This window comes from Oncorhynchus mykiss, chromosome 16 (genome assembly GCF_013265735.2).
Source record: "Oncorhynchus mykiss isolate Arlee chromosome 16, USDA_OmykA_1.1, whole genome shotgun sequence".
Classification (NCBI taxonomy): Eukaryota; Metazoa; Chordata; class Actinopteri; order Salmoniformes; family Salmonidae; genus Oncorhynchus; species Oncorhynchus mykiss.
Window position 1 is genome coordinate 18,202,019 of NC_048580.1, and position 130,575 is coordinate 18,332,593.

General features: G+C 43.1%; 4 protein-coding genes across 6 annotated transcripts in view; 1 reads left to right on the forward strand and 3 right to left on the reverse strand.

Annotated features, from left to right (window-relative positions):
• The window catches only part of myo1d (myosin 1D), a 123,957-nt gene extending 103,060 nt beyond the window's left edge, over positions 1-20,897 (reverse strand). The window contains exon 1 of one of the 2 annotated variants that reach the window (XR_005036457.1): positions 20,165-20,897. Coding sequence is in view for 1 of the 2 variants with exons in the window: in XM_036946371.1 (XP_036802266.1) it covers positions 20,165-20,259 (95 nt within the window). In the remaining variant the exon portion in view is untranslated. The remainder of the gene's footprint in view (positions 1-20,164) is intronic. The other variant, XM_036946371.1, reaches the window with a different exon arrangement.
• A 568-nt stretch (positions 20,898-21,465) lies between these two features.
• On the reverse strand, positions 21,466-24,901 carry LOC110491495. The gene is made up of 9 exons (XM_021564980.2): positions 24,825-24,901; positions 24,564-24,601; positions 24,285-24,362; positions 24,003-24,068; positions 23,774-23,836; positions 23,642-23,681; positions 22,926-23,378; positions 22,618-22,710; positions 21,466-22,528 (listed from the first exon to the last, which is right to left on the reverse strand). Exons 2-9 carry the CDS (start codon positions 24,576-24,578, stop codon positions 22,119-22,121), a joined length of 1,218 nt encoding a protein of 405 aa, XP_021420655.2. The 5' UTR covers positions 24,579-24,601; positions 24,825-24,901; the 3' UTR covers positions 21,466-22,118.
• A 4,606-nt stretch (positions 24,902-29,507) lies between these two features.
• pdk2a (pyruvate dehydrogenase kinase 2a) lies at positions 29,508-40,092 on the reverse strand. Of its 2 annotated transcripts, XM_021564981.2 has the most exons (11): positions 39,852-40,090; positions 36,948-37,089; positions 34,192-34,263; positions 33,916-34,100; positions 33,735-33,824; positions 33,455-33,532; positions 32,996-33,072; positions 32,807-32,905; positions 31,969-32,079; positions 31,603-31,716; positions 29,508-31,292 (listed from the first exon to the last, which is right to left on the reverse strand). In XM_021564981.2, exons 1-11 carry the CDS (start codon positions 39,967-39,969, stop codon positions 31,149-31,151), a joined length of 1,230 nt encoding a protein of 409 aa, XP_021420656.1. In that variant the 5' UTR covers positions 39,970-40,090; the 3' UTR covers positions 29,508-31,148. The 2 variants fall into 2 exon arrangements, with proteins under 2 accessions (XP_021420656.1, XP_036802267.1); XM_036946372.1 differs by lacking the exon at positions 33,735-33,824 and having other exon boundaries at positions 39,852-40,092.
• Positions 40,093-49,811: 9,719 nt separating this feature from the next.
• tbkbp1 (TBK1 binding protein 1) lies at positions 49,812-121,614 on the forward strand. Its single transcript, XM_036946373.1, has 10 exons — positions 49,812-50,155; positions 83,453-83,696; positions 91,209-91,334; positions 94,363-94,467; positions 96,414-96,558; positions 104,685-104,887; positions 105,075-105,136; positions 113,683-113,798; positions 117,063-117,868; positions 118,492-121,614. Exons 2-10 carry the CDS (start codon positions 83,469-83,471, stop codon positions 118,618-118,620), a joined length of 1,920 nt encoding a protein of 639 aa, XP_036802268.1. The 5' UTR covers positions 49,812-50,155; positions 83,453-83,468; the 3' UTR covers positions 118,621-121,614.
• The last annotated feature ends 8,961 nt before the right edge of the window (positions 121,615-130,575 follow it).

A 130,575-nucleotide genomic window follows, 5' to 3' on the forward strand; every position in this document is an offset into this window, starting at 1 on the left:
TAGGGTGGGGAGTAATTTTCTCACTCAAGTTTAGTTTAAAGTTGTATTAGTCGTATGTACAGGATACCCATGGTATACATCGACCAATGAAATGCTTACTTGCAGGTTCCTTCTCGACAATGCAACAATAAGAAATAAGAAAATGTGAATACGAACATAAAATAAATGGCAGTAGAATAGATCAATACATTTCAGCATAAGCATAATACAGGAACAATTTATAGTCCAATATTTACACGTGTTTTGGGAAATGGGGATGGGGGCAAGTGACTAAATTGAGCAGAGCAAGAGTCTGGTAGTAGGCTTGGGTGGTATACCGTATATACCGTATACTAGGGTATTTGAAAATAGCCACGGGATGTTTTTTCAATACCATCAATACCGTTGAAACAAATTCTTTGAAGTCTTTCTATACATTTTAATATTTGCAGCTACTTTTTAAGTACCTGCAGTCACCTTGTGCAATACGTTACGAGATCAATCAGATCAAGTTCTTCATTTCGCCTGTCACATTATGAAGATTACCGTAGTTCCCCTGAACAGGTGAGCCTGTCACATTATGAAGATTACCGTAGTTCCCCTGAACAGGTGAGCCTGTCACATTATGAAGATTACCGTAGTTCCCCTGAACAGGTGAGCCTGTCACATTATGAAGATTACTGTAGTTCCCCTGAACAGGTGAGCCAGTCACATTATGAAGATTACCGTAGTTCCCCTGAACAGGTGAGCCTGTCACATTATGAAGATTACCGTAGTTCCCCTGAACAGGTGAGCCTGTCACATTATGAAGATTACCGTAGTTCCCCTGAACAGGTGAGCCAGTCACGTGCTTGTTTGTAAATAGCACAACGGGAGGAAATGGGAGCAGGTGGGTCCTATTGACAGGGGTCGCGTTTTCTATTAATATATGTCATTTAGAAGTCGCTTGTATCCAAAACGACTTAGCCATGCATGCATACATTTTTACTTATGGGTGGCCCCGAGAAAAGTCTGTGTTTTTCTGCTTCAATAGAGTGATCAGGGACGCGCAACGATAGTTTTCCTTCACAGATAATGCATCAGTGCAACACATTCGGCAGAAAATCGCTTCAATTTCATCAGATGACAACAGAAGTGCAAAGCTATTTTCTGCCTGCAGCCACACAAGTAAATGAGCTTACGGTGGAAAAGCAAGGTCTTTTTGAAAGAACAACGCATGCCTATCATATTTCAAATGTTTTGCTTAAAGTTAATCTTGCATTTTACCAGAGAAAATTAGATACACATCAGTCATAACACTGTCTGCAGATAGATAAGAATTCACAATCAGCCATTCTGAGTGGAGAAGTGCAACTGAACCACAAAAAAATGCGTCCCTCTAGCAGAGATGACAATAAGAAGCATTTTAAATCTGCATTTACAAAAAAGTAAGTGGCTGAATGAATAAAGTGGCGGGACATCTTATTGTGTTAGCTTTCTGCCGTGTCTCCCCCGAGCAGAGCAGGCAGGCCCGTTGCCCTAGCGACTCCAGTCTCCACACAGACACAGTGGATACATGCAGCTCCAAAGCCAGTACTGTTCTTCCTTCATACAAGCAAGTGTGGGGCCTCCCGAGTGGCGCAGAGGTCTAAGGCACTGCATCGCAGTGCTAGAGGGGTCACTACAGACCTACGTTCGATCCCGGGATGTATCACAACCGGCCATGATCGGGATCCCCATGCGCACAATTGGCCCAGCGTCGTCCGGGTTAAGGGAGCGTTTGGCCGGGGTGCTTTACTTGGCTCATCGCGCTCTAGTGACTCCTTGTGGCAGGCCGGGTGCCTGCAGGCTGATCTCGGTTGTCAGGTGAACGGTATTTCCTCCGACACATTGGTGCGGCTGGCTTCCGGGTTAAGTTAGCGGGTGTTAAGAAGCAGGTCATGTTTCGGAGAACGCATGACTTGACCTTCACCTCCCGAGCCCGTTGGGGAGTTACGGCAATGAAACAAGATCAAACATTTGGGAGAAAAAGGGGTTAAAATATAAAAAAAACTGACGGAAGTTTTGTTGTCTGAAGAGAAAGCCTTGAATTGTACATCTTGTCTCATACAATCATTGGTTCCTGTAGGTGCTGGGTAGAGATATGACAGAGAGACGGTCATAGCCCCCTCCTCAGACTTTTTGGCAGAACGCCCAGAATATGGTCTATAAGTTAAGATAGGAGACGGTGCCAGTCACATGCAGGAGCCAAACGGTAATTATGAATTCATTATGATCCATGAATAATGTAAATCATGCAAATATAACTTGTATATGTAAGCAGTATATAACAGAACTAACGGGACTGCCCCGGAAGAGCTCCAGACCGACGTGTACTATGGTGCATTAGGTTTGTTGGAACCTCTCCAGAACCTCTTAAATTTGACTTTGAGTCCCTGGTGGTAATTTCCACAACACAAACATGCCTCAAAACTTTGTTAATTTGCACATTTTCATATTCGCTTGTAAAATGTCCAAACTCACCAAAAATGGCATTCGGTAGCTCCTACTGATGTACTGTATATATAACTTTATGAGCTGCATAGCCAGTCTTTGCAATTAGTTTATGTTCTTTTGCACTCTTTAGCATATGTAGCAGCAGGCTCTTCGGAAATGCACATTTTTTTGTGCTAATTATGTTAGCATTCTGGTAATAGATGCACAATGGCTGTTTTAGCGGTTTTCTGGCGCCCACTTGTGTACTTAGCCGGTAATACCATAAATCCCAGAATGAGAGAAATGGTGTGACGACATGAAAATCTCGATACCGCCCAACCCTATCTGGTGATTTGTGAATGCATGAATGTATATGTGTGTGTGTGTGTGTGTCTGTGTGGGCGTGTGCATGAGTCAGTGCATGTGTGCTAAGGTGTGGAGAATCAGAGCAGGTGGTCAGTCCAGTTCAATTGTTCAGCAGTCTGATGGCTTGTAGATAGGAACTGAATGACAATTCTTAAAAATACAGATAAAGAGAAGAATGCAACCTCACGAATGTACATATATAACATAGCATGGTGGTCCTAAGATACCTCTTTAAACCAAATAGCCTCTAGAGCCTATCCCCTAGACCAAGGGGGGGCAATGTACCAGGCACTTCAATCCGACCCACGAGACATTTTTTTACCCCTTTTTCTCCCTAATTTTGTGGGATCCAATTGGTAGTTACAGTCTTGTCCCATCGCTGCAGCTCCCCTACGGATTCGGGAGAGGCGAAGGTCGAGAGCCGTGCGTCCTCCGAAACATGACCCAGCCAAGCCGCACTGCTTCTTGACACAATGCCCGCTTAACCCGGCCGCACCAATGTGTCAGAAGAAACACGGTACACCTGGCGAATGTGACAGCATGCATGCGCGCGGCCCGCCACGCCATAGGAGTCACTAGAGCGTGATGGGACAAGGACATTCTGGCCGTCCAAACCCTCTCCTAACTCGGACAACGCTGGGCCAATTGTGCGCCGCCTCATGGGTCTCCCAGTCCCGGCCAGCTGTGACACAGCCTGAGATCGAACCCGGGTCTGTAGTGACGCCTCAAGCACAGTGCCTTAGGCCGCTGCGCCACTCGGGAGGCCCACACATATTGATTTTAACAAACAATTGGTCCCCCAAAAAATGCATCCCTCTGTTGAATTCCCAACAGGTTTGCACACCACTGCCCTAGACACTTGTGTACAGCTGAAAGGATTGGAATGGCATATAAATAAAAAACAGCGCAAGGTGGAATTGTTACCATATTACTTCATAATTCCAAACCTTTAAAAGATGCCTAGGAGTAAAAGGAATAGGACACAGCCAGTGTTATCGCCAAGGATCCAATATAATAGACAACACAACAAGTGCTGGCTGGCTGTTATCAGTGACTGTGACCTTGTTGGGGATTTCCAGTAATCAAGACAGGGATAATCTCTGGCTGTTCCAATTTTCTCTCTCCCCATGAATTTACCACCAAGCAGTGTTCTGCTGTCCCTGTTTAGACTGATTGAATGATTTACAGCTTATCTGGCCCAGTGCATGCTGGGTACGACCTCTCAGGGATTACGATTTTTTTTCACACTTTTATGGAGCTGTTTCATAGAGAGAAATGGAAACTGGTGATTCTGGCATAAATTAAGTTTGTCTACTGGAAGTTAAGGGTCATTTGAGGACATTTTGGGTCATTTCGGCCAGTGCTATTTCAAAGGAAAGCATAGTTCTGGAAAAGTGTTTGTATCCATTGAAGAGATATTCACTTCAAAAACTCCCATTACTGGTCAATATTTATATGTACATATTCTTATTCATTACTTTGCACTTGTGTGTATAAGGTCGTTTTTGTGAAATGGTTAGGTTAGATTACTTGTTAGATATTACTGCATGGTCGGAACTTTAAGCACAAGCATTTCGCTACACTCGCATTAACACCTGCTAACCATGAGTATGTGACAAATAAAATTTGATTTGATTTCATAGATATAAAACACATATTTAGTCACAGGCATCAACAGACAAATCTCAGAAATTTAGATATCTCTGAAGACTTTGATCAGCTGAACGACAACTATGAGTCAAAGTACATACTATATCTGATCCGATACAAAATGTTATCTTATGGCCAACTGGCCATTACACCTGAATGAAGCAATCCTAACATCGATCACGCCCACTCTCTTCACAGCCATCTATGGGCCTCCTTCAGCTCTTGTCAAACATCTGAGAACTGCATTGGGAGATTTTCCATTGCTTTGTAAACTGTTCCTTAGTGCTAAAGAGAAGCTCCTGGCTCCCACTCCAGCCTGTCTGCCTGGGGCCTTAAACACAACACTCCCAGCCCTTGGCCCACAGACAAATCAATTTTCACAAGCACATACTGTAGGAGTGGATCTGGACTCCCCCTCAGTACCATAGTGCAGCTTCTGCAGCACAGCTGGCGCAGAGCTGACTGGGTGAGATCACTACAGTACCTCCCCTTCCCTCTACTCTAATGACAGCACGTCTGCAGATTTATGATAGCAATCAGATGGGTTAGCAACTAGTGTTAGCGGCTCTTCTGGCTCTATAGGGGAGAGGATGCAGCTGAGAGTCCTTTACTTTTCAATGGTTTGGGACAGATGTTAGGATGTGACAGGGAAACTACAGGACATGACACACCCAGTATTGAAAGGGTGAGACAGAGAAACAAACAAGGTAACCTTCCCACCATTTTGAAATGAACCATTATTTACGAAATGAACCATTATTATGAACCAATCATATGATTAGTGACTGGAGTTTCTCCTGACCACGTGACTAGGAAAACCTCTGGGTCATAGGTCGTACATTGTAGGCCCTATATATGATGACAATTACTAGAGGTGCCCATCTTGTCATCTTACACATTCAGTCATAAGAACACTGAATGAAATGTAGAATAAAGCAGCGGGGCATATTTCATGTTGACGCGTGAGATATAGACTAGCATGTGTTCCCATGAACTCCATTTTCATTGGCTCGCGTCTGAATACTTAGGAAATGGGAGCCAGGTGTAAACAGCTTGGCTGGAGATCTGGTGGCTGACAGACAGTAGTGTTTCTTTGGGCCTCGGCCCTTTACTGTTTACTACTCTGACGGAAGAGATCACAGCTACTTCCCAGGCCGATCCTGAGCTAGGGGAGCTCAGCGAGAGAACAAAAGATTCATTTTAGTCAGATTAAGTTTCAAGAATTCAATAAAGAGACTTCAGAGAAGGGAGGGAAGGCTGGCTGGCTGTTGGGCCTGGCTGCCGGTCCGATGCGGAACCTGCTTGCACTTTAACATGTTGGCCAGTCCATTTACCTATGTAAATTCACAGCCAACCAGCCGATGGGAGGATGACGACAGGCCGCTGGAGAGAGAGAAAGACAAGTCCATCCAAATTGACTCAGACGTTACTCAGCAGGCTATTTCAGGAAAGCGCTGAGATTTCTGTCAGGGGTAAAAAGAGGGCAGGAAAAAGCACCAAAACAGACAGAGGGAGTGAGGGAGACAAAGAGAGAGGGAAGGGAGAAGTTAGGGTAGAAATATGAGAGCATACTTAGCTACCGTATAGGGATAGAGGGAGCATAGGATAGATATACAGAGAAAGAAAGGAAAAGAGAGAAATAGAGAGTGTCTAGGTGGAAATTCAAAACGTATGTGAAGTGAGTCATGCTGGGGCTGTGATCTGATCTCAGACCTGGCTGTGAAAGCCAGATCCCCCACAGTGCCTTAGGGCATTGAGCCAACAGGTAGACAAGGGAACAAAAGATCTAGAGAATGACATCGCCCAGCCACTACACCCACACAGTTTGACACACACACACACACACACACACACACACACACACACACAAAAAGGTCCAAAGCAGCCATTTTCATCTAAATATCAAATGTAACCCGTTTCAAGAAGCTAGGCTTATGTCGCAAGTCACTATTTCACAGGAGAGGCATTTGATTTGTTTAATTTTTTACATTTATTTATCAAAATGCATTTTTTTGGCAGAAATGCCTCCTGGAACATATGAACTTCCATGACCCCTTAATAACAGACTTGTATGCCATCTGCAAATACGAATGGAATTGTTAAATTACGAGCCTAGTTGGTTTAGAACCTTCTCGCTAGCTGTGATTGGCTGAGATAATGGATGGGCTAGACATCTGTAACATGTCTACAACATGAGCTGCTCGGTATGTGTAGATAATCCTTGCTACAGCGGCTTTTATAAAATGTATAATGTTAGCCATGTAGAAATGCAAAAGTGTTGCTACTGCACTCAACAACATTGCTGCCCAGAATTTAGCAGGCGCTATCGACAAAGATCAATGGGAAACAGTTGTGACGGACTACTTTCTGCACACGGTCAGTGTGAACCGGAGTGACTTGATACAACAACGGGTCAAACAAGCTGTAGCTAGCTACAGACTAAACTGAAAAAACACGCTGCCGTGAAGCGTTCATCCATGTACCTTTATTTGATTTTTTTTAATGTATACGCCTTTTTCTCAGAAATTATATATATTTCTTTTAAATTATTTTTCTCCCCAATTTCGTGGTATCCAATTGGTAATTATAATCTTGTCCATTGCTGCAACTCCTGTACGGACTCGGGAGAGGCGAAGGTCAAGAGCCGTGTGTCCTCCGAAACACAACCCAGCCAAGCCGCACTGCTTCTTGACACAATACCCGCTTAACCCGGAAGCCAGCCACACCAATGTGTCAGAAGAAACACTGTGCACCTGGGTGGGGAGGGGGAAGCTAAAAACTAGCTGTTATTGGCAGAGAGTTTAGGAACTCTTTTTCTTATTGGTCTATTAACTAATTTACCACCTTGTGATGGCACCAGGTAGGCTAAAACGCCATCCCACTAAAACAGGCTGAAATTTCAGGCAGTCTTTTCAAACAGCTTATCACCATTTTCAACATTTCCCAGTATTATTCCAAACTCATAGTGTGGAGATACTTTTGTATATATAGTGTACAGTGGGGCAAAAAAGTATTTAGTCAGCCACCAATTGTGCAAGTTCTCCCACTTAAAAAGATGAGAGAGGCCTGTAATTTTCATCATCGGTACACTTCAACTATGACAGACAAAATGAGAAGAAAAATCCAGAAAATCACATTGTAGGATTTTTAATGAATTTATTTGCAAATTATGGTGGAAAATAAGTATTTGGTCAATAACAAAAGTTTATCTCAATACTTTGTTATATACCCTTTGTTGGCAATGACAGAGGTCAAACGTTTTCTGTAAGTCTTCACAAGGTTTTCACACACTGTTGCTGGTATTTTGGCCCATTCCTCCATGCAGATCTCCTCTAGAGCAGTGATATTTTGGGGCTGTTGCTGGGCAACGCGGACTTTCAACTCTCTCCAAAGATTTTCTATGGGGTTGAGATCTGGAGACTGGCTAGACCACTCCAGGACCTTGAAATGCTTCTTACAAAGCCACTCCTTCGTTGCCCGGGCGGTGTGTTTGGGATCATTGTCATGCTGAAAGACCCAGCCACGTTTCATCTTCAATGCCCTTGCTGATGGACGGAGGTTTTCACTCAAAATCTCATGATACAGGGCCCCATTCATTCTTTCCTTTACACAGATCAGTCGTCCTGGTCCCTTTGCAGAAAAACAGCCCCAAAGCATGATGTTTCCACCCCCATGCTTCACAGTAGGTATGGTGTTCTTTGGATGCAACTCAGCATTCTTTGTCCTCCAAACACGATGAGTTGAGTTTTTACCAAACAATTCTATTTTGGTTTCATCTGACCATATGACATTCTCCCAATCTTCTTCTGGATCATCCAAATGCTCTCTAGCAAACTTCAGACGGGCCTGGACATGTACTGGCTTAAGCAGGGGGACACGTCTGGCACTGCAGGATTTGAGTCCCTGGCGGCGTAGTGTGTTACTAATGGTAGGCTTTGTTACTTTGGTCCCAGCTCTCTGTAGGTCATTCACTAGGTCCCCCCGTGTGGTTCTGGGATTTTTGCTCACCGTTCTTGTGATCATTTTGACCCCACGGGGTGAGATCTTGCGTGGAGCCCCAGATCGAGGGAGATTATCAGTGGTATTGTATGTCTTCCATTTCCTAATAATTGCTCCCACAGTTGATTTCTTCAAACCAAACTGCTTCCCTATTGCAGATTCAGTCTTTCCAGCCTGGTGCAGGTCTACAATTTTGTTTCTGTGACTGTTTGAGGTTGTGGACAGGTGTCTTTTTATACTGATAACAAGTTCAAACGGGTGCCATTAATACAGGTAACGAGTGGAGGACAGAGGAGCCTCTTAAAGAAGAAGTTACAGGTCTGTGAGAGCCAGAAATCTTGCTTGTTTGTAGGTGACCAAATACTTATTTTCCACCATAATTTGCAAATAAATTCATTAAAAATCCTACAATGTGATTTTCTGGATTTTTTTTCTCATTTTGTCTGTCATAGTTGAAGTCTACCTATGATGAAAATTACAGGCCTCTCGCATCTTTTTAAGTGGGAGAACTTGCACAATTGGTGGCTGACTAAATACTTTTTTGCCCCACTGTATGTGGACACCCCTTCAAATTAGTGGATTTGGCTATTTCAGCCACACCAGTTGCTGACAGGTGTATACAATTGAGCACACAAACATTGGCAACATGACACCTTCACAGGATTCCACCTTTCCAACAAGTCAGTTCGTAACATTTCTGCCCTGCTAGAGCTGCCCCGGTCAATTGTCTGCGCTGTTATTGTGAAGTGGAAACATCTAGGAACAACAACAGCTCAGCCTCGGTGTGGTAGGTAACACAAGCTCACAGAACGGGGCGAGGGCTGAAGCACATACAAATCATCTGTCCTTGTTTGCAACACTCACTACGTGCGTAGCACGCGCTCCAGCAGGTATATCTCACTGGTCACCCCCAAAGCCAATTCCTCCTTTGGTCATCTTTCCTTCCAGTTCTCTGCTGCCCATGACTGGAACGAATTGCAAAAATCTCTGAAGCTGGAGACTCACATCTCCCTCACTAGCTTTAAGCACCAGCTGTCAGAGCAGTTTCCAGATCACTGCACCTGTACCTACCTCATCCCCATACTGGTATTTATTTATTTATTTGGCTCCTTTGCACCCCAGTATCTCTACCTGCACATTAATCTTCTGCCGATCTACCATTCCAGTGTTTCATTGCTATATTGTAATTACTTCGCCACCATGGCCTATTTATTTCCTTAACTTACCTCATTTGCACTCACTGTATATACACTTTTTGTTTTCTTTTGTTCTACTGTATTATTGACTGTTTTGTTCTCAACTAGCCTACCTGGTTAAATAAAGGTGAAATAAAATAAAACTACCGAGTTCCAAACTGCGTCTGGAAGCAACATCAGCACAATTTATATTTAACTAGGCAAGTCAATTAAGAACAAACTCTTATTTACGATGATGGCCTAGGCAAGTCAATTAAGAACAAACTCTTATTTACGATGATGGCCTAGGAACTTGCCTAGTAAAATATAAATTGTCTAGTGGAAAGCCTTCCAAGAAGTGTAGAGGCTGTTATAGCAGCAAAGGGGGGACCAACTCCATATTAATGCCCATGATTTTGTTATGAAATGTTCAACGAGCACGTGTCCACATACTTTTTGGTCAGTGTGTGTGTGTATATGTATATGTATATGTGTGTATATATATATATATATATATAAAAAACACACGGAAAAATCTAGTTTTTGACTGCACTGGACCTTTAAGGGATTCATGACAAACACCTCACTCATTCATTACAGAAACGGATCGTTAATCACATGAATGCAACATGCGTCATGTCTGTAAGTAAATTGGTTTCTGGGAAATTACAGCAGAAAGTTCATGTAGTGGAGGATGTGCTTCACCTCGTTAAAGCCAGACAGCCTTAATTGGGAAACCTAATCTCATTGAATCTATCAAGATTGAATCAAGGTCTTCCCAGAGCTAGGATAAATTGCCCTGTGCAGTGAGCATATGCCAGACAGAACTGTCTACTGAATGAGTAGCACACATTCCATACATAAGATGGGTAACTTACTGTATGACCCTACCGTACATATTTTGATTTGTTAAACAGTTTTTTTGTTATTCATTTTTTATTTATTTAACTAGTCAAGTCAGTTAAGAACAAATTCTTATTTTTAATGACAGCCTAGGAATAGTGGGTTAACTGCCTTGATCAGAGGCAGAATGACAGATTTTTTTACTTTGTCAGCTCAGGGATTCGATCTTGCAAACTTTCAGTTACTAGTCCAATGCTCTAACCACTAAACTACCTGCCGCCCCATGATTACCAATAACACATGATTACATATGTGTTTTTTCATAATTTTGATGTCTTCACTATTATTCTACAATGTAGAAAATAGTGAAAATAAAAACCCTTGAAGGTTGACTGGTATTGTATATAAACGCAACATGTAAAGTGTTGGTCCCATGTTTCATGAGCTGAAATAAAAGATCCCAGAAATCATCCACACCATTTGTCCTTTGCCAAGATAATCCATCCACCTGACGGGTGTGGCATATCAAGAAGCTGATTAAACAGCATGACCATTACAGGTGCACCTTGTGCTGGGGACAATAAAAAGCCACTCTAGAATGTGCAGTTTTGTCCCACAATGCAATGTCACAGATGTCTCAAGTTGAGGTAGCATGCAATTGGCATGCTGACCACAGGAATGTCCATCAGAGCTGTTGCCAGAGAATTGAATGAATTAAACTGCCTCCGTCGTTTTAGAGAATTTGTCAGGCATAAACTACGGACAATGAACACAATTGCATTTTATCATTGGCAATTGGAATGCAGAGATACTGTGATGAGATCCTGAGGCCCATTATCGTGCCATTTATCTGCCACCAGCACGTTTCAGCATGATAATGCACGGCCCCATGTCGCAAGGATCTGCACACAATTCCTGGAAGCTGAAAATGGCCCAGTTCTTCCATGGTCTGCATACTCACCAGACATGTCACCCGTTGAGCATGTTCAGGATGCTCTGGTTCGATGTGAACAACAGCCAGTTCCCGCCAATGTCCAGAAACTTTGCAGTCATTGAAGAGGAGTGGGACAACACTCCACAGGCCACAATCAACAGCCTGATCAACTCTATTGGAAGGAGATGTCGCGCTGCATGAGGCAAATGGTGATCACACCAGATACGGACTGGTTTTCTGATCCACACCCCTACTTTTTTTTTTAAGGTATCTGTGACCAACAACTGCTTATCTGAATTCCAAATCATGTGAAATCCATAGATTAGGGACTTATTTCAATTGACTGATTTCCTTATATGAACTTTAACTCAGTAAAATCTTTGAAATTGTTGCAGGTTGAGTTTATATTTTTGTTCAGTGTATATTAGACCGTTAGTGTACAACAGGAAGAGGAAGTAGAACTTTCGACCTCTCTCGTCTGCTTCTGCCCACTGCACCTGAACTGTGGAGAGACTTTGATCCCTGTGTTTGCTCTGCAGGGAGGGAGTCGGGTTGCTATGTTTGGTGTGTCGCACCTATTCCACGATTAAATCTGCTGTTACGGCAACAAATTAACGTTAACAAGCCTGAAATGGGAGAAGTTGCCAGGCCCTATTTGTTCAGCACTTTCATAGTGGTTAAAGAATTAGTTCGTTTTTTTTTTTTACAACCAAATCTAAATGTTTATGTAAATAGCATGTTATAGAAGGGTCCAGACACTTGCGAGTCTACTTGTTTTGAGAAACTTACTCCAACCAGCAATTCACTTCCTCATCCTTGTTGTGCAGTACAGGGGCTCTGAAAGATCTTGAACAAATGCTCCAAAAACACATCTTTTTAGAAATGGAAACACTCTCAGTTTAGTGATTCAGGTCTTTCCAGCCGGTGTATTCTATTTTGTGTGACTCGAGCAGTTTCCCCTATCCAGCTGTTCCATTCTCCATGTAGCCTGCTGCTAGAATGAACAGTCACTCTAGTCGCAACCAAATGGTATAACGTTGCAGATAAAATTCAGAATGACAATTACATGTGTACAACATCTAAAGACCTGCATCACTATACAGAGCTTTTCCGTTTGGGCTTATTTTAGTATTTTTGGAGCATGTGTTCATGTTTTTCAGAGCCCCAGTACTGCACAACGAGGATGAGGAAGTGAATCGCAGGTTTGGATAAGTTTCTGAAAAACAAGTGAAATTCCTAAAAAAAAGTATCTGGAACCATCTATAAAATAGAGATTTGGTTGTAAAAAAAAAAAAAAGAAAAGCACAATTCTCCTTTAGAGCCATAGGATACACTGCAGATACTGGGTTACAGTGGGGCTCAATGGTAGACCAGACACACAAACTCAATTTCGCAGAGTATGCCTTTCCTAGCCAGAGTGGACTCTAACAACTCTCCCTGAGGAATTAGGAGGTGCTTTCATGCAGATACAGTCCCACTCTGAGCAGGAAGTGGAGCGCCAGTTCTGTGTACGGTACATGAAAATCATGAGCCTATTCCTCATGTTGTCATCCGAGTGTTATTTTAATCTTGTCATCATAACTTCAGTAGGATTTGCAATCTCGACATTGTGCCTTGTCAGATAGTTTCAGCCAATATTCAGGCTTAGAGAGGACATGCAGAAACAATGAAATGTGAGGCCAAAGAAAGGGAAATGCCAATGGGAAAAGGCAGCTTTCCTTTGCCTTCCTCCAGATGCCATATTTTTGTCTCCTTCCTTTCCCAATCCCCCGAAACCCTCTTAGGAGTTCAAAGATCAAACCAATTGAAACGACGATAGACACAGAAAAATAGTAGCTTTGTATACTACACAAAAAGAGTAATACTGTAGTAATACTGTAGTCCCTTCATGTTTTGATTAGGTGTAAAGCATTATCTCTTGGCTGGCAAAAGAAACCTGCATCCTAATCTAACCAACCCAACACAACTAGAGTAGTGTTGAAGGCTAGTTGTAACTATTTTTCTCATTAATTAAAAAATAAAACACGTTTTTTTTTTTTAAGTACACATTTTCAAAGAAATGTCTCAATCTGGTATTTATTAGGATCCCCATTAGCCACTGCAAAAGCATCAGCTACTTAGGGTCCACATAAAACAGTACAGAACATTTTTAGTCAAGGTCTGAAATACATACAGTGAATTCGGAAAGTATTCAGACCCCTTCACTTTCCCCACATTTTGTTACAGCCTCATTCTAAAATGTATTCAAGTGTTTCCCTCACCCCCTCAATCTACACACAATACCCCATAGTGACAAAGCAAAAACGGGTTTAAACATTTTTGCAAATGTATTACAAATGTAACTGAAATATCACTTTACTCAGTACTTTGTTGAAGCACCTTTGGCAGCGATTACAGCATCAAGTCTTGAGTATGAGGCTACAAGCTTGGCACAGCTGTATTTGGGGAGTTTCTCCCATTCTCTGCAGATCCTCTCAAGCTCTGTCAGGTTGGATGGGGAGCATCGCTGCACAGCTAATTTCAGGTCTCTCCAGAGATGTTCGATCAGGTTTGATTCAGGGCTCTGGCTGGGCTACTCAAAAACATTCAGAGACTTGTCCCGAAGCCCCTCCTGCGTTGTCTTGGCTGTGTGCTTAGGGTCGTTGTCCTGTTGGAAGGTGAACCATCGCACCCAGTCTGAGGCCCTGAGCGCTCTGTAGCAGATTTTCAGAGAGGTCATTGATGTACTTTGCTCTGTTCATCTTTCCCCTCAATCCTGACTAGTCTCCCAGTCCCTGAAAATCATCCCCAACAGGATGATGCTTCCACTACGCTTGACTGTAAGGATGGGGCCAGGTTTCTTCCAGACGTGACACTTGGCATTCAGGCCAAAGAGTTTGATCTTGGTTTCATCAGACTAGAGAAGCTTGTTCCTCATGGTCTGAGAGTCTTTAGGTGCCTTTTGGCAAACACCAAGTGGACTGTCATGTGCCTTTTACTGAGTGGTTCAGTAAGTCCAATCTACCATAAAGGCCTGATTGGTGGAGTGCTGTAGAGTTGGTTGTCCTTCTGGAAGGTTATCTCATTGCCACAGAGGAACTCTGGAGCTATGTCAGAGTGACCATTAGGTTCGTGGTCACCTCCCTGACCAAGGCCCTTCTCGACCGATTACTCAGTTTGGCTGGGTGGCCAGCTCTAGGAAGAGTGTTGGTGGTTACAAACTTCTTCCTTTTAAGACTGATGGAGGCCACTGTCTTCTTGAGGTCCTTCAATGCTGCAGGAATGTTGCTGTACCCCTCCCCAGATCTGTGCCTGCACACAATCCTGTCTCAGCGCTCTAAGGACAATTCTTTATACCTCATGGCTTGGTTTTTGCTCTGATATACACTGACAATGGTGGGACCTTATATAGACAGGTGTGTGCCTTTCCAAATCATGTCCAATCAATTGAATTAACCACAGGTGGACTCAAGGATGATCAATGGAAACAGGATGCACCTGAGCTCAATTCCGAGTCTCATAGCAAAGGATCTGAATACTTATCTAAATAAGGTATTTATTACATTTGTTATATATACACATTTGAAAATGTTCAAAATGTGAAAAAAGTCAAGGGGTGTGAATACTTTCCGAATGCACTGTACATTTAAAACGTCACACAGCCTACATATCAGTACATACACACTATATGGGTCTAATACATAGTACAGTGGAAATTACAATACAATAAATATAAAATGGCTGTGTCTCTTCACAGTCCCCTTTGTGCAGTAAGGCGTTCTTTTATCGTTTTTTAAAAACTGGTTTTATTGCTAGCTTGAGTTACTTGGGGTGGCAGAGAGTTCTATGTAGTCATGGCTCTATTTAATACTGTGCATTTCACAACCTCTGTTCTGGACCTGGGGACTGTGAAGAGGCCTCTGGTTGCATGTCTTGTGTTATACCAATGCATGTCCGAACTGTGTGCCAACTGCACAAAGACCAATAAGCGATGCAGTCAATCTCTCCTCAACTTTGAGCCAGGAGAGACTGACATAGAAACGTAGAAAGGTAAGATCTAGAAAGAGGATGGAGGTTTGGGCATCAGTGAGAGAAGAGAACATTTTTAGCTACTGACAAGTAGAGTGGTTGTCAACTATTTCATCTGCAGTATGTGGGATGCCCGTTTTGGAAGAATAAAAAAATATATACTATTGTTTTGTTAATGGTAGCGGTTTGCCAAAAAAGTTCCCTGCAGACCCAGCAACAGACAAAACAACACTGCCAAAGTGCCATATAAAGACAAACAATGAACAGTGATAACATTGTGCTCCAAATAAAAGTATTTGGTGTACACCCCCAGAGGTGTATATATCAGGAGGTTCCAGAATCAGACATGAGGAAAGAAACTTCAAGACTACCACCTTTCCTTTACAGTTTCCACCATTGTTGGGTTGGATCACAATGGTTTATTTGCTCAGTTCCAATGTGCTGTAGAGGCTTCATGGCCTCTTATCTGCTGACTGGTCCATTGAAGCAAATTCCCAAGACCTTTACTGGAATTTCACTGTTTTCATATGGAACGTTTCCAAAGAGATTGGGCATCTGTTGGGGTTATATTTAGGAAGTTCCTTGGCACTGTGCTCCCTGAGGCCAGACTGTTCAACTTTAAGTCAAACAAAGTAAATGTCAACTGGACAAGCACTCTGGCCAAAAGAAGACGGAAACTAAGCAGGCTACTCCACATCATTTATAATATAGTCACTAGGGGATAGATTCTGATTGGCGACTCAATATGGCTATCATGGGCTGACCGCAAAATACACCCCCGAGAGCCACGATGGCATTGAAAGTGGATATTTGGGAAATTTCGCACCTTAAAATAGCTATTGAAGGAGGCAAATAGATGCCTCATGTACTCTCGTCGGTGTATCCCTTCTCCAAGTGTTTCTCTACGCCTCCTTCACCCTGCTGCACACACACACAGGATGAGAAGGGACAGGGGGAGGAAGTGCTCCTGGTCGGTCACACCCTCTGCAAATAACAACTTGCATACATCCTTTCCACTCTGGCTTGTCCAGCTGGAGGGAAAACAAACAGTAGGTCCAGGGAGAGCTAGGAAAATGATGCATGCAGATCCTGCTGCCTGGCTATCAAATGCAAACAGCTACGTTATAAACTGGATGCTTATCAGGATAGAAACACCAATAAAATCGAATAATTGTGAGGACAGCTTTAGACGTGTGTCTGTGAAAAGACTCTTGTACTGAATTACATGGTCTGTCTGTGGTCTGTCAAATAGTTCCCAAATCCACTCTTCAACCCTGACCCTACAAGGTCCAGAGCCTGCTGGTTTTCTACCTGATAATTGCACACACCTGGTGTCCCAGGGCTAAATCAGTCTCTGATTAGAGGGGAACAATGAAAAAAACACAGTGGAACTGGCTTCTAGGTCCCGAGTTGAGTTGGAGGGCACTTTCTCCACTCAGTTACAACCAGGGCTCGCCAACCCTGCTCTTGGAGAGCTACCATCCTGTAGATTTTCGCTCAGACCCTAATCTAGCACCCCTGATTCTAATAATTGATAAGATTAATCAGGTTAGTTACAACTGGGGTTGGAGTGAAAACCTACAAGTGGGTAGGACTCCAAGAACAGGTTTGGAGACCCCTAGGTAAAACAAATATGACTTGGCACCAATGTTACGTATGATAAAGATCATTTCAGACATATAAGATGTAGGCCTATGTCTGTTTACACATGCATTCAATAACAGAGCTGCATGTTTCCCATTTCGATGCATGGATTACAAACTGTGGTTTGTATAATACTATAGTTCAGATAGCAAGAGAATATTGACTGGGTTGAGGCCCATTAAAGGATGACAAGTTATATGGATGTTTATTTGTGCAGAAACAAACATTGGAGAGGCTGCCTAGAAAGTAAGGTATTTTGGTAAGCTATTTAATTGATCTTCAGGAAACTAGATCCTCAAGTCTGGTTCTCTGCCATTGTCATGTCTAACACAGGAGGCTGCTGAGGGGAGAACGGCTCATAATAATGGCCGGAACGGAGCAAATGGAATGGTAAACACCTGGAAACCATGTGTTTGATGTATTTGATATCATTCAACTCATTCTGCTCCAGCCATTACCAGGAGCCCATCCTCCCCAATTAAGGTGCCACCAACCTCCTGTGGGCTATAATGTTCCAAATATTTAGAGGTAATTTCCAGAAAAGTCTCAAACGTGGTTACGTTAAGCGAGTAAGCTAAAGTTCAGCTCGTCGCCATTACCTGCAGTAATTCGAACAGGTCAAGGTGTTGACATCGTTCATTGACGTCAGCAATAAGGAAGTGTGACTTGCACTTTGATGTAGGCTCGAGGTGCTTAGGAAAACAGACTTCAATATTGTTCCAACTAATTTCATTGCATTATCAGAACAGAAAATGATTTGAGAAGATCTACTAGAATCATCTCTGGCCATATTCAAGTCAAACAGGAGTAAGCTATTACAATGAGCATTACATAAAAAAGGGACTCCCATTCACAAGTCCCCACCCTGACATTCGATAGTGTCAGAAACCACATGCAAAGTTGCATGCAGCTGCAGCAGAGGACAGGTACACAGGGCCAGGGCAGTGAGTGACTGAATCTTTCCCACATTCACTTTCCCAAACATACCATGCTTGGTTGGCATCATCCCACAAACCACTCATGATGCAAAAATAGCCTTGGACAATCTGTATGTTAGGATGACGCTCTTCCGTCGGGAGCACCGTGAATCCTTGGGTGGAGCCCCATTCACACACAGCATGGCTCATATAATTACCAGTCGGACAAAGACAACATCTCTGAGGAATGCTGTGTGTCTGGACAGAATTATGGTCCAAGATAAAGCTTTGTCCATTGTTCTATGTCTGACCTGCATACATGATTCAAAAAGATCATGTATGCAGACAAAACACGAGGAATAGTTTTCACATGATAGGTAAATTCCTGTAGTAAAGGCCAAGTAATAGAACTGCTCTTCCTTGTTTCATCCATCAAATGACAATGAATAACTGGCACATCTATAGTTAGGTTTGCATCCAATTTGCAACAGATTTTCATACGAATATTAAAACATCTGCATAAAAGAATATGCTTCACGGAATCGTGGCTGAATGACGACATGGATATTCAGCTAGCGGGATACACGCTGCACCGGCAGGACAGAACAGTACACTCCGGTAAGATGAGGGGGGGGGGGGGGGGGGGGGGGGGGGGGGGGGCGGTCTGTGCATATTTGTAAACAACGACTGGTGCACGAAATCTAAGGAAGTCTCTAGATTTTGCTCGCCTGAAGTAGAGTATATTGTGATAAACTGCAGGCCAAACTACTTGCCTAGAGAGTTCTCAGCTATACTTTTCGTTACTGTTTATTTACCACCACAGACAGATGCTGGCACTAAGACCGCACTCAGTCAGCTGTATAAGGAAATAAGCAAACAGGAAACTACTCACCCAAATGCAGCGCTCCTAGTGGCCGGAGACTTTAATGCAGGGAAACTTAAATCAGTTCTACCAAATCTCTATCAACATGTTAAATGTGCAACCAGAGGGAAAACAATTCTAGGTCACCTGTACTCCACACACAGAGACGCGTACAAAGCTCCCCTTTCCTCCATTTGGTAAATCCGACCACAGCTCTATCCTCCTGATTCCTGCTTACAAGCAAAAATTTAATCAGGAAGCACCAGTGACTCGGTCTATAAAAAAAATGGTCAGATGAAGCAGATGCTAAACTACAGGACTGCTTTGCCATCACAGACTGGAACATGTTCTGGGATTCTTCCGATGACATTGAGGAATACACCACATCAGTCACTGGCTTTATCAATAAGTGCATTGAGGACGTCGTCCCCACAGTGATTGTACTACATACCCCAACCAGAAGCCATGGATTGAGGCATGCACGTGACAAATTAACTTTGATTTTAGCATTTTCCACACCAGCGATGTTTACATCACTGACTTTTTTCGGATAAAAGTCTGTAGGTGATGACGTGGTGGGCATAAAAATAACTTTTGCCGTTAAATTCCCATGTACCGAATTAAAAATACAAGTTCAATTGGTTTCCATCGCATTTTCAACTCTACTGGTGGTTTTGTCGCAAAAACTGTTGCATTATATAGCAAATGTGCCCACTCTGGTCTTGGTACATGCGCTCCAGCCAACAGCTCGCAGATACAGTGCGGGTAGGGTACCATTATTATGGATAAGAGCAATATTATTTCACTTTATCAAACGGCAAAAACAATTTAATGTTTTCATCAGCCTGCTCGTGGCTTTTTTTCAGGTTATAATTCATCCGCATGAAATGGTTGGATGGAAACGTGACTAGTGATAAACAAATGTTGCTCTGCAAGATGTGCACTCCATAATTGAATGGGAATTCCATTTATATTACTCTGAAAAGTCATTAAATAGTAGCCTCGGCTATGGCATCAGCAGTCTGGCACAGCCAACTAAAAATAAACAAATCTGACAATTATATTGTAAGGTGTGGTGTAGACATGTAGCACTGCAACTCTGACCTGTCAAAATGAACAGCAAGCACTCTTGCACCTGTGGTGCTTGAAAACAACTCCTACATTAGTCAGTCCTATACACATAGTGGCCTAATTGAACGAACAAAAAAGTATAACTATTTAGGCTTAGTACTATAAAAAGCGTCCATCAGACAGGGAAAGATGGCTTTCCTGAACCAGCAGGCTACGTCTCGCCTCATTGAGGTGAATGACCGTGGTGGACGCCACTGCCTACCTGAGCTTTAGGTTAGCCATGAATTCCTCCAAAGAAACATTGTCCAGAAGAACAAAGTCAGCCTTTCCAAACTCCAGACTCTCGTGTTCTGCCATGTTGTATTTTTTTTAAATCGGTTCAGAAGAAAATACTTTTTTGAAAAAGACAACTTCACTGTTTTGAGGTGGTCCTCCGCGACACCAGGTAAACAATGGCGAGCTGTTCAATGCACCTATTCAAGCTCTAAATGGTCGAGGAGCATTGTCTTCATTCAAGTAACGTTAGTCAACAGTACAAGTGATACGATGTTATTTTTTACTCATTTTGAATGAGCTGCAAAAAAATAAGGAAACGATACAAAACAGCCAAACTTATAGCAAAACGTATCTAATTATTTGTTCTCAATACAACGGACGGTTTCAAATAGGAATGGTTAGTTCAGAATATGCTTTCATATCCAGACACTTGTTGCTTTCGCCGAAAAGGTATTGTCCGGAGTCCCGTTACACTAAACGCCTATCAATAGAGCCCTTTCCTTGAATTTCTCGTCTCGACTCTATACAGACGAATACAATCCTTACCCGCCTCGCAACGCTCCACCCCCTGGTCAGAAGTGTTGGTCTAAACTTGTCATGTGTACATTTTGAAAAAAGTACAATTCCCATGACAACTGAAGAGTTTTATACATTTCTCGGGTGACTAGTCATTTTGACAAGTTCTTCAAATCCAATTCAGTATGCCTAGTCAGTGCCTCAAATGATTCCCAATAATTATGCCATATAAGGAAACATTCATAGCCTACAACATATCTTATGTGCAGACTAATCTACATAGCAGGCCTAAAAGAAACACCTGAAACTTGATCCCCCAACATTCTGGTCTTGACTGGAATAAAAAAAACTGTTGGGGAAGGTTCTCTGCACTATTCAAACAATCCAGTAAATGTGAAGGAGTTAAGATAGAGCGTGGCATATGCTTGTTTGCATGTGACTATTCCTCTTTTGTTTGTTGATATTTGTAAATTAAAAAATAGTGTGGCCTTGTTAACTTCCAAAGGTGGATCACAGTTGCATCACAGGTGCTCTCTACCATTTCCCCTGAAAATCGGAGCTTCCGGTTGTCAACAACTCAGCCTAGCTACATGCAGGCCTGCCATTTGTGACTTTGGGTAGTTTTTGTATGTCAAAAATAATAGGATGTAAAAAATAAAAAACGTTTTTTTTTTCAAGACAGCCTGCAATTTTTAGGCTCAACTCAACTCCCTGTTACAGAATTTGTACCATTGACTGACCATATAGATGATGATGAACATGTGACAAAAACACACTCAGCACTTTTAATTTATTGGAATTAGGCCTACTGAACACTGGCAAAATAAACTCAACATATAGGTTTATGACTGACAGTCTATATCACTTCACTGATGCTGCTGTAATTTGTCTACTAATTACAATTGTATGCCCTAGTATGCCATCTTGTGTTTGAGAGAGGTAGGCTATTATTTTACAATCTCTTATTACTATACTGTAATTGTATTAAAATACAAAAGGCCTATCTTAGTGATATAGAGTATCAACACACACAGCATTTTACTCTGAAAACATGGGCGGGAAATATTTTTCTTACTGGTGCCTTTTGCAAATGTCAGCAAAATATGGAAATTAAATGTCAAACAATCTGAGAATTACATTAAGACTGCCTAATTTCAACTCTTGAGAATCTAAATTGTTTTCATTTTGAATTAAAGCAAACTTTCACTTGCATACAGTATTTATTTTAAGCCAAATGATTGATGTCCATGCATCTGACTGTAAGTTGCTCTGGACAAAAGTGTAGACTATGCTAAATGACCAAAATAAAAAATAAAATGTTAGAAGAAGTGTTTTCAACTGCAACGCTGTTTTGACAGAAACACCATTAAATCTATAAATAAGAATCATATACTAAATGAAAACAGACACATATTGGCTTTAGTCTACCTCTTCGACTGAACAAGCAGTGACCCACCAAATGTGATGGTATTGGATGAAGCAGTGGCCCAAGAGCTACCACAGTCTTGGCTCACATACACCAGGGACCCTCTGCGCAGAAAGGTCATATAAGTGGACAGATTACCCACAGTGGAGGGACTACTGATTTTGGTGTGAGAGACAGCCACCCAGTAACCATTGATCACCAACCATAGGTCCGTCTTGACACCATGTCTCCCACTCTGTGTGGAGAAGAAGAACTGGTAGACTCCTTTGACAGGCGCCCGGAACACCCCGGTCCTCCGGTTGAAGGCTCGCCCAACGTTCACAAGGACAGTCCTGTACTTGATGCGGTTCACCTTGCCTGAGATGGGCCCGGGATAGGAGGCAAAGAAGTGGACTTTTCTCTTCAGGGCTGGAGGAGAGGAAATGACCAGAGATCAGCATGGACATTTGGAAATGTATTTTGATTGTTTTAATTCAAAACGCTTTATGACCACTCACGTCTTGGCTTCTTCTTACACCTCCAGTTTATATTGTCTCGACTTACACAGGTCTCGCTTTTCCTGCACTTTCCACACACAATGGTGTTGATATCTGACGGGGGGGGGGTCACATGTTCAAATTGTAAAACACTCATAAACTACCACAATGAGAGTTCTAGCTATACATATCGTGTCCGTTTCCCAGACACAAATTATAGCCAAGTCCGGCCCTAAAAGGCGTTTTTAATGGAGAATCTCGATTGAAAATACTTTTAGTCTAGGACTTACACTTAGTCTGGGAAACTGGCTCACAAAGACCAATCTTACCTGCACAGTAGGCCAGGTGACATGTCGTCGGTTTGGTTAACTTGTAGACGTAATAATTGCCCTGGCACTTCTTCACTTTGATGGGTGTGGACTTGAAAGCGCAGCAGTTCTTGTTCCAGTGGCCGCAGACCTTGCGGGTGACGATCCCTTCCCTCCTCTTCGGGTGAGGCCCAGCCAGCCACAGGGGGGCGTGGGTGCCACACTTGTTCATGGGCACACACCTCTCGGGCATCTGCAGACTGTTGCCCTTGTAGAACAGGCGGTACCAGCCTTGCCACTTGACGTTGCGGTCACACATCTTGTTCTTGATGCTGGTGTTAGTGGCCCTCCAGGGCTGGTCCAGGACGGTGTAGCGGAAGCAGGGATCGAAGGGTCGCATGGAGTCTTCTTCCTCTGATGACTGCACGATGTCCCCCTCTCCATGGTTTGGGGGGTAAACAAAAGAAGTGCTGCCTACCAGAGATATCACATAGACAGAGACCAGACAGGAAAGGAACAACAGACCAGTTATGCTCACACTAACGCTAGTCATTTGGAGATCTTGTCAAGGATTATAATGATGATCAAATTTTACTTATCAACAATAATGAAATCGACTGCAGTAAATGTCAGACAGGTATACTACATAACAAGCTGCACAAACTATCATTGTAAAAAAAAGTTGTAGAAATGTAATTGTGACGTAAAGGACATATCATATCATTTCATTCACTGACCTATTTCTGTTGTAGTCTCATTCTTAGGGCTTGTCAGCATCTGTGGAAGAAGAATCAAAAAGTCTAATCTGCCCGTTTAAAGAAGTATCCTATCACAAAAGATAGATCTTAATTAAGTGGAAAATCCCTTACCTGATTCAGGGCCTCCAGCTGTTGCCTGATATTTGTTTGTTCACATTTGAAGTGTTCCATTTCCTGAATAGATTTTTTATTTTAAAAATTATATGACAATAACCAATGAATAACTAATGAATCTTGTTACGCAGCATTATTGTTTAGGGGCGAACAAAGATTGATTCTTAGACTACATCATAGAAAGAATTTCTAAAACATGTAATTTAAGTTTCAAAAATTGCATTACCTTGTAGACAGCAGCAAGTTGCATCACCAAAGGTTGATCCTCAAACTTCCAAATCTTAAACTCAACCTGGAAGATTAAGATTTTTAAAAAGCATTATTAATTCGGCAAACCTTTGGAAGTTTTATGGCACTGTGCCAATCTCATTATTAGGTTGGGTTTGGAACTTCCATCTGATGTAAACAACATTGGGAAGAACGTATTTAATACATAATGTATGATTTCTATATTCCAAATCTCCATCTGCTATGCTTTTGAACATCACTCTGAGTAGTTGATACTCACAGAACTGGCATTCCCTACCGAGCCCACTGTGTAGGGTGATAGCACAGCAAAGAACACAGCCACAGTTAACGCAATCATCTAGGGAAAACAGTGACAAATCAATTATATAAGATAGTACTATTTCAATTATTATACATTTCTAAGATTATTTTTTAGATATTGTGCTATTCCCAAATGAATGCTCTTGTAATTACATATGTAATTACATATTAATTAGAAGAGGAGCGTGATCAGATATAAGGTATTTTGTTTTAAATTATGCTGGCTAAATATTCTTACCTGGAAACACTGCATCTCAGAGTCAATGATGAGGGACCCTGTACATTAGGATACCAAAGTTAGGGAAACTATAAGGGCTGTCAAATCCCTCTGTCAAATGTGTTGAATCAGCACATATCAGAACATATCAGCATCATGGAGCAAATTATTCATGTAATGCACCTAAAGGATTTGAAATGGTACCAACGGTACAGGAACTGATATTTGTCTTTAAATAATATAACCCTACAAAGCACTTGAAATTTAAAAACGTTTCCCCACCTGTTTAGGTCAGCATCTTGAAAATCAGTCCGCGGATGGACTTATATACCCATGTACGGGGACTAATGTCACACACACAAAAAAGAGAAGTTATTAAGGACTTCAGTTAAACAGCATTTTACCCACTCAGTAAGTTTAGGTGTTACTTTTCACAGACAAGATGCAGACGTGTACATGAAATGATCTTTACTATCAGCAGTTTAGGATGCAGTGTGGTCAACAATGGCCCATGGAAAAAGTTGTTGGCTATACATATTCATGAACTGCATTTTGACTTTTCATGGGTCAAAACGGGTCCTCATCGGGGTACAAAATCACGGGTGAATTGGGAAAGAAACTTTCAGTGTTGATTATATCAGACTACCAGGACAGTTAAACTTATTCTAATGGGGCTGATTCAAATCAGAACAAAACAGATACTAAGTGGTAGATCAATATAATAGATCAATATAGCCAAGAATTTGATGCTGTCCATGAAATAAAATGAACCCATTTCAGACACACCGATCTGAAATGTAAAACCAGAAATGGCTCTTCAAATGAAAAGGTTCCCTGTCAAGTAATTTTCATCTGTTTAATTTAGGTTTTGAGACATGTTGCTTGTGTAAGCAGCTAATGGGGCAATGCATGGGAAAACCACATGCAAGATATGATTGGTTGGAGCCATGGGTGTGCAAATGTTTTTTCAGCATCAGCAAAACTAAGAGCGGTGACATAGGCTGCAGTATGAATCTAAAAACACTTTACCTGCATTTGCCATTCAATCCTTTGTGGGCTAAACCTAGAATTGAAAAACAATGATACTTGAAACATTGATTGGATTAACGTGTGAATATGTTGAATACGTAGTACTACTTCACGTTTCCTCTGTATTGAAAATGTCCAGTTTTTACATGCGTAAATGTCAGCAATGCACTCAGCACTGTAATACCCCGAGAAAATAGGTCCTATTCTAGACTGAGGGGTGCAGGCATTTTTACATTTTTAATGTAATTTATTTTGCAGATGCTCTTATCCAGTGCGATTTACAGTAGTGAGTGCATACATTTTCCTATTTGTTTGTTCTGGTCTCCCTAGGGAATAGAACCCACCACCCTGGCATTGCAAGTGCCATGCTCTACCAACCGAGTCACACGGGACCCAGCCACTGAGGAATGAAGAACTTGAGACTATGTCCAAGATGTCCGAACGTTGATTTCAACATGATCTACTCGTGCGATCGATGGACCGTCTATATCCAGCTTGCATTCGGTTTAGACGGCCCAATTTCACACTCAGTGCACACAGGGAGCAGCGCAAGCAGCGATAACTTCATCACGTTGTCCAAAAACATGGTAGACATTGGATGAATATAAAATGTTAATATCTTCGGCTGTTAGTGATGGGGAAAAATAGGCCTCATCAACAGTTATTTTAATAATTCAAAGGATGTTTTGTACACAAAGATGATGACTAAAGTGTCTTATTAGGAATTTTCAAATCTGACTTCTCTATGCGGCTGTCTATGGAAATTGGCTTTATGGGCCCGGCTTCAATTAAACTGCAGTACTAAAGCAAGACTGTAGGAGCAGTCCAAACCGTCTAGACCAGAACCCTGGCCCCTTGGGGCCGGTCGTCACTTCTTACCACAGCCACAAAGTCATAAACCCTGCCTATTTAGACAATTTAACTTCTTAAAATGGGATTGTACATTTAACCCTAACCACACTGTTAACCCTAACTTTAAATTAAGATCAAAAAGCTCATTTTTGTTATCATGAATTTTTACAATGTGGCTGTGCTATCTAGTGGAACCCCTTGGGTGCATCTGCATAATGATGCTTGAGGGCTGTGCAAACACTGCAGTATCAAAGATACCCCAATAGGGGTAGTAGCAATGCTACTTTGGTATTTTACTGTTTCATGCCACTGAGAAGATGAATTAACTGGCATAGCTAAAAACAAACGTAATAAATTGGTAGAAATAGCACATTGAGTCTGCAGTTGAACATCCCTTTTTAGACTAGTGCTATTGAAGAGTTATTTCAATTTTCAGTTGTTCCACACAACGTTGTTGTCAGGTGGATGACAAGTGTCCTCTCACAAATAATGCTAGCTAGGCACAGTCAGCTAGGTATGTTGCAGCAAGTGTGTCCTTGACAGCAGACGTCTGTCACTAGTCTGTGTTGGATGCCCCCAGTCATAAACAAGACTGGCTATTCTTTGTTAGGATGCACGTCAGACGTCTTTAGCCAGGGCACAGGTGGTCTGGCTTGCCAGACTCTTAGACTAGGCCTAGGGCATTGAACAAAAGACTCTATCCCACTTTAATCTCATGGTTCTAATTCTAATCACCTATTCTGATGAATATGAAAAACACAGTGCCACCGACGCGGCCCGCTACCAAAGACTGTGGGTTCTCCTTCTCTGTGGCCAACGTGAGTATGACATTTAAACGTGTTAACCCTCGCAAGGCTGCCTGCCCAGACCAGCTGGCTGGTGTGTTTACAGACATATTCAATCTCTCCCTATCCCAGTCTGCTCAAGATGACCAACATTGCTCCTGTACCCAAGAAGGCAAAGGTAACTGAACTAAATCGCCACGTAGCACTCACTTCTGTCATCATGAAGTGCTTTGAGAGACTAGTCAAGGATCATATCACCTCCACCTTACCTGTCACCCTAGACCCACTTAAATTTTCTTACCGCCCCAATAGACCCACAGACGATGCAATCACCATCACACTGCCCTATCTCATCTGGACAAGAGGAATACCTATGTAAGAATGCTGTTTATTGACTACAGCTCAGCATTCAACACCATAGTACCCTCCAAGCTCATCATTACGCTCTCGGAGTGTGGTGTCAGGAAAATAACCTCTCACTCACTGTCAACAAAACAAAGGAGATGATTGTGGACTTCAGGAAACAGCAGAGGGAGCACCATCCTGTCCACATCAACGGGACATTAGTGGAGAAGGTAGAAAGTTATGTTCCTCTGCATACACATCACGGACAAACTAACAGTGTGGTGAAGGCGCAACAGCACCTCTTTTAACCTCAGGAGGCTGAAGAAATTTGGCTTGTCACCTAAAACCCTCAAACTTTTACAGATGCACAATTGATAGCATCCTGTCGGGTTGTATCACCGCCTGCTATGGCAACTGCACAGCTCTCCAGAGGGTGGTGCGGTCTGCACAATGCGCCAGCGGGGACAAACTACCTGCTCTCCAGGACACCTACAGCACCCGATGTCACAGGAAGGCCCCGCTACCATCCAGAAGGTGAGGTCAGTACAGGTGCATCAAAGCTGGAACCGACCGAAAAACAGCTTCTATCGCACTGTCATCAGACTGTTAAACAACCATCACCAGCACAGAGGCTGCGGCCTACATACAGACTTGAAATCATTGGTCACTTTAATGTTTATATATCTTGCATTACTCTTCTCATATGTATATACTGTCTTCTATACTATATATTGCATCTTAGCCTATGCCACTTGGTCATTGCTCATCCATATATTTATATTTTCTTATTCCATTCCTTTACTTAGATTTGTGTGTATTAGGTATCTGTTATGGAATTGTTAGAAATTACTGCACTGTCAGAACTAGAAGCACAAGCATTTCGCTACACTTACAATAACATCTGCTAACCATGTGTATGTGACCAATAACATTTTATTTGATGACAGTCACTCACAAATATATATATATATATATATTGGTATTTTAGTCTAGCCAGCTATCTAAACTTATTGTAATCATGGCCGAATTACCGACCGGGCATGAAGGGCATGTGCCCAGGGGCCCTGACCTTCAGGCGCCCTCATTGTATCATTTTAACATGGCATAAGTCACAGCAATATGTGTAGAATTTCAATAAATGAGCACGAGACTAACTGTAAAACGTTCCTTACTTGACTAGGCCACCCTCGATTCCATTCAGTCAAAGACGAGGGTGTCCCTGCAAAAAAAATCCCTGCAGCTCTGACGTCAAGGCCGCCTAGCTGTTGTCAGGTAAATCACTCTGCTACAGTAAGGCAAAACAAAAAACTTTGAGGATCATGCTACACATAGGACAACGCATTATTAAAGATAGTGTCCTGTGTAAGGACTAACAGTAGCCATGGCTGTTCCAGAGAGAGCTTTTTGTTTACTATGGGCTGCCTGTAGAGGCCAGCTCTCCCACACTTGGCATAGGGTTAACTACAACCTGGGTCAATCACTTCTATTTAAACTAAACTCCAAGTCATCGTGGAAAATAACATGGCTGTTCTAAATAGGCTATCTGATGGAATAGGTCAAAGAAGAGAGTCAGTGTACTGACAGAAGCACATGCAGGGTGACATTCTAGATGTCTAGGGACATGTATACTGTGATGAGGGCAAGGTAGAGTTACTGAACTTGAAAGGTCATGGAGCTGGTTCCAGCCAATGGCAAGACAATGGTTTCTGCCTAGAAACACGTCGCACTGATTATCTGGGCCCGGACAAGAAACAGCCACTAAGCCTAGACTCCTTACACAGATTAAATAAGCAATATAGCACAAATGATTCATACCACTTCAGAGGGCTAAGTGGAAACAATTATTTCAGGTCTGTATGAACTGCCTGGAGATTGGTGGCTAGGGGTTGTTTCTGTACAGGGTCATATTGTCGTTATCTTCAAGCCCTACATTAAAGAATTATTAAAACAACCATTTGTCATTGAAATAGGTTTAATAATACCACATATTTACAATGTCAATGAAAAAAATATTTTCATTTAAAACACTTACAATATAACTGAAGAAATGTATAGAGTTTATTACAAAATAAAAGGGAATTGATAGAAGCGGATAGGCTGGGAGAATCTTCCCATCACATACACAGCATCAAATATTCCTATGTGACTGGCCTAACCTTAAGGGTCACAGACAATAAGAACGATGTGCTTTGCCCTTTGGGATGTGTTTTAACTAGCTTCTGATGAACTTTGCCACTGGCAATAGAACACCGGTGCGTAAAAGATGAACACTGGCTTCCTATCACAAAGTATATCACTGTCTTACTGCAAATGAACTTGGGTAAAATTGTTTCCACAATGTATTTCTCTAGAGCTTGAGTTCACAGGAATACAGAACGTCACAACACTGAACAGACCAACTCATTTTTGTTAGTTGAATCCTGTCCATTGAACTGGCAAGAGAAAATGTACTTGAAATGATGAAATCAATATATAGACATCAGGACCAATACTCATGAAGGCATCAAGACATGGTAGAACAGTACGTAATATTATTTTAGAATCAAATAAGTAAGTCATTAGCAGCCTTCTCATAGATTGAATACTACATTGTTAATAATGTACATGGTTCAAGTAAAGAGAACTTGACTGACGCAGTTAAGGCTGAGGTGGCATTTTCTGACAGTCAGCGATTTGGAGCAAGGGAGGTCTAATGCCCGCCAGGACATTCAGTTATTCTACAGTACTGGTTCATCTAAGGACTTCTACCACACCTCAACAGCTCCAGCTCACTTCTGTTTACAGTACATAAAGATCCTCTCAGAGAGTTCAACCAACACATCGGATTGTCTTTTCAACCTCGGTCCGGTTCAGAAGGACGCAACATTCTGAATGTTGCAGATAGAAAATGTTACGTATAGAGATGCCGTGATTCCCTAGTCGACATGATAGAAAGGCTTGGCTGCTCTACACAACGTTTCTACCTGAACGTTCCATAACATACTGAACTGGTGTTACATATTCTCACTCGCCCACGGTCACGCTACACCCTCTCAACAACATACTGGGCACAGTATCTGGGTCTTCAGACCCACCCTGCCACATCTCTCCCCCCAAAAATGAAGTATGACATTGGGACCGCACTACCCTGCACACCCTCCCATGTTTATTTCATCAACATCGAGCGATAGTAAAAGGCATAAACTGACACACACCTAGAAATGTTTTTAATAGAAGTGCTGACTAACGGAGAGTAAACTAGAAAAAGAAAGCCACACATTCTTATGCTCCCAAACATTTCATGGGTAAAGCAACCATGTTTGTATGCCCATTAAATGTTTGGGAGAATAATTAGTGTGACAACTTTTTTTTATTTTATTATCAACATCTGGCACTCCCATAAAAACCCTCATGGAGGTGAACAAAGATTATATGTTTTTATAATCTAAGCTAAAAGAAAACCATGAAGGGCATCATTGTGAGAACAAGAAAACATGCCAATGCCAAAACCAGGATGGAAAACATCCAGTCATATGTGGGCGGGGTTAGGTGGCTGTCTGCCTTGGCTGTTGGCATACAGAGCCTCAATCTAACCAGGGTGGCGTCGACATTATCCTCATTTGGCTACCCTGTAAATGGTCAGGTCCAGGGGTTCTCTGCTGGGCACACACCAGTCGTCTGCCTCCTGGCTAACCTTGTAATTCCGCAGAGCTGTCTTGTTGTACACCGGGAGCCTCTCCACAGAGTCTGTGGACAAGGCCTGTGGAGGGAAGGAGATCGAGTTGTATTGTGTGTTCAAAGCATCCCCCCCAAAAGAAAGAAAGGTCACTTCTCTTTTCCCCACTAGCACGGCCTTTGCTGATAAGTACTTTGTCAATAGAAAAATGTAACTGATACGATTGTGATGTGTTGTTGTCTCACCTAGCTATCTTAACATGAATGCACTAATTGTAAGTAGCTCTGGATAAGAGCGTCTGCTAAATGAAAAAAATACAAAATTCGAATGAATCCATAGTCAGACGAGTTATATGACAATTACACAAGTCCCATTGTCTCAGTATGTAGCTTACCTTCATGTGGATGACAGCGTCAGTGCCGTAACCCTCCATAGAGTAGAGCTGCAGGTCTCCCTGGAAGTACTGAGCGTAGAGCCGGGAGATGGGCAGGCCGTAGCCAAAGCCAGCCTGGAGAGAACACGACACGGCTCTAAACCACGGCTGCTTCAACAGTCTGATAAACATGAGTGTTTTGGAAAGTTTGGATAGAAATATGTATTGTGTAGAACAGACAGACATGCCTCTCTGACATGTAGAGTAAGGAAACATGTCAGCTCTACTTCACAGCATTTCTACCGGAAATGTTCAGTATGTTGCACCCTCCTGAATACGAACCTGGTCCGTGAAAGAATAGACTTGACAAAGAGCAGAGGCACTCACCAATGGGGTCTGAGAGTGCTCACCCCTCTCTGGCGTGGGGGCCGTAGAGTACATGTAGCTGAAAAGATTCTCAATCTTCCTGAAAGGGACTCCGCCACCCCTGTCACTCACCTACGCGTTGCCAGAGAGTGAGGGAGAGAAAGAGAAGGAAAAAAAAGTCAGGCATTAGAGGAATGGCCAGTCATAAAAAAGGTGGAGATGCTGCCAGAAAGGTGGGTGCCCCTCGTGCCATTGGCTTGAATTCAACAGCCTGCCTTACGATAGGCCAAACCAAGGCATCTATTCTGCATATCGTCAAGGTAACTGGACAATAAGGCCACTCAGTTCCCTCTCCCTCTTTATGTCACTGCAAGGGGCGTATTCCTTACGGAAACCGTTTAAGGACCAAACGGAAGTAAACAGAGAATTGAGTTTCTATTGAACAAATTCAGGTAGGGCCTTCCCCATTTAAGAAATGCTTTGCCACAGAATGAGAGTAATGAATACTCCCCAGGTGCACCGGTCAGCTCACCAAAAGAACAAGCAGTACTGAGATCAAGTTACTGCAGGACAAGGTTAATGGGCTCTTAGTATGGAAGTCAATGTAGACCTAATCCTGTTAATCTAATCTGGGATTAGCAGCTTGGTTTAACATTAAACAGAATTAATAAGGGTCAAAATCTTACATAACAGCTTTAATAAGGATTTGGGGGGTGGGGGGGTGGATACAAATAAAATGTCAATTCATTATGCCACAGATTATCATTAGCACTTGTGAGTGTGACAATGGTATTAATTGAGAATAATGGCAATTGTAATGTTTTTAAACATAGCAATACAATTCACTAACATACTGTACCTTGATTGACAGGTCCTCTCCTCCAATGGCCACCATGACTTGAATGGGTGGTAGCCTGTTGCTGGCATCATGGTTCTCAATTGTGGCCCTCATAGCATTCTGGAAAATGGACCAATAGACAAAATAACATTCACAAGTGACTAACATCTTCAATCTAAGAATACATTTTTAATGCAGGTTCTACCATACCTTGAAAAGCTCAAACAACATGTGGTAGAGATGGGAGGGCACATAGACAATGCTTATAGGTTGTTTCCGGTTGTTGACTGGGTAAAGCAAAAGAGAATAAATGAATAAACAACATCTGCAGTATAATTAAAATACAAAAGCCATTAGGATGTAAAGAGTCATTGACAGATTCTGTTGACATCCATTTTGATTATTCTGGGAAGAGAGGGGGATTTAGTCAGTGTCAATATTGTTCGAGGCAGCCAGCCAGCCATCGCCACTTATCCATTACTTCTGCCTCGCTGGAATAATTACTTGGCCCTCAGGTCCAGACAGAAGAGACTGTTGGTACACACAGCGGTGGCACTCAGACAATTTCATCCAAGACTCCCAAATTAGCATAAAATGGTCATCTACATGCATGCGTCATAGGTGATATCAGTGGAATAGATGATTAGTTACGCTTGGTTTGGTTCTTACCATTCATTTCTTGCAGCATCAGGTCTGGCGAGCTCAGATAGTACTGATCACACACCAACTTGGCGCTCTGGTAAGCATCTGGAAAAATACAACACCATGAAATGACACAATAAGGGTGTTTGAGTACAAGAGAAATTAAAAAAATATATATATTTCACTACATCAAAAAAATACAATTGGTCACCTCTATTCTCTCCATGCACCCATAGGATATTACAAGTCTTTATAATCTATGACAGCTCAACACCACATTAAAGATCCATGAATTATTATTTTCTACCTCTGACCACCTCTGTGACATCACAGTGAGGGTCGATGCTCCCTATTGTGTTGGGGTGAAGTGGATTCGTTGCTCCATCAAACACAAGAGCTACAGCACAATGAGTGGAAAAGTCAGTTTCAAAATGGCCGACAATTGTCTAAAATAATGGATAACTTAGTGGACTGACATCTGTACTCACTGTGCTGGTTGATAAGCATGCGGATAGATATACGGCTCATGTAGAAACGGTCCAGGAAGTACTGAATGTTCTGGTTGGTGACTGGGTCCTGGCCGAACACCGACTTGTACTCAATGACGCCCTGTGCCATGGTGGGCACTACTTCATTGTGCCTGTTCCTGATATTCACCAGGGTGTCCACAAACCTAGAGGATAAAAGGTGACTGACTGTAAGACAAACAGCATGAGATAGATTGAGAGGGCCTACCTGGCTATCAAAGATGATTGAGGACTTACTCATCCAGGACACTGTGGCTGTCAGGAGTCTTGTCCAAGAACGCAAGGATTTCCATCAAGCTCTGCACATACCTGAAAACACATTTTTCAGTTTGCATCATTCCGGAGTAGTGTGGCGTATATGTTTAGCTGCAGCAATACAACTTATAACTAGGGTTGCAAAGCTACCGGTAATTTACCAAAGTTCCCAGAATCTTCAGTAATTAACAGAAAGCCAATGACGATCTATTTTCATTTTGGTCATTTATACTTGAACTTTTTTTAAGATCTATTCATATATAGTATTCATTCATCAGTGTCCATATTGTCCATGAGTTTCTAATAGACAGACCATATGGTTCAAGAGAAAATAGCCTAGATAAGAAAGCATCTAATCAACAATGGCATTTTTCAATTAACTCGGCAACTCTTCCAACTATTGACTTTTTTGCACAACTGCCACCAGTTTGACGTCAAAACATGAACAAATGCATATTGACATAGTAACATAAATTAAAGGATATTTCATGCTGAAACCCTCACATTAAAACACCAAATGGTATTCAATACATTGATAGCTGTAAAACATTATCCTAAATATATGCTTTGTCATTCTATTTCTTATTTAAAAGCCGTATGTAATTATTTAACATGTGATAAGGCCAGACAGAGGGCCAAGGATAATCTGAAGTACCCAAAAGAGCCACTTGATGTCTTGTGATAGATTACATAAAATCCTTGAAAAGAATCATTGAAAAATGTTCATTCTATAGCTAGAGGACTCCTGATATCTTCAGAAGTGATAAGTATACTTTTTTTGTCTTTATCTGTTGTGACATAGTACTGTCTTTTTGCTAGCTGGGGCCCTCTACTTTAAGTGCTGCATATCTTCCCAGTGGCCTACTTGGTGTGTGAACTGCATCACTTGCAGATAGTTGTTGACACATCAACCAGGATCAAGGTAATCAGTGGCTGTATTGGAGGGGGAGTGGTTTCACCTCTACAAGGCAATCAGCAATTAGTACAGGGAGGCATGCTCTCCACCTCTGCTAACCAATCCCCTGGTTTGTCGCAAAACTAAGACCGTTGCCGAAACAAAAACGGTTTTGCGGAGTTGTTCGAGGAAAGAAAGAAAGAGAGGAAGGCTCCACACCACTCTCACTTGAGTATCTTACCTAGTTATTTACAGATTCAAAATGTTGCTCTTTTGTAGCTTTGGCAACTATGTGTGTTTTCTATACCCATTTGCACCTCTCCCTGTAGCCTTTATAGACACTCCCCACTCCTTGGCTGCAACCCTTGTAATTTAGTGCAATTCAGGGTATCTGGCAGTGTTTGGAACTGCCGATCTGCGGTCAAGAACGCTGAGTTCAACTCAGCCTATGCTGACCTTCAGTCCCTTGAATATTTGGCCCTGACGGAGACGTGGAACACCCGAGAGCACTGCTACTCCAGCTGCTCTTTATTCATCTGATTGTTCTCTCTGAGAGCATCTGGTCGTCGCAGTGGTGGCACAGGTCCACTTATTCCTCTTAACTTCTTGGTGACTGGGGCAGTATTGAGTAGCTTGGATGAATAAAGTGCCCAGAGTAAACTGCCCGCTACTCAGCCATAAAAGCCAGAATATGCATATAATTGGTATATTTGGATAGAAAACACTGAAGTTTCTAAAACTGTTTGAATGTCGTCTGAGTATAACAGAACTCGTATGGCAGGCGAAAACCTGAGAGAAAAGAATCCAACCAGGAAGTGGGAAATCTGAGGTTTGTAGTTTTTCAACTCATTGCCATTCTAATATATCTTCCTAAAGCTTCCACTAGATGTCAACAGTCTTTAGAACCGTGTATGATGCTTCTACTGTGAAGGGGGGCCGAATGAGAGGGGATTGAGCCAGGTGTCTGGCAGATTGCCACAAGCTTGTGACGCGCGGTCATGTGAAAGTTAACTTGCGGTTGGAACATTATTGAAGATTTATGACAACATCCTAAAGATTGATTATACACTTCTTTTGACATGTTTCTACGACCTGTAATATAACTTTTTGGACTTTTCATCCGACCTTTCGGCTGGAATTGCACGCACGTTTGGATTTACCAAACGCCCTAACAAAAGGAGGTATTTGGACATAAATTATGAACTTTATCGAACAAATCAAACATTTATTTTGGAACTGGGATTCCTGGGAGTGCATTCTGATGAAGAGCAAAGGTAAGTGACTATTTATAATGCTATTTCTGACTAATGTTGACTCCACAACATGGCGGATATCTCTGGCTGTTTGTCTCTGAGCGCCATACTCAGATTATTGCATGGTATGCATTTTCCATAATTTTTATTTTTTATTTTTTTATCTGACACAGCGGGTTGCATTAAGGAGAAGTGTATCTTTTATCAGTGTTTATTATGAGTATTTCTGTAAATTGATGTGGCCCTCTGCAAAATCACCGCATGTTTTGGAACTACTGAACATAACACGCCAATGTAAAATGAGATTTTTGGATATAAATATGCACTTTATCGAACAAAACACATTATGTGACATGAAGTCCTATGAGTGTCATCTGATGAAGATCAAAGGTTAGTGATTCATTTTATCAATTTCTGCTTTTTTGGGACTCCTCTCTTTGGCTGGAAAATTGGCTGTGTTTTTCTGTAAATAGCTTATATGAACTACATTTTCAAAAGTGAATGAAACAATAAAACTTGATCTAAAAAAAAAAAAAAAACTATTCAGTATCACCCTCAAACTTAACTGCACTTAGAATAATCACTCTTACCAGCTCTGCACCATCTGCACGGATGGGGTTGTAAGCAATCGGTCAGGTAGCAAATTGATCTCCTTCATGATGTTAGATAGTCGCACAGGTAGCTCTTGTCTCAAAAAGACAAATGATGTCGCCTCGCATGCATTGGTGGAACCTGGGGGGGAAAAAAATTAAATAAAGTAGAGGCAGGCAGGCCTAGCTTCTTTGCTCTGGGAGACCTGTACATATTGGGCTCCTGTCGCTGAAGGATACATTCTGTATTCCTAAAACAAACACATTTACCAGCCCTCTGGTTCGATAAACTTTTCCTGTCACCGAAGGCTTGCCTACAATCCAGAATGCCTTACCAGTCGCTAAAATGTGTTAACTATGGTATAAAAAAAAAAAATCAGCTTTTACATTTCCCGAATGGCAATACTAAAGTGCCTATAAGAACATCTAATAGTCAAAGGTATATTAAATACAAATGGTATCGAGAGAAAGTCCTTTAACTACAACCTAAAACTTCTTACCTGGGAATATTGAAGACTCATGTTAAAAGGAACCACCAGCTTTCATATGTTCTCATGTTCTGAGCAAGGCACTTAAACATTAGCGTTCTTTCATGGCACATATTGCACTTTTACTTTCTTCTCCAACACTGCTTTTTGCATTATTTAAACCAAATTGAACATGTTTTTATTTGAGGCTAAATTGATTTTATTGATGTATTATATTAAGTTAAAATAAGTGTTCATTCAGTATTGTTGTAATTGTCATTACATTTTTTTTGTCCTCCAATAATCGGTGTTGAAAAATCATAATCGGTCGACCTCTACACTATAGGCCTACCGCTGGCCAATCGGATGGCTCAGATTAGTGTCTGCAGTAACATAGCAGACATAAAAGAAAGCTAAAGCAATGTTATTACTGTGAGATTTCAAAACATTAAACCATGACTAGAGAGAGACTGTCAACAAACCGCTGTTTGGAGTGAGTTAATGTTTCAGTTCTTACTCAGCACTGTCAACCATTTGTATTAAACACTTCTATAAGCCATAAAATCCAGGCTCTTATTTCCACTCAGGGAACAAACAAGCACCGCAGCAGTAATGAATGAGTAGGAAAGTGTATCCATAGGCTTGCATTGTTGTCATTAGTGGCTTGGGTCTTTTTAATAAAGGAATATTTCTCTGTTCATAGGAGTAACAACATGAATTTGTGCATGAGGCAGAAGTAATGTGGTGCGGCTCGAGTTTCGCCATGAGCTGGAAGACGGTGTCCCCTTTTGGTCAGTGTCAGTCGAGGAAATGGAGAGCAGAGGGATGTTGAGAAGCGGGCACTCAGTTTGCTGCGCTCTCCCTCAGCTGAGACTGACCAGCTGATGCAAGCACATCAGCCCAGTAAAATAAAAAGCAAGCTCACTCGGCTGTGCCTCAAGTAGTACAACAACTGATCTATTACCAGTGTGACCATAGAGACTACCTCGATGTTGAAACGTTTTATTGATGGCCCAATCAATGCATTGGCAGGGAAATTCAAGCAAAGTCAATGTGGTGAAAATGTATTGGGCCTATAGCTTACTGCACAAACCTCATTGCTACAGTACTGTTTTTAATTGGTTAATGTTGTATAGCCTTACATTTAAGTCACAAACAAAATCTGAAAGGTAGAGCTCTGCTTGCATTTTGACTAAAAGTGATCGATTCAAAGGTTGGTGACCGCTGTTCTACAGTTTCCCTGTTAACACTAAACATTTTTCTTTGCTGTGGCAATTGTGATCAAATCAACTCAATATTAGCCACTTTCAATGAAACATCCCAAAACAAAACTATGCAAGAGATTTTGTTGTAGGCAGAACACGTCAGTGTAGGATTGTATTGCATTGCATTGACACATGACTCAGCCCGGCACGGCATAACCAAGCAGAGCTGCAGTAGGACTATATGCAAATAGACCATTGCCAAATATGGATCTGTGCCATTCACTTTGAACTGGACTGTGTTAACAACATGAGCAAACGGGCTTGTTCTGAGATCAAAGGGAGAGCTGCAAACTGTGCAGTTTGTCTTAAAGGGGCAGTGTTGTATTTTGAGACAGGCTTGAATAAGCTATGTAGCCAATAGGCAGGATGGCATAATGTCTCATTCTCTAATAAATGGTATGGGAATAATGCATTTTATTTAGTGAAGTGGTTACTTGCATCAAACAACATTTGCAGTCACCTCTGTCTGAAAGAGAAGTGGATAAACAGGTTCATGTCAAGCCCTGCATGTTTTTTCTCATGGAATGTAGGCCTACATTGAACACCACACATTTGCTGTTACGGTAGGCTGAATGATAGAACAGCCATTTCCATGTTAATGTTATTTTCTCCATTGTTTTTGATGGTAGACCCACATTATGATGAAGTAGCCTACTTGGCAACTTAAAACTAACTTAAAGCAGTTACAGACTCGGTGTTCACAGTAAACGCGCGCTGGAAGTTGCAGAGTTTTCACAACGTTCAAGTTTTCGCTCAGCATAAATGACATTTGCTCAGTGGCGAAAACATTTAGAGGGAACATTGCTTCTGACTAACAGTTAAATGGGAGTTTGCTACAAATGCTGACGCAATACTCAGCGCTATGAACTAGCCTAGTCTAGGAAAGGCGGACCAAAATATCCAGGAATTTCGCCCAGTAGAGCAAACTGAAACAAATGCGTACATGCCAAGACAAGCATAGTCTTGTATCTGTCATTCAAAACAATAATCTCTCTGAATCTGACCACTCAAAGTGGTGCAAAGTCATAAATCACACTAGCCACCTATGTCGCTCCAAAACAAGAGCGCGATAAAACTCAAATTGAATTGCATTGCCTCAGCTCAATGTTACATATTGCATTAAATAATTGTCAGTTGTCCAACATGGTAGCAACATTGAAGGGCTTACTCACCAAAATCGAGAAATTGTTTCATAGAGAGTGGTGACGGCGAAAATTTTGCAAAATGTTCTATATGTTTAGGCACATTGGCCAATGTAGCATTTTTCATTATAAATCTCACGAATTTCATCGTTGACGTCTTCAGTAAATCGCTTTGGGGGAAAAAAATAGGGCTACTACAAGTGCTCTTTCTGTTCCAATGTTGATTGCCCAAAAGAACAGGCTCGGTGAAAACCTGCAGCCAATAGGACACCAAAGTGGTTGTTTTTCCATCCAATAAAAAGGTTGTGGGTCCGTCGGAGGGGAGGGGCTTCTGACGAGACAATTGACGCACCCACAACCTTTCTCAGCTTCTAGCTTCTTACAAATAGGCTTATTTTCTATTTTATTTTTACAAATGGGTTTATTTTGAAATAGAAGGCTCTAGAAATATCAGGCTCTGGAAATAGAACTGCTGGACAGTTTGAGGGTAGAATGTCCTCTCATCCAAAGTTGCAAGATGCTCTGAATAAGTAGGCTTCCAATAGAGTACCACAGTATGAGTCATAATACCCATAAAACCTAGCGGTCAAACAGGGAAATGGTTCCAATCGTTTGTCCACCATTCGTTTTTCAGGGGATTTTAGAAACACATACAATAAGGGCTGTGTTTCGTGTAGGCTTACCCTGATCTGACGTTTTGATAACCGTGTAAATCTCTCTAAGACAATGTGACTTTTATCAATATTTGCGCCTACACGAAACACAGCCCTTATTTTAAGTGTTTCTAAAATCGCCTATGGGAAAAATGAATGGTGGAAAAACGATTGGAACCATTTCCTTGTTTGACACCTAGGTTTCATGGGTATCTCTATGATGTGTTGACCACAGAAGCTGCAGCCATCATATGATAATTGCACCCCAATGCACTACCACAATAAAACACATAAACAGTCCCACTGAGGTGGGAATAATATTGTGAAAATTATGATAATGCCCTTTTAGTTAGTGATGGAGCCATTTGAAAAGACCACCTCAAATTTTTGCCTGTTTTGGTGGGATGGAATTTTGTCCTGCCTGGTGACATCATAACAGCTAGTTTTCAGTCCGTTCCCCCCTACTCAGACCACTCCCAGACAGTGAAAGAGAGTGACATGGCTCTCTGTGTTTGCTGGTCTGTGATCCTCTAGCACCTCCCTGGGTAAGATGGGAATGAGGCAACCTCAGAGTTACACACAAGGATACTTTATTGGCACACACAGAAATGAAAGGGACATGGAAAGCTAGTGGCTCTGTAACAGGAGAAAACAGAAGCAATGAATGTACACATACCTAATGAATACACCAGGGCAAGAATGCACAGATATCAGAATAAAGCTGTGATAAAGGACTGTATTGAAATTTAAGCTGACATGCTGCTGAACAACTGGCCATAATATACACAAATACACAACTTTATACACGCACACCATCCCACATGTCCAGAGATATGAATTAGTCCAGTTGTGCAGGACAGAGATTACATCATACCCCTGCACATCAACTCAGTACTGGTACCCTGAGTATAAAGCCAAGTTATCGTTACTCATTGTGTATTTATTCCTCTCTATTCTTTTTCTATATCTCTTTTTTCTCTGCATTGTTGGGAAGTGCCCGTAAATAAGCATTTCACTGTTAGTCTACACCTGTTATTTAAGAAGCATGTGACAAATAAAAATGACATTTGTTATGCGCTTGCTGCTCTCTCTGTGACTGCTTGAAGGAGACTGAAAAGTGACAGACGGGCAGATGTCTGGCCCGCTAGCAACCGCCCTAACAACTAACCTGTTAACCAATCATTGACCAGGGCCCTAGGTGTAAAAGGACAGTTTCCAGTGCGGGAAGGTTGCCTACTGCAAAGGTTAGAAAGTTAGTGTTTGCATCTCTGAGAGGACTGTGAGATGGTATGTTAAGAGTCTCCGGCAGTGGATTCATAACAGACAGTCCTGGCACAATTCTTGCTTGAGAAATTACTCTCAGCTAACAAGCTGTTTTTGTTTCTTTTTGACCATTTTAATTGAAAACAATCACAGTAAGGTACTTAAGTGTTACCCAGAAATTATTTGATGTTGAGATAAAAATGACTGCTTTGGATCTTAAATATTCAAAGGTATTGCTGCATTCAAGTTCTAGTCAGAACTAGGAACCTCCAAGTTAAAATGAACTTAAGTTATTTGCGTAGAGCTTCCTATTGGTTGATTCTGATATCTCCCAAGTAGTAAACTTCCGATTTAGGTCCGATTTAGGCATAACACATCAACCCTTGATCACAGTAGGTTGGTGGCACCTTAATTGGGGAGAATGCGCTTGTGGTAATAACTGGAGAAGAGTCAGTAGAAGGGTATCAAATACATCAAACACATGGTTTCCAGGTGTTTACCATTCCATTTGCTACGTTCCCGGACATTATTATGAGCCATTCTCCACTCTGCAGCCTCCACTGCCCCAAATAGGCTAGATTCTTTTAATACATGTACACATTTTTCATTATGCTTGCATTCAATTGTCCCTCCCTGTTGCACACAACACGTTTCCATCCCCCCTGTCACAAGAGAAGCTATGGCTAATATAGGATGATTTAGTACTTTTTCTGAATTTTACCTCTTGACATGTGAAAACATGTTTGTAAGGAAGTTGAACATGTTCTCTTTATGCCAGACTGTTAAAGGTGAAATAAAGTACACTCCCCGAAAGGCACTCTATTCGTGGAATGACCCATCAAATAACCTTGAACAATAATTGTTAGGTGTGTGTGTATGGATCACACGTAGTACACTGATTAATATCTATCATTTCAAATTTCATGAAGCAAAAAAGAAAGCTTCACAGCAGTTGACAATAGCATTTTATTTGACATGGTACAATACCACGAGGGTTGTGTTATCAATTGTAATCTTATTTAATGGCATTGTGTTTATTTACGTAAAGGTTTGTCAGTCGCTCAGTAGCCTACTGTATAGTGCTATCCATCAGCCACCCTGTCTGTACTGTCTGCATGGTCTGCATCCATGGTCCTTTCTCTCTCTTGGGCATGGAAATTGTCCCTCCAAGCGTAAGCCCCTGGCAACTGACAATCCGCTGTTTTGAATAAGAATGCCATTGTTGGGGGGTCCATGCAATCCAAGATCCTTGGGATATCCCTACCCCATTGAAGTTAATGTAAAATGGTGAAGGTTAGGGTTAGGTAAAGGTTATGGTTAGGGATGTCCCAAGGATCCCGTATGGCACTGACCATTGTCAGGGGGGACATGCATTTTCACCATCAAATCCATCATTACATAAGCTATGCCAGTAAGGTGCAACCTCATATGAAGTACTTTCTCCCTTGATCAATTTTTAGATAAACTTGGCTATTCAAAACAACTCTCCATAGATTACACTGTACTGTATGATTGAAAGATTGGGGGAAAAAAACAAGCTGGAGTGTAATTCAATAACTATGAAAGGTGCAAGAGAGTCATGCAGAATAAAGTCTCATCTCATCAAATTATTCTGCTACACCTACGCCTATCTAACTATTCTGTATTAATTTTGGCAGCAGTTCGCCAACTAATGGTCGATGCCTAAATACAGCTCAATCTGACAGTATTAGTCACTTTGTTTTCAGGTGTCAATAATGTAGAAATACCATGTAAAGCACTTCCCCTATGATTATACACCCCCATGTGGTGATCATAAGAACACCATTCAGCATTATTTTCTAATCTACAACCCTGGCTCTTATACATGTGTGTAATTACTAGTACCTAACAACAAATCAATATATTCTTGGATAATAATTCACTAATTGCTTTGAATTAGCATATTAATGGTACTGAGTGAATGCCCTCCCCTAAAATCCAGATGTGTTGGTCAATACTGAGACGTTAAGAAATAATGTATTGAACACTGATGTTAACCTTTCTGGTTATAACGTTTTTCGGCAAGACAGATCTTCCAAAGGTGGTGGAGTGGCAATCTTTACCAACGAACACCTTCAGTGCTCAGTGTCTCCACCAAGTCTGTACCCAAACAATTTGATTCGCTGGTTTTAAACATTCTTTCAAATAGCTAATTTGTTGACTGTTGCTGGGTGTTATCATTCACCATCAGCACCGGCCTGTACTCTACCTGCCCTAAGCTCTTTCCTGGTCCCTTATACTAAGTTTGAATTTGTCCTGCTAGGTGACCTAAACTGGGACATGCTTAAACAACCTGACCAAGTCCTAAAGCAATGGGACTCCCTAAATATTTATCAGATTATTACCAATCCCACAAGGTATGACTCCAAACACCCAGAAAAGGATACCCTCCTTGATGTTATCCTCACAAATAATCCTGATAGGTATCAGGATTATGTGTTTGTAATGACTCTCAGTGAAATGACCTGTCCTGATTTGTCATACACACTTGCTAAAAAACTTTGATGAGCAAGCCTTCCTTCATGACCTGGCCTCTGTAAATTGGTATAGAATCAGTTTAATTCCTTCTGTTGAAGACACTTGGACCTTTTTTTTAAATATTTTCAGTGGTATTGTTAACAAACACGCCTCCATAAATAAAATGAGGATTAAAAACAGGTTCATCCCCAGGTTTGACCTTGATCTTGCAGAGTTACTCCACCTCAAGAATTCCATTTGGTGAAAGGCTTGGCACATGCATACTATGGCTGACTGGCTCTCGTTTAGGCAAATTAGAAATAAGTGCACTCAGGCTATCCGGAAGGCCAAAGTTAGTTACCTTAAGGAGCAATTCTCTCTCTGTGGGTCTAACCCCAAGAAGTTCTGGAAAATGGTTAAAAACCTGGAGAATTAACCCTCCTCCTCACAGCTGCCCATGTCCCTTAATGTTGATGATGTGTTTATTACTGACAAGGAGCACATGGCTGAGCTTTTTGTCAGGATTCCTATTTCACTCAGCCATGCCTCATTCCTCTGATGAGGAGTAAGATAGATCGGACCAATTTGCAGCGTGGTAAGTGTCCATAATTTAATAAGAAAACTGAACACTACAAAATAAACAACGTGAAACAAACTAAACAGTCCCGTGTGGCACAAATACAAACACGGAAAATAAACACCCACAACTCAAAAGTGAAACCAGGCTACCTAAGTATGATTCTCAATCAGGGACAACGATTGACAGCTGCCTCTGATTGAGAACCATACTAGGCCGAACACAGAAATCCCAAATGATAGAAAAACGAACATAGACAACCCACCCAACTCACGCCCTGACCATACTAAAACAAAGATATAATAACAGAACTAAGGTCAGAACGTGACAGCATGTTCAACATTTCCTCATCTCCCACACCTTCTAATGCGTCTAGCCCCGATGCTCCTCCCTATTTCCCCCCTGCCCCTCTACAAAGTGTTCCCCTGCAGGCAGACACTGAGTCTGAGGTGCTAAAGGAGCTCCTGGAACTTGACCCCCCCAAAACCACCTGGGTCAGATGGTTTAGATCCTTTCATCTTTAAGATTTCAGCCCCTATCATCGCCAAGCCTATCGCTGACCTTTTTAACCTGTCTCTCCTCTCTGGGGAAGTTCCCGTTGCTTGGAAAGCAGCCACAGTGTGTCCTTTATTTAAAGGGGGAGATCAAGCTGATCCTGTTATAGGCCAATTTCTATTTTGCTCTGTTTATCAAAATTGTTGGAAAAAATTGTCAATAATCAACTGACTGGCTTTCTTGATGTCTATAGTGTTCTCTGGTATGCAATCTGGTTTCCGTTCAGGTTATGGGTGTGTCACTGCAACCTTAAAGATCCTCAATGATGTCACCATTGCCCTTGATTCTAAGCAATGTGGTGCTGCTATTTTTATTGACTTGGCCAAAGCTTTTGATAGGGTAGACCATTCCATTCTTGTGGGCCGGCTAAGGAATATTGGTGTCTCTGAGGGGTCTTTGGCCTGGTTTGCTAACTACCTCTATCAAAGAGCGCAGTGTATAAAGTCAGAACATCTGCTGTCTCAGCCACTGCCTGTCACCAAGGGAGTACCCCAAGGTAGGCCCCACGCTCTTCTCAATTTACATCAACAACATAGCTCAGGCAGTAGGAAGCTCTCTCATCCATTTATATGCAGATGATAGTCTTATACTCAGCGGGCCGCTCCCCGGATTTTGTGTTAAATGCTCTACAACAAATCTTTCTTAGTGTCCAACAAGCTTTCTGTACCTTTAACCTTGTTCTGAACACCTCCAAAACAAAGGTAATGTGGTTTGGTAGGAAGAATGCCCCTCTCCCCACAGGTGTGATTACTAACTCTGAGGGTTTAGAGGTTGAGGTAGTCACCTCATACAAGTACTTGGGAGTTTGGCTTGACAGTACATTGTCCTTCTTTCAGCACATATCAAAGCTGCAGAATAAAGTTAAATCTAGACTAGGTTTCCTCTATCATAATCATTCCTCTTTCACCCCAGCTGCCAAACTAATCCTGATTCAGATGACCATCCTACCCATGCTAGATTACGGAGACATCATTTAAAAATTGGCAGGTAATGGTGCTCTTGAGCGGCGAGATGTTCTTTACCATTCGGCCATCAGATTTGCCACCAATGCTTCTTATGGGACATATCACTGCACTCTATACTCCTCTGTAAACTGGTCATCTCTGTATACCCGTCGCAAGACCCACTGGTTGATGCTTATTTATAAAACCCTCTTAGGCCTCACTCCCCTATCTGAGATATCTACTGCAGCCCTCATCCTCCACATACGACACCCGTTCTGACAGTCACATTCTGTTAAAGGTCGCCAAAGCACACATATCCCTTGGTTGCTCCTCTTTTCAGTTCGCTGCATCTAGCTACTGGAACGAGCTGCAAAACACACTCAAACTGAACAGTTTTATCTCAATCTCTTCATTCAAAGACTCAATCATGGACACTCTTACTGACAGTTGTGGCTGCTTTGTGTGATGTATTGTTGGCTCTACCTTCTTGCCCTTTGTGCTGTTGTCTGTTCCCAATAATGTTTGTACCGTGTTTTGCGCTGCTACCATGTTGTGCTGCTGCCAAGATGTATTGCTACCATGATGTCCAAAAAGTATCCAACTCTACAGTATCTTACTCTCAGAGAGACTATTCTAACTGAACTCTCAGTGATTCACACTTACAGCCTCTCCCATCCACTGCTCAGCCCTGGGGGTCAAATAACTTTACCAGTGGCTACTCTGGTAATTTTCCTCTCCCTTGCTAGTCCTAGCTGTAGTCCAGGCTGCAGTCCCCCATTGTAAATAAACAGGCTGTTATGTCAAGCCTGATTGCCGGAGCATTCTGTCTGTGCCTTAGTGATTGCCAGATAGAGTGTGGACAACAGCCCCAGTGGAATTTTCCTCTGCGGCAGGGCAGGGGGAGCTGATGGCCTACTTAGCACAACCAAACCAACCCTACTCCAAATGGACCAATGCACCGCTTTGCCACTTAATGAGATCAATCAGCTCCCATTGCATTGTTGATGGATGAGGCTGTTTGGAGAACCACTCCAACAGTCACCTTTAGAGGGCATTTAAATGTGAATGACTGAAATGCCAACATCATGTTGTGCTATGCCCTTAACAGAGTGCACAGTTGAAGTGCTACGTTTGAACAATTCAGAAGTGTAATTGGGTAGGTGAACAACAGTGCAGAATCTGCTGTCTGTCAGTGGTCATTGTCATCAATCTTTTGCTTGTTGTGTTTTGGGGATGGGGATGCAAAGAAAGAGGGTGATTCCTTTGAAATACACGTTTTCTTGTAGGAGCATGGCCCACCGTTTGACCTACACAAAGAAAAGAAAAAGTACATGAGACATCCAGAAAGTGTATGTATGTGAGAGAGAGAGAGAGAGAGAGAGAGAGAGAGAGAGAGACAGAGACAGACAGAGACAGAGACAGAGAGAAACTACTGTTTCTGTAGTTACTTTGAGCACACCTGAGACCACAACCAAAACATCATAAATTTACAATAAGCCTGACTGGATAGTTTTCTATTGCCCAGACAGCACTGGTCTCTTGTGACTCAGATGACTAATGGCTGTTGGTTTTCATGATCAATTTATCCAAATAAACTTTTGCAGATGACAGCAGCAATGAGCTACCAGAGGAGAAATAAGATAATGGTATTTTGAAATAAGTGAATTGCAAGCTATTGGATTCTTGAAATAGACCAAGGTGGATAATACTGTACACAGCAAATTTACAGGTGTTAAAATCTTGGTGTTCAGGTAAAAAGTGTTGTGAGTGTTGATTCTAGTGAGGTTAACACTAGCGGGATTGAAAATGACGCCACGTGGTGTTGTTACTCGACTGTGTTGAGTTAATTTCTGCTAACTTTCTGAGTGAAAAATATGTAGGATGGGCCTCATTATCATACTTCCCAGCATGCTTTGTTGCATAAAGATTTTTTTAAAATAGTTTGTTTTAATGTCTATGTTTCTGCATGCACATTGATTGAATTGTTCTTATACTCTACAAATAATAATAATACACTTTTTTATCCCCTTTTCCTCCCCAATTTCATGGTATCCAATTGTTAGTAGGTACTCTCTGGTCTCATCGCTGCAACTCCCGTATGGACTCGGGAGAGGCGAAGGTTGAGAGCCATGCGTCCTCCGAAACACAACCCAACCAAGACGCACTGCTTCTTAACACAGCGCGCATCCAACCCGGAAGCCTCACCCAGCCTCACCAATGTCGAAGGAAACACTGTACACCTAGCAACCTGGTCAGCATGCACTGCGCCCGGCCTGCCACAGGAGTCACTAGTGCACGATGAGACAAGGATATCCCTGCCAGCCAAACCCTCCCTAACCTGGACGACGCTAGGCCAATTGTGCGCCACCCCAAGTGCCTCCCGGTCGCAACAGAGCCTGGGCTCGAACCCAGAGTCTTTGGTGGCACAGTGCCTTAGACCACTGTGCCACCCGGGAGGTCATAATTTACATTTTTCGAAACTAATCCAATCTGTTGGACTTATTGCAGCTGTTACTGAGATGGTTGTTCCAATTTATATGGTTTAGGTAATATTTAACTAGCTAGTAGTTTTCTATAGCATTAATTCTGAATGCAGGTTACAGGTGTTAAAATGTTCCAACTGTTGAATTTTCTCCCTCTAGCTGGACTCCTATAGGAATTACAAATCCCTTCACAAGCCAGCATATTGTTTACCTGGCTACCCAAACTCTTAGCTCTGGGCAAATGCTATGTCACGCCCACGGATGTTAGTTTGTTCTCTGCAATGAGTCTGGATCTGAGTAACTCCCCAACGATTTCTAGAACGCAAAAACATTCTAATTGTTCTGATTGGTCCCAAAACACGATGTGTTGGGCCAGAGCCAGAACACAACTGGGTAAATCACCATTTGGAAAATGCATCATTGGCTTTGATGGTTAGAAATGAACCAATCGCTGATGACTTTGTTTTGTACAACACCCCTCATTTTGACATCACCACGAACGACTTCAATGATGGCAGTCTCAGACTGAACTATTTAGCGAACAAAGCGGAATAATTATTTTTGAGCCGTCAGGCAAGCATATTGTTACTTGCATATCTGATGTTGGCCATGAGACCACAATGTTGGGGGGAAGCTAGGTCATAACTAAAGGCCTTATGAAATGTATAATACATGGTCATAAATGGTTTGCTTTTAATTCCAAAACATGCACTTAGTGAATGAAGGTTGGTGAAGGTTTCAGGACTGGAAATTATTGACTGCAAAAACCATGTCTCTGTCACTAACAAACACAGGCATACGTGGGTGTCACTAACAGTCATTTGCAAGGCATGGTGGGAAATACTCTTAGGGTGTAAATTTGTTAACACTTTGAAAAGTGTTCATTTAACACTATTTTGGTGGGTCACATATACACACCTAGAAACAGTTAAATTTAACACTGTGGGTATCACAATTATTATCTCAAATTTGCTATGTAGAATGATTGATGTTATAAGAGTAGCCTAAAGTTAAATTCATTTTTGCATAATCTGAAACACATGACAGATTATTTTGACAGATTAAGATTGCCTTTTATAGTTCGTTTTCTTACAAACCGACAGAGGCAAACGATTTATTAAAACGTTGAGACAGTGTGATGTGCTGCTGCTGCGGTTTTGACCCGTATGACGTTCCTATTCCCGCGACAAGAATCCACATCAGTCGAGCACAGAAGTGTGTGATCTCCAGTCATATCAGCGGTTACTGTGGAAGAAAGGAGAGGTGGAGAACACTGGCCACTATCAACGGACATTGGGACTCGCCGTGAACAAGCGCTTTTTTTGGGGTGCACTGTAACCCTCTTGAGCAATGGCATCAATAGATCGATCAAAGGGAACGTGTGAGTATTGTCTCGCCTTTTTTATTACAATTTATCATCCGTAGATTATATATATCGTACGGTGATGGTGATAGTAGAGTTTCTAATACAGCCTCTTGATTGTGTGTGCAAGGAGACAGATGCAGACAAGGTTGAGAATGTAAAAGAAGCAACGCGCTCCGTGTATACAGCCATGTTGTACAGATTGCACAACAAATTACCACGGAAAAGAACGGCACAATAAGTATTGATTCATTATCAGCTGCAAGTGAACATACAATAAATTAGCAGTATCTTAAAGGAGACGCGCGCGTGTTTTGACAACATCAGCACCACCTCAAATGGATGGAGTTGTCATCTGATCTTGGCGACAGAAATCGCCCAACTTCAAGCGCCACGTAGGTGAGGGATGCATGCTCATACGATATTTTCAATATACGATCAAACCATTTTCTCAAGGTAAATGTCGATTACATAAGCAAAATTGTATAGCTTGCAATTCAATTGTCAAAACTGTGCAGGTTTATTTAATTAGACCACTGATTTAGTAGCCTAGACCAATTACAATTCTATACCAATACATCAATTAAGATAGTGTTGTGTTATTATTGAAAAGCAAGGAACATTTGCACTATGTGGGAAGGAGTTTAGGCATGGGGGCCCGCCTGCCTGTTGACTTTTGGTGTAGATCGACTTTTGCTCTCCAGTTATCTCAGAAATGTTTGGTTGGCTATAGGACAACCATAGCATGATGACGTGCAACCGGGTGATCTTGGGATGGAATCAGTCTAATGGAAAACCGCAGTAGCAACATCTGGACTGAAACCTAAAGGGGAATGTGACATGACACAAGGTTTCATTGGATAGGCAATGACGTTTATTCTGAGGTGAGTGAAAGGCAATGCATTTTTTTATTTATCTTGGATAGGCCTAAACTCACAACTGTGCATGTAATACCGGCATATACTTTACCCTTTACCTAAAGAGGAAATATAATTAGTCTACTTGTGTGATATTATGTTTGAGTCTATCTGGTGTCGGGGGAAGCAGGTAGCGTATCAGTTAAGAGTGTTGGGCCAGTAACCGAAAGGGCACTTGTTCGAATACCTGAGCCGACTAGGTGGAAAAATCTGCCGATGTGCCCTTGAGCAATGCACTTAACCCTAATTGCTCATGTAAGTCGCTCTGGATAAGAGTGTCTGCTAAATGACTGCAATGTAAATTTAGTAATTGAGGAAGCCTGTATAAAATGGCTAGCATGATGACAAATTCAATCACAGTACTGAGGCGCTTTAGGGGGATACGAGGTTGCCTTGAGAGGATAAATTATTATTGTCCAGTGGAGTGGACTGGACAGTTGGCTGCAGTGTGGCAATGAAGAGTGAACAGCGCCATGGTGCTGAAATTCATCCGCATCGCTTTGCGGAAATGTAAAGGGTTTAAATAGGACTTTTCAGAAGAGAGAGAAGGAGGGATTGTTGAGTTCATCTCGACTGTAGGTTGTGCTTATATTGGGGTTTGGGTTCTCTGACAACCCAGGTCCTTGTGTATTGGTCGTCATGTATACAACTACCACCACTCTAACCTGTTCCCAGTGCAGACCCTTGTGTTGTCGCTTATGCTCTGTTCAGTGTTCACGCCAGGGCCTAAGCCTGACTTGATTACTTCGCTCTCCATTTGCAGTACTGCTGTACTGCTGGGCCCGCTGGGGCCTGTCCATCTGTGTGCAGTTGCTTATTTAAGGGACTGAATCACTTTGTGTGTTAGCCTACCTGCTAATCACCAGCCACATAACTACTGTAGCCTCTAACGGGGCTGTTAATGTGTCTCTCAGTTAACCATGTTGTTTTTCTTTTCTCAACCCTAAATTGGATTGTGGGAGCATCTCAGCTTGTTTCTGACGTCTTATGTTAAGTGTTGTGTTTGCGCTGTAATTAGTGCAGAACAGTGGAGCTGAGGTACTTGTTAGTAGGTTGTTAGTATGTCCATTTTGAGGCATTACTGCTTCCTTTAAGGAAAACAAAGCACAGACATGCTGCACAGCAGAAGACCAACCAGGAGTACATAGGGAACCATGGGGAGAAGGATGTACAGTATCTCCACACCACTGACAACCGCTGGGACACGTATTTACCAGTTACATCATCATGTGTGAAAGGGATAAGGCCATTTGCTGGTCCAGACCAATTTTGCCCTATCCGAGGTCCCATAGGACACAAATCTCTCCAGTTTCTGTCTTGTCTGGCGTTTTATGGGTCACCCATAATCAGAGGCCCAACCTATCTAGCAGACGATTTTGCTTCAGTCGATTAATTAAGACTGTTGGCGCTGCATTGTGCTGTCCGACCTTCACCAAGTGGGTTTAGCCTAGGGAACTCACCATCTCCTTTCTCTCTACTGGTGACGAATGGGGATTGAGCGGTTTGGCACCATACTGTTGGAATGCTGAATAGAAGAGTGTTTCTCTCTGAGAGGTAACCCGCCGAGGGAGAGTAATGCGTTGAATTAGCTGGTTTAACCAAGTGGAATCGAATTGGTCTGGAAATTGCAGTTTCTCTTCCCTATCGTCGGAGTCAACTCTTTCCTTTAGAATTCTAACTTTTTGGGCAATCTGTGAGGGCCGGGTGAGAGCCGGTGTGGTGCAGGTTTTTGTTCCAGTCAGGCAGTATCACACCTCATTCTACCAATCTAACAACTACTTTTCAATCAAGACTTCTTTAGAATTGGAACACCCAGTACTAGGAGTGGGCAGTCTTACCCACATAGGCTTGGTGTAGATGCAGGCTCTTTTGTTCCAGCTTTTCAATCCAAACTTTGATTAGTTGAATCAGAGGCGTCACCTCTTGCCCTTCTTGCCCCTCTCACCTACACCCATACTGCAGCGAGATCTACCTCTGCAAAGCCAACCACCAGAGAGTATACCTGAGTGATGTGTCTTTAATACAGCCAGTACCTGCAAGACTGCCTAGCCTAGCACACTGGCATATTGAGGTCATCCATCTCCGTCTATGTTCTCCACACCTGAGACCTGCATTCCTTCCACCTCTGGGCTCTCTGCTTAGCTATGCATGTGTAGTAACTTCATAAGCATGACTGAAGTACCCCTCACTACCAACCAAGAAACAGCCCTAACGTGACTCACGGCATAGTCTGCCCATGTATATAAAACAAATTCTATGTCTCACCCAGTGTCTTTCCAACGATGTGTCACTCATTTCTCCCTAGCCCATTCGACACTGATGCTGCTGGACGTTTATGTAAGCCACTCACACTCTGACACATTTAGCTGATGATGAGGGAGGAGAGAGAGCAGGAACCCTGCTACATGATGGAATATTCATGGCCTGCTTTTAAGGGTTGCGAGGGGTGATTGAAGGAGAGACGGAGAGAGACAGAGAGAGGGAGAGAGATGGAGAGACAGAGAGAGAGAGAGCCTGAAGTTGTGCACTGATCTCTTCTCCTTCCTTCAAAAGGAATAACAACTACTGTATAACAACACACCTGGCAAATCTATTAAGTCGGTTGGATTCTTTCTACGGCCCATTTCTTCTCTCTCCCTTTGTGTTTCAGACATGAACCCGAGGTGACCCAGCAGAAACGTCTCTTCCTTTGATCTAGTCCAGGTCGTGGGAGTTTTCCGGCTATTGTCTAAGTCAGAAAAGTGCAGCGTTAATTTGTAGGTTGCGTTAATGTTCAAACAGGTTTTGACCATAAAATGGCACATCACTTCGGTTGAGTTGTGAGAGAAGGAGGGGCATTCTCTCTCAAGTTCAGTCGGATGAAGATTGGGGAAACAATCACCATGTTAGCCCAGGGTCATTGCTAGTGTCATTGCTAGCTCCTCCCCAGAGCTTTATCAACTACCAACTGCTTCTCTTACTGACTGTCAATCATTAATTCCAAACATCAAAATCATCCACTCAAACAGACAAGCACCAGAATCCAATGAACCATAATAGATCCTTAGGCGTGGCTACTGAGGGGAAATTGAAATGCATGGTGTTTTTTGAAGTATGACGGATTCTACTGTTTGTTTGATGACTAGCCGACACAAGTGTAGCCGGGTGCTTGACTTAATATGAGCACAGCAAATAGCAGCCACACGTAGAGCCGACTGTTGTTTCCCAAAAACACAATAATGTGCAACCAGCTAGCACATACAGTTTGCACTACTGTGCTTTTCACTGCAACACATACACAGAGTGGAAAAAACATTAGGAACACCTACTCTTTACATGACATGGACTGAGCAGGTGAATCCAGGTGAAAGCTATGATCCCTTATCGAGGTCACTTGTTAAATCCACATCAATCACTGTCGATGGAGGGGAGGAGACAGTTTAACGAAGGATTTTTAAGCCTTGAGACGTGGATTGTGTGTGTGTGCCATGCAGAGGGTGAATGGGCAAGACAAAACATGTAAGTGCCTTTGAATGGGGTCTGGTAGTAGGTGCCAGGTGCACCAGTTTGTGTCAAGAACTGCAGTACTGCTGGGTTTTTCACGCTCAACAGTTTTGTGTGTATCAATAATGGTCACCCACCCAAAGGACATCCAGCCAACTTGACACAACTGTTGGAAGCATTAGAGTCAACATGGCCCAGCATCCCTGTGGAACGCTTTCAACACCTTGTAGAGTCCATGCCCCGACAAATTGAGGTTGTTCTGAGGGCAAAACGGGAAGGTTGCAACTCAATATTGGGAAGGTGTTCCTAATGTTTGGTATAGTCAGTGTAGACGTTAGCCAGAGAGCTGTTAGCCAGAGAGCTCCCGTTTCTAATGCAAAGCTTTCCCAGTGCTTCGCTTGATATGAGCACAACAAATATCTGTCATGTCCAGCCAATTTGCTTCCCCAAGAGCATTTTGCCCATTTAGGATCATCATCATTATCACCTTCTATGCCTCGAGACTTGGTGCTACAATGTTTCCAAATGAGAGGTCAAATTTAAAGCAGTGACCACATTAAGGATGTTTAAGTACAGTTTTGTTCTCTGACCTCTGGCAGGTTACAAGAGCCAGAAACTGTATATTGCAACACATACCTGCCTCTCCAATGTTCTTCCATTCTCTCTTTCTTTCTCTCTCTCTCTCTCTCTCTCTCTCTCTCTCTCTCTCGCTCTCTCTCTCTCTCTCTCCCTCTTCTATGTCCATTCCCCTTCTCTCTTTCTTTTCTGTCTGTCCCTCTCTCTCTCTATACCCCCGTTCCTTCTCCCCCTTTTATTCCTTCCCTCTCTCTATATCCCGGCTTCTGTTTTTCACCTCTCTTTTCTCCCCCTCCCTCCTTTCCTCTCTCTTTCGTCTTGTCTCTGTTACGTAACATAACATAGTCTGTGTGGAGACAGAGGCGGTGACCCCGCTTGACAATATTTTGACAGCCAGACAAAAGGTAGGGCTTGGCACTGGCATCTGCCCTGTGTCTGAGCTCCTCCATCAGAGCGCTTGCTTCAGGTGAATCTCTGCTCTGATTTATTCATTCTGGAAGGAAGGGGCCTCACCTTTCCATCCCTATTTGTTTGCTCCTCTCAATAAGAAGCAACTCCACTGCTTGTCCAAGCTGTTTTGATAACTCTGCACACAGACTACTTCCCTATCGGATCCACTCTATTTGGCGGTTGCTAGTTAGTCAGACAGTGTTAGTGTGGGTTTGTGTCAATGTGACATATCGTTTCCTTGATGTTGCTGAGGCGTTGTGTGAGCGTTGGGACGGGAAGGTACATGGTCTCTGTTCTGTTCCTTTAGTGTAGAGAACACCTGGTTCAATTGGTGACGGACTGGGAAAGAGTGATGCAACTGAATTGAAATGGGACCTCTCTCTCTCTACCCACTCAAGGCACTAAGCCCGACCATGGAGGCGTAATGTAATATGAGAGAGAGAGAGAGAGAGAGGGAGAGAATTTGATAGAGAGAAACTATGAGAGAGGGAGGATTTGATAGAGAGCAGGCTGTGTGTGTGTGCTGTAAGAGAGAGAAGGAAAGAGTGTGTGGGAGAGAAAAAGATAGTGAGAGAGAGAGTGTGTTGTGTGAGGGAGTTTGCTTTAGGCCCCTATTCACCCTGGGGATTTACAGGGTTCTTTTTGTGTCTCGAAAAACCAGGTTACCCACTTGCCTGTCACTTGGTGCTGTGCTGGACTGCCTTAATTCCCCCAGGTGGCACTAAAAATAACCACTAATGCTCTGAGAATGCCCCGGCTGCCTCGTTTGGCTGGAAAACCCTCTTTCCTTCTACTGACGTCTTCAACGTTAGCAGCGCCATGACAGCTATTGTTAACAGTCCTAATCCTGCTGCAACCAAAGCATCACAGCCCTGCATGTGAAATATACCACGAGGAAGTACAAACAAATAGATAGTTAGACAACACAGCGGCACGTTTCAATGAACAAGAAACTATCTCGCTCTTCAAATGAGGCCCAACTAATATACTGGGCGGTAAATTGACTCGGAGGCACCGAAAATCGTTTTTGGCCGTAACAGAGCTCACACGGCCAATATATTTCCTATAAATATCTTCCAAAAAAGGCCAGCTGAGGAAACAGTGATGTGCTAGCTGCTAAGATGCATTGTTGGTATCTGGAGAGAACAGAGATTGAGAGGAAGCTGAGACTTGTCTTTGAACTCCATTTGTTGCAGTCTTTTGTTCGAGCGGAGGGGAGTCTAAACTGGGCCTCTCTCTCTTTGTGCCTCCTAGCTGAGTCAGTCTTTGATGCTCCTAACTACTGACACTGGCAGTTTTGTTGTTTTGCTGACATTGGTTGAGGGTAAGTGGAAAAAAACAATATCTGGATCGGCTTGGAAGGGTTCTTTCCTGCAGTGCAGTATGGTCACTGCCCATGGTCTTGAATCTATGTGACTGTGTTCACATGTGATTATTGGGTTTCAGTTACCCCTAAATGACTTGTTCAAGACCTACTTTATACTTTTACTATTAAAGGGACAATCTGCGATTGTTACTTACATTTTTGGACTTTTCAGTTAATGATATAGCCATGGTTCTTGAAGAATATAGCTTATACTATAAATACAAAAGTATGTGGACACCCCTCAAATGTATGGATTTGGCTTTTTCAGCCACACCCGTTGCTGACAGGTGTATAAAATTGAGCACACAGCCATGCAATCTCCATAGACAAACATTGGCAGTAGATTGTCCTTACTGGATACTGACCAAGACTTCCTGTGAGTTTTAGAATTTATTTGAAGATTCTTCTATTGATTTTCAAATCAATCCACGATTATGCACCCCAACACATATCAGACATGCTTTTAAGTTATGTACCCAGTAGGTCCTCTGGAACGGGCCTTCTAACTATCCCAAAGCCTAGGACTAAGTGGCATGGACAGGCTTTTCCTTTCTTTTTTTTTGCTTTTTATTTTGAATTATTATTTAAAACATTTTTATCCTCTTATGTTTGTTGTGTAGTAAATCTTTTAGTTATTTGACTTTGTTAGTTTTCTACTGTGAAGTGCTTTGTTGCATTCATGTCTGAAATGTGCTATATATACTGAACAAAAATATAAACGCAACATGTAAAGTGTTGGTCCCATGTTTCATGAGCTGAAATAAAAGATCTCAAATGTTCCATTTGCACAAAAAGCTTATTGTTATCAAGGCACAAGGCGAGACCCAGATGCAGACACAAGAGGCAGATGGTTGGAGTATTAATGTTTATTAATCCAAAGGGGTAGGCAAGAGAATGGTCGTGGACAGGCAAAAAGGTCAAAACCAGATCAGAGTCTAATAGGTACCGAAGGGCAGGCAGATTCAAGGTCAGGGCAGGCAGGATGATCAGGCAGGCAGGAAAGTAGTCCAGAGTCAGGCAGGGGTCAGAACCAGGAGAACTAGCAACGGGGAAAACCACACTGGTTGACTTGACTAAACATACAAGACGAAGTGGCACAGAGAGACAGGAAACACAGGGATAAATACACCGGGGAAAATAAGCAACATCTGGAGGGGGTAGAGACAATCACAGGAACAGGTGAAACAGATCCGGGCGTGACAATTTCTCTCAAATTTTGTGCACAAATTAGTTTACATCCTTGTTAGTGAGCATTTTAATCTTTGTCTAGATAATCCATCCTCCTGACAGGTGTGGCATATCAATAAGCTAATTTAACAGCATGATCATTACACAGGTGCACCTTGTGCTGGGGACAATTAAAGGCCACTCTAAAATGTGCAGTTTTGTGACACAACATAATGCTACAGATGTTTCAAGTTGAGGGAGTATGCAATCGGCATGCTGACTGCAGGAATATCCACCAGAGCTGTTCCCAGAGAACTGAATGTGCATTTATCCACCATAAGCCGCCTCCAAGGTCGTTTTAGAGAATTTGGCAGTACGTCCAACCGACCTCACACCTGCAGGCCACATGTAATCACACCAGCCCAGGACCTCCACATCCGGCTTCTTCACCTGCAGGATTGTTGAGGAGTATTTCTGTCTGTAACAAAGCTCTTTTGTGGGGAAAAAGCTAATTCTGATGGGTGGTGCCTGGCTCCCAAGTGGGAGGGCCTATGCCCTCCCAGGCCCACCCATGGCCACGCCCCTGCCCAGTCATGTGAAATCCATAGATTAGGGCCTAATGAATTCATTTCAATTGACTGATTTCCTTATGTGAACTGTAACTCACAAAATCTTTGAAAAGTGTTGCATGTTGTTTTTAGTTCAGTATAAAAAGCTTGATTTGATTTGGTGAGTAATGAACTTAAATTAACAACAAGTGTGTTATTTTGAGGGAGGGGTATGTAGGCCTGTACAAAATGTGTGGAGAGTGCTGAACTGGAACATGCGCAATCATTGCTCCTTAACGAGCCTGTGTTTAACAAGCCTGAGTCTGTGGGTAATAATTGGCTGTCATGCACAGCTCACCGTTCTGTCACTCTAAATAGAAGGTGCCGCCTATTTGTTTAGCCTGCATCCATTCATCTCCCCTGCTATCTCTCTCTTTCCTTTCTCTATCGCGTTTCAGATTTCGCCCTCTCTCTCTCTCTCTTTCTTCCTCTCTTTCTCCTTTTTCTGTGTGTCTCTCTCTCTATCTTTCGATCTCTTTTTTACCTCTGACTTTCTCTGTTATGTGTTTTTCTGTACCTCCAGTTCTTCAGTTTCTTTTCCCTCTCTTGAGTGTTGCTTGTTCTGTGCTCCCTTAGGTCCTTACATCACAGTCTCTCTCTCTCTCAGGTGGCAGCTGTACATCTTTGTCGTTAGCAGAGGCAAGTGACGTCTGTTATTACGTGCCTTCCACTCATTGTCTGCTGAGGACTTGTGTGTGTGTGTGTGTGTGTGTGTGTGTGTGTGACTGTTTGTTAGTGATGCGCGGGTTGACTCATAGCCCGCAGTGCCCGCGGTTATATCTGTGGGGTGGGCGGGTTTAGGGTCATAAAATGTTATATATTATTTGAAGGGCGGGTGGATGCGTGGCGGATTGAATAAAGAGAAAACAATGCATGTATACATTTTGTGTGTTAGATCTATAGGATACATTGAGGTTTTTCTTTCATATGTTTTGCTCTGACGTTCGTGCGTAAACCTAAACTTTAGGGCTTAACTGTACGCAGGCCAATACACTCCAATTGCCGACTGCTTTTAGGAACTTGGGAAGAAAAAGTTCACGTTGATCCACTGAGGTTAATTCAGAAAGAGAAAAGCTGCAAAATGGAGAGTAGAAAATACAAAGGGAGGGCTTCAGAACCGTAGCCTTGTGTTTGGAAATATGTTTTTGATGATTGTGAGGTACGATACAAATTCAACAAACTTCAAATATGGCAGGTAAAGGGAACTGTACTGGACAAATGGGTTAAATGGAAAAGTAACTGAAATCTGGACACTGACACATACCCTAATATAATATTAACTCATGCAGAATTAAGCCGTTTGTGAAGTAAAATGATACACCAAATGTACATTTTGACTCTAGAACAGGAGGGGAGATATATGATTGATTTATTTCAGCATCTTGAGAGAATGAATGCATGGATAGGGACCGTCTGCAAAGGTGCAATCCTTATCAGCACCATAAAAGCTCATAGTATAGCAACCACATAAAACACATAAAACACACAGCAACCACATAAAACACATAAAACATTCATCCAAGCCAAACTGAAATCTTATCTGAAACATATTGGGTCATTTTCATAGCTTTAAATTCCCTTAACTGGACAAATTGATGTAATTTGGAAATTGTGCACTGAAAATATTTCCTGTTTTTTATTAAGTATTGCATTTTCTCCCCGGTCCCTTGACGTCTTTGCCGTGCGAGAACTAGATTAAAGCATTCATAATGATGAATGACATATTTTCTGCTAAGCAAGGGTTTATTTAGTATTCTAGGGCAACAAGTAATGACAGAAGGTAAACTTCATGTATCTAATTACAGGCAAGTTGACTAATAAATAGCCTATAGCACATTTGTGGGTTAGGGTCAATTGCAGGCCTCAGATTTTCACTTCATCACATAGTCGGGCGGTTGCGGATGAACAAACAGCTGACCCGCGCATCACTACTGTGTGCGTCTCTGTGCTCATGTGTGCACGCGCGTGCACGTCTTCATAGTGTCAACAGTCCACTGTGTACAAGTGACATTCAGCTTAACTCTATCCCTGAGCTCCATTCTTTTATCTCCAACTAGAATGGAGAGACAGTCCTCCTCTTTTCCCAGTCACCTTCTTACAGCCCTTCCTCTAGTTTGTCTGTGTTTCCATCATCTCTTCACCCACTCTCCTCCCCCTTCCTCCAATCTGTGAGGAGATGAGCAGAGCGTCACAGGGATGGTGGTGGGGTGAGAAGAGGGGGGGCCTCTGTCCTCTGCCAAGGACACCCCATGCTTTTCATTAGAGTAATGGACTAATGCCTTGAGAGAGAGGAACATGTGTGCACACACTCTGAGACACACACAACTTGGCTGTGTTTACACAGGCAGCCCAATTCTGATCTTTTGCCCAATTTATTGGCAAAAGATCAGACCTAATTGGGCAAAAGATCAATAAAAGTGCAAAAAAATCTGAATCGGGCTGCCTGTGTAAACGCAGCTGTGTTTCTCTATCAAACCTACACAGACGCTGACATAGACACACACACACACAGAGAGTGAGAGAGAGCAATATTGCTTACGTTCATCAAATATTCCTCGTGATCCAACCCACTGCTTTCACACTCATCTTTTTCTCAGCTGCTGGTCCAGGCTGAGAGGAGAGTAAGACATGTGCTGTATTCATTATTCTGAATGTCATAGCAGTGAATGCCATAGTACTGAAAGTCAGTTCAATCACACATATCGTTATTGATTGACTAATCAACACAGTCTCATTTATCATCGCTCGGCAACAATATCCTTCAGAGTTTGCAATGGATTTCACATGACTGGGAAGGGGCGCAGCCATCAGTGGGACTGGGAGGGCTTAGGCCCACCAACTTGCGAGACTGGCCCACCCACTGGGGAGCAAGGCCCAGCCAATCATAATTAGTTTTTCCCCACATAAGGGCTTTATTACAGACAATCCTGTAAGTGAAGAAGCCGGATGTGGAGGTACTGGGCTGGCATGGTGACACGTGGTCTGCAGTTGTGAGGCCGGTTGGACTTGCTGCCAAATTCTCTAAAACGTTGGAGGCGGCTTATGGTAGAGAAATTAACATTCAATTCTCTGGCAACAGCACTGGTGGACATTCCTGCAGTCAGCATGGCAATTGTGCGCTCCCTCAACTTGGGACATCTGTGGCATTGCGTTGTGTGACAAACTGCACATTTTAGAGTGTCTTTTTATTGGCCCCAGCACAAGGTGCATTTGTGTAATGATCATGCTGTTTAATCAGCTTCTTGACATGCCACACCTGTCAGGTGGACGGATTATCTTGGAAAAGGAGAAATGCTCATTAACAGGGATTTGAGAGAAATAAGCTTTTGTGTGTATGGAACATTTCTGGGATCTTTTATTTCAGCTCATAAAACATGGGACCAACACTTTACATGTTGCGTTTATATTTTTGTTCAGTATAGTTGACCTGGTTAGCACTGTACTACAGATGAAGGATCTTAATTTGAGCCACTTTTCTACAGCAGTAATATAATCCTGCAGCAACAGGAATTATTTTGTGGATTATAATTAATGGACCTTTTTGTAGGGGTTGATACATTTTTTATTAGGGCAAATCAAGGTCTGAAATGTCAAAGTTGAAATTCTAAACTTTAGAGGCCTTTTTAAAACTCAAATACACTACATGTTTGCATTTCTCAGCAACAAAAGGGTGATCAAATTAAGATCCTACATCTGTAGTTGATCTGGGATGAACACAACATGGGCATGTAGAAAAGGCTTTTAGTGGTGTATGTGTGTCTATGTAGCGACCCTGAAGACTGCACAGCTCTACTTCACTTCTACATCACACACTCTTCTTCTGTGCGTGATTCTGGTCCTCACTATCTCATCCTTCCGTCTTATCTCTTCTTTCAGTGACGTGCGGTGAGGTCGGTGGCAGGGTAAGCACGGGCTATTATCAACGCCAAATTTACTCAAAAATAAAGCTTGATGAATCCCAAGTTCACCATGCAACAGATAGCTCCAACAACCAGAGTGACATAGGCTATTAACAAAAATTTACAAACAATTTTAACCAAATGTGAATACCAACGTCGCCAAGATACACAAGCGGTCGCCTACGATGGCATCATATTTCAATTTCATCCAACCAAAATGTCACACTGATTAACTCAAGTCCCCCATAGTCTGATGTAGCATTCAGAGTTACAACTGAAAGGCACTAAAAGACCAATATATGGACACATTTAATTGGGAAAAATTGCAACACAAACTCCATAGCCTTTCACAATGGATTTACAATTCTTCCAATGATCATGGCTATTCTGTGCCACTAGTGTAAAGTGAAGTAGCTAGTTACCTAGCTGTATAGCTAATCAGACGTGTGGCTTTCAGATCACAGACATCAGAAATGTAACACAACTTCAAGGATACATATAGTCATAGCGCGTTACAACTAAATAGCTAGGCGACAAACCAATGAATGGCGCAGTCAGCTAGCTAACAAGCTAGCTACACTAGCTAGCTAGTAGCTGCTCTTTGCAACTCGGGTGTATTTACAGCTTTTCTTTATTAGATTATCACTGGGTAACCACTGCCTTCCCTGCCTACCCTGACTGCACGTCACTGATCTTTTCCAAGTAGCAATCGTTCACTCCAGTATTTATGCCTTCTGTGCATGTGGGCTGTGCTCGGTGGCCTTGATGTTGCTCCGTAACGACTGAGCAGCGGAAATCATGGGGAGGGCGTGTTTCACTGTGATCCTTCCTGGGTAAAGCCTCTGACTCACTACTGTGTGTGTGCGGGGGAGGGGGGGTGCACTCGTGTGTGTGTGTGTGTGTGTGTGTGTGTGTTTGCCCAAGTTTGATGGACAGCTAAAGGTGGCAGGCGTAGGAAGGAGGGGGGCGGGGTGGTGATTGGATGAAGAAAGACATTAAAAAAACCAGACCAAAATCTCATTGTTTTCTCTTTGCACTTGGAGACTGCTGTAGACTTTAAGCTAGCCTTGAGAAGGAGGGACTGCACTGCTAATAATGAGGAGATTAATGTATTTTGTGGGAAAGTTGTCATTGAAACTTGGTGCTGAGAGTAATTCCCCCTCCTTGGGGGGGTAGGATGAACTTTTCCGCTGGAGCTGCGGGTCCCCGCTCAGTACGACAGGGGGGATGACTGAGATGGAGGGAGGAAGGGAGGGAAGGCGATGCAGAGCCAGGCTCCCACAGGTTCGGGAGAAAGAGAAGGAGAGGGAGAGAAAGATAATTAGAGAGAGAGGGGGAAGAAGAGAGAGGAAAGAGACAGAAAGAAGAGGCGAGAGAAAGAGAGAGAGAGAAAGAGAGAGAGAGAGAGCTCATTGTCCACCCCCTGCTCCCTCTATCAATCTAATGGGTGACAACCGCCTCTACATCCTCACACAAACCCCCTACACACACACAGCTCGAGGCTGCATTTTGCCAGGCTGCCTACGCTGATGCGGAGGGATGAATCATGGCATGGAATGGAATGGCACAGCATGACGTGGTGGCTGTGCATTGTTAACACAGTACAGTTTGGTACAGTTAGAGTACTGACATCCTGTATGGGACAACACAGCTGATGTCAGACTGTAGATACATGGGGACATGGTGTAGGTCAAGTAGCTATGCACCTGAATTCCAATCGGACAAAACAGTACAGAGAAAAAAACCTGGTAAAAACGGTGTGCAGGTGAGGTTGGTGGAGCGCTGCATATGGAGTGTAAACAAAACCAAAACATGTTTTTAGAAACCTTATTTACATACTGTAAGTATTTAGATCCTTTGCGATGAGACTCGAAATTGAGCTCAGATGCATCCTGTTCCCATTGAACATCCTTGAGATGTTTCTACAACTTGATTGTAGTCCACCTGTGGTAAATTCATTTGATTGGACATGATTTGAAAAGGCACACGCCTGTCTATATAAATGTCCCACAGTTGACAGTGCAGGTGAGCAAAAACCAAGCCATGAGGTCGAAGGAATTGTCTGTAGAGCTCCGAGACAGGATTGTGTTGAGGCACAGATCTGAGGAAGAGTACCTCATTCTTAACCTTTCTGATCTCCCCATCCCGGATCCGGGATCGTGAATACAGACTCAAGCTCATTACCATAACGCAACGTTAACTATTCATGAAAATCGCAAATGAAATGAAATAAATATGCTAGCTCTCAAGCTTAGCCTTTTGTTAACAACACTGTCATCTCAGATTTTCAAAATATGCTTCTCAACCATTGCAAAACAAGCATTTGTGTAACAGTATTGATGGCTAACGTAGCATTTAGCATTAGCATTCAGCTGGCAACATTTACACAAAAAAACAGAAAAGCATTCAAATAAAATCATTTACCTTTGAAGAACTTCAGATGTTTTCAATGAGGAGACTCTCAGATAGCAAATGTTCAGTTTTTCCTGAAAGATTATTTGTTTAGGACAAATCGCTCCGTTTTCTGCGTCACGTTTAGCTATGAAAAAACCCCTGTATCCAGGATTGTGTAAATCTATCAGCAAGCTCATTAGCATAACACAACGTTAACTATTTATGAAAATCGCAAATGAAATGAAATAAATATGCCATCTCTCAAGCTTAGCCTTTTGTAAACAACACTGTCATCTCAGATTTTCAAAATATGCTTCTCAACCATAGGAAAACAATAATTTGTGTAAAAGTAGCTAGCTAGCGTTAGCATTTCGCGTTAGCATTTAGCGTTAGCATTAGCGTTAGCATCCAGCACGCAACATTAACAAAAACATAAAAGCCTTCAAATAAAATCATTTACCTTTGAAGAACTTCTGATGTTTTCAATGAGGATACTCTCAGTTAGATAGCAGATGCTCAGTTTTTCCAAAAAGATTCCTTGTGTATTAGAAATAGCTCCGTTTTATACATCACATTTGGCTACCAAAAAAAATCCGAAAATTCAGTCCTCAAAACGCGAACTTTTTTCCAAATTAACTCCATAATATCGACTGAAAACATGGCAAACGTTGTTTAGAATCAATCATCAAGGTGTTTTTCACATATCTCTTCATTGATACATCGTTCTTGGACACATGCTTTCTCCCCTGAATCAAATGGTAAAGTAGAAGCAGCTGGCAATTGCGCACCGAATTCGACGCAGGACACCAGGCGGACACTTGGAAAATGTAGTCTCTTATGGTCAATCTTCCAATGATATGCCTACAAATACGTCACAATGCTGCTAAGACCTTGGGCGAACGACAGAAAGTGTAGGCTCATTCGTTGCGCAATCACAGCCATATAAGGAGAGAATGGAAAACAGAGCTTCAGAAATTCTGCTAATTCCTGGGTGATGCATCATCTTGGTTTCGCCTGTAGAATGAGTTCTGGGGCACTTACAGACAAAATCTTTGCAGATTCTGAAACTTCAGAGTGTTTTCTTTCCAAAACTGTCAAGAATATGCATAGTCGAGCATCTTTTCGTGACAAAATATCGCGCTTAAAACGGGAACGTTTTTTATCCAAAAATGAAATAGCGCCCCTAGAGCTCTAACAGGTTAAATGGAAGAAATGTGCAACCACCAAGATTCTTCCCAGAGTTGGGCACCCGGCCAAACTGAGCAATCGGGGGAGAAGGGCCTTGGTCAAGGAGGTGACCGAGAACCCGATGGTCACTCTGACAGAGCTCCAGAGTTCCTCTGTGGAGATGGGAGAACCTTCCAGATGGACAACAATCTCTGCAGCACTCCACCAATCAGGTCTTTATGGTAGAGTGGCCAGACGGAAGCCACTCCTCAGTAAAAGGCACATGACAGCCCGCTTGGAGTTTGCCAAAGGCACCTAAAGGACTCTCGGACCATGAGAAACAAGATTCGCTGGTCTGATGAAACCAAGATTGAACTCTTTAGCCTGAATGCCAAGAATCACGACTGGAGGAAACCGGGCACCATCCCTACGGTGAAGCATTGTGGTGGCAGCATTATGCTGTGTGCTTATTTTTCATTGCAGGGACTGGGAGACTAGTCAGGATCGAGGGAAAGGTGAACTTAGCAAAGTACAGAGAGATCCTTGATGAAAACCTGCTCCAGGGCGGTCTGAACCTCAGACTGGGGTGAATACACGTGTGCTAAATACAGGTGTAGCATCATACCCAATAAACCTGTAATTGCTGCCAACGGTGCTTCAAAACAGTACTGAGTAAAGGGTCTGAATACTTATGTTGTCACGCCCTGGTCTTAGTATTTAGTGTTTTCTTTATTATTTTGGTTAGGCCAGGGTGTGACATGGGTTTATTATGTGGTGTGTTTTGTCGTGGGTGATTGTTCCTGTCTCTGTGTTTGTTTGCACCAGATAAGGCTGTTTAGGTTTTCACGTCACGTTTCTTGTTTTGTTAGTTTGTTCATGTGTAGTTTCTTTATTAAAGAACCATGAATCAAAATAACCACGCTGCATTTTGGTCCGATCCCTGCTACACCTCCTCTTCAGAGGAACAGGAGAAAGAAAACCGTAACAGAATCACCCACCACAACAGGACCAAGCGGCGTGGTGACAGGCAGCGGCAGCAGGAGCAGCGAAATCCAGATTTCTGGACATGGGAGGAGATATTGGATGGTAAAGGACCCTGGGCTCAGCCTGGAGAATATTGCCGCCCCAAAGAAGAACTGGAGGCGGCGAAAGCGGAGAGGCGCTGGTATGAGGAGGCAGCACGGCGACGAGGATGGAAGCCCGAGAGTCAGCCCCAAAAATGTCTTGGGGGGGGGGGGTGGCTCACAGGGAGTATGGCGACGCCAGGTAGGAGACCTAAGACCTTGCTTACCGGAGGGCTAGAAAGACCGGGCAGGCACCGTGTTATGCTGTGGTGCGCACGGTGTCTCCAGTGCGGGTGCATAGCCCGGTGCGGTACATAGCAGCTCCGCGTATCGGCCGGGCTAGAGTAAGCATCGAGCCAAGTGTCATGAAGCCGGCTCTACGCATCTGGTCTCCAGTGCGTCTCCTTGGGCCGGCTTACATGGCACCAGCCTTGCGCTCGGTGTCCCCGGTTCGCCTGCATAGCCCAGTGCGGGCTATTCCACCTCGCCGCACTGGCAGGGCGACCGGGAGCATTCAACCAGGTACGGTTGGGCAGGCTCGATGCTCAAGAGCTCCAGTGCGCCTGCACGGTCCGGTCTATCCAGTAGCACCTCCACGCACCAGCCCTCCGGTGGCAGCTCCCCGCACCAGACTTCCTGTGCGTGTCCTCGGCCCAATACCACTAGTGCCAGCACCACGCATCAGGCCTACAGTGCGCCTCGCCTGTCCAGCGCTGCCAGAGCCTTCCTCCTCTACTGCGCTGTCGGAGTCTCCTGCCTGTCCAGCGCTGCCGGAGCCTTCCTCCTCTACAGCGCTGTCGGAGTCTCCTGCCTGTCCAGCGCTGCCGGAGCCTTCCTCCTCTACAGCGCTGTTGGAGTCTCCTGCCTGTCCAGCGCTGCCGGAGCCTTCCTCCTCTACAGCGCTGCCGGAGCCTTCCTCCTGTCCAGCGCTGCCGGAGCCTTCCTCCTCTACAGCGCTGTCGGAGTCTCCTGCCTGTCCAGCGCAGCCGGAGCCTTCCTCCTCTACAGCGCTGTCGGAGTCTCCTGCCTGTCCAGCGCTGCCGGAGCCTTCCTCCTCTACAGCGCTGCCGGAGCCTTCCTCCTCTACAGCGCTGCCGGAGCCTTCCTCCTCTACAGCGCTGTCGGAGTCTCCTGCCTGTCCAGCGCTGCCGGAGCCTTCCTCCTCTACAGCGCTGTCGGAGTCTCCTGCCTGTCCAGCGCTGCCGGAGCCTTCCTCCTCTACAGCGCTGCCGGAGCCTTCCTCCTCTACAGCGCTGTCGGAGTCTCCTGCCTGTCCAGCGCTGCCGGAGCCTTCCTCCTCTACAGCGCTGCCGGAGCCTTCCTCCTCTACAGCGCTGTCGGAGTCTCCTGCCTGTCCAGCGCTGCCGGAGCCTTCCTCCTCTACAGCGCTGTCGGAGTCTCCTGCCTGTCCAGCGCAGCCGGAGCCTTCCTCCTCTACAGCGCTGTCGGAGTCTCCTGCCTGTCCAGCGCTGCCGGAGCCTTCCTCCTCTACAGCGCTGCCGGAGCCTTCCTCCTCTACAGCGCTGTCGAAGTCTCCTGCCTGTCCAGCGCTGCCGGAGCCTTCCTCCTCTACAGCGCTGTCGGAGTCTCCTGCCTGTCCAGCGCTGCCGGAGCCTTCCTCCTCTACAGCGCTGTCGGAGTCTCCTGCCTGTCCAGCGCAGCCGGAGCCTTCCTCCTCTACAGCGCTGTCGGAGTCTCCTGCCTGTCCAGCGCTGCCGGAGCCTTTCTCCTCTACAGCGCTGCCGGAGCCTTCCTCCTCTACAGCGCTGCCGGAGCCTTCCTCCTCTACAGCGCTGTCGGAGTCTCCTGCCTGTCCAGCGCTGCCGGAGCCTTCCTCCTCTACAGCGCTGTCGGAGTCTCCTGCCTGTCCAGCGCTGCCGGAGCCTTCCTCCTCTACAGCGCTGTCGGAGTCTCCTGCCTGTCCAGCGCTGCCGGAGCCTTCCTCCTCTACAGCGCTGTCGGAGTCTCCTGCCTGTCCAGCGCTGCCGGAGCCTTCCTCCTCTACAGCGCTGCCGATCCCTGCTACACCTCCTCTTCAGAGGAATAGGAGAAAGAAAACCGTAACATATGTAAATGTGATATTTCAGTTTTTAATTTTTAATTAATTTGCAAACATTTCTAAAAAAACAGTATTTGCTTTGTCGTTATGGGGTTTTGTGTGTAGATTGATGAGGGGAAAAAACAATTTTAGAATACATTTTAGAATAAGGCTGTAGTGTAACAAAATGTGGCAAGAGTCAAGGGGTCTGGATACTTTCCGAATACACTGTATATGAAAACCACAAAACAAACATAAGTACAAAAAAAAAGTTTGTTCAATCAGTTAAACAAAGCATATTAATTATAATTGTACATGATATACTCAAAAACGAGAAACTATGTTTGATTATGTGTGTATGTGTGAGAGACTACATGGAGGGGATTATTGGAGAGTTTGGCCCATCAGGCGGACAATGTGAAGATAAGAATTCCATAGTCTGCTACCTCTGTATCTGATAGAGAATTGACTGCGAGGCGTGGCAGTGGGGAGGGTGAAGGTTATCGAAACGTCTTGTGTTATATAGATGGATTTCAGAATTAACATGGGAAAATCCATTTGAAGGGTTTAGCGTGACCTCAACAGCAGATATAGTGGCACGTGACCACTTTTGAGGTCTGAAAATGTCAAACATGACACCAGCTAACCCAGAACGTAAAGATGTGTATACATGCATGTCTGTCAGGACATATGGGCGTCGTTGTATGCCTGCTTTTTCCATCTCTGCCTGGCATACACACAGTCACACACTCACACATGCGAGCAAACATATGCATGCACATACACGTGTGTACACACACACTCCTCACTGGTATGTTAATAGGTTCTCAGTGTGTGTGCTAGTACAGAGCTGGCCATGTCTCTCTAAAAGGAGACTCCTGCCGGGGGAACAGGTGCAGCTGAGGGAGACTGGGTATTACGTGGGCACATGGTGGCGGGCAGGGTGGCACCCCCCTCTGAGCCCTGGACTGGCCCATTCAGGGTTGTGATATCTGAATTAGATGTGCCAAGCTTCTGCTGGGTTTTCCCTCTTTGTGCCACTGTTTCACACTAGAGATTCAGAAAAGCGAAGATGTATCTACCTTCTCCAACTACAAACTCTCCCAGTAATTCACACTCACAGTGACTCACTCCCCGAGTTCTTTGATTCTGAATCTATTGCCATTGGAATACATTCAGCTTGACCCATTTGGCTAGGGTTTATCACTTCCTTCACAAACAATTCATGCCCGGAGACAACACACTACACAGCTTGCATCTTTGTGGAAAAATGACTTTGGAAAGTATGCAAAACCACTGGAGAATGGAGATGCTTTTGTGACCTTTGTGAGATGTCTGAGCTTTTAATAGACAACTTTTAGTTAGTGAAAGAGAAAAAACTAACACTAACTTTTTTTGTAACTTTCAATGTGACTGTTACAATGACCAAGGAAAAAGGGAAAAGTGCACACATCCCACTGGTTCAGGTGCTGGACAGAAAAGCAAATGTGAGGAAATGAAGGATGTTTACAACTCTGATATATACCTAAATACATTCTAGTGGGAATGTGAGCAGAGCTTTGCTCACATCCTTCATGTCTTTCCTCAAAATGACTGCCCATGATAAATATAGATCCTCATGTTATGGGATACATATGTTACAGTACGGGAGATTGGGCTAAGTTGAGCCACCCTTGTTTCTAGGAAACCATACACAAAATGTATAATTTGACCAAATATTTAGGAACAGGTAATTTCATTGAGTCTGTGAAGAAGCAAGTTAGGTCCAAAAAACGAGTCAAATTAATTTATTGTGTTAGTTTCAAATGTATGTTTTCTTCTCAGGCCTAACGCAAGCTGGGATATGAGGTAACAACAGGGCCTATGTTAAAAGTGTTTTTAAAAAGTACAAATCAAATCAAACTTTATTTGTCACATGCGCCTAAGTGTAGACCTTACCGTGGAATGCTTACTTACAAGCCCTTAACCAACAGTGCAGTTCAAGAAGAGTTAAGAAAATATTTATCAAATAAACAAAAGTAAAACATTTGTAACACAATAGCATAACAATAACGAGGCTATACGGGGGTACCGGTACAGAGTCAGTGTGCAGGGGTACAGGTTAGTTGAGATAATTTGTACATGTAGGTAGGGGTGAAGTGACTAAAGTGACTATGCAATCCGGTGGCCATATGATTAATTGTTCAGCAGTCTAATGGCTTGGGGGTAGAAGCTGTTAAGGAGGCTTTTGGTCCTAGACTTGGTGCTCCGGTAGCAGAGAAAACAGTCAATGACTTGGGTGACTGGAGTCTCTGACAATTTTATGGGCTTTCCTCCGACAACGCCTATTACAGTATATAGGTCCTGGATGGCAGGAAGCTCGGCCCCAGTGATGTACTGGGCCGTACGCAATACCCTCTGTAGCGCCTTACGGTCAGATGCCGAGCAGTTGCCATACCAGATGGGGATGCTCTCGATGGTGCAGCTGTAAAACTTTTTGAGGATCTGGGGACCCATGCCAAATATTTTCAGCACAATGTTTTTGTTAGGTGTTAAGCCTGTGTTAAAATATGCTTAAAAGTATTAAAAGACAAAACTGTTATTGTGATTGTGTTGAATTGTGTTTGGGAAATAAAGATAAACATGGTTTTAAAAAGGTAGTGGTAATATTTAATTCAGTATAGACATTTGTAGGTGGCTTACCCCATACCCAGGAAAAGTTGTGCCGAGAGACCACTTTTTTTGCGACAAGCTATGTTTCAAAACTGTAATGAACTTTGACTATTTCAAGTGTCATGACGTTGCCCTCTTTGAGTACAGCGAGCACCATCCCCCGCTCTCTGCTTCTACAACCAGACTGCTGTGGTCAGAGGTCGTAAATTCCTGAGAAGACCTCATGGACACACAGTTATAGAGAGTAGTTTTTCATGGAGACAAAGGAAATCCTTCCACCTCACAGAATTTGAGGTACGAACAAATTTCATGTTCCAGAAAAAGTGTAAAAGATCGGTGAAGAATCCAGCTACGAACTGGTCCGTTTGGCACAACTTGGGAAGCTCAAGAGATACGGTGTGGCCACATTACCATAACGCTGTTTATACAACAGCCTCAGGTAGGATGTTGTATAAGATGAATGAGTGAGTATGATACTGTTTGTATAATTGTGTATATGATTGTGGACTGTTTAATGAAGAAAAATACAATTCCCTTTTGATTCGAACTAAATCAGAGGACCGCCCCGAGCCCAGTTAGGGTCAGACATCCTAGGACAGCCCTCTTCTGCCATTCCGAATAAAACCCAACTTTGAGAAATAATAGTCAGACCAAGCTTACCTCAATTACGAGATGGCTAAAGGTTGTAGAATCTTTTAACCATAACATGTGGTTAAACTCTTAGACTATCGATACCGACAGAATAAGAACAAGTCTTTGATACTAATTACTAGTCTGCAGCTAGGAATTCAGTATCATTGAACGCGAAGAACGACAACCGCCGAAACACCCATTCTATAACGAATGTCACTTTGAACTATCCCCTCTAACCAAGACAGCGAGAGGGAGAGAGACGGACAATTCTACAAAATAAAGACTTTTCACCAGCAATCAAGACGACACACTGAGCGTAAATATATATATTGATTGCAATTGTTCCCGAATGAGTGAGCGTTCATGTGTAAAGGATTAGCATTTTAATTGTTATAATTAACTCTGTAGTGACTTCTTGGTAAAACCCCCACTCCCCTTTTGTCAAACAAGCCGCCATGCCGGGTCAGCCCACTAGGGCACATTCTATCATTTCATGTAACCATATCTACTGTTTGTTTATGCATTTATGTGAATTACTTAGTTAGTAATAAATAAATGATTTAAGACAATTGATGTATGGATGACTCATAGTGAAGACTGGGTTCGTGCAGATAACCAACCTTTTACGATGTTTGGAATGAAACTAACGTGAGGTAAAATAAATAAATCATTAATCAGAAGACTATTGATCAGATATGGAAATATCTGAAAGGTTATATTGGGAAATTATAACTTTGTAATCTGAATACTTTCCTTGGTGCCCCAACTTCCTAGTTAATTACAGTTACATGATTATTCAGTTTAATCCAGTAACTAATTACAGAGAAAGTAAAGACACGACACAAGGGATACACAACATCCTGAAATATATGTAGACATCTTTGTTAGAAAGAATATTATATTTCCCTTGACGGAGTGACGCTGAATGTAAAAAAAAATGGCTCAACTTACTCCACTCTCCCATATTTGGGATTTAATGAATACCTTGCTATTTTACATACACAAATCAGATCTGATCTCAAGAAGAATCGATATCTAACCCCACATAGCAGGCACACCACACAAGACAAAAGGCTGGTGGCAACAACAGACACTGATTATGCAATATTATGCATGCTGATATCATCATTTTTCAGTAACTATCAATAAAGCATTAATTTCTTCCCTAATGAGGTCCTTTGATGAATCTGAACCACAACGCTGAATCTCTGTTACTGTAGCGACCTCACCAGTATGCACAGTATCCGGTGCTATATGTGGCTGTAGTACAGCCATAAAAGGTGGTAGAAGGTGCCCATTTGCTCTCGGGAGAGTACTGCGGCGCTCTGTCTCTGTGTGTGCCGGTGCAATGTGTGCCATCTCAGCCCCAGGTAATGTATGACTTCCTGTAGCAATCGCTCTAATGAAGCGGGCAGGGAGGGGGAGGCAGCTAGAGCCCAGTAGGTTTGAGAGATATAGAGTACTGAGAGAGAGAGGTGAGGGGTGACAGAGCGAGAGAGAGAGACAAAAAGAGAGACAATATTTTGTGGAGGGAAGCTAGCTAGCTGAGTATGCAGCAGCCAGAGAAAGGCCAGTCAGTGATAAATGCCCTGTCTCTCCAAATCAAAGTTTATTGGTGGGGTACACAGATTTGTAGATGTTATCGCAGGTGCGAAATGCTTGTGTTTCTATCTCTGACAGTGCAGTAATCCCTATTAAGCCTTGAGACATTTGAGACATGGATTGTGTACGTGTGCTATTCAGAGGGTGAATGGGCAAGACAAAATATTGAAGTGCCTTTGAACAGGGTAAGGTAGTAGGTGCCAGGCGCACCGGTTTGTGTCAAGAAGTGCAACTCTGCTGGGTATTTCACGCTCAACAGTTTTGCGTGTGTATCAAGAATGGTCCACCACCCAAAGGGCATCCAGCCCACTTTACAAAACTGTGGGAAGCATTGGAGTCAACATGGGCCAGCATCCCTGTAGAATGCTATGTATAGTCCATGCACATGACGCATTGAGGTTGTACTTAGGGCAAACAAATTCCCAGTTCTTCCATGGCCTGCATAATCACCCATTGAGCATGTTTGGGATGCTCTGGATCGACGTGTATGACAACGTATTCCAGTTTCCGCCAATATCCAGCAACTTCACACAGCAATTGAAGAGGAGTGGGACAACATTCCACAGGCCACACTCTACAGTCTGATCAACTCTATGCGAAGGAGATGTGTCGCGCTGCATGAGGCAAATGCTGGTCACACCAGATACTGACTGGTTTTCTGATCGACGCCCCTGCCTTTTTTTAAAAGGTATCTGTGACCAACAGATGCATATCTATATTCCAAGTCATGTGAAAGCCATAGATTTCGGGCCTAATTAAATTATTTAAATTGACTGATTTCCTCGTATGAACTGTTAACTCAGTAAAATCTTTGAAATTGTTGCATGTTGCATTGATATTTTTGTTCAGTGTACACTGCTCAAAAAAATAAAGGGAACACTAAAATAACACATCCTAGATCTGAATGAATGAAATATTCTTATTAAATACTTTTTTCTTTACATAGTTGAATGTGCTGACAACAAAATCACACAAAAATGATCAATGGAAATCAAATTTATCAACCCATGGAGGTCTGGATTTGGAGTCACACTCAAAATGAAAGTGGAAAACCACACTAAGGCTGATCCAACTTTGATGTAATGTCCTTAAAACAAGTCCAAATGAGGCTCAGTAGTGTGTGTGGCCTCCACGTGCCTGTATGACCTCCCTACAACACCTGGGCATGCTCCTGATGAGGTGGCGGATGGTCTCCTGAGGGATCTCCTCCCAGACCTGGACTAAAGCATCCGCCAACTCCTGGACAGTCTGTGGTGCAACGTGGTGTTGGTGGATGGAGCGAGACATGATGTCCCAGATGTGCTCAATTGGATTCAGGTCTGGGGAACGGGCGGGCCAGTCCATAGCATCAATGCCTTCCTCTTGCAGGAACTGCTGACACACTCCAGCCACATGAGGTCTAGCATTGTCTTGCATTAGGAGGAACCCAGGGCCAACCGCACCAGCATATGGTCTCACAAGGGGTCTGAGGATCTCATCTCGGTACCTAATGGCAGTCAGGCTACCTCTGGCGAGCACATGGAGGGCTGTGCGGCCCCCCAAAGAAATGCCACCCCACACCATGACTGACCCACCGCCAAACCGGTCATGCTGGAGGATGTTGCAGGCAGCAGAACGTTCCCCACGGCATCTCCAGACTCTGTCACGTCTGTCAGTGTGAACCTGCTTTCATCTGTGAAGAGCACAGGGCGCCAGTGGCGAATTTGCCAATCTTGGTGTTCTCTGGCAAATGCCAAACGTCCTGCACGGTGTTGGGCTGTAAGCACAACCCCCACCTGTGGACGTCGGGCCCTAATACCACCCTCATGGAGTCTGTTTCTGACCGTTTGAGCAGACACATGCACATTTGTGGCCTGCTGGAGGTCATTTTGCAGGGCTCTGGCAGTGCTCCTCCTGCTCCTCCTTGCACAAAGGCGGAGGTAGCGGTCCTGCTGCTGGGTTGTTGCCCTCCTACGGCCTCCTCCACGTCTCCTGATGTACTGGCCTGTCTCCTGGTAGCGCCTCCATGCTCTGGACACTACGCTGAAAGACAGAGCAAACCTTCTTGCCACAGCTCGCATTAATGTGCCATCCTGGATGAGCTGCACTACCTGAGCCACTTGTGTGGGTTGTAGACTCTGCCTCATGCTACCACTAGAGTGAAAACACCGCCAGCATTCAAAAGTGACCAAAACATCAGCCAGGAAGCATAGGAACTGAGAAGTGGTCTGTGGTCACCACCTGCAGAACCACTCCTTTATTGGGGGTGTCTTGCTAATTATTTCCACCTGTTGTCTATTCCATTTGCACAACAGCATGTGCAATGTATTGTCAATCAGTGTTGCTTCCTAAGTGGACAGTTTGATTTCACAGAAGTGTGATTGACTTGGAGTTACATTGTGTTGTTTAAGTGTTCCCTTTATTTTTTTGAGCAGTAAATATACAGTGTCTTCAGAAAGTATTCACACCCCAGTACTTTTTCCAAATTTTGTTGTGTTACAGCCTGCATTTAAAATAGATCACATTGAGATATTGTGTCACTGATCTACACACATACCCCATAATGTCAAAGTGGAATTTGTTTGTAGAAAATAAGTATTCAGCCCCTTAAATAAGTTCAGGAGTAAAAATGTGCTTAACAAAACACATCATATTCTGTGACTAACATTCTAATTATTTAAGTTATTAATTAGGCTTTGGAGAGTGCATCATTACACCCAGTCACTACAAAGATACAGGCGTCCTTCCAAACTCAGTTGTAAATAGCTCAGGGATTTCACCATGAGGCCAATGGGGATTTTAAAACAGTTACAGAGTTGAATGTTTGTGATATGAGCAAACTGAGGATGGATCAACAACATTGTAGTTACTCCACAATACCTAAATTACAGAGTGAAAAGAAGGAAGCCTGTACCGAATAAAAAATATTCCAAAACATGCATCCTGTTTGCAATAAGGCACTAAAGTAAAACTGGAGAAAATGTGGCAAAGAAATTCACTTTATGTCCTGAATATAAAGCGTTATGTTTGGGGCAAATCCAACACAACACATCACTGAGTACCACTCTTCATATTTTCAAGCATGGTGCTGGCTGCATCATGTTATGTGAATGCTTGCAATCGGCCAGGATTACGGATTTTATTTTACATAAAAACGAATGGAATACTATAAGCACATGCTTATAACACAGCTATAAGCACAGGCAAAATACTAGAGGAATACCTGGTTCAGTCTGCTTTCCAACAGACACTGGGAGACAAGTTCTGGAACACTGGAATTGCTTACCAAGACGGCATTGAATGTTCCTGAAAGCCTAGTTACAGTTTTGACTTAAATCGGTTTGAAAATCTATGGCAAGATTTGAAAATGGCTGTCCATGAATGATCAACAATCAACTTGAAGATTTTTTTAAAAGAATAATATTGTACAATCCAGGTGTGCAAAGCTCTTAGAGACTTGAGGCGTTTTAGTAGAAACACAAGGAATAGAGCAGTAAGCAGATATGATTAAAATAGCTGAGTAGGCAATGCCTAAGTCACGAAGCAAGCAGCCCTGGAACTTTTTACACACCTTTGTTATAAGCCAAATTAACTACAATATCCACGGCCAGTTATAGTATTGTTGTCAAGTATATACCACAAAGACTTGATTTCAGAAAAGGTGTCCTACAACCATTTCAAAAGACATTTCAATTGGATCTTGCATTGGGCAGGTCCACACTTTTCTGCTGTTTGTTAAAGTAGTTGGATCAGCCTCCCTGTAGGCCTATGTGACTCTCTTGTGCAGTGAACCGCCTCATAAATAGAGGTTACTGATATCATCGGTGGTGCACTTCATCTTCCATGACAACTAACCCCCCAAAGTCATGGTGGAACGTGAGGAGACTGAGGTCAGGTTACTGTGAATTAGCATGGTTGGTCAGTTAGCATGGCTAGCTAGCATGCTCAGAGCACAAGGCTAGCCTAGAGTGTTAGCATAGGATATCTAGGGAAAATACTGTGGTGAGGCAGCTTGTGAACTTGTCAGTTGCCACTGACGTCTATGCTTCTCACTGCCCTTTCACTCACTGAATATTTTACAGTGTCAGTGCCAGAAGAGTCTGGAAGTCCCCATTAGAGTCTGTTTATAGACATGCAAGGAGCGGCATTAGCCTTCCTGGCATTTTAGCAACGTCTTCGTCAGGATGCTGAAAGCATGGAGTGATGATTTGAGAGCAGCCAGAAGCTCCAGTTATGAATATTACTGTAGTATGAGTACCTTTGTACAATTAGTGATGACTGGACCAGGTGTTACACAGAAATTATGCAGAGAGCTCTTTGGCCATGCACACCAGTGGTGGATTTGGCATCGAAAAAAGGATGCAACTGGACGCACACCACACATATCTACATGCACTATATATGCAAAAGTATGTGGACACCGCTTCAAATTTGTGGAATTCAGCCACATACCTGTTGCTGACAGGTGTATAAAATCGAGCACACCGCCATGCAATCTCCATAGACAAACAATGGCAGTAGTATGGTTTTACTGAAGCGCTCAGTGACTTTCAACGTGGCACCGTCATAGGATGCCACCTTTCCAACAAGTCAGTTCGTAACATTTCTTCCCTGCTAGAGTTGCCCGTCAACTGTAAGTGCTGTTATTGTGAAGTGGAAATGTCTAGGAACAACAACGGCTCAGCCGCAAAGTGGTAGGCCACACAAGCTCACAGAACGGGACCGCTGAGTGCTGAAGCACGTAGCGCGTAAAAATTGTCTGTCCACGGTTGCAACACTCACTACCCAGTTCCAAACTGCCTCTAGAAGCAACTTCAGCACAATAACTGTTCGTCAAGAGCTTCATGAAATGGGTTTCCATGGTCGAGCAGCCGCACATAAGCCTATGATCACCATGCGCGATGCCAAGCGTCGGCTGGAGTGGTGTAAAGCTCGCCACCATTGGACTCTGGAGCAGTGGAAACGCGTTCTCTGGAGTGATGAATCACTCTTCATCATCTGGCAGTCCGACGGACGAATCTGGGTTTGGCGGGTGCCAGGAAAACGCTACCTGCCCGAATGCATAGTGCCAACTGTAAAGTTTGGTGGAGGAGGAATAACGGTCTGGGACTGTTCATGGTTCGGGCTAGGCCCCTTAGTTCCAGTGAAGAGAAATCTTAACGCTACAGCATACAATGACATTCTAGACGATTCTGTGCATTTAACTTTGTTTGGGGAACGCCCTTTCCTGTTTCAGCATGACAATGCTCCGTGTACAAAGCAAGATCCATACAGAATTGGTTTGTTGAGATCAGTGTGGAGTAACTTTATATCAATTTTTTTTACCCCCCTTTTTTATCCCCAATTTCGATATTGTCTCATAGCTGCAACTCCCAAATGGGCTCGGAAGGCGAAGGTTGAGTCATGGGTCCTCCGAAACATGACTCGCCAAACCGCGCTTCTTAACACCCGCCCGCTTTACCCGGAAGCCAGCCGCACCAATGTGTTGGAGGAAACACCGTTCAACTGACGACCGAAGGGAGTCGCTAGAGCGTGATAAGCCAAGTAAACGGTGTGGAGTAACTTGACTGGCCTGCACAGAGCCCTGACTTCAACCCCATTGAACACCTTTGGGATGATTTGGAACGGCGACTGCGAGCCAGGCCTAATCGCCAAAAATCAGTGCCCGACCTCACTAATGCTCTTGTGGCTGAATGGAAGCAAGTCGCCTCAGCCATGTTCCAGCATCTAGTGGAAAGCCTTCCCAGAATAGTGGAGGCTAAAATGGCGCCGGAGGAGATGGCTGCCGTTTTACGGTCTCCTAACCAATTGAGCTATTATACGTTTTATTTTCGCAATATTTTAAAATTATTTTGTACATAATGTTACTGCATTATGTACAAAACAGAAGAAAAGAGCTTCTGGATATCAGGACAGCGATCACACACCTCGGATTAGACAAAGATTTCTTCTTCAACAACAACAACAACAACAGCAGCAAGCAGGACTTGCACGATATTCTCCAAACACCCTACAGGGCAGATATCTCAATTATTCGCAAAAGGAAGCGACACAGAGGACGAAGAGCCGGATGTCTTGTCCGGACCCACAGAAGACAACTAGGAAAGCTGCCGTTGCTCGCCAACGTGCAATCATTGGACAATTAACTAGACGAGATAAGATCATGAATATCCTACCAACGGGATATCAAAGACTGTAATATCCTATGCTTCACGGAATCGTGGCTGAAAGACGACATGGATATTCAGCTAGCGGGATACAAGCTGCACCGGCAGGATAGAACAGAACACTCCGGTAAGACGAGGGGGGGTCAATCTGTGCATATTTGTAAACAATAGCTGGTGCACGAATCTAAGGAAGTCTCTAGATTTTGCTCGCCTGAAGTAGAGTATATTGTGATAAACTGCAGGCCACACTACTTGCCTAGAGAGTTCTCAGCTATAGTTTTCATGGCTGTTTATTTACCACCACAGACAGATGCTGGCACTAAGACCGCACTCAGTCAGCTGTATAAGGAAATAAGTAAACAGGAAATCACTCACCCAGAGGCGGCGCTCCTAGTGGCCGGAGACTTTAATGCAGGGAAACTTAAATCAGTTCTACCAAATCTCTATCAACATGTTAAATGTGCAACCAGAGGGAAAAAAATTCTAGGTCACCTGTACTCCACACACAGAGACGCGTACAAAGCTCCCCTTTCCTCCATTTAGTAAATCCGACCACAACTCTATCCTCCTGATTCCTGCTTACAAGCAAAAATTAAAGCAGGAAGCACCAGTGACTCGGTCTTTAAAAAAATGGTCAGATGAAGCAGATGCTAAACTACAGGACTGCTTTGCTATCACAGACTGGAACATGTTCTCTGATTCTTCCGATGACATTGAGGAATACACCACATCAGTCACTGGCTTTATCAATAAGTGCATTGAGGACGTCGTCCCCACAGTGACTGTACGTACATACCCCAACCAGAAGCCATGGATTACAGGCAACATTTGCACTGAGCTATAGGGTAGAGCTGCCGCTTTCAAGGTGCGGGACTCTAACCCGGAAGCTTACAAGAAATCCTGCTATGCCCTGCGACGAACCATCAAACAGGCAAAGCGTCAATACAGGGTTAAGATTGAATCATACTACACCGGCTCCGACGCTCGTCGGATGTGGCAGGGCTTGTAAACTATTACAGACTACAAGGGAAGCACAGCCGCGGGCTGCCCAGTGACACAAGCCTACCAGACGAGCTAAATCACTTCTATGCTCGCTTTGAGGCAAGCAACACTGAGGCATGCATGAGAGCATCAGCTGTTCCGGACGACTGTGTGATCACGCTCTCCGTAGCCGACGTGAGTAAGACCTTTAAACAGGTCAACATACACAAGGCCGCGGGGCCAGACGGATTACCAGGACGTGTGCTGACCAAATGGCAGGTGTCTTCACTGACATTTTCAACATGTCCCTGATTAAGTCTGTAATACCAACATGCTTCAAGCAGACCACCATAGTCCCTGTGCCCAAGAGCACAAAGGCAACCTGCCTAAATGACTACAGACCTGTAGCACTCACGTCCGTAGCCATGAAGTGCTTTGAAAGGCTGGTAATGGCTCATATCATCACCATTATCCCAGAAACCCTAGACCCACTCCAATTTGCATACCGCCCAAACAGATCCACAGATGATGCAATCTCTATTGCACTCCACACTGCCCTTTCCCACCTGGACAAAAGGAACACCTATGTGAGGATGCTGTTCATTGACTACAGCTCAGCGTTCAACACCATAGTACCCTCAAAGTTCATCACCAAGCTAAGGATCCTGGGACTAAACACCTCCCTCTGCAACTGGATCCTGGACTTCCTGACAGGCCGCCCCCAGGTGGTGAGGGTAGGTAGCAACACATCTGCCATGCTGATCCTCAACACTGGAGCTCCCCAGGGGTGCGTGCTCATTCCCCTCCTGTACTCCCTGTTCACCCACGACTGCATGGCCAGGCACGACTCCAACACCATCATTAAGTTTGCTGACGACACAACAGTGGTAGGCCTGATCACCGACAACGACGAGACAGCCTATAGGAAGGAGGTCAGAGACCTGGCCGGGTGGTGCCAGAATAACAACCTATCCCTCAACGTAACCAAGACTAAGAAGATGATTGTGGACTACAGGAAAAGGAGCACAGAGCACTTCCCCATTCTCATCAACTGGGCTGTAGTGGAGCAGGTTGAGCGCTTCAAATTCCTTGGTGTCCACATCAACAACAAACTAGATTGGTCCAAACACACCAAGACAGTCGTGAAGAGTGCACAACAAAGCCTATTCCCCCTCAGGAAACTAAAAATATTTGGCATGGGTCCTGAGATCCTCAAAGGGTTCCACAGCTGCAACATCGAGAGCATCCTGACCGGTTGCATCACTGCCTAGTACGGCAATTGCTCGGCCTCCGACCACAAGGCACTTCAGAGGGTAGTGCGTATGGCCCAGTACATCACTGGGGCAAAGCTGCCTGCCATCCAGGACCTCTACACCAGGCGGTGTCAGAGGAAGGCCCTAAAAATTGCCAAAGACCCCAGCCACCCCTGTTCTCTCTAATACTGCATGGCAAGCTGTACCGGAGTGCCAAGTCTAGGACAAAAAGGCTTCTCAACAGTTTTTACCCCCAAGCCATAAGACTCCTGAACAGGTAATCAAATGGCTACCCGGACTATTTGCATTGTGTGCCACCCCCAACCCCTCTTTTACGCTGCTGCTACTCTGTTTATCTTATATGCATAGTCACTTTAACTATACATTCATGTACATACTACCTAAATTGGCCCCACCAACCAGTGCTCCCACACATTGGCTAACCGGGCTATCTTCATTGTGTCCCACCATCCGCCAACCCCTCTTTTACGCTCCTGCTACTCTGTTCATCATAGCCTATATGCATAGGCACTTTAACGATACCTACATGTACATACTACCTCAATAAGCCTGACTAACAGGTGTCTGTATATAGCCTTCCTACTCTTTTTTTCAAATGTCTTTTTACTGTTGTTTTATTTCTTTACTCACCTACACACACACACACACACACACACCTTTTTTTCCTGCGCCATTGGTTAGAGCCTGTAAGTAAGCATTCCACTGTAAGGTTTGCACCTGTTGTATTCGGCGCACGTGACAAATAAACTTTGATTTGATTTGTTATAGCAGCAAAGGGGGGACCAACACCATTTCAATGCCCATGATTTTGGAACGACATGTTTGACGAGCAGGTGTCCACATACTTTTGGTCATGTTGTGTATCTTCCTACTAATCATCTCTCTCCCCCTCTGGCAGGTTGAGGCTCTGAGCAATGGAGTCTCTATTCGGCGGTGAGCTTAGGCTGCTGGGAGGTGGCGAGGGCTTAAAAGAGGACGGCTGTGGCGACGTGGGCTGGTCCTCCTCACCCCTCCCTGAAGACATGTACTCCGCCTCCCACTTCACACTCATCACCGCCTACCAGGACATCAAGACACGGCTGGCGGGCCTGGAGAGAGAGAACAGCGGCATTAAGAGGAAGCTCAAGATCTACGAGATCAAGGTAGGCCTCAGAGCTGATAGGTTGACAGATGAGCTTTTCCTGATCCTGACCATGTGACATGACCAGGAAATAGTCTAAGCTCCAGTTAGGGGTCTGAGATGTTTCTGGGAAAGACAAACTCTTTGGCCCAAGCAAGTCTCTTCTTATTATTGGTGTCCTTTAGTAGTGGTTTCTTTGCACCAATTCAACCATGAAAGCCTGATTCATGCAGTCACCACTGAACATGTTGAGATGTGTCTGTTACCTGAACTCTGTGAAGCATTTATTTGGGCTGCAATCTGAGGTGCAGTTAACTCTAATGAACTTATCCTGTGCAGCATAATTAACTCTGGGTCTTCCTTTCCTGTGGCAGTCCTCATGAGAGCCAGTTTCATCATAGAGCTTGATGGTTTTAGCGAATGCACTTGAAGAAACTTTCAAAGTTCTTGGCATTTTCCATATTGACTGACCTTCATGTCTTAAAGTAATGATGGACAGTTGTTTCTCTTTGCTTATTTGAGCTGTTCTTGCCATAATATGGGCTTTATCTTTTACCAAATAGTGCTATCTTCTGTTTACCACCCCTACCTTGTCACAACACAACTGATTGGCTGAAACGCATTAAGAATGAAAGAAATTCCACACATTTTTAACAAACTTTTAACAAGGCACACCTGTTAATTGAAATGCCTTCCAGGTGACTACCTCATGAAGCTGGTTGAGAGAATGCGAGGAGTGTGCAAAGCTGTTATCAAGGCAAATGGTGGCTACTTTTAAGAATCTCAAATACAAAGTATGTGTCTAAGCTTTTGACTGGTACTGTATATATTTTTACTGTGTAAATAGTTCAAAGTAGTCATTGAGCATAGTTTGAATGGTTTGTTAAACTTTTAAATCGATGGTTTTTGTTTTTAAACGTGGAATTGCCCAGGAGTCTCACTTACTTACTGACGGCCTTGTGATTAGAGTGTCCACCCTGATATTGGAAGGTTGAGAGTTTGATCCCCGGCCGAGTCATACCTGTCCAGGGGGTGTACTTGCACATCAAGCTGCCTCACGCTACAGAAAAAGGAGTCTCCTGCTCCTATGAGCTGTTCCAGCTCGCAGACGCCAAGTCTCGTGCAAGGCTACTTACTGACAAATCTAGCTTCCATATGCCCTGTGTTGATGACTACCACTGTTGCATGTTGCATGTGAGGGACGAGGTCTCAGTATCCCATCTGTGGTGGTATTGTGCTGAGTAAGTGATGTGTCACCCCCGCTCTCTACATGCATGGAGTAGCAGGAGAAGTAGTGTAGAGGAACACAGCTGGTGCAGCAGATGAACAGTCTGAGCTGCCCCACCTGGCAGGGGGGACTCTAATGTGACCCTGTGGGACAACGCTGCAGGTGGGATGAAAGAGAGGAGAGAAAGCGGACAGGATGGAGAGAGAGGGGTGGAGGGAAGAGAGAGAGATGGGTGAAGAGCAAGGTACAGAGAGAAGGGCAAGAGAGAGAGAAATAAAGAGGAGAAGAGAGTGAGCGGGAGGGTGGTGAAGAGAGTGCCCTCGGGGCTTGAGATTGCTATTTTTGTCTCTGTCCTGCCCCCCCAGATGTATGTACCCTCAGTAACAGACTGTCCATTAGGAAAGCAGCTGGCACTCAAGGCTTTTGGCCTCCATAAGGTTGCAGTGCGGTTGAATGCCTATAAAGTCTTTATTAAAATAACAGTTTGTTCAGTTTTAATCACCCCAAAAAAGAATGCGTTGATTTGGTTAGTACTGAATTATTCTCTTGTGACAGATGAAATAGAATAGCAAGATTCCTACTAAATACGATGTGCTGTGCCTGTTTAAATACATTACGTAGCTAGTCTGTGCTATTTTTTTTGATAATGCGATTGGCCTTTCCAAAATTGCACAAATGTGAGGAATTAGTTGGTCTGAATATGAGTTGCAGATATGAAAATGTTTTAAAAAAATTCTCCAATGTTAAGGCTGGTTTAAAGTAAGGTGGATGACAAGTAGAGAGTTTAGAGCAGGTGCGTCAGTTCAGCTAAACCTAGGGTATGGCAAAGTGGGGTGGGGGGGGGTCAACTCCCCCAAGGCATTTTTAAGTTTCAGGCTCATTTACTGCATTTTGACACAATTGAAAAACTCACAAATTATATGGAGAACAGCAAAAACAAACCAAAAGGACCCCAGACATGAATTATAACTGCAGTATTTGGCTTAAATGTCTGTGAAACTGAGTGTACAATGTGAACCACAACTGTCCTCCTCGTCATAAATTGACTCATTTACTTGTGTAATGGCGCATACAGTGCAACATTAAATATAAGCATAATACACGCAATCGAGTCACAACTTCTCGGGCCGACTCTTTTCTCTGTATATATCAATGATGTCGCTGATTCTTTGATCCACCTCTACGCAGACGACACCATTCTGTATACCTCTGGCCCTTCTTTGGACATCTGGCCCTTCTTTCCAAACGAGCTTCAACGTCATACAACACTCCTTCCGTGGCCTGCAACTGCTCTTAAATGCTAGTAAAACGAAATGCATGTTCTTCAACCGATCGCTGCCCGCACCTGCCCGCCCGACTAGCATCACTACTCTGGACGGTTCTGACTTAGAATATGTGGACAACTATAAATACCTAGGTGTCTGGCCAGACTGTAAACTCTCCTTCCAGACTCACATTAAGCATCTCCAATCCAAAATGAAATCTAGAATCGGCTTCCTACTTCACTCATGCTGCCAAACATACCCTCGTAAAACTGACTATCCTACCGATCCTCGACTTTGGCAATGTAATTTACAAAATAGCCTACAATACTCTACTCAGCAAATTGCATGCAGTCTATCACTGTGCCATTCGATTTGTCACCAAAGCCCCATATACTATCCACCACTGCGACCTGTATGCTCTCGTTGGCTGGTCCTCGCTACATATTCGTCGCCAAACCCACTGGCTCCAGGTCATCCCCAAACCCACTGGCTCCAGGTCATCCCCAAACCCACTGGCTCCAGGTCATCCCCAAACCCACTGGCTCCAGGTCATCCCCATATTGTTTTTATTGACTTTTTTTTGCTCTTTTGCACACCATTTCTACTTGCACAAGTCTTTGCTAGGTAAAGCTCCGCCTTATCTCAGCTCACTGGTCACCATAGCAACACCCACCCATACTGTAGCACGCGCTCCAGCAGGTATATTTCACTGGTCACCCCCAAAGCCTGGAACAAAGTGCAAAAATCGAAAATTTTGTTTGTGTCGCACTGCCTTGCTTTATCTTGGCCAGGTCGCAGTTGTGAATGAGAACTTGTTCTCAACTGGCCTATCTGGTTAAATAAAGCCGAAATAAAAAATAAAAACAAGGCCGACATTAATGTGAAAGTAACCGGAGTAAAAGAAACAGCTGACCGCGAACTATGCCAGATAAATCCTACACATGATTTGAAATAAAAGGCATACATCCAGGGGCGCAATTTTGGTTTTAGAAATGTGTGTGGAGGGGGGCTCGGGGGCGTCCGCATGGTCCTAAAGCACACCGTTGCCTCGTTTTGTATCACCTTCTTATTATAGAACTGGGGGGGGGACAAAAATGCACCCCTGCATACATCAAAGACTTACTTAAGTCTACAATCGACAGGGACTCATGATGACAAACTCAACCAAAGAGTGACAAAAATCACGAAATACAAAAGGAACATCTACACATGCCTTTTTAAAGTGTTTAGCTCCTTGGTAGCCTACAGGTAGACATAGTGGAGCTCCGTGGCATGGAGCTGAATGGACAGTTTAGTGGCCAGTATAGAATTATTTTGTTTATGGGCAATTAAAATGTATTTTAGCACAGTTAGGTATCATAACTAGCACACAGATCTTAAGAAATGGTATGATCAATTGTAAATTGGCACTCCACATGAAAAGGTTGCCGACCCCCTGCTTTAGGCTTTATAAAGCCACCCTTGTGAAGGCTATTACGAGAGTGTCATTGTCTCCTGGGCTTCCCACCAACGTTGTCTTGTGCGCTTCCCGCTCAGTTTTGCATTTGCCTGTCTGCATTATTCGCCAGGGTAGGGAAACCTTCTGCGAATATCGAAGCATTGTATCAACAAGGTAGCTCTGAGAATATTGAAACATTGTATCAACAAACTAGCCGGATCAGAGAATATTGAAACATTTTGCATCAACAAATATTGATATTGCAACATAGTAGCCAATGAGGGGGCGGCTCACACATTTTCTTCCCCGGGCCAGCTTGTCTCTGTCTGATATTATTGTGTTGCCTATGCAGTAGTTGCACTATCTGGGTGCTTTTTATATTTAAAAAAAAGCTCTACATCCACACTATAGCTAAATAACGTAGCAATGTTTAATTACGTTTTGCCTGCAAGATTTATAAGAAAATCTCATTTAAATTGAGGAAGATGGACAATCAAGACTGATAGAGTGAGAGGTGGAAATTCATTATAACAGAGGCAGGTAGTCTATAGGTAGGGATTAGGGCAGCCCAGTCATTCAAGATTGACCGAAATTGGACATCTATGCATGTTCTGATGTCGGAAATGCCTTCAAAACTTGCCACTGGGGGCAACAGTGAGCACTATTACCATCAAGTAGGCTTGATGTAGACTTTTGCAAGGGTGTTGTGGACGGGGGTGGTGGATGGGCGAATATATCAGAAGGTTGCGTGTTCAATCCCAGTCGTGGACAGTGTTTTTATTTTTTACATTTTTAACCCTATCCCAAACCTTAACCCTTACTTTAACCATTCAGAATTCAGAATGAGTGCCTAAACTTAACTTCGAAATGTGACGTTTGGAGACGTTTGGAGAAATGAAACGATACAGAGCAGCAGGAGCAAATTTGACGTTTAAACGTCAAATTTGGACAACGTCTAATTCTGCAGTGAGACTGTGAAAACCTGTTGTCTTAGAGATGCAGGCAGAGGATGATGATGGAGTAGATCTACAGCAAAAATGTTTTTTTAAAGTTAGCCCAACTAAGTAATAATTAATGATTTGCATGATCTCAATTATCATTCTGTCACTGCATGACAATGTACATTTGTTATAGCCTACAATTGTTATTGTCTTTGAAGCCAAAATGCGCTAAAAAGCAAGTACATGAATACGAATACATGAAACCAAAATTCCACTAGCCTACTGGATGAATGAATATCCTTGTTGTTAGGTTAGATTACTCGTTGGTTATTACTGCATTGTCGGAACTAGAAGCACAAGTATTTCACTACACTCGTATTAACATCTGCTAACCCCGTGTATGTGACAAATAACATTTGATTTGATTTGAATATCCATTATGCCTACAGCTATCACAGCCTATATTTTAATGGTAATAAAATAGCTTTGTGTTTTGAACGGTCACTGAAAAAGAGGGTTTCCCCACCCCCCACCTCCCAATTCAGCCCCTGGCTATCAGATTACAACAAGGCTTACAAGGCCAAGTTCAAATGCCGACATCAAATTCAAAGCAATCGGCGCACTGCCTAAATGGCTGACTCACAAGATAAACTGTCACCGTCTCTGCTCTTTGCTTTCTAAAAGGGAGAGAAAAGGATGCAGGCTGGCAGCTGCTCCTCAAGCAATGCTGCGCATGGTCCTAAAGCCAGTCAGTAAATACGCTAAACAGTCAGTAAATACGCTAAACAGCCAGCCAATACGGAAAACAGCCAGCAAATACGGAAAACAGCCAGCCAATACGGAAAACAGCCATTGCATTTTAATCGGGATTGGTTTGATATTTAGCCTACTTTACATTTATTGTCTTGAGCTAGGGTATGGTGACTGCCTTACCCTGCCATACCCAAATGACGTCCATGGTTTAGAGTGGCTTGTGCTTCACAGTGTGACGACTGTGTGGCCCTGGAGACTTCCTTCCAGAGCTCCAACACGCTCTGCTAATTCAGCCTGAGTAGAAAGAAGTGTTCCTCTAAATGGAAAATGTCTGTTTGTTCCTCACATCAACATCACTGGATGATTTAGGTTCTCCAAAAGAGAGATGAGCTGTAACCATCATTTGCTTTCTGGTTATATTATATAACTTGTGTTGTCCCTGTTTGGTTTGGTTTCCCCAGATGCTCAACTCACTCATGCTGTCCCTCTATGCTCTGTATTTCTCTGTATTTCTCTAACAATGTAGGATCACCGCGTTGCAGGAGAACTTTCCTGCAGGAAATGTAAAAGACGTAGTGTATTTGAGGTTTAAAGGCTTCTGAAGTTTGTAATTTTCCCTTTGATTTTCCCTTACAAAAAAATAGATCAACCCCTACAAAAATGTCCATTACGTATAATCCACATAATAATGCACATTTCCTGTTGTGCAGCATTACTTTCCAGCTGTAGCAAACTGGTTCAAATGAAGATCCTACATCAGTAAAGTCTAACAAGATGTAATTATTATTTTACACAGGTAAAGTACACACCTACTCATTCCAGGGTTTTTAATTATTTTTTTACTATTTTCTACGTTGTAGAATAATAGTGAAGACATCAAAACTATGAAATAACATATATGGATTCATGTAGTAACCAAAAAAGTGAAGTGTTAAACAAAATATATATTTTATCTTTGAGATTCTTCAAAGTAGCCACCATTTGCCTTGATGACAGCTTTGCACACTCTTGGCATTCTCTCAACCAGCTTCATGAGGTAGTCACCTGGATCGTATTTCAATTAACAGGTGTGCCTTGTTAAAAGTTAATTTGTGGAATTTCTTTCCTTAATGCGTTTGAGCCAATCAGTTGTGTTGTGACAAGGTAGGGGTGGTAGCCCTATTTGGTAAAATATCAAGTCAATATTATGTCAAGAACAGCTCAAATAAGCAAAGAGAAACAACAGTCCATCATTACTTTAAGATATGAAGGTCAGTCCATTTTTAAAATGTCAAGGATTTTGAAAGTTTTAAAGTGCAGTCGCAAAAAACATCAAACGCTATGATGAAACTGGCTTTTATGAGGACCGTCATAGGAGAGGAAGACCCAGAGTTACCTCTGCTGCACAGGATAAGTTCATTAAAGATAACTGCACCTCAGATTGCAGCCTGCATTTATTTAATAAATGCTTCACAGAGTTTAAGTAACAGACACATCTCAACAGCAACTGTTCAGAGGAGACTGTGAATCAGGCCTTCATGGTCAAATTGCTGCAAAGAAACCACTACTAAAGGACACCAATAATAAGAAGAGACTTGCTTGGGCCAAGAAACATGAGCAATAGACATTTTCCCTGTAGAAATCTGTCCTTTGGTCTGATGACTCCAAATTTGAGATTTTTTGGTTCCAACCTACGTGTCTTTGTGAGATGCAGAGTAGGTGAACGGATGATCTCCGCATATGTGGTTCCCACTGTGAAGCATGGAGGAGGAGGTGTGACTGTGTGGGGGTGCTTTGCTGGTGACACTGTCAGTGATTTATTTATAATTCAAGGCACACTTAACCAGCATGGCTACCACAGCATAATTATCCCCCTTATTTCCCATGTATGTATGTGTACATAATGCCATGATTATCTCTCCCTTCCCAGTTCCCAATGATCAGTGAGTTTGGGGAGGACAGGAACTCCTACTGCAGCTTTGAGTCCAAGGAGAATGCCCTGCTGCAGTCAGAGAACGGCAACCTGCAACAGAGAGTCAACGCCCTCACTCACGAGGTGAGACACCTGGGGGTTAATTTAATTCCACCCACAATGCAGTATTTATGAAAGGCAGTTGCTGTCCTTTCCGTGGTCAAATCAAATCACAGGATGATTTTGCAAACTGTGAAAACTGAGATGCTTTTGGTTTTCAGAATAAGTGTGTGGGAGCAGGCAGTAGTTTGTACACAGTGTAAACATTGCTAGAGCAGTGTTTCCTCTGGCCATAAAACAAAATAACTACTCTATTCTTCCCTGTAAAAAAATGGTATATCACTTTGTCTCTTGCTGAGAGGGTGGAAGGAGAGGCAAGAGAGGAGAGGTGAGGGGGAGCGGTGTGGAGGGAGTATGCAAAGCTGTGAGAGAGTAAAAGAGCGAGAGGGAGGAAGTGGTTTATGGGGAGCGAGTCAAAGTGTGCCCATGGAAGACACAAGGTCACAGCACTTCAACACAGGCCTTTATAAAAGATTGAATGTGTCACGCCTCAGCGAGTATGCTCCATACACAGTCAAGGCACTTTTTGCTTCCCCTGCTAACCTGAAACGGTGGCTTCCACCTAGTAAAACAGGGGCGGACTTGTCTGGTCCATTTTCAGCTTAGTGGGCCTGTCTAACTCATTTTTTTTGTTGCACAGACTTCTCATTATCTGGTTAATAATGGGGGCCTCAAAGAAAGAAATGGGCCAGTGTGTTAGAAATGCCAGGGCTGATTTCTGGTCCCAGTCCACCCCTGTAGGAAGACGATGGTTGCTATCCACAAAGCTATCCACTCATCTTAGTCACGATGTTGACAGCCTGGCTCACCTTGGCCGTGATTTCAGTGTGTTACCATAGACACGCTGCTGCTGAATAATTCTTTGCTCAAGCATCCAGTAATGTCATATCTCTCTTTGTCCTAGCTCCCTTTCTCTCTTTCCCTCTCTCTCTTTTTTCTGACTTTCTCTCACTCTTTCTCTCACTCCTTTCTCTCTGGACCTCTTCCTCTCTCTCTTCCCCTCTCTCTCGCTCTCTCTTTTTCTCTGTCTCCCTTGCTCTCTTTCTTTCTAGCTCTCTTTCTCTTTCTCATCAGATGCTTTCCCGCCCCCTCCTTTGTTTCCATCTTGATCTCTTTCATTTGTCTTTTTCCAAAGTCATCTATCCATTTGCCCACCATGTCTCCCACATACATTATCAGTAATGAGTTTCTATGACTTTGACAATCTAGTTATCAGACAGGGCCCATGTTCACAAAGAGTCTCAGAGTAGGAGTGCTGATATAGGATCAGTTTAGCCTTTTAGATAATAATGAACAAGATTCTATGGCCTATCCTACTCCGAGAGGCTTTATGAATACGGGCCTTGATCTGTGGGTGTAAAAGTAACCAAGATACTATTGTTGCAAAGTCTTTTGTCTCAATGTTGAAACTAATTGATGGAATGAGAATACATGTAAAGTCTGTCGAGACTGTCGGAGACACTGTAACCATGAATGGCTGGTGATGGCACACATCACTGAATACAGCTCAGCGTTCAACACCATAGTCCCCTCCAAGCTCATCACCAAGCTCGGAACCCTGGAGACTGAACACCTTCCTCTGCAACTGGATCCTGGACTTTCTGACAGGTGCCCCCAGGTGGTGAGGGTAGGTAACAACATATCTGCCATGCTGACCCTCAACATGGGGGCCCCTCAGGGGTGTATGCTTAATCCCCTCCTGTACTCCCTGTTCACAACTGTGTGGCCATGCACAACTCTACCATCATTAAGTTTGCTGACAACACAGTGGTAGGCCTGATCACCAATGACAATGAGACAGCCTACAGGGAAGAGGTCTGAGACCTGGCAGTGTGGTGCGAGGACAACAACCTCTCCCTCAACGTCAGCAAGACAAAGGAGCTGAGCGTGGACTACAGGATACAGAGGGGGGAGCTTCCACATCGACGGAGCTGTCGTGGAGCAGGTTGGAAAGATTTGGCATGGCCCCTCAGATCCTCAAAAAGTTGTACAGGTGCACCATTGAGAGCATATTGACTGGCTTCATCACCGCTTGGTATGGCAACCGCCTTTGATCGCAAGGTGCTACAGAGGGTGGTGGGAATGGCCCAGTACATCATTGGGGCCTACTTCCCTGCCACCCAGAACCTTTATACCAGACGGTGTCAGAGGAAGGAAAATTGTCAAAGACCCCAGCCACCCATGCCATATACAGTGGCGAACCCCCGCAAGGTTCGATCACCTGCAAGCGGTACCGGAGCACCAAGTCTGGGACCAAAAGGCACCTGAAAAGCTTCTACCCCCAAACTATAAGACTGCTGAACAGTTAATCAAATGTTTACCCGGACTATTTCATTGACCTGTGCATAGAGTCACTGACTCTCTTAGACTGACTCTATGCACAATCACTGGACTCTACCCACACACTCACTCATACACACGACACTGACACTCCAACACACACACATGGATATTGATGCTACACACACACACCCATACACACACGTTCAAGCTTCTGCTACTCTGTTTATTATCTATCCTGATTGCCTAGTCACTTTTACCCCTAAAGAAGTACTCAGCTACCTTATACCTCGTACCGGTACTCCTTGCATATAGCCTCGTTATTGTTAGTTGTTGTGTTACTATTTTATATTTGCTCATTTTCTTACTTTTTAACTCTGCATTTTTGGGAAAGGGCTATAAAGTAAGAATTTCACAGTAGTGAAAGTCTATACCTGCTGAAATCCATCAAATGTGACAAATACATAATTGTTTTGTTGTTGACACTAACACGGTCTGAAGTTGTCCTGTATAAGGATCATTATGCAATATTTGTTCAGGCTTCAGACTGAGAAAAACATTCAACAAAAAAACCCTCTAATAAACAAGTGAATCTGTTTTGTTTCTAAGAAGTTTCAACAGTGACATGAATCAAAACAGGAACTTGTGGCTGGCCCTTCAGTCATATATTTCCTCATCTCTCTCTCCCTTTCTCTTTCTCTCTTACTCTCTCTCTCTTCTCCCCCTCTCACTCTCTCCTCTCTCTCTCTCTCCCTCTCCCTCTCTCCCCCAGGCCCAGAAGAGGAAGGAGCGTGAGGAGCAGCTGGAGGATGTTATTCAGGCCTATGAGAAAATCCACATGGAGAAGAGCAACCTCCAGAGAGACCTGGACAAGATGGTCAGATACCTCCATCCCATACCTTCATCTCTGCGTCCCTCCACCCTTCATCCAGCCATTTCCCATCCCTGCATCCCTCCTTCCTTCCTTCCTACCTTCCATCCATCCACTTCTTCATCACTGCATCCCTCCATCCAGCCAATCCACGATATGTCCACAAATGTCCCAAAAATGCTTTTTGAACATCCATATAATGATATTAAATATTCATATTCAAACTTTTTAGGAACGTTAATTATTTATTGAACACTTTCCCTAAGTTGCAATGACGACAGGGGGTCTAGAGCCTTGCCTAACCCCAAGCAGCTGTTCAGAGGCCCTATATCAGTAGAGGGTTTCTCATGATTAATTATGAGGCCATGCTTCTACCCCAGCCTGTGTGTTCTACCTGGTTACACGCCAGATTGAAGCCCAATAAAGCAGAGATCCCCAACAATACTTTAGAAATTACTTCCCAAAAAATGATTTAAGAAAATCGTGTCTGAAATTGAAAAGCATCACTATGCACTCTCAGCATTTTGCATGTGTACCAAAGGATATTAGATCATGTGTGTGAAAGAGGTTGATTGTAGAAACCACCTACCCTGAAACCATTTACAGTAAATGTGAGGTCCTATAGAATTACTTTATACTGGCTAAGATTTTAACTACACTACTGTTCAGAAGTTTGGGGTCACTTAGAACTGTCCTTGTTTTTGAAAGAAAATAACTTTTTTTGTCCATTAAAATAACATCAAATTAATCAGAAATACAGTGTAGACATTATTGAAGTTGTACAAGACTATTGTAGCTGGAAACGGCTGATTTTAAATGGAATATCTACATAGGTGTACAGAGGTGTAATGAGTACGATGGGAGACTGGCAGCTTCATTAAATCGTACCCGCAAAACACCAGTCTCAACATCAACAGTGAAGAGGCGACTCCGGGATGCTGGCCTTCTAGGCAGAGTTGCAAAGAAAAAGTCATATCTCAGATAAAAAGAAAAGATGAATATGGGCAAAAGAACACAGACACTGGACAGAGGAGCTCTGCCTAGAAGGTCAGCATCCCGGAGTCGCCTCTTCACCGTTGACGTTGAGACTGGTGTTTTGCAGGTACGATTTAATGAAGCTGCCAGTGAGGACTTGTGAGGCGTCTGTTTCTCAAACTAGACACTCTAATGTACTTGTCCTCTTGCACAGTTGTGCACTGGGACCTCCCACTCTTTTTTATTCTGGTTAGAGACAGTTTGCTCTGTTCTGTGAAGAGAGTAGTACACAGCGTTGTACGAGATTCTCAGTTTCTTGCTAATTTCTCGCATGGAATAGCCTTGATTTCTCATAACAAGAATAGACTGATGAGTTTTAGAAGAAAGTTATTTGGTTCTGGACATTTTGAGCCAGTAACCGAACCCACAAATGTTGATGCTCCAAATACTCAACTTGTCTAAAGGCCAGTTTTATTGCTTCTTTAATCAGAACAACAGTTTTCAGCTGTGCTAACATAATTGCAAAAGGGTTTTCTAATGATCAATTAGTCTTTTAAAATGATAAACTTGGATCAGCTAACACAACGTGCCATTGGAACACAGGAGTGATGGTTGCTGATAATGGGCCTGTGTATGCCTATGTAGATATTCAGCCGTTTCCTACAATAGCCATTTACAACAATAACAATGTCTATACTGTATTTCTTATCAATATGATGATATTTTAATGGACAAGAAATGTGCTTTTCTTTCAAAAACAAGGACATTTCTAAGTGACCCCAAACTTTTGAATGGTAGTGTATGTTATACCTGCCATAATGTATACCATATATCAAACTCTAACCAGGACACTAACAAGCATTTGGTCTTGCACCCAACTTTCCACTAGTCTGATTCCAGATCTGTATGTGCCTTACCCAACTTCTCCGAATATCATTGTCAAAGCCATATGTTTGTGTTTCTGTATCTGATCCTAGACCAGCCTAGTGGAGAAACACGTAGAGCGAATCCTAGGTCTGGAGTCTGCTCTGAGACAGAGGGACAACTCGCTACAGAAGTTCAACACCCAGCTACACAGCAAGGACATCCAATACCTGCAGCTGCACAGCCCAGACAATCACAGTGAGTCTCTAAGGTGGCACAAGCCTTGAAACCCTTCTCACACACAATTGTCTGCCGACGCTTGCAGGATTGGATTAGTATTTTCATTTCAATACACTTTAGTCCAGGATCTGATTTAAAATATGATTAGTCAATGTCCTCATAAAAAGAAAAAAGAAAAATTGGCAGCTTTACTGCCTCCAGAGCTGGCCAAATTCAAATGGGATGGACCCCAATCCTGTTTGTTCCAGTAGTTAGGTTTCTCTGTCTTCCTTTTCCTATTCCTAGCATATCTTGCTGTGTTGACCGGGGTGTTTTTTTTTAATGAGCTGTGGTCCTCAACTAACTGGTTAAGTAAAGGTTAAATACATTCCTCTAAGGACCACTCGCACCCATCTTCTTCTTTGGGATAATGGCATTCGCAACAATTATATGTGCATTCCGCCACCTAATGTGCGGGTGTATAATAAAGATCCCCCAAAATGAAACAATCTGGGGGAAAGAATCAAATACAATCAAATATATATATAGGCTCAGCAAAAAAATAAATGTCCCTTTTTCAGGACCCTGTCTTTCAAAGATGATTTGTAAAAATCCAAATAACTTCACAGATCTTCATTGTAAAGTGTGTAAAACTTCTTATGGCTGGGGGCAGTATTGAGTAGCTTGGATGAATAAGGTGCCCAGAGGTACCCAGAGTAAACTGCCTGCTACTCAGTCCCAGTTACTAATATATGCGTATTAGTATATTTGGATAGAAAACACTCTGAAGTTTCTAAAACTGTTTGAATGATGTCTGTGAGTATAACAGAACTCATATGGCATGCAAAAACCTGAGAAAAAAATCCACCAGGAAGTGGGAAATCTGAGGTTAGTTGTTTTTCAACTCATTCTTTATTGAAGATACAGTGGGATATTGGTCATGTTTCACTTCCTAAGGCTTCCACTAGATGTCAACAGTCTTTAGAACCTTGTTTGATGCTTCTACTGTGAAGTGGGGCCGAATGAGAGGGAATGAGTCAGAGGTCTGCCAGAATGTCTTGAGCTCGTGACGCTCGTTCACGTGACAGCGAGCTCTGTTCCATTGCAATTCTACAGACAAAGGAATTCTCTGGTTGGAACATTATTGAAGATTTATGTTAAAAACATCCTAAAGATTGATTCTATACATCGTTTGACATGTTTCTACGGACTATAACAGAACTTTTTGACATTTCGTCTGCTCCTAGTGAACGCGCTTTGTGAGTTTGGATTTGTTTACAAAACGCGCTAACAAAAGTGGCTATTTGGAGATAAATTATGGACATTATCGAACAAAACAAACATTTATTGTGGAACTGGGATTCCTGGGAGTACATTCTGATGAAGATCATCAAAGGTAAGTGAATATTTATAATGTTATTTCTGACTTCTGTTGACTGCACAATATGGCCGATATCTTTTTGGCTTGTTTGGTCTCTGAGCGCCGTACTCAGATTATTGCATGGTTTGCTTTTTCCGTAAAGCTTTTTTGAAATCTGACACAGCGGTTGCATTAAGGAGAAGTGTATCTAAAGTTCCATGTATAACACTTGTATTTTCATCAACATTTATTAGTAGTATTTCTTTGAATTGATGTGGCTCTCTGCAAAATCACCGGATGTTTTTGGAACTACTGAACATAACGCGCCAATGTATACTGAGATTTTTTGATATAAATATTAACTTTATCGAACAAAAAATACATGTATTGTGTAACATGAAGTCCTATGAGTGTCATCTGATGAAGATCATCAAAGGCTAGTGATTAATTCTATCTCTATTTCTGATTTTTGTGACTCCTCTCTTTGGCTTGAAAAATGGCTGTGTTTTTCTGTGACTTGGCTCTGACCTAACATAATCGTTTGTGGTGCTTTCGCTGTAAAGCCTATTTGAAATCGGACACTGTGGTGGGATTAACAAGAAGTGTATCATTAAAATGGTGTGAAATACTTCTATGTTTGAGGAATTTTAATTATGGGATTTCTGTTGTTTTTAATTTGGCGCCCTGCACTTTCACTGGCTGTTGTCATATCGATACCGTTAACGGGATCTCAGCCCTAAGAAGATTAAACACTGTTTCCCATGCGTGTTCAATGAACCATGAACAATTAATGAGCATGCACCTGTGGAACGGTCGTTAAGACACTAACAGCTTACAGACGGTAGGCAATTAAGGTGACAGTTATGAAAACCAAGACAGGCCTTTCTACTGACTCTAAAAAACCTCTGCGTGAATGTGCCTTAGGCATGCTGCAAGGAATCATAAGGACTGCAGATGTGGCCAGGGCAATAAATTGCAATGTACTGTGAGACACCTAAGACAGCGCTACAGGGAGACAGGACGGATAGCTGATCGTCCTTGCAGTGGCAGACCACATGTAACAACACCTGCACAGTATCGGTACATCCAAACTTCACACCTGCGGAACAGGTACAGGATGGCAATAACAACTGCCCAAGTTACACCAGGAACGCACAATCCCTCCATCAGTGATCAGACTGTCCGCAATAGGCTGAGAGAGGCTGGACTGAGGACTTGTAGGCCTGTTGTAAGGCAGGTCCTCACCAGAGATCACCGGCAACAATGTTGCCTATGGGCACAAACCCATAGGCAACGCTGTTCGCTGGACCAGACAGGACTGACAAAAAGTTATCTTCACTGACGAGTCGCGGTTTTGTCTCAACAGGGGTGATGGTCGGATTCACGTTTATCGTCGAAGGAATGAGCGTTACACCGAGGCCTGTACTCTGGAGCGGGATTGATTTGAAGGTGGTGGGTCCGTCATGGTCTGGGGCGGTGTGTCACAGTATCATCGGACTGAGCTTGTTGTCATTGCAGGCAATCTCAACGCTGTGCGTTACAGGGAAGATATCCTCCTCCCTTATGTGGTACCCTTCCTGCAGGCTGACATGACCCTCCAGAATGACAATGCCACCAGCCATACTGCTCGTTCTGTGCGTGATTTCCTGGAAGACAGGAATGTCAGTGTTCTGCCATGGCCAGCAAAGAGCCTGGATCTCAATCCCATTGAGCACATCTGGGACCTGTTGAATCGGAGGGTGAGGTCTAGGGCCATTCCCCTCAGAAATGTCCAGGAACTTGCAGGTGCATTGGTGGAAGAGGGGGGTAACATCTCACAGCAAGAACTGGCAAATCTGGTGCAGTCCATGAGGAGGAGATGCACTGCAGTACTTAATGCAGCTGGTGGCCACACCAGATACTGACTGTTACTTTTGATTTTGACCCCCCCCCCCCCCCCTTTGTTCAGGCACACATTATTCAATTTTCAAGTTTATATACAGTGCCAGTCACAAGTTTGGACACAACTACTCATTCAGGGTTTTTCCTTATTTGTAGTATTTTCTACATTGTAGAATAATAGTGAAGACATCACAACTATTAAATAACACATATGGAATCATGTAGTAACCAAAAAAGTGTTAAACAAATCTAAACATATTTGATATTTTATATTCTTCAAAGTAGCCACACTTTGCACACTCTTGGCATTCTCTCAACCAGCTTCACGAGGAATGCTTTTCCAACTGTCTTGAATGAGTTCCCACATTGCCCTATCCCATCTGGAGGAATATCTATGTAAGGAATATCTATTTAATAATGCTGTTCATTGACTACAGCTCAGCATTCAACACCATAGTACCCTCCAAGCTCATTATTAAGCTTGAGATCCTGGGTCTCAAACACGCCCTGTGCAATTGGGTCCTGACTTTCTGACTGGCCGCCCCCAGGTGGTGAAGGTAGGAAACAACATCTCCACTTCGCTGATCCTCAACACTGAGGCCCCACAAGGGTGCTGCTCAGCCCCCTCCTGTACTCCCTGTTCAGCCATGACTGCGTGGCCATCAACTCAATCATCTATGTTTTCAGACACCACAACAGTAGTGGGCTTGATTACCAACAACCACGAGACAGCCTACAGGGAGGAGGTGAGGGCACTCGGAGTTTGGTGTCAGGAAAACAACCTCTCACTCAACGTCAACAAAACAAAGGAGATGATTGTGGACTTCAGGAAACAGCAAAGGGAGCACCCCCCTATCCACATCGACGGAACAGCAGTGGAGAAGGTGGAATGTTTTACAGTGCCTTGCGAAAGTATTCGGCCCCCTTGAACTTTGCGACCTTTTGCCACATTTCAGGCTTCAAACATAAAGATATAAAACTGTATTTTAATTCCACAAATGAACTTTTAACAAGGCACACATGTTCATTGAAATGCATTCCAGGTGACTACCTCATGAAGCTGGTTGAGAGAATGCCTAGAGTGTACAAAGCTGTCATCAAGGCAAATGGTGGCTACTTTGAAGAATATATAAAAAATAAAAAATACATGTATAAACACTTTTTTGGTTACTACATGATTTCATATGTGTTATTTCATCGTTTTGATGTCTTTACTTTTTTATTCTACAATGTAGAAAATAGTAAAAAATAAAGAAAACCCCTTAAATGAGTAGTTTTGTCCGAACTTTTGACTGGTACTGTGTCTATATAATTTATCAATAGCAACAATTTTTTTAAACTAAGTCAGACTGCTTTTCTAACAACATTCTAATCAGGTCTCTACTCAGGCTCAGAAGGATCCTGTGAGGGCGGGACATTTTCTGGCGACAGTAGTCCAAGCGGTGCTTCTGCTGTGAAGCGTCGGCGGCCCAAACACATGTTGGCTTGCAGATACTGTTTAATGATGTCCAGCTTCTTGGACTTCTTGTACAGTACAGTTAATAACAGTGGTTATAAATGCTACAAAATCCACCTTCATTACAATAAGTGTATCCATTTCACTTGATTGGCGTACAACATTTGCAACTGGTTGCGGTCCGTCCACTGCCATATCTTCTTCAGCGCTGTGGTCTCTTTCCCCTTCAACTCTCTTCACCACCTGTAGGGGATTTGCTGTACAGCCCTGATCCTTGACACCTCAACCTCTTTCACCCCCTCAGGGCACTCTGGGAATTCAGAAATATGATCCCCACCACATTTGCAACATTTTACATTCACAGACTCCTCAATAACATTTTCTTTCCGTCTGCAAACACTTGACACGTGGGCAAGCTTTTTACACTTCACGAACGCTCTCACGTGGTATCTTATATATCCCATCTTTACATAGGTTGGTAGATACTCTTCATCAAACATCAATAATACAGATCAACTTTGCCCTCTTTTCCCCATTCTTCATACAGGTCAAGCGGCGTGCATCTATGGCAACTGTCGGATGCATGGTGCTCTTGACAGAAATGTTCTTTCTTGCCTTGCATTGGTATAGTGTGAGTGTTGTCTTGTTATTCTTCAGCACTGTTGTGGAGTTAAACGTCTGTGCAGGTGCCTTATTTTGTAAAGAGGGAGAGAGCTCCCGTCTCACTTTGTTCATTGTGCCGACTAAGCTTGTTTTACTTCCAAGCAACTTGTTCGCCATTGACAGTGAAGTAAAGAAATTGTCCATGGTGACATTTTTCCCTTTGCCAACGTAAGGTCCCTCAAGCCTCATCACCACATTCTCCGACACCTGCTGTCTGATGTGGATCTTTTCCAAAACCGCGTCCGTTCCTCTCTCCTATCTCACCGTTTCATTTGGTGGTGGCGCCGGCTCCTGCTCAGTGCGCACCGTTCAGGCTTTTTACCACTCAGGGCTTGGAGGTTAAGGTTCGGGCTAAGGCTCAGAACCAGAAGAATAATCATCGGAGATGTCGTGATTCATTTCTTCCTCGCCATCTGAGTCATTTTCATTCAGATCTCATAGCAGCGCTAACGGAGCATGTGCATCCATTCGTCTTGGTCTTCTTGCCACTGTAAATTACACACACTCTCACTGTGTACTCCAAGTAGACCAGAGTAGACTGATTGGGTGGACTAATATAGGGTACATAACATTTTGAGATTATAATTAGAATATACCAATAAAATAGAATGGCCCGCCCTGTTCCTCATTCGCAACAGGTAATTACATAATTAGGCATTGTCCACTTCCCCTTGCTCATTAACTCACCCATTCACCCCCTTTCCACCCATCATAGTTTACTTGATGTGCCACTGCACCTTAGAATGAGCAGAGCGGGCCCTACTGTTTGTAGAATGAGCAGAGCTGGCCCTACGGTCTGCAGAATGAGCAGAGCGGGCCCTACTGTCTGTAGAATGAGCAGAGCGGGCCCTACTGTCTGTAGAATGAGCAGAGCGGGCCCTACTGTCGGGAGAATGAGCAGAGCGGGCCCTACTGTCTGTAGAATGAGCAGAGCGGGCCCTACTGTCTGTAGAATGAGCAGAGCGGGCCCTACTGTCGGGAGAATGAGCAGAGCGGGCCCTACTGTCTGTAGAATGAGCAGAGCGGGCCCTACTGTCTGTAGAATGAGCAGAGCGGGCGCTACTGTCGGGAGAATGAGTGGAGCAGACCCTACTGTCGGGAGAATGAGCGGAGCAGGCCCTACTGTCGGGAGAATGAGCGGAGCAGGCCCTACTGTCGGGAGACTGAGCGGAGCAGGCCCTACTGTCGGGAGACTGAGCGGAGCAGGCCCTACTGTCGGGAGACTGAGCGGAGCAGGCCCTACTGTCGGGAGACTGAGCGGAGCAGGCCCTACTGTCGGGAGAATGAGCGGAGCAGGCCCTGCATGCATCGATCATTTTGCGAGCCACAATGCGCGCTCCTTTTGCTCTTTAGATATACACGATATCAACACCATATTGCTACTGGTTACTTTGACGGAATCCACTTTTCTCAACGCCTTCTTCACCATCCTCGTGACTTCAAAAAGGCTTCCCAAATGAACATCCTTATCCAAAGAAACGCACTCCAACAAGCAACGATTCATCAGACTCGTTATCCACAACCATTTTTCCCTTTTTGTTCCATTCTTGGACTTCACTGTTGTCCACTCATCCTTCTCACTAACTGTACTCAATGCGCTCTCAGCCTCAAACAACACTTCTGCTACCGCCATCTCAACCTCTCTCCACTGTCTGCTGGCTAGCTACCTCCCGCTCTCACGAGACTCATGACAACCGAAATTGATTTGGGGAAACAGAATTACTATTGGCCAACTCTCTCCCATCTTGCACTGCTGCTTCCTATATGCTAATTACACAGTACCACCCACTCCAGCTGAGGGAAGCATGCTGGGTAGCAGGTCACTACTGAAGAGAACAGCTGCTATGGAGTCACAAGGCCTGAACTGTGTCCCCCTAGTAAAAAGGATGCAAAATGCGGATGAAATGTGTCATTAATACCTCTCTTATTGCTGAGTCATGCCGAGGTGTATTTATGTGAAGGGTTGTCCTTCAGATGGAAAGCGTTCATGATATGCTTTAGTACCATTACATGTTGAAATGTATTATTCTGTACACTACTGTTCACTACTGAACCACAGGCTGACCTGTACCCCATTAAAATAAAAGGGAAAGCCACTTAGTCTAGTACAGGGTTCCCTAACTGGCGAACCGCGGACTGAATTTGACCCTGAATCTAGTTGATGATCCCAGCCCTAGTAGTTCAGCTGTGACTTGTACACAAACACAAATGTGTGCGTTTGATGTAATTGCGGAAGTTGCGTGCAAGAGATTGTGGGCAATATACTGTGTTAGAGAGGATTTGTGTGTTTTCTATCAGTGTGAGTTGTGTGTATGTGTTTTTTCCAGTGTCAGTGTGTCAATGCCTGTGTGTTGTGTGAGGTGGCTGGTGAGATGAGATAGACGACGACTCTATCACAATAGCTATTGGCTGAGTGACGGCGTCTGTATGAGCTGGGCTCCGAGGCTGTGCCCAATCACGCTCCTCCACCCAGGTGGGAAATGAAGATACGTGGAGCTGGCTTATCTGGCTGGTGGAACAGGTGTAACAATGTGGGCCAGGTGTAGCAATGTGGGCCAGGTGTAACAATGTGGGCCAGGTAGAACAATGTAGGCCAGGTGGAACAATGTGGGCCAGGTGGAACAATGTGGGCCAGGTGGAACAATGAAGTTACGTGGAGCTGGCTTATTTGGCTGGAAGTCCACATCACTATCCCTTATCCCTTCCCTGGAAAGTATAAGGATGAATGGTATAAACCCTGGGATAATTAAGTCCCTCTAGATTGATCATGTGTGTGTGTGTCGGTGTTGCCTTCCCCCTCCGCAGTGCTGGACTGTCCTGCGCTGACCCTACAGAACTCTCGTAGTCTAGACACTCTGTCCGACCTGAAGCTGCAGCGTCTGGAGGCGGAGCTAGAGGGGGCGCGGCACCAGGCCCAAGGGGCGTGTCAGAGGGAACAGGAAGTGAAGGCCGAGTGTGAGAGACTGCAGGAAGAGCTGAAACAGATCCAGAACAACCACATAGAGAGGGTCAGTGAACAAACAACACACACACACACCTAACACACACACACCTAACACACTGGTAAGTCTTACAAACTGGTACATTATCCCTCTATTTTCTAAAGCATAGTCAGTTCTGTCTAACTCTTGTTCTCACTTGGCTCTTACTTCGAGCACCTGCATGCTAATCTGTTTTCCCGCTCTACTTCGGCAGGAAATGACTTCGTCGTGTGAGCAGTGTGATGTGGAGTGGATCAAGAAGGTGGGAGATGAGCAGTAAGTGAAGACAACAACCATTTACTGTGTGACACCTCCATAAGACCTGCAACCTTTTAGACTGCGAGAGGGAGAGAGAGAGACACGGAGAGAGATGAGAGGGAGAGAATAGTAGTAAACAGTAACGTTTCACTAGGAGCTGTACCTGACCCATATCTGAAGGTCTAGACTCTAGTTTAGAGGGTGTAACGGTTTGGTCTGACTAAGGTAGCCTTTAAGGAACTCATTAAAACCTAAATGAGCCCTTTTCCAGGCCCGTTTTAAAGTTGAACTCTGCCTAGAATAATGGCCTATCCATCACATATACATTCTTTGATGTATTAATAGTACAGCATAGCCGCGGGAAGTACACTGAACAAAAATATAAACGCAACATGTAAAGTGTTGGTTCCATGTTTCGTGAGCTGATATAAAAGATCCCAGAAGTTTTCCATATGCACAAAAAGCTTATTTCTCTCAAATATTGTGCACAAATTTGCTTACATCCCTGTTAGTGAACATTTCTCCTTTGCCAAGATAATCCATCCACATGACAGATGTGACATATCAAGAAGCTGATTAACAGCATGATCATTAAGGAGGTGCACCTTGTGTTGGGGACAATAAAAGGCCACTCTAAAATGTGCAGTTTTGTCACACAACGCAAGGGAGAGTGCAATTGGCATGCTGACTGCAGGAATGTCCACCAGAGTTGTTGCCAGAGAATTGAACGTTCATTTCTCTACTATAAGCCGCCTCCAATGTACAGTACCAGTCAAAAGTTTGGACCCACCTACTCCTTCCAGGGTTTTCCTTTATTGTTTCTCTACATTGTAGAATACATTGTAGTCCGTGCATGATAATGTCGCATGGATCTGTACACAAATCTTGGAAGCTGAAAATGTCCCAGTTCGTCAATGGCCTGCATACTCATCAAACATATCACCCATTGAGCACGTTTGGGATGCTCTGGATCGACCTGTACGACAGGTAGTTCCAGTTCCCGCTAATATCCAGCAACGTCGCACAGCCATTGAAGAGGAGTGGGACAACATTCCACAGGCCACAATCAACAGACTGATCAACTCTATGCGAAGGAGATATGTCGCGCTGCATGAGGCAAATGGTGGTCATACCAGATACTGACTGGTTTTCTGATCCACGCCACTACCTGTGACCAACAGATGCATATCTGTATTCCCAGTCATGTGAAATCCATAGATTAAGGCCTAATTTATTTATTTCAATTGACTGATTTCCTCATATGAACTGTAACTCAGTAAAATCTTTTAAATTGTTGCATGTCGCATTTATATTTTCATTCATTATAGTTTGGGAGTGGGGATGGTGCAATTTTTCTCATGGGGGGGGGGGGGGGTCCTGGAAACACTTTTTGCCCACACTGAAGATGTTTATATCGGTCTGCTAATACAGGACTATTAAATGCCCAGTGCACTATTGTGAAAAAATATAAAATATTGTTTTTGGAAAATAACATATATATATTCCGATTTTTCTGCAGCATCCTCGGCACCCCTCCTTCCCGCAGTTATGCCCATAAGCCTTATACTGGATAATTATGTGAACCTCTCTTTCAATGTGGGGGACAGACTTGTGATGAGGAGCCTAGTTGTGTGTTGTGTGGTAATATATAATACAACAATAGAGGGCAGTGTGGGCACAAGAGCTTCCTGAAATACAGCAGTTGTCATTTGTTGTTTCTCAGAGGAACCAAAACTCACGCTGTGGACCCCTGTTGAATACCCCTGTCCTAGACACAGTCACGCCACACACAGCTCGCCCACAAGCTAGTGCAAAACCACACTCACGACAAGTTTGAGGGGAGTGAAATGCAAACCCTGTTTCGATAAGAAAGTGGAAGTAAAGTGCATGGTAGAATGGCTAAGGTTGAGTGTGCTAGAGGCCTGGGAGGGGAAGCCTACTACTTTTCCAGTCACATCTTGCTTTCCTATCCTTACTCACCAACCTACCTGCTAGCTGTTATTTTCTTTCTGAATGGCAGCTTACTTCTTGTAAGTGCTCTCATTTATTGTAAATGGCTCAGATTCACGTGGAACTGGTCATGTGTGTTGCATGTTCTGGAGAGCAACAGTTTGGCCCTCACAGACACTTATAATTGGCTTCAAATGGTCAGGAAAAATTTAGAGATTATTGAATGCGTTCATTTGATTGTGTAGACTGTTATGGAATGAACTTGACTTGGTTGACATAATTGCTGACAATTGTAATTGCTTTGTTCAGTTCCATAGTATGGAGATCACATTTTCAATGTAAAACAAATTCAGAAAGACAACGAGCCAACTGTAAGGAACAACAAATAATATACAGTAGATCATGTGTTATTACAGCCACTGGGCAAAAACTGGTTGAATCAACATTATTTCCACATCATTTCATCCCCAAAAAATCTAGCGATGATCTTAAATCAACTCGAAAAAACGAATTGGTTTTGCAAAAAAGTCTTCAACGTAAGGGCATTTCGTCTTTTTTTCACCCCACTTTTAACCTAAATCCAATGACATGGTGACATTTTTTGTTGATTTCACGTTGAATTCATGTAAATTGGCAACTCAACCGAAAGTAGACATTGAACTGAAGCCTGTGCCCAGTGGGTAGCTTTTGACACTGTGTAGGCTGTGGACACGAGAGTCGAAAGCCAGCACTCATTTAGTGCTTATCTTCATCAGAGACCTAACGAGGGCTATGGGGCCTCATTACCTCTGCAACTTTATGTACCAGAATTTGTCATCCATTGCTTTTTCTTATTAAATATCATTGACCAAATGGAACTTTTACTGAGAAATGATATGGTGTATGTATGTGATGAGTTGTATTTAGGATCTGCGTTTCTTACAGTTGAGTGAGAGCAGACAGGCCGTACTCAATAGCAGAGCAAAATAGATGTTAGAGCACACAGGCCAAGAAGCTGTGCAGTAGTTACAGAAACAGCAAGCCTACAGTCCGTGCTCTCTAATGTGTTTTCAGAGGTCAGATCCAGCTCATATGGCCCACACCACGCACTTAATCTCCCACACACAACCAACATATAGATTGGCTGTCATGAATTTCTTCCTCGCTATATAACAGTCATCTTTCCTCCTACACAGGCACACTCAAACACACACGCACACGCACACACACACACACACACACACACACACACACACACACACACACACACACACACACACACACACACACACACACACACACACACACACACACACACACAGACAGAGAGAGAAAAGGCATGCACGAAAACACATACACACACACACACAGATGTGTGTGTTTCTGTCCCATCTATTTGAAATATACTTTTGATTTACTGCTGAGTATTTTGTATTTTGTATTACACTGTGCTGAACTACACTCCAATGTGTTTTGTATTACACTGTGCTGAACTACACTCCAATGTGTTTTGTATTACACTGTGCTGAACTACACTCCAATGTATTTTGTATTACACTGTGCTGAACTACACTCCAATGTGTTTTGTAACAAGAGACTTTCGAGGGTTGCATTTTGTACTTTCAAAATACTAAATACTTTTCAATTCGATTCACCATTTTGTGGCCCTCGTTCACCCTGCATTGGTATCAGAAGTCTGATGGCACTGTGGTGTGATAAGAGTGTCTACTAACGGAACTAAATATAAATCTACATTTAAAAATGAACAATTGCATATCATGCTGAATATGAATCTAATGAGCTCTACCCCGAAACAAGTCCAATAATAAACCCAGTGTGCTTTGCAGTTCATTTTGGTATGTTAATTGAATACATATACAGTACATTTACATTTTGGTCATTTAGCAGACACTCTTATCCAGAGTGACTTACAGTCGGTGCATTCTAAGTCAGATAAACAACAACATATCACAGTCATAGCAAATACAATGTGTTACTGAGAATGTTGTTGCTGTTTGGGCTGGCTTCTTGCAAATGTATTTCTGTATTTTAAAATACATTATACGTGTGTTTGGGCTGGCTTCTTGCAAATGTATTTCTGTATTTTAAAATACATTCTACATGTGTTTGGGCTGGCTTCTTGCAAATGTATTTCTGTATTTTAAAATACATTATACATGTGTTTGGGCTGGCTTCTTGCAAATGTATTTCTGTATTTTAAAATACATTATACATGTGTTTGGGCTGGCTTCTTGCAAATGTATTTCTGTATTTTAAAATACATTATACATGTATTTTAATTAAATACATTTCGAAATACAAGCATTTTGTAGTTTATTTTGATTTATTGAGCTTGGTATTGGTATTTTGTAATTGTATTTTGTAATTATTGCCAATCCCTGCACACAACACAGACTCAAACACTTCCAAAAAGCTTTTCCAAAACGAAGGGGGATGCAGCACATTGAAGTCTTGGCAGTGTTTATGAACCAACAGAGGTGTTCACACATAAGATATTGCACAAGGTGCTGTGAGTGAGATGTGTTGCTTTCCAAGCCATCTTTTCAAAGATTGTCAAAAGGCACAGGCGACGTAGAGACTTGTGTGAGCCGAAGTGTGAAAAGGAAGAGTTGCATATGTCAAAACAGTCAATAAATACAGTTCTGTGTGAATAAATGTCGAGAGACGGGAAACTGTCACTCAGACATTCCCCTTGGACTGTAAAAGAAGGTAAGGGGATTTCAACTCAAAGCCAATACAGCTACTTCCATATACATGAAAGAGTTGGATAGAGGCAGTTGGGAAGAAGAGGACTGTTTTTTCCCCCAATGTCATCAGTGGTTTCCACAGTTCCTGTAAGTTATGGATGATCTATTGTATTTTCAGATTGTTGTGAAGGTGTTGGTGGAGAGTTATAATGAAGGGGCTTTCATAGCCCACTCTGTCTGGGTCATGCATAAATGTAGGGGTAGGCCTGTCTGAACAACTGATTCTATTGACTAACTGGTGGAACTTATGAATGCAATGTCTCTGTGGCCAAAATGACAGAATTTTGTGGAATGCTACCTTTTCATAAATCTTTAAATAGAAATGAAATGAATTGATTCTTAGGTTAACATTGAGATGTTCCATAGCTGTGATTAATTTGTGGTGGCAGCATCATTCTCCTGAAAAATAAACGGTGAAGACCGATTTATTTATGTAGGAGAACTATCGAGGGAAATGGAAAAGATTCACAATAATGACAAGTGATGACTGTAATTTCCATTATCTGATGGTTTAGTGTTTGGTGATGTTAACTGGTTAAAAAACCTCCGTGTGATATGTTTTCTATTGGTACTGCATGTGCTTCCCTCACCCTTCTACGCACAGTGGGTTGTGAGAGTACTCATAATTTGAGACTTCTCATGGCCAAGTAGAATTATTACATTTGCTCAATGTCTGGTCGTGCAGGTGAAGTATATGGGAAGTCGGTGTTTGTCTGACACCATATTTCTCTTATCTTCCACCATCACTATGTAGAGGAAGTGGAGTCAGATTCAAGTAAAACACAAAGGTTTTATTGAAATGAGTTTGAGAGATAATCTTTATCAGATCTGTTTGGGTACACATTGGCACCTATCTTCCTCCCTCCTCCCCATTTTAAAACGTTGTTTGTGGCGATAAACCTGGTAGAAATTATAATACAGTACGTGTATCATACAGTATAGTTTGTGATCTTTGTCGTTTGGCTAAATACAGTGATTGTTTCTCTACGGGACAAAGATCAAAGATATAGGTGTAGTGCATTAGTGGAGACTAACAATGTTCTCAGAGAAGGCCTGCCGGTTTTGACTAGCAAAAGTAACTTTTCGTAAAAGGTTAGGAGAACTTGTGCAGCAGGTTAGGAAAATTAACGTTAAGATAATTAGGTTATGGTTAGGAAAAAGGTTAGCTAAAATGCTAAAATTGTCCCTGACGCGACTCGAACATACACTATATACACAAAAGTATGTGGACACCCTTTCAAATGAGTGGATTCGGCTATTTCAGCTACACCAGTTGCTGACAGGTGTATAAATTCGAGCACACAGCTATGTAATCTCCATAGACAAACATTGGCAGTAGAATGGCCTTACTGAAGAGCTCAGCAACTTTCAACGTGGCACCGTCATAGGATGCCACCTTTCCAACAAGTCAGTTCGTCAAATTTCTGCCCTGTTAGAGCTGCCCCAGTCAACTGTATGTGTTGTTATTGTGAAGTGAAAACGTCTAGGAGAAACAACGGCTGCGAAGTGGTAGGCCACACAAGCTCACAGAATGGGACCTCCGAGTGCTGAAGTGCGTAGCACGGAATAATCGTCTGTTCTTTGTTGCTACACTCACTACCGAGTTCCAAACTGCCTCTGGAAGCAATGTCAGGACAACAACTGTTCATCAAGAGCTTCATGAAATGGGTTTCCATGGTCGAGCAGCCGCACACAAGCCTACGATCACAATGCACAATGCCAAGTCCCCGCAGCAAAGTTCCAACTAGATGTTGGCATTCCATTTCATCCCCAAGGTGTTCGATGGGGCTGAGGTCAGGGCTTTGTACATGCCAGTCAAGTTCTTCCACACCGATCTCGACAAACCATTTGGACCAAACCATTTGGACCATTTGTATGGATCTCGCTTTGTGCACGGGGGCATTGTCATGCTGAAACAGGAAAGGCCCTTCCCCAAACTTTTGACACAAAGTTGGAAGCACAGAATCATGTAGCATGTCATTGTGTACTGGAACTAAGGGGCTTAGTTTATTATTATTATTCCTCCTCCACCCAAACTTTACAGTTGGCACTATGCATTGGAGCAGGTTGCGTTCCCCTGGCATCCGCCAAACCCAGATTTGTCCGTCGGACTGCCAGATGGTGAACCAAGATTCCACACTCCGGTGAACACGTTTCCACTGCTCCAGAGTCCAATGGCAGCGAGCTTTACACCACTCCAGCCAACGCTTGGCATTGCACATGATGATTTCAGGCTTGTATATGCGGCTGTTCGGCCATGGAAACCCATTTCATGAAGCTCCCTAAAGCAGTTATTGTGCTGAAGTTGCTTCCAGAGGCAGTTTGGAACTCTGTAGTGAGTGTTGCAACCGAGGAAAGACGATTTGTACATGCTACGCACTTCAGCACAAGGCAGTCCAGTTCTGTGAGCTTGTGTGGCATACCACTTCATGGCTGAACTGTTGTTGCTCCTAGATTTTCCACTTAACAGTGTTGACAGGGGCAGCTCAAGCAGAGAAGAAACTTGACCAACTGACTTGTTGAAAAAGTGGCATCCTATGACGGTACCATGTTGAAAGTCACTGAGCTCTTCAGTAAGGCCATTCTACTGCCCATGTTTGTCTATGGAGATTGTCTAGTCCAAAGCCTTCCCAGAAGAGTGAAGGCTGTTATACCAGCAAAGGGGGGACCACCTCCATATTAATGCCAATGATTTTGGAATGAGATGTTCAACAAGCAGGTGTCCACGTATCTAGCTACAACCAGGACTGACCTGAGAAAAGACTGCGTTTCCACTCATGCGATTCTGCTGAAGAGATAAAAGATGCACTCTATTTTTTCAATGCAGTCTGATTTAACACACCGCTTCATTTTATCGTCTGTAAAATCAAATCATATCAAAACATTGCTGAGGTAGGTAAAATAAAAGGTCAAATAAATCACACTGCAAATACCAATAGGCTGCGTTTACAAAAAAGATCAATTCTGATCTTTTTTCACTAATTGGACTTGTTGGATCACATCAGCTCCAGAAAAATATCTGATGTGAAAAGATCTGATATGATTGGTCAAAAGACCAATTAGTGGAAAAAAGATCAGAATGTATCTTTTTTGTAAACGCAGCCATTGTGTCAGACTTTTTTTTTTCTTTTTTAAAACTTCACATTTTCCATAACTAGCACCTCACGCAATAGGATGTGTGTCCCTTTTCTGTCATATCACCATATTGTCTTCCACCATCAATTTCAATTCAATTCAAGGGGCTTTATTGGCATGGGAAACATGTGTTAACATTGCCATCATCAATGTTCCAGTAAATCACAAGAGTCTTATGTGAAATAGTTTTTTGAGCTCAGATAAGCTCTGTTTTATCAGATCATAGGCTGGATAGCGCATACACACTGCTGCCATCTACCACAACCACCGCCTTTTCGCTCTTTTTATGTTTTCAAATACCACCCGTGTTGCCTTGTAACAGAGTTGTTTGAAATAGCTGCCTCGTTACCATGGAAAAGGCCTGGGTGTCATGTTGAGACAGCTGGCTGTCTGCTTTACGTCTGACTACTTCACAATGGTGTGATTCATGTGTGATTAATATGATTGGTATTCAAAGAAATACTCTATATTATGCAATGATATCAACAATGTAATTGGTATGCAGTCAATCTGGAGATGAGAAAGGAATGCATCTAGGAACTGCTTAGATCGACGTATGATAGATGTCAAGTGTAAATAACCATGGACATTTTGAAAACTAGAATGCATTTAGTCAGGTAACCTCAGTGTGCACACACATTTGAAAGCAATATTAGTAGAATGATTTCAAAGGGGGATTTTGATTGTTTGGTTGGTTGATTGGCTGATCAACTCGGTTCTTTCCCCCTGCAGGGTGAATTTGGCACTAGCCTACACAGAGCTAACTGAGGAGTTGGGACGTCTACAGAAACTGAGCTCCAAACAGAAAGAGATCCTGAAGAAGACCTCCCAGGAGCATCATAGCCCAGGTTAGTAACATTCGTCTTAAAAACATATTTAAAAATATCCTTTAAACCTGACCATGACGTCACAAAATACTCTACAATAACGTTGTTGCAACCAGTTTTGTCCGCTGGGAACATTTACAACTTTCAAACTGCAGCGCCTTTTGTCTTCCTCTGTCATATCAACAGCTACCTCTTTACCACAAACCCCAACCCAAAAAGGTGTTTCAATGCATGCTTTTTTCTTTTTTCTTGCAGACACTGGGAAGGGTAATGAACAAGCTACATCTTGAAAGCAGCATTGTCATACTTGCTTCATTGGCCCATTTGCGTAGATATTCTTTATTTGTTGCTGTCACAGTACCCAACCTGACACACAACACACACATCACAGGATGGGAGAAGCACAGGGACTGCTGCAGAGCAACACCCCTTGAGCAATTTACAGATAAAGAGCTTTGCTCAAGGGCACAACGGAGGTAGGGAGGATATGGGACATACAGTATACTACGGCTTACAGCTCACTCCCTCAGCTCGGGAATTTTAACCGGAAAAGAGAGGAATGAACTAGACTATCAAGGAACTGGAATGTACACTACACGAGCAGAAGTATGTGGACACCTGCTCATCGAACATCACATTCTAAAACCATGGGCATTCATATGTAGTTGGTCCCCCCTTTGCTGCTATAACAGCCTATACTCTTCTGGGAAGGCTTTCCACTAGATGTTGGAACATTGCTGCCGGGACTTGCTTCCATTCAGTCACAAGAGCATTAGTGAGGTCGGGCACTGATGTTTCGTGATTAGGCTTGCAGTCGACGTTTCATTTCATCCCAAAGGTGTTCGATAGGGCTGAGGTCAGGGCTTTGTACATGCCAGTCAAGTTCTTCCACACCGATCTCGACAAACCATTTCTGTATGGACCTTGCTTTGTGCACGGGGACATTGTCATGCTGAAACAGGAAAGGCCCTTCCCCAAACTGTTGACACAAAGTTCGAAGCACAGAATCATCTAGAATGTCATTGTATACTGGAACTAAGGGGCGTAGCCCGAACTATGAAAAACAGCCCCAGTCCATTATTCCTCCTCCACCCAAACTTTACAGTTGGTACTACGCATTGGAGCAGGTTACGTTCCCCTGGCATTCCACTTCACAATAGCAGTGTTGGCTGGGGAAGCTCAAGCAGGGAAGAAATTTGACGAACTGGCTTGTTGAAAAAGTGGCATCCTATGACGGTGTCATGTTGAAAGTCACTGAGCTCTTCAATAAGGCCATTCTACTGCCAATGTTTGTATATGGAGTTTGCATGGCTGTGTGCTCAATTTTACACACCTGTCAGCAACAGGTGTAGCTGAAATAGCCTAATCCACTAATTTTAAGGGGTGTCCACATACTTTTGTACGGAAAGATGGAAAAAGTCAAGGGGTCTGAATACTTTCTGAAAGCACTGTATAGTGTAAAGTAAGTAGGCCTACAGCAGTTTTTTTACTCTCCTGGGGTTGCAGAGCTACATATACAGTACATATGTAGGATCTTAATTTGAGCTAGTTTGCTCCAGCAGGAAAGTAGTCCTGCAGCAACAGGAAATGTGAATTATTACATGAATTATAATTAATTAAAACATTTTGTAGTGGTTGAAACATGTTTTGTTAGGGCAAATGAAGTCTGGCATTTTGAAGTAGAAATTACAAACTCTAGAAGCCTTTTTAAACCTTGAATACACTACAAGTTTGCATTTCCTGCTGTGCAGGACAATTACATTCTCTCCTCAAGTCTCTGTTTTCTCAAGTCTCTGTTTTCTCTCTATTTCAAGACTCTGTGGAGAGTTCAAGAACGCCATTTACCCTTTTTTCACTCAACCGCAGAACCAAAAATGTTTCCCCTTTGAGATGCTTCTGATTCATCGATGCACCCATCTTTTTTTTGTTGCTAAATTGCTGATAGCTGTCACAAGATTACAGGAAGCATCTCATACTGTACTTTAAAATGTGTCAACATTCAATTAGATCTGTGTCTCTTAGGTGAGGGGAAAATAATGTATTCATAAATGTCTTTTTTTTTTGCCTATCTTGTCGAGTGTGCTGCTTGTGGAGAATTGATTTATGCTTTGTGATCAGACAAACATATTTGCATTGCAAATCCAGAGCAACACAGAGTGTCTGACGCACTGTAGAAAGAACTAGAGAAATGTTATTCAGGAAAATAGCATAATGTGATATGGTAGATATGAAAGATTATACACTTTGTCTTCATTATCAAAAATATATTTGATTCTGTGTTATTGCTAGAGATGTTACCAGACAAAAACTCCTCCTGGCCCTAGCTACTTCTCATACAGATCACTCTGTTGACACAGTGAATTTTCCTGCACAACAGAAAATACTCATTGTAGTGTATTTGAGGTTTAAAAAGGCTTCTAAAGTTTGTAATTTCCACTTAAAAATGTCAGACTTGATTTGCCCTAACAAAAATGTATCAACCCCTACAAAAATGTCCATTATTTATAATCCACATTTCCTGCTGTGTGAAATGGAAATGTGTTTTTTTTGGATTAGGGTTAGGGTTAAGTGACTTGCTCAATTAGGGTTAAGTGCTTTGCTCAAGGGCAGATTGACAGATTTGAACTAGCAACCTTGCGTTTACTGGCCCAACGCTATAACCGCTAGGCTACCTGCCAACCACCTGTATGTACAGTGAATTCGGAAAGTATTCAGACCCCTTCCCTTTTTCCACATTTTGTTACATTACAGCCTTATTTTAAAATGTGTTAAATATTATTTTTTTCTCAATCTACACACAACACCCCATAATGACAAAGCGAAAACAGTTTTTATTTTATTTTAAAAAATACAAATAGAAAACAGAAATACGTTATTTACATAACTATACAAACTCTTTGCTATGAGACTCAAAATTGAGCTCAGGTGCATCCTGTTTCCATTGAACATCCCTGAGATGTTTCCACAACTTCATTGGACTCTACCTGTGGTAAATTCAGTTGATTGGACATTATTTGGAAAGGCACACACCTGTCCCACAGTTGTCAGAGCAAAAACCAAGCCAGGTCGAATACATTAAAAAAAAAAAAAAATTTAGATTAAGGCTGTATTGTAATAAAGTGGGAAAAGTCAAGGGGTCTGAATATTTTCCGAATGCACTGTACTTATGAGTAACAAGTAACAACAGGCTTTAGTCCTATTTTGGCAATATGTAATAACTTTTGTCTTCGAGAGACAGTCTTGTGTGCTGCTCTCTGACTCCCCCTGTCTCTTCTGTTTCCTCAGTCCAACGCCAATCCCACCCCCCATCTCCCATTCATCACCAACGCCACTCCCCTGTGCCCCAGCGCCACTCCCCCATCCCGCCCCAGCACCACTCTCCCATCCCCCAGCGTCGCTCTCCAGTTCTCCAGCCACAGCGCCTCTCCCCGGACATGCACCGACGCTCGCCCCTGCTGGAAATCAATGATGGGCCCGCCTCCTACTCCTGCCGGCCAGCCAGCCACCACCTGAGGGCTAGCTTCCAGGGCCGTCGCAGCTACTCCGAGGTCGCTGACCCATCGGCCTACCAGCGGCCGCTGCGCCTCAGCCTGGACCCCGTGTCCACCCTGCCCAAGCCCAGGCCCTACAGGGACTCCAGCTACTCCAAGCAGCATCAGCAGCACCAGCATGGAGGCTCCCAGCATGGGGGGTCCCCCCACAGAGGAGGCCAGCTCCGAGGTTCCCAGTCTGGGCTGCAGAGGGCCGGCAGCGAGGTGGGCCTCCACGAAAGCTCCCGCCACTCTCGAGAGCTGCCCTTCCCCCTGTCCGAGGTCTCTCCCAGGTCTCACCTGCACTTTGAGCCCCCGCCACCCCCCACTCCCCCCCCCCAGCTGCCGCAGTCCTCTGAAGACGAGGAGGAGTGGACCTGCCCGCACCCCATCAGCCCCCCACGGACGCTGGGCGTGCCCAACAATGTGTCGCCTCATGGGGTCATGAGGGGACCGGCGTCCTGCTCGCCCTTCCCCATCCCCTCCAGACCCAACACCCTGACCTGCCACCCGTCAAGTTACCTGCACACAGAGCACGCCCAGTCCTGGCCCTCCATCAATGTGAGTCACACGCACACTCTATCCCAAATATGCTATAGAATATCATTATTCTATCACAACAAATCAAAAAAATTGTAAAATGGGTCAAGGTTAGCTTGTTATCCCCCTCAATCAAAATATGTCTTTGAAAGAGAACTTCCCTTGACTTTGTTAATGCTTTCCTGCACTGTGCTATTTAATGGGAAATGACATTTGTTCCAATGCACCTTTACATATGAGCTTCTTTTCTTCATGAAATTACCTAAATGGTCCAAATATTATAATTGATAGTTGCCATAGACCAGGGCTGCCCAACCCTCTTCCTGGAGATCTACCATCCTGTAGGTTTTCAGTCCAACCCTAATTTAGCATATCTGATGCAGCTAATAAGTAGAATCAGGTGTGTTAAATTAGGGTTGGACTGAAAATCCACAGGACGGTAGATCTCGAGGATAATGGCTGAGCCAGCCCTGCCATAGACCCACACTGCTTGTTGACCTGAATGCTGTGTGTGTGTGTGTGTGTGTGTGTGTGTGTGTGTGTGTGTGTGTGTGTGTGTGTGTGTGTGTGTGTGTGTGTGTGTGTGTGTGTGTGTGTGTGTGTGTGTGTGTGTGTGTGCGCGTGTGCGTGTGCTTTGGATACAGCTGTGGATGGAGACAGAAGAGAGTGACATGAGGAGCTGCCCTCTGTGCCAGCTCATCTTCCCCATTGGTTACCCTGATGACGCCCTCATCAAGCACATCGACTCGCACCTTGAGAACAGCAAGATCTGATCGCCATTGCAGCACTGCACCCTCTTTTTAGTTGCTACTGTTTTTTACTTATTGTGGAGTTATTTTAGGTTTTATTGCGTTTTTAAGCTGGCTAGCTTTTGTTTGACAATACATGAGGGCTTTTTGTGGGTTTATTAGCATGTTTGGAAAAATAGGTGGTTTAAGAAATGACATGGATGGCGTTGAGGTTCATGACAGACAATTTCCTTGACAGATGCAAGATCAGGGACATTCCAGGCAACTTGCAGTCCATTTCTTTTTATACCTCACTCTTTACCAGTACTACTTGCTGTAAAGTGTCCTGCTTTACTTTCCTCTCTACCTATGTACAGCAATACAGACCAACACAATGAATTCCTGGAATTATTTGGGTGACTCTAATGGATAGATCCAGTCTGTTTTTTATTCGGGGCTTTACGATGTGCAGTCCGAGGTCAGAGTTATGTTATGGAGAGAGTATGGCTGTGTTAATTGTGTGTAGAAATGAATTTGTCCTGCAGGGCGGGCATGTAGTTGGCGTGACGACCTCGCTGTAGTGGAGTGGAAGGAACCCATAGGCAGTTTATCTTTAGGCTTGTGGCCTGATCAAAACTCTATATGAATCTTAGCACCTTAAATTAACCTAAATGAGCCTATATTAAAGCATAATTTCCCCCCCCCCCCCCCCCCCACCTAAATTTTCCAGTTAATGTATAGTTTGATATATCTGTTCAGTAACAAGTCAAAAGAATCTTAAGGTATATTTTATATTTTCTTCTCCAAATGATAATATGTCACACATGTATCACGTTGGTGACATTTCACCCTCACAGGCTTACACACAGCTGTATATAGAAAGTAGGAAAGGAGGACTCCTTATAGGGAAAAGAGTGCATGGAAAATATTTGTATATGATAACAGTGATTCAACTGGGAGTCTCTTTAGTCTTCCTGAAGAAACGACCTGAAAACACTTATAGTGGAACACTATTTATCACTTTTGTCCAAAAGAAAACATTTCTCAATCCTTACAGTCCAACACTGGCACACTTAGTATTTTGTATCGTATACATAGATATCTTAAATATAACCTCCAAAATTCAGAGGGAGTGTTTGGGGTAATATTATGGAATCACTTTTTTTTTTATTGAGTCAAATATGTTGTACATAATTGTTATCTGACGTTTTGGTGAGACACAGTGGCTGCGTTTACACATGTCAAAACACACCAACCATAGTGTAACAGATCCGAATTGGGCTGCCTGTGTAAATACAGCCAATGTCAATGTGTCAATGTGTATCCATCAATGCATTTAGGTGGTTGTCAATTTTGGACAAAATTATATTCAGAATTCACCAACATGTCAAGTTGAATAATGAAATAACACAAGGGCCATACATTGATTTGAGCAAATCAGTGGCCTTTTAGAACCCACAAATATTCTATACTGTTATGTATATTCATATATCACTCTGTGTAAAACTTTTAAAGCTGTGTACAGACAGGTATTGTAAGCCTAATGCAAGTTCTTCTGTGGTCCATAACTTTAATCAGGACATCTGCTATTAATAATCTCTATTATCCTGGCTACCAATTTAAAATATACACAGAAAAATCACATTCTGCTATTAATCTATTTTATGACCTACTGGTTTGAAGTACCATTCTTGCTAGCTTATCTTCAATCAATTTACCAACCTACATGACTAATACAGAATGCTGTTGATAAGCATTTGATATATTCTTGGCCCAATTTGTTATGTACCAAAGAAGACATGTAGCACACCATAGTTTGGTTACTAGAAAGAGCTATATATATATAGTAACCAAACGATGGTGTATATATATAGTTAACTAAATATTCTATAGTAGGCCTACAAACGGGTGGAAAATGAACAAACTCACCTATGTAAAATCCTATGGTCAAATGTAAAAAAAAAATACGCAGACACACCTTTACATCTCAAAATGATTTCACTTTGTGAACTCTGTTCCCACGCATTCCTGACCCTCGGTAGTACATCTATATTCTCTTTTGAAGCTAACAATGATGTATATGATGGTGGAGTTAGAATAATGGTATCAATTGCTAGCCAGCCCACACGAAGACAACATTGTCTGTCATTGGCTGTGTACAGAATGTCATGTTGGATTGTACCTTTTGATTACTTTGAATGAAGTACCCTTTCATAACCAAAGAAACCTAGATTAGATTTATGTACAAGATATACACTTATCTCTCTTGATGATGACCAAGTATCAATTAAGCATATCATGTTCACACAGATATGAATGGAGAGATAATACACAGATATGAATGGAGAGATAATACACGGATATGAATGGAGAGATAATACACGGATATGAATGGAGAGATAATACACGGATATGAATGGAGAGATGACTAAAATGTCAATGTAAATAGGAATGGAGAGATGATACCGTTTTAAGGAAAACGTTCACGACCAAAATATGTTGACCAGCAGCTGTAGTACATAGCAAACACGCCTATCAGTTCACAATGTTAAGCAGTCAGATGTGTATACAATACACACACACACACACACACACACACACATACACACGCACAGTCTGACACTCAAACCGCTATCCACAAAGAGGTAAGTTGTGTAAAGATTTCCTCTCCTGCTTTTTTTTTGCTGCAAATCCTCCGTCAAGTTTCAAATCAGATCAAACACTGACATTGACAAAGTCTATAAACCCTCTTTCTAGCTCTGTGACTTATCTGATGATAACAGTAAACCCTCGCGTTGAAAAGCCCTCTCTGCGGCACCCTCCACGACTGACTGATAAGAGCTCGACAGATGTTTCTCACAAGCTGAAGGGCCACTACTGAGGAAGAAGAATCACCATGGAGGTATTTTGTGCACCACTGGATTTCAAGGACTTTCAACAACTTGTATTTAAAAATTTAAAAATAGTTGCGTAAGGAGTTGTGACTTTTTCTTTCTGTATCTACATTTCCTGAAAAATAAACTGGAACTTGCACTGAAAGGACTCTCGGAATTGGTTGGTTTCACTTATGTAGAGATACGCAATAAATACTATTTAGTAGTCAAGATAGCATTTATTGTGTACCAATACACAAGAATTATGTATCTCTAATATTCAGAGATAAACAGTTGTCCGGGCCAATCTTTACTAAACTGCTGTGGTGTCTAATTTACAAACTTTCCTATCTATCTCTCCCAGAGCCCCTCCAGACTGCAGAGCAGAATCTAAGCACAAGGGGGAAGCAGACAGTTGGAATCACATTGGGAATCACAATCCATCCTCTTTACTGTCTATTTTATAAATTACAGATAGGCATGAAGCCAATCTCTCTCTCTCACACATACAGTTTGTATTGCTATCCTTGCTGGGACCAAAAAATTGATTACCACCCAAAATCTTATTTTCCCTAACCCCTAACCCTTAATCTAAACAGCACCCTAACCTTAACCCTAAAACTTTACCTAACCCTTACTCCTAAACCTAACCTAAATGTCCCCTATTGTCAGAATGTCCCTTGTTTTACTATCCTTGTGAGGACTTCTGGTACCCACAAGGATAGTTAAACATAAAAAAAACACACACACACAGGTTGTGTGATGACATGTGTGTTCTGTGTTGCACTGTGGATGCTGCTGTCAGTGCAGCACAAGCAGTGGCTCATCAGCAGCTGTAACTCATTTGTTCCAGCCCCAGTGCTGACTACACACTGAGAGAGAGAGAGAGAGAGAGAGAGAGAGCTGCGCTACTTGTGACAGCATTTTCCTCACCACATCGAAAACATGTGCTGCCAATATGCCACACTGTTTGAGAAGTAATCAACTTTGAGTGGAGCTCTTCTGTCTTCTATCAAGCTAAATAATTCAGATGATTCCACTATGGTTAAAGATGCACTATGCAGAAATCGCTCCGCCATTTCCTGGTTGCTAAAATTGTAATAGTTTCAGTTGATGTGACAAAATAAGCTGGTAAAGTGTAGAGAATCGTTGTACCATCTAAAGCGCTGTGAAATATATTTTCCATAACCCAAACTATTGTATTTTCAGTTGTTTGCTGCAAAACCAAAAGTAAAAGACGCAAAAACAAAAGTTAAGAACGGGAAGCATAGCAATAGAGCACATACAAAAGATCTACCTCTTATTAGACTTGCTTTCATTGAGAATGACAGAGCTATAACGCACATTTCTATGTGAATTTAGTCGGGTCACCCAAAAAGTTACATATTGCGGCTTTATTAAAGTGAGGTTGTTTAATAACTAGTTTGCATTGATAGTGCAATACATTCATAGTGGGTTTAGGGGCCAGTATATTTGACGGAAAAACCTTTGCAGGACCACATAGGCCTACACTCCACCACAGCATACACTACCGTATATATAGAAAGGAAAAATGTCGCAGCTCTTGTTCTGTTTCTTGCCTCCTCTGTAAAACAGAATAGGCTAAACTCCAGTTGTCACCTATTACAAATCAGACAAAAGCAAATTCACATTTTTGTTGAGACCTCAAACATGAGCAAATACACTTATGTTTATCCTCTGGTATAGTATGCATTTCTGACGAAAACCCCCTCTCTACCCCCACACCATACCTCCGTTTCCTAACTTCAGCTCTCAACCTCGAGTCATACCTCAAGAACTCGAACACACAAAGCACCCACCCATCCGGTCCTTCCTAACCACAAACCTCTAGCAGAGCTGAGCACAGGAGGTGGACTGAAGAGCTACAGTAACAAGAAAACAACGTCTATTTACCCATTCAAATAGTGATACATGCCATACACTCACTCTCTAATGGAAAAACAACTCTTTAACACTGTAAGCACGCACACACACGTGTATATATATATATATATATATATATATATATATATATATATATATATATATATACTCTGCATATCCTGCACTTTTTTCAGCCATCAGAAGAACATTTCACAAGTATTCCCAGATTTGTACACAATTCTGAGAAGGCTTTCATGTATTCACCATATGAGCCCTTCTGTTTTTGTGTTTGAAGCTTTGCTGCCTTGTAAGCAGGGCCTAATATGTATATGTTTAGTATATATAATATATATAATTAGTAACGATGGTCTGTCGCCTCCAGGCCTGGAGGTGTGTTGGGTCATTGTCCTGTTGACATTCTTCAAAGTAGCGAAAAGTACATTACTTAATGCGTTTGAGGGAATCAGTTGTGTTGTGACAAGGTAGGGGTGGTGTACAGAAGATAGCCCTATTTGGTAAAATACCAAGTCCATATATTGACAAGAACATCTCAAATAAGCAAAGACAAACGACAGACCATATCATTACTTTAAGACATGAAGGTCAGTCAATACGGACAATTTAAATAACTTTGAGAGTTTCTTCAAGTACAGTCGCAAAAACCATCAAGCGCTATGATGAAACTGGCTCTCATGAGGACTGTCACAGGAAAGGAAGACCCAGAATTACCTCTGCTGCAGAGGATAAGTTCATTAGAGTTACCAGCCTCAGAAATTGCAGACCAAATAAATGCTTTGCATAGTTCAAGTAACAGACACATCTCAACGTCAACTGTTCAGAAGAAACTGAATTGGGCCTTCATTGTCAAATTTCTGCAAAGAAACTACTACTAAAGGACACCAATAAGAAGAAGAGACTTGCTTGGACCAAGAAACACGAGCAATGGACATTAGACCGGTGGAAATCTGTTCTTTGGTCTGATGAGTCCAAATCTGAGATGTTTGGTTCCAACCACTGTGTCTTTGTGAGACGCAGAGTAGGTGAACGGATGATCTTCGCATGTGTGGTTCCCACCGTGAAGGATGGAGGAGGTGTGATGGTGTGGGGGTACTTTGCTGGTGACACTGTCAGTAATTTATTTAGAATTCAAGGAACACTTAACCAGCACGGCTACCACAGCATTCTGCAGCGATACGTCGTTCCATCTGGTTTGCGCTTAGTGGGACTATCATTTGTTTTTCAACAGGACACTGACCCAACACACCTCCAGGCTGTGTAAGGGCTATTTGACCAAAAATAAGAGTGATGAAGTGCTGCATCAGATGACCTAGCCTCCACAATCACCCAACCTCAACCCAATTGAGATGGTTTGGGATGACTTTGACCGCAGAGTGAAGGAAAAGCAGCCAACAAGTGCACAGCATATGTGGGAACTCCTTCAAGACTGTTGGAAAAGTAATCCAGGTGAAGCAGGTTGAGAGAATGCCAAGAGTGTGCAAAGCTGTCATCAAGGCAGAGGGTGGCTACTTTGAACAATCTCAAACATAAAATATACTTTGATTTGTTTAACACTTTTTTTGGTTACTACATGATTCCATATGTGTCATTTCATAGTTTTGATGTCTTCACTATTATTCTACAATGTAGAAAATAGTAAAAAATAAAGAAAAACCCTTGAATGAGTAGGTGTGTCCAAACTTTTGACTGGTACTGTATATATTGGACTACAATAGGCTCCTAAACACACTTTCCAGTGGCAGACTGATTCACCCAATGATGATAATGGTGGCAATAGCCTATCTCATGTAAGATACTTTGAAAAACAGTACTGCTGTTTACTCAAAACTGGGAGTTATATTATATTTAGGCAAACTGACAGCTGCAACCAACCCCAGTAATATAATCCATAGATGGCAGTTACCATTCAAGTCAGGACTGGCAGCCATTGCTAGTGTACCCATGAGTTTAACAGTCAAATTTTCAGGGTAAGAGGTTCCAAAATCTTTCTATGGATAATATGTCTATGACCACAACAACAAGCTGTTCAATATTTGGTGCACGTGTTGCCCAAATTGCAGCCTTCCCGACTGTAGTCATAGTGGTAACTCCCAAAATAAAGGAAACACTTGAGTAAATGAGGGATACAAAGTATATCTTATGGTGTGGGGTGAATTTTCCTGGCATGGTTTAGGTCCATTTGTAGAATCTATGCCAAGTTGCTTTGAAGCTGTTCTGGCAGCTCGTGGTGGACCAACACCCTATTAAGACACTTTTGTTGGTATTTCCTTTATTATGGCCGACACCTGTATGTGCTTGTGAAAAAACTTTAGCCACAGTTCTTTTTTAAAAACTATTGATCCTCTGTGGCTAAACTATGTTCTCTGGTGTATTTTGAGGATTGAGAGCGGGCTTCTGCCTCAGCAGCAATTTGTATTCATATGAATTTGTGTAAAATGTTATTGCGCCCGTCCTAGCTGTGCCCTGGACACCATATGTGAATTGATTGCCCCCCCATCTATCTTCAGAGCTCGTGCTGCTAGGTGACCTAAACTGGGACATGCTTAACACCCCGGCCATCCTACAATCTAAGCTTTATGCCCTCAATCTCACGCAAATTATCAATGAAACCACCAGGTACAACCCCAAATCCGTAAACACATGCACCCTCATAGATATCATGATGACCAACCTGCCCTCTAAATACACCTCTGCTGTTTTCAACCAGGATCTCAGCGATCACTGCCTCATTGCATGCATCCGTAATGAGTATGCGGTCAAACGACCACCCCTCATCACTGTCAAACGCTCCCTAAAACACTTCAGCGAGCAGGCCTTTCTAATCAACCTGGCCCCGGTATCCTGGAAGGTTATTGACCTTATCTCGTCAGTAGAGGATGCCTGGTTATTCTTTAAAAGTGCCTCCTCCCCATCTTAAATAAGCATGCCCCATTCAAAAAAATTGGAACCAGGAACAGGTCTCTAGACCTGACTGCCCTTGACCAGCACAAAAACATCCTGTAGCGTTCTGCATTAGCATCGAATAGCACCCGTGAAATACAACTTTTCAGAACCAATATACACAGGCAGTTAGGAAAACTAAGAATAGCTTTTTCAAGCAGAAATTTGCATCCTGTAACACAAACTCAAAAAAGTTCTGGGACACTGTAAAGTCCATGGAGAATAAGAGCACCTCTTCCCAGCTGCCCACTGCACTGAGGCTAGGAAACACTGTCGCCACCGATAAATCCACTAGAATTGAGAATTTCCATAAGCATTTTTCTACGGCTGGCCATGGTCTCCACCTGGCTACCCCTACCCCGATCAACAGCCCTGCACCCCCCACAGCAACTCGCCCAAGCCTCCCCCATTTCTCCTTCACCCAAATCCAGATAGCTGATGTTCTGAAAGAGCTGCAAAATCTGGACCCCTACAAATCAGCCGGGCTAGACAATCTGGACCCTCTCTTCCTAAAATGATCTGCCAAAATTGTTGCAACCCCTATTACTAGCCTGTTCAACCTCTCTATCATATTGTCTGAGATTCCCAAAGATTGGAAAGCTGCCACGGTCATCCCCCTCTTCAAAGGGGGAGACACTCTAGACCCAAACTGCTACAGACCTATATCTATCCTACCCTGCCTTTCTAAGGTCTTCAAAAGCCAAGTTAACGAATAGATTACCGACCATTTCAAATCCCAACCAATGACCAGCTCTGAAACCGCTATGCAATCTGGTTTCAGAGCTGGTCATTGGTGCACCTCAGCCACGCTCAAGGTCCTAAATGATATCATAACCGCCATCAATAAGAGACAGTACTGTGCAGCCGTATTCATCAAGCTGGCCAAGGCTTTCGACTCTGTCAGTCACCACATTCTTATTGGAAGACTCAACAGCCTTGGTTGCTCAAATGATTGCCTCGCCGGGTTCACCAATTACTTTGGTGAACCCGGCGAATTACTCTGATAGAGTTCAGTGTGTCAAATCGGAGAGCCTGTTGTCCGGACCTCTGGCAGTCTCTATGGGGGTGCCACAGGGTTCAATTCTCGGGCCGACTCTCTTCTCTGTATACATCAATGATGTCGCTCTTGCTGCTGGTGATTCTCTGATACACCTCTACGCAGACGACACCATTCTGTATACCTCTGGCCCTTCTTTGGACACTTTGTTAACTAACCTCCAGACGAGCTTCAATGCCATACAACTCTCCTTCCGTGGCCTCCAACTGCTCTTAAATGCAAGTAAAACGAAATGCATGCTCTTCAACCGATCACTGCCTGCACCTGCCCGCCCGACTAGCATCACCACTCTGGACGGGTCTGACTTAGAATATGTGGACAACCACAAATACCTAGGTGTCTGATTAGACTGTAAACTCTCCTTCCAGACTCACATTAAGCATCTCCAATCCAAAGTTAAATCTAGAACCGGCTTCCTATTTCGCAACAAAGCATCCTTCACTCATGCTGCCAAACATACCCTCGTAAAACTGACCATCCTACCGATCCTCGACTTCGTCGATGTCATTTACAAAATAGCCTCCAACACTCTACTCAACAAACTGGATGCAGTCTATCACAGTGCCATCCGTTTTGTCACCAAAGCCCCATACACTACCCACCACTGCGACCTGTACGCTCTCGTTGGCTGGCCCTCGCTTCATACTCGTCGCCAAACCCACTGGCTCCAGGTCATCTACAAGTCTCTGCTAGGTAAAGCCCCACCTTATCTCAGCTCACTGGTCACCATAGCAGCACGCACCCGTAGCACACGCTCCAGCAGGTATATCTCACTGGTCACCCCCAAGGCCAATTTTTAATTTGGCCGCCTTTCCTTCCAGTTCTCTGCTGCCAGTGACTGGAACGAATTGCAAAAATCACTGAAGCTGGAGACTCATATCTCTCTCACTAGCTTTAAGCACCAGCTGTCAGAGCAGCTCACAGATCACTCCACCTGTACATAGCCCATCTACAGAAATAGCCCATCCAACTACCTCATCCCCATACTGTATTTATTTATTTATCTTGCTCCTTTGAACCCCAGTATCTCTACTTGCACATTCATCTCCTGCACATCTACCATTCCAGTGTTTAAATGCTATATTGTAATTACTTTGCCATCATGGCCAATTTATTGCCTTACCTCCCTTATCCTACCTCATTTGCACACACTGTATGTAGACTTTTTCTACTGTATTATTGACTGTATGTTTGTTTATTCCATGTGTAACTCTGTGTTGTTGTATGCGTCAAACTGCTTTGCTTTATCTTGGCCAGGTCGCAGTTGTAAATGAGAACTTGTTCTCAACTAACCTACCTGGTTAAATAAAGGTTAAATAAAAACATTTTAAAAAATTGCTGTTCTTTATGTGCAGAATTCTATTTAGCGACTATAAAGCGGTGCTATCACTAAGAATAAACTATGTCGCGCTTCAACAAGTGATACTTCAACTGTTAGAACAACAATGTGCTATATATGGGTTGGGGAGTTGCATGTTAGACATGTTTTTCATATTTTCATATTTAAGTAATTTCATTCAACATATCAAATATACTGTATATCAATACATGTATAATTTTCTGAATAAATACACTACATGCCCAAAAGTATGTGGACACCTGCTCGTCGAACATCTCATTCCAAAATCATGGGCATTAATATGGAGTTGGTCCCCCCTGTGCTGCTATAACAGCCTCCACTCTTCTGGGAAGGCTTTCCACTAGATGTTGGAACATTGCTGCGGGGACTTGCTTGCATTCAGCCACAAGAGCATTAGTGAGGTTGGGAACTGATGTTGGGCAATTAGGCCTGGCTAGCAGTCCAATTCCTCCCAAAGGTGTTCGATAGAGTTGAGGTTAGGGCTCTGTGCAGGCCAGTCAAGTTCTTCCACACCGATCTCCAAAAAACATTTCTGTATGGACTTAGCTTTCTACACGGGGGCATTGTCATGCTGAAACAGGAAAGGGCCTTCCCCAAACTGTTGCCACAAAGGTGGAAGCACAGAATTGTCTAAAATGTCATTGTATGCTGTAGTGTTAAGATTTCCCTTCTCTGGAACTAATGGGAATAGCCCAAACCATGAAATCAACCCCGGACCATTATTCCTCCTTGACTAAACTTTACAGTCGGCACTATGCATTCAGGCAGATGGTGTTCTGCTGGCATCCGCCAAACCCAGATTCATCCGTCGGACTGACAGGTGGTAAAGTGTGATTCTTCACTCCAGAGAATGGGTTTCCACTGCTCCAGAGTCCAATGGTGGCGAGCTTTACACAACTCCAGCAGACGCTTGGCATTGCACATGGTGATCTTAGGCTTGTGTTCGGCTGCTCGGCCATGGAAACCCATTTCATGAAGCTCCTGACAAACAGGTCTTGTGCTGATGTTCCTTCCAGAGGAAGTTTGGAACTCGTAGTATTTGTATTCATTTTGTATGTCTTATGGATCACCATAAGAAATATCCCATACTCTTCCTGGGGTCCAGCAAAATTAAGGCAGTGTATACAATTTTAAAAACATTACAATACATTCAGACTGTGTGCTCTCAGGCCCCTACTCTACCACTACCACATATATACAGTACAAAATCCATGTACTGTATGTGGTGAGTGATGCAACCGAGGATAGATGATTTTTACGTGCTTCAGCACGGTCCCACTCTGTGAGCTTGTGTGGCCTACCATTTCGCGGCTGAGCTGTTGTTTCTCTTAGATGTTTCCACTTCAGAGTAATAGCCCTTACAGTTGACCGGGGCAGCTCTAGCAGGGCAGAAATTTGACGAACTGACTTGTTGGAAAGGTGGCATCATATGTTGGTGCCACGTTGAAAGTCACTGAGCTCTTCAGTAAGGCATTTCTACTGCCAATGTTTGTCTATGGAGTGTCCACATACTTTTGAATATATAGTGTATATTTGAATCTACCTTTGTAATGTCATACTAGTGTGCACAACACCCTCTCAAATACAATACATTAGAATGAAAAGTACATCAATGAATCTTTTAAACGTTTTTAAAATACACTATCTGAAGTGTGCTGTGGTTAGATGCTTAAAAAAACTACACAATTTATTTTAAAACAACAGCAAAAAGAAGAAGAGAAGAGGTCATAGTGAGTTTAACACCGGTAAATATCTTTGACTTTGTTGTGGTCTGTCAGCTTTGCACCCTAAAGTTTGAATTAAAAAAATAAAAATGTGATCCTTCATATTTTTCAAGTATGCAGAATGGGCCTAAGCACTTCAACAAT

Bases quoted from the DNA above. Each gene is read 5' to 3' on its own strand.
- pdk2a (XM_021564981.2), bottom strand. From the start codon at position 39,969: ATGAAATTCGTGAGATTTATAATGAAAAATGCTACATTGGCCAATGTG. The intron at 34,101-34,191 runs GTAAGTCCTCAA...TTTATCCTCTAG, and splicing joins AGCCACAGTGTCCTGGATGA to GTTTGTGGACACCCTGGTGA. The intron at 33,073-33,454 runs GTAAGAACCAAA...TGCTTTACCCAG, and splicing joins GATGCTGCAAGAAATGAATG to TCAACAACCGGAAACAACCT.
- LOC110491495 (XM_021564980.2), bottom strand. The intron at 23,682-23,773 runs GTAAGGGATTTT...CTTCTTCCACAG, and splicing joins AGCTGGAGGCCCTGAATCAG to ATGCTGACAAGCCCTAAGAA. The intron at 22,711-22,925 runs GTAAGATTGGTC...CCCCCCCGTCAG, and splicing joins TCACCTGGCCTACTGTGCAG to ATATCAACACCATTGTGTGT.
- tbkbp1 (XM_036946373.1), top strand. From the start codon at position 83,469: ATGGAGTCTCTATTCGGCGGTGAGCTTAGGCTGCTGGGAGGTGGCGAG. The intron at 83,697-91,208 runs GTAGGCCTCAGA...CTCCCTTCCCAG, and splicing joins TCAAGATCTACGAGATCAAG to TTCCCAATGATCAGTGAGTT. The intron at 91,335-94,362 runs GTGAGACACCTG...TCTCTCCCCCAG, and splicing joins TCAACGCCCTCACTCACGAG to GCCCAGAAGAGGAAGGAGCG.